Below are 144,179 nucleotides of genomic sequence, written 5' to 3' on the forward strand. Positions count from 1 at the left end.
CCAACATTAAATACATTTAAAAAAATTTAAATCCAGTTTTGGAAAATCTCTAGGAAAGGCTAATCAATCCCATTGGGATCCCCCTCAACGATTTGAAAGCCAGCATTGACAATACAATACTGTACAGAACAAAATATTTTAATCTGCAGTACATGAAACTGTATATAGGAAATTCTAAAAATATGCTGTTTTTAAATATTTTGTGCTTTTGGCATTGAACTGAATTTCATGTGGCATGGTAGTTTCATGTGGCGTAAAGAACATGATATGTAATTAATAAACATACCAAACTAAACGTTAATAATAAAAAGACAAACAAAATTTCGCAAGCCATCTTACTAAGAAAACTGAACACTGATATGATAAACTGAGAAAAGCCAGAAGGGGGGAATAGAAAAGTGTATGCCATTGGAAACTGCACCTAGAATTCTGTACATCTGCTGCTATGCTGCTTTTAAAATTTTTTGTAATTTTTCTGTTGAATTGTATTTGGCATAGGTGGGAAGAAAATTATGCTTAATAATAAAACTAAGAAGACAAAAGGGACTTAGTAACGAGGAGTGAGTCTAATAGCAGATTGGTAGACTGCGAGCAGAGCGAGAGCACAAAGAAACTTAACAAATCTTTTTGGGCGATCCTTAACATCAGAACCTTTTCAGTTTTTTATTAATACTTTTATTTCTTTTAACTTGTTTTCTTTGTAATTTATTTATATAATAAATAAATACTTGCTGAATGCAATACTATCACTAATTTCATATTTTTATATTCAAATTGCTCATATATACTTTGACTGAAATAAGACAATTCTAATTTAAAAAAATATAAAATTCAGGAAACTTTATTTACTCTGTTTATGTCAATATATAATTAAATCTTCGCACACACACATATAAAATTTGAACTATGAGAATTATTTTACATAAATAGCAATGATTTTAATAAATAAATAAAAATATTGTACTATCAAAACACCATATTTATCATATGTTATAAGAAATGGAGAAAAATAATTTTGACTTTTATTACTTTTTTTTTTTTTTTCTTTCAAGATACTTTATAAGATTCAAAGAAATATTGGAATACAAACATAATTTGGTTCTTCAGATATCAAGTTTTATATGGTTAAAAAAATACTTTACAACATCCATTTCTATTTAAAGATTATTTCTGCATCTTGTATAAATTCAAATTATTTATAAAAACATGCACAGAGATTTAATGTTAAAAAATATTACTCCAGAAACAATGACTAGTATAGATACAATTCTACCACAAAACATTTTTCTAAATTAACAGAAATAAAAATATCCTTTAATTAAAATAGAACCTGATGATGATGGGTGAAATGGAGAGAGATCACAAAACAGACAACTAACAATTTTCACGAACTTTATATTTTATTATTTAAAAAAATTCAATAAAAATGTTTTCCGAACATATAATATTTACAAAAGGATATTACTATTTATAATTTTTATTACATCTTATAATTAATTGGAATGTATTGCTTTAATTTTTTTAAACCATTTTTGCCATTATTCAGTAATTTTATTGTCAGCAACAAAACGAAAGAAATTTATTTACAAGTTTGTAACCCAAAATGGCTAAAATACCAAACAATGCTTACAAATCTAGAGCCTGGATGCAGCTTATTAACATATCATAAATCACAAAACGATTATGATCATGCAAAACATATCTGGAATACTTTCGCTATAAAAATATGGAATAGTACTCCAACTTGTATGACAAAACTGATGTTCTTTTACCATGAGATGTTTCTGAACAATTTAGATCTCCGCTTGATAACCTACAAACTGAATCCTGCACGGTAGTTTATAGCATCATGTCTCGCTCAGGATGAAATGCATAAAATGCACTACAACCAAAATTAAATATTTGTTGATTATGATATGCTGCTTTTCATTCAACAAATGTTAAAAGCAAAATCCTTCCCATCATATAAAAACATGAGATAAACAAGCTGCTACCAGAAGCTTATGTGCTAGTACTTTATTTGATTATCATTTAAGCTAAATTATAATGGAGACTTAGAAGAATGAAGATGGAATAAAGAAAAAATCTTCAAAAAATCTCGCAGGGTTCATACACATTTCTGCACACAGAAATGAAGTACTTTTAAAGACTTTTAAGGATCATTAATGAAAAAAATTAAGGACCTATGAGCAAATGGGAACTGAATAAATTCATTTGAAGATATTATCTATGCCTCAATTTCACTTTTGTAATACCATCCTAACAATAAAATAGATCCCTAAGCAGTACGCATTATTACTAAACATGAATTAATTAACATAATTGTTAATAAGTTTGAGAATAAAATAAACTATGCAATTTATCAAGTAGCATTAAATATTTTACAGTTATGATAGTTGGTCATATTTGAACGTTTATATCGATTTCCTTCTCTTTTAAGCATTTTTTCTAACAATTAGAAATTTGTCTCAATATGCAAAGCAATGCTCTCACAAGTTTCTGCGTGCTTCATCTCCTAACTTGTCAACCTCTCCATAATGTACCAATGAGGGTTTAATTGACCTGGTAAAAGTTAAATAGTCCAAAACCCCCAACAGACGTGAAGCATATTATCGCTATGTCTGAAATTAACTACAATATCAGACAAAGGTTTAAATGAGCCTCTTATTTAAAAAGAACTTAGAACATAAAGGCATGTTCTGATGCTAACAAAATCAATTACAGCTCACGGTGACGTAATTAAACAAGAACAGTCAAATTCAAACTAATAATGTGGACTAGTGGTCAAAGGTTATACAATTTAATTGTAATTTAATCTGGCTCAATAACTCTATCATATCAGAATATAGAAATGGGAAATTACAGTAAAGGTTGAAATCATAAACAATTGGGTGATTTACATAATAATAACTGCACATATCTTTGAAGAATAATTTCCTTTATGTACTCAGTTTCTTTCTTCAACACATTTCCTTTTCATTTTAGAATTTTTGGATTTAATTAAGGATTTGTTATTCTAAAAAACACTAAACGCACTTAGAACGTACAGAAAAAGTGGATAATTTTATTTCTTTAGTAATATGAACATTCAGAAGCAATATGAAATATATATAGTAAAGGCCAGTTACAGAACTGATGTGGCAGAATTTCTAGAATTTAGTGACATACCGAGCAACAAAATCTAGAAATGGCAAAACTTTTAGAATTTAGAGCAAGCATTGGAAGCAGAATTTAGAAAGGCAGTAGGCAGTAGAATTTAGGATACACAGAGATTGCATCAGGTGGGAAAATGCCTAGTGTCAGCTATGTGTTTGCTTGAGGCTGCTTGCATAATTTTCTCATAGGAAATGTGTACGATGCATTAAGAAATATTAGATGAATCTTTTAAATTCAAGTTTTCAATTTCTTTATTAATAAAAAAATCCCTTTCATTATAATGCCTGTCCATGTGATAAGATCAGAAGCATTTTTGATATTTTCCATGCTTCTGTCAAGTGAAAAGTAGAGAAAATAAAGAGAAAATAAACACGTTAAGATAATTAAGATAAGTAATACATTCAAATATGTTAAGATATAAGTAATACATTCAAATATGTTTTCATTGTTTTTCCAGATTTTCTCTCAAAATTAAGAAATTCATTGCAAATTTCTGTAAAATACATCCACTACGTGTTGACACCATGGAGACATTTTTCATTTTGTCACATATTTCTCGAATCTTCTAGAATCGTGGGTCTATAAATCTTGCCTTCAAAACCTTCTAAACTTTCTAAGCTGCAATGTCTAAAATCCTACAGAAAAATTATCCCTACCATTTCTGTAACCGAAAAATGCCAGAAATATTTTGGAAAAAAGTAGGAGGGAAAATGTATAAAATTAATTTTATAGAGAAAACTGATGCACATTCTGAGAATTTTGAATATTCTGAGACAATTACATGGGAAAAATTCTTACTATGAAAAAATTAAAAACAAGACATTTTTAATTAATTACACACCTAATTTTGCTTTTGCTAAGAGCTGTTTAGTAAATTGAGCTTTAAAGCATTATACCTTGTTTATTTTTCAGATTTAAAATATTGTACAAGTTACCAAAATGATACTTTATAATATTACAGCGAAAAATAAAAATGTTTTATTTTAATGTTATTTTTTAAATATAATTTCAATATATTACCATTATTTTAATAATTTTATTATATTACGACGTTTTAAAAAAAATCGTCGAAAAATTCTCAGATTTTGGAATTAAAAAAGTTTCTATAGAAACTAATCTTAAAATCGCCAAAATGTTGAAAAGTCGCCAAATTTAGAACCGTTTAATAAAAGAATTCACATTCCCCAAAGCAAAAAGTTGTATAAGAGCTCTTTACTAGAAAAAATGAATTTTGAAATGCTTACGTTTCACTTCTTGCTTAGAAACTCAAGTATCCCATCATTTATATTAGAAATAGAAACAAATTATAACTCATGAACCCATTCAAAAGATTACCATATATACAGCAGTGAATCGCCAAAAATATTCCTCAAAATGCTAATTCACACTCAAAATGACAGTCGTAAAAACAGACAGAAATTTCAGATGATTAAAATTAAGGACCTTCTGTTGATTTTGGCCAAAATTAAGGACTTTTTAAGGACCAAAAATCGATTCCAAAAAATCTAAGGACTTTTAAGTACTCTTAAGGACAGTACAAACCCTGCTCAGTGAACACTTAAGAGTACTTTTATATTACCACAACCACCTTGATGCAGTTTGGTGAATTTTACAGAACAATTACTTTTATTGTAAAAAAAAAGTACATATTACATACATGCATACTTTACATTTCAACTATATTCTCGTCCCAAAAAACAGGCAGTGAACTTAGTTACAAATGGTTTTATAGTTTTTGTTTTTATTGTGGTGGAAATTTCGTAGCAATCATTCTTGAAAAGATTCCAGCTATTATTCCTTTAACAACTTTGCAGCAAAATACTATATTCCCGCATAAATTTCACTTCCGCTTCTTCTATTATACGAAAATCCCATGAGCATGAATTTTAAAATCATGTTTGTGACAAAAAAATAATTACAACTTTTCTATAAAAGACGATGGAACTTGCAATACAGCAAAAGGATGCGTATGAAAATGGCAATGTTGAAAATTAAATATTTGTTATACACGTTTGCCTGAATATTTGTTATGCATATGTTAAACAGAGTTTGGCAAAATCTGAAATTTGGTGACTTCTACACAGGTGGTTATGATAACATGCAATTACCTACTCGACTAACTCAACTGGACTACTGATAATATTCAAGTAAAATCTTTTGTTCTTATCTCTTAAACCATATGTTTTCCTGTTTCCTCAGTATGTCAGCAAAACATCTTTAATGTATGTCATTCTGTTAATTCTTTGTTCATTAAAATAACTAACTTAACCCTTTGAGTGGCAGGGCATTTTGGGTCTGCTCATGAAGCTCTGTATTTAAACAACTGTTATTAGTTAAGTTTTTATAATTAAGTATTTTAATATCTGTTTTCATAAACATCTACTCATTAAGATGATATTTACATAATTAAAGAAAGTAAAAAAGAAAAATATTTTAAATTATAATATAATATGTACCAAGTGATAAAAAATCTCATGGCTGTATAAGGACAGTCACACCACTCTGGAGCTTAAAAGACATATTTCTTATGTTTAGAAAAGCTTCACTCTATGTCTTCCTATACTGGATTCCTAAATCACAAATTATATTGGAAAGGATCCTAAAAATTGTAAGTACTCTTCTGTTACTAGGACCAGATTCCAAAATGTATGTATATATGCACTTGTGTATATGTAGGTGCATGGACACATATATACATATGTATGTGTATATAGACATATAATAAACTTAAAGCATTTAAAGTGTTTTGAAGGCATGTAGGGAAAATCCTGCTACATCTGAGATTCACTTTTTTTGGTTTCATATGAATTTTAATGTCTGAAATGAAAATTTAATGGATTCTTTCATCAGTTTTTGATCTCAAATGAACCAGGAGAATGAAACACATTTTCACAACATATTAATCAACTTTTATGAAACTTTAATTCATTTTCCCCTGATGAGTTCTGAATTGGAGTTTCAGTAAAAGGAGATTAATTTTAATATTTTTATAAAGCTGTATTTTTTCCCACTTTAGAATTTTTATTTTTTGAGTTTGTACTACTATGATTTGTTATTTTAATTTTGATTTGTTTAGATATTGTGTTAAATCTCTTATACATGGATGCAATTATTATTGTTGAGGAATTGCCTTGCTTTGACTCTAATTTACTTTTAACTTTAAATGCTTTAAGTTTATTGTACTTCAATCCTGTAGCTATGAGCGTAGGATGGGTTTAAAGAATTTGCTTTAAAAAAAATCAATTTTTAACCTTATATTAGGTTCAGTAAAGACATGAAGTAAGAAAATTAGAAACAGTTTTACAAAGAAAAAAATTTAAATGTAAATATGTGTAATAAATTCTATAAATAAATTATATAATGTGTTATAAATTCTATAAATATGAATTCTATAAATATTAAACATGTGTAATAAATTCTATAAAATCCAATAAATGCAAAATAATAATAATAATAATACATGTTAAAACTAAAAATTTTAAAAAGTAATACCCTAATTTAAAAAAAAATCAATGAAATTTAAAGAAAAGTACATAAAAGAAGAAAAATTTAATCAACTTCAATGCTTCTTCATCAGAAGGAGGAATGCTGAAATCAATTGAAATCTCTCTTCCACAAAAAATCCTTGCTTTTCTGTATCCAGAATTTCTGTATCCAAGCCACTCCAATATATTTTAATTAAACAGTTCATCCGAAATTCTGGCTCCTCCCCAAAGCAAGGTAAAAAAAAACAAAGTAAATTCTAAACATAATTCTACTTGTAAACAAAGAGTATTTAATACAAAAAATTGAAACCGAAAGTGAAATAATAAAAAACTTTAGTGTAAATTTCAAATCAAAATTTTACCTTTAAACAAAGCAAACTTATCCAAAGAATTGAAAGCATAAGTGAAATTACTAAATACTTTTGCATACATGAATCCTTCCATCCATCCATACATACATACATTTCTGAATCTGATCCTGATAAGAGAAGAGAACCAAAATTTATACCCCACTTAAAATAAATAAATAAATAAATAAAATAAAATAAAATAAAAATTTTTAATTTATTACTTTCAAAAGTTTTATAAAACTAGTGAACTGTAAAAAAATTAGTTAGAATTTTCATTTTACACCCCCCATTCTGCACAATAAGACCTGTTCAAAATATACATATCCTTAGAAGCTAACATTATTTTGATAACTGAAAAAATAATGGAACAAAGAAAGACAAAAGTTTCATAAAATTAATATTTATAATTACGTTTAAGTAAATAGTAAAAAACATATAAAGAAAATAAAATCTCACAAGAGTCAAATTTTATATTCTTACTAATAATAACTTTGTCACTTCTTTGAAGGGGGGGAAGAACTTGACTGTATTTGAAGGGAGGAAGCTTGTACTTATTAATATAACTAATTAGAAAATATTCAAATACTATCATAATCAGTCTTGCTTAATGATTTTTAGCAGCACAATATTAACAGCGATAACAGAATAGGTTATCAAAATATTACAAACTGCATTATTCATTTAAGTAAACAGAAGAATTCGACAGTTAAAAAACTCATTAACAATTCAGTATGCAAAATTTAAAAAAAAAAAAAAAAAAAAAAAAAAACTTCAACTTAACTTCATGGAAAAAGGTCTATATGCTAGTAGAAAGAATTTCCTCACCTGCTGAGAGTTTCATAATAGATATTTCATGAAATATCTGAATATTTCTTCCCCTTAAAGAAAAATAAAAATTAAAACTGAGGTTTCAGTTTTTATGAGGCATAATTTCTAAAGATTATTTTATACAACAACATTTTACAATACATAAAAGTTTATTTGTGACATAATTCTGTTAGCAATAAAAGATTCAGATACTGTGGACTGATAAATTTCAATTATTATTGGGAATGAAAAATTCAGACTATTGAATGAACAGATTTTTGAAAATCATACGAGATTTAGAAACTTGAATCTTACAGATTTTTTCATTGTTCATATATTTCTAAGACTAACCTAAAATTGTTCACATTTTTTTTTTAAATTAAAAGCTCTGGGTTTTATTGACATTCAACAGAAGCCTTTTCTATTTATTTATTATTTCTTTTTTGGCATTAAGATTGCAGCAGCTTTAGGAGACTTAGATCACTAATGTCATTTGCCACACTCTCAACTTTATGAAAAGGATTTAGCATTTTACACCTAATACTTATATGTATTAAGTCTGGAAATAATCCCATCTCTTCTATACTTGATTTGATTTAAAAAATTCTAAAATAAATCTCTTGATTAAAAAGTTTAATTATGTATTTAATTTATCGAATTGCATTAGTTTTTTTAACATAGAGATTTCAAATTTTTCTTTATTTAAATGCTTTAATATTAAGTAAAAGTCTCCTCCTTATTATTTAGATATGAAGCATTTTAGAACCTATTATCAAGGCTATCTATGATTTATTCAAACTTACTGGTTATAAAAGAAAATATTTAAACCGATTCAGATTAAAGGCAATCTCTAAGTACACTCAAGGATACCTACACCTTTTTATATACATTCCCAGGATAATAATTTAAAGAAATATATTTCATGAAAAGTTCACAATGTAAGTAAAATTATCAAAAAAGATATTAGTTCAATTTTCCCCAATGAATATTGTTTGATAGGAAAGCAAATCTATTTTGAGTCAATTCTATGCAATCAAACAGAAGTTATATTATACCTGCATTCTAAAATTCTGATAACTGACTAACAATTTCGAACACAAATCTACATCTTTATCGAGGAAAGAGGAGAAGATTGCAAAATTTTGTAAAACTTAAAATAAAATATGCATGAGGCACTCTGGCATCAAAACATTTAAATATATGATTTCATACTATTAAAATAAGAGTTAAGGCATGAAGGGAGACATGTTGCATGACAGATTATAAATTTTTCGTTCTCTGACAATTAAACTATAAGAAAATACTAAAGTTTGTTATCCAAACGTGTGCAGCTCAGGTAGACAGAATATACATTTAAAAAGTGATTCTTAAAAATATAAGTCTTCAAATACAATAGCGTCAAGAGTATGACAATTGATAATATGATGGAAAAACTATTCTTTTTTACAACTACTTACAATAAAAACATCACAGATATAAAAATATCAGGCAAACACTTTAAAAATGAAGGTTCCTGTTTCTCAACTGCAACTATGAAAAACTGCACATATACACATTTTGGAATTAAAAACTTTTACATTTGAAATAGGAAATCCACACAAATAAATGACAAATAATTTTAGGCACTGTAATAAAAACAATTTAACAACAAATTACATATGCAAACAACATTTAAAATCCCTTTTAGTTAAAGATGACAAATACTTTGTATTACTTTTGAGTTGAATTCACCTTTAATATTTTTAAACATTAAAATTAATGACTTGATTAGAAATCAAAAAGTAGATTTCAGTATTCAAATACTATTCTATATTACAAAAATATGTATAGAACAGTATTTTTCATATAATTTAGTTACCTACAACTCAAATGTAGAAATTCTTCAGTCCTACAACTAAAAAATGAAACTCCTTTAAATAATTTAATTTAAATAAAACTGACATCCTAATCTATTAAAAATATATAACGTGGAGAAAATAAATAAAGGAATGTGTTGAGAAAAAAACAATCTTAGATGAGAAAAGCATATATGAAAAGAGTATTTTGTGAATGAAAATCTGATAGCTATCATGCTATTTTTGAAAATCTAAAGAAAGATATTTGAAATAGCAGATAAAAATATATTCAGATTTTTGATTAATTAATCTATATTTAAATTTAAAAAAGAGTAAAGTTTAAATTTCATAAGTGCTTATTTATACTTATTTAACATCCTTTGTTTACGTATCATTAAATTACCTAACTTTGATCAAATGATGATTTATTTATGATTTCTGAATTATTTATTCACAAGAATTGATAGAAAATGTAAAGCAGTTTGGAAAAGTTTGTTACTACTTGTATTAATCATAACTTAAGAAGACAACGAGATTAGCATCACAAAAGGGAAGTATATAACATTACTTTTTAAATCAATGTTCTCCTAAAAGCTAAATTCATTTTTAGTATTATTAAAAACAATTTAGCTTCCAGTTTTTGGCTTGTATTTTTACATAAAAGCTTTAAAATTTTCCTAGGAAATTTAAAATATCATCCATTTTTATCTAACACATCAGGCAAAGTAAATATGATTTAAAAAAAAAAACTTTACAGATTTAAAAGTATAACAGAGCTATTTTCTATAATAGCAAAGACTTTATAAGAAACCTATTTTTTTTTTTTATTTATTTATTTTTTCTTTTTTTTTTTGTTTTTGTCTAATAAAAAAAAAACAGCAGGAATTTATGTTTATGCATACTTTGAATAATTAGCTGAATTATATTGTATTACACATAATTCCATGGTAATTCTTCATATTTAATATTTTCTTTAACACTGAATATTAAAATAAAAATGGCTCTCACTAGAAAATTCAGGTCATTTGCATCACATTGACAAAGAAATAGTTTTCTAAAGTTAACATTTTCATTTATTTCTCATCATTATGGAATATTTCTCCCTCTCCCCCCCCAAAAAAAAAAGCCAACTAAGTGCTTTTTTTCAAATAAGAAATGAACATAACAGAAAAAAAGTTTCCAGAAAATTTCAAACATTTTTTTTTTTTTTTTATTTTTTTATGAAACAACAATACTTCTATTAATTAAAAACTTTTTTCATACGGTAGAAAGGGAAAAGATTACACTAAGATGCCATAAAGAAACTTTCTTAGTCAAGAAAAATGTAACAAGGAGAAATTTTGACATAAAAAAAATCTAACATTAAGGAACATGATTGAAAAAATATAAAATAGAGTTAACTAGTAATTCTTCTTAACCAAGAACTTCTTAAATGCATTCAACTGTATTTAGTTCAATATGGAATTAGTATTCTGACAGAAATATAAAAATGTACAGAAATGAATCACAACTCTTAAAAATTGGTAAGAAATTTAATTTTTCTTCATAAATATTATTCACTGATTTGTATGTCAGTTAAGAGGACGTAAAGATTGTTTCTCGTTTTTAAAATTCATATGTGGATGTAATTTTGTTATTGTGAACCAAAATGATTGTGAATATTTGTTACATATTTTTGTAAATATTTTGTGTATATAAATATACATACATATCTTTGCAAATATTTTGTGTATAATAAATTGTGTAAATAATTTTGTCATTTAATTATTGTTTACTAATTTAAAAATTTTACATTCATTACAGCTTAGAATGAATTTTTTTTAAAACAGACAGAATGAAACATATTAATGTTACTAATTGTGAAGTAAGAAATTATGTTAGAAGTTAGACCTAACAAAAAACATAAATTTAAACAAAATAAGGTATCTGGAATCAATTAATGAATTCAAATTTATAACTGAGCCAAATTCTCCCCAGTCATTAATTTTAAAAAGTAATAAAAGCTGAAATAAAATTTTAATTAAATACACTTTTGTCATGAATTATTTTACATAACATTAATATTTTTTCTTTGTTAGATAATTAGAAAATTACAAATACTTCATAAAGCAAAAATAAATTCTTTTCACATTATAAAGTATAAAATAAATAAATAAATTACTTAAGATTAGACTCATGCATATTTAGAGAATTATATCAACATGATTTGTAGGTACATAATATGCTGCGCACTATCTCAAGGTCAAAATATGAAAAGCATTTACTTTATATTATACTATTTATTAGCACAGCATATAAGTTTCTGCACATCTAGGTATGTACACTTGCAAAAGTTTTATGTGATTAATTTTACACATACCAGTTCTCACATCAGGTGAAGTAAATACGATAAAAAAAAATTACAGATTTAAAAGTATAACAGAGCTATTTTTTACATATTCTGGCCACAACAAACAGTGCCTATCTTTTGTCATTTTATCCCTGATTTCTGATAAAACATATGCTATTTAAAATAAATATATTGGAATTTCAATACAATTTACAACTAGGAAAAACTAATATTCTAGAAAAAATGCATTTATATAAACAAAGCAAACATATAGTCTTGACAGCATTTATTGTTTTTGCAAATTATTTTATATTCTGATTTTTGCAAATGATTTAGAAATGAATTTTAGAGGTGCAAATCATTTAAAAAAAAAAAAAAAAAAAAAAAAAAAAAATAGCACACAAAATACTAAACAGAAGTAAGGTATGTGACTATAATTTTCCACTCAGTAAGTTTTGAATTATAATTTCTAACTTCAAACAGAAGATTACTTAATCCTTAAATGCATCATCTTTTAAAATTAATTTAAAACTTTTGAAATTACAGATTACTCAAAAAAGCATAAAATACCATAACAGAATTTTTATGTGCTTCAGAATGTTAAATAGATTTATGTCTAATGTACAATACTTAGCATTGGCTTAATAAATTATAATTCAGTTTCAAGAAACTAAGTGGAAAAATACAAAAATAATTTTTAGTAAATAATATTAATACTTTTATTGAGAGCAAGAAAAATATGATGATTATACATGCTTTTAACATAATAGACATATACCCATAATACTTTTGTCAAATATCATCACCTGTTGGCTAAAACTGGTAGAAAGCATTCCTGAGCTTATTGAAAAGAACATAAAGTTTTGTCATTCAAGAATCATAATAAAAAAATAAGTTTTCTTTGCTTTGTTACATAACATCTACAACTTGCATTTAAGGATTAAGACTTCTTTCATTATTTTAAAAGTCTCCCACATTTACAAAAAAAAAAAAAAAAAAAAAAAAAAAAGTAGAAGTCTATTTAAATTATTCTTCCACTTCATTTGGTAACTTCAATTTAAAATATGGTCTCTTAAGCAGATGCTGTTGAGAATTTTATATTGATATTTTGAACTTTTGGTTACACATCAATTGAAGTCATTTAGTAGAAATGACTACATAAACTTGTCTTTGTTTCTTCCAAATAATCAAAAGGCTTGCCACAGAAATCATGTAATAATATACTTCAAAAAATACTTATTTCCTGCTGATGTAATATTTGGCTTAAAAATTTGTCAGTGCTTGAAATTTTTTACTACTCATTAAGAAATTAGAATTTAAGTAGATATATAACCACTTTTAGAATAAATTTCTTATTCTGTTTAACTTTCCATTAACTTTCAAAATTATGAGACTGCAGACTGATCAGCTGAAATATATGCTTATCACAATGTAAAAAATACTAATCTCAGATATGAGTAGCATATCAAATTTGGCATTGCTGACTTTATTACTAAATAAATTGAGCAAGTACAGCATATCAGACTGTGACACACAATATACTTTTCAGTAACTACAGAATGAAATAAACATACAAAAAAATGTTGCATTGAGAAACAGTGCTCTTCATTGAAATTTGATAAAACATGTTGCAAAACATGAACAGACTCGTATATACAATTCATATATAAAATTCTAATCTCTTTAAAAACAAATTTGAATATGATATTGTGAATGCAAAATTACATTCTGACTTAGAATATGAAGAAATATTCTGATATAGGATGCACATGGAAATACATATATAAATAGATATAAAAATTAGTTGATCACATCTGACCAAGCTTCAATCCTTTTGTTAGGACATCCAGTGAGAGATGTTTCTTTACAAGGTTCCAGTTCTTCAGCCAGTGCCCAATTAATCTTACCTAAAGTAAGAAAATATTATGTTTAAAATAATAATACACATAATTTTTAAGCTGCTCTGAGATTAATTTAATCTCAAAACAGCATGAAAGAAGGAGGATTTCATTTATTTTTATTTTCTATGAACTTTTTCACACCGCATATTACTTTAGAAACTGACTTATACATGTAGATATTTATAGCTACTTTATTCATCATAGTATATAACTTCAATTAAATACAGGTCAGCATTTTTATCACTTTATGATTAGTTCTCTCTTCACTTCATTCCCAGTGGATGTTGTTTACAACAGCATTTTAAACAAAATTTTTTAAAATGTTACTTAAAGTATCTCTACATGCATGCAGCTGATACGCAATAACAAGTGAAACATAAGAAATTCTTAATCCCCCCCCACATTACTTCTTAAAAAATTTTAAAAATTAAGCAACTGTCAGGTGCTAGAGTTTATAAATAAGATCGCAGCACTGGACTCAAATTCACCCCCTAAAAAAAAACTTTCTATTCAGAATAATTATAATGAATTGAGTAAAGTGGCATACTTCCAAATTAACTACTAACTAGCGGAAAAGTGCATCTCCCCCCAAAAAGATAACGCAATTCAATTCAAGTACAAATAAAACTTTGAGTAACATTACAGGTTTCAAAAATATGTTGGCACATTTTTTCTATATCAGATTTTAAGCACAGACATAATAAAGCAAAAAGATAAGGTCACACATAGTGAAAACAAACTTCAGCATCGACAACAAACTCTGAATGAAAAAAAAAAAAAAAAGATATGATTACAAATTACAGACAAATATGCATTGGGGAAAAAAAAAAAACCAACCGTTCTGATATGACCTCTTTGGTGACATGTACACACTTGGCTGGCCATTGGCTATTGTTTCAATGCTGGGCCTCAGTGGTGGCAGTTCATTTAACCTAGATACATGACTAACACAAGCAGAGTCTAACACTTCAGGCATAACTCGGTTCTTAAACCTTTTCTTAATTTTCTTTGCTTTTTTCCTTCTGTCTGTAAAAAAAAGAAAAAAAAAATGCATTTATAACACATGGGGAAAAGCATGTTAATTTCTTTTACTAATTTTACTGTCACTTCAGTACTAATGTTTCAGCTACATAGTGACAACTAGTAATCAAAACACTAAAAAGATTCTGCTAATAAAAAGTGCAAGCAGGAAAATAATTTATATTGAAACAGACATACACACATAAGAAAGAGAGGGGGAAATACTGTTTGACAATATATTCATTTAAAAAAAAAAAAAATCTGAACAAAGGGGGAGGAAAACTTTATCATAATAAACACAATCTAAATGGAAATTAACTAACAGTTTAAAACAAAGTTTCCATTTATGCTTTTTAGTTTTAGCTTAAAACTTTTATGCTAATGGTTAATTAAATGCATCGAACAGACATGAATACCTCAAACTCTTATATATAGTATCTTAATTAACAAGTAACTTATCTAATTCAATATAGCAAAGCACACAAAGGGCTATATACCTAATAAAAATTATTGCTTTGTTGAGGATCTTCTAAGATACACAGATTTTCATTTATGCTACACATGGAGAGAACCATAAAAACTTAATACAGTGAATGATCCAGCAAAACCTAAAATGACACCCATAACATGCTACTAAAGCCATGTTTCTCACCATGTCACTACTGCTCCTTAGTAATTTCTAAAGAGATCTAAAAGTGTTACTGGACCAATGACCAGCAAAGAAGGTGAGCAGGGAGAGCATGCTTTGAATAGTGAGTGAGTGAGAGATTATGGCGCAAAACCAAAGTTGATTATAGTGCGCCAAACGCGAGATAGGGTGAGTACAATTTATGAAATTAAAAATACAATAAATAAAAACAAGTAGACAAATGTATCAAATCCAGAGGATGAAGTCATATAAAAACAAGTTAAAACCACACATTTAAAATTCAAGACACAATCTTCAAAACAAATTACATTAGGTGATAAAAGCCAGTCTCTTTTAAATAATAAAATAAATTACAATTCACCTCCCTTCCGATTAAACAGTCGAGAGGTATGTCACAGCTATTAAAATACTTCTGACGAAGATTATTAAAATATGGACACTCAATTAAAATATGACGGACAGATAGACAAACATTACAATTTGAACAGACAGGCTCATTTTCTGCTTTTAAAAGGTAGCCATGTGTCACTCTTGTGTGACCAATTCTGAGGCGAGTCAAAAGAACTTCTTCTTTACGGTTTCCAGCAAAATCCCAGTGCTCAATTCTAGGCTTTACATGTCTTAACTTGTTTTGACGCTGAACATCCCAAAATTGTTGCCATTTTTTTCGTATCTTCTTTTTCACAACACAACGGATGTCTCCAAAAGGGATGAGGCGACTGGACAGTTCAACAGCAGATTTGGCTGTGATATCTGCCAGCTCATTCCCTTTAATTCCCACATGACCGGGAACCCAGCAGTACAGGATTTCATATCCACGACTCGTTAGGTTTATATGTATCTTGAGAACATCCACTATGACTGGGTTTTGAGTGTTAGTAAAAGCTTCTAAAGATTTCAGTGCACTATAGGAGTATGTATAAACTATAAACTTTTTGTGACAGAGCCTAGAGATGTATAAAAGACAATAATATATTGCAGTTAATTCAGATGTTAAGACAGAGGAGGCATGGTGCAAGCGTCTGCCCTCCATGTGGTTTTCAATTACAAATGCCATCCCGACATGATCTTTTGACTTGGAACCATCTGTATAAACTGAAAGATAACTGCTATATTTGTGCCTGTGCTCAGCGAAGAGTTGTCTATAAATGATGTCATTGGTGCTTGCCTTGATGTGATGCTTGAAAACATCAAGAAGCTGAATCCGTGCATTTTCCCAAGGTGGGAATTCAAAATTCTGTACTGCTTGGGGGCGCATATCAGAGAGGGAAAGTTCCTCAATGATAGGGCGAACTCTTAAAGGAAAGGTAGGAACACAGGATGGACGTGTTTCAAATAAAGTGTTACACACATCATCAAGTAGGTACAGTTTATTGGGATGTTCAGGTTGTGATAGAATATTAAAATATTGCAATAGGGACAATTGCTCACGCCTCAGATAAAGTGATGGTTCGTTAGAGTCAACATACAGGCTCTGGACAGGAGAAGTTCTGAAAGCTCCTGAACAAATCCGCAGAGCTTGATGGTGAACAGGATCGAGTTTTAACAAAACTGATGACCGAGCGGATCCGTAAACAACTGAGCCATAGTCCAGTCTAGAACGAACAAGGGCTCTGTAAATGCGAAGCATGGAGCAACGCTCTGCACCCCAGGAGGTGTTCGCCAACACTTTTAAAATATTTAGTGTTTTTAGACACTTCTTTCTCAGGTTTAAAACATGAGGAAGGAAAGTCAATTTCTGGTCGAACGTCACTCCTAAAAATTTTACTTCGGGCGCAATTGGAATAATTGAACCATTGAGATATAACTCAGGTTCAGGATGGAGACCTCGCTTCCTACAAAAGTGCACGCACACAGTTTTTTGTTTGGAAAAAGTAAATCCCTGTTTGTTTGACCATTCTTGGATCTTATTCAGAGCTATCTGCAACTGCCTCTCTACGTATCTCATGTCTGCCCCTCGACAGCTAATCTGCAGATCATCAACATATAGAGATCCCAAGATGGTGGAAGGAAGTTCTTTTAATACTGAGTTTATTTTTAAACTAAACAGGGTTACACTAAGCACACAGCCTTGAGGCACACCCTCTTCCTGTTCAAAAACATCTGACAAAACAGAGCCAATTCGTACTTGAAAAGTTCTAGATTTTAGAAAATTCTGAATGAAAATTGGTAGGTTGCCGCACAAGCCACTCTCGTGAAGATCGCGAAGTATACCGTATCTCCATGCCCTATCATAAGCTTTCTCTATATCGAAAAAAATTGAGACAAGGTGATTTTTTCTTAAAAAAGCTTTTCGAATGGATGTCTCTAAAAGGAGCATGTTATCTACGGTTGTTCTCCCTTTTCGAAAACCGTTTTGATAAGGTGATATGATATTATATTTTTCCAAGAAGTAGACTAGGCGGCTGTTTACCATCTTTTCAAACAGTTTGCAGAGGCAACTCGTAAGGGCAATTGGCCGATAGTTGGAGGGATTCCTTGGATCTTTCCCTGGCTTAGCAATAGGAATGACAACAGCTCTCCTCCATGCACTGGGAAAGGTACGCTCCTTCCACACCCTATTGTAAAGAGTGAGAAGGGCATTCAGTGACTTATAGGACAGATGCTTTAGCATTTCGTAATTCACGCCATCAAGACCCGGAGAAGACCTATGTGTCTGCAATAAAGCTCTCTTTAATTCCACCATAGTAAATGCTCTATTGTAAAGCTCAGATTTGGAAGAGTTGAATGCGATGGGATTTATTTCAGAGTGCTGCTTCATAGAGAGAAATGCAGGTGTATAGTTTCTGCTGGAAGAAACGGCAGCAAATGTCTCACCAATAGTATTCGCAATTTCTTCTATGGAGCTAATCACTCGGCCATCTTTTTCCAAAAAGGAAAGTGAGTGGTCTTTATACATGCCGCATGCTTTTCGAACTCTTTCCCAAACCCGCTTACTAGGGGTGGAGGATGTTATTGACGACACATATGAAATCCAGGAATCCCTCTGGCTCTGCCTTCTTACTTTTCGTGCATTTGCTTTGGCTCTTTTAAATGTTATGAGGTTTCGCAGAGTAGGATATCTACGGAAAATACCCCATGCTTTTTTCTGTTTTTTCAGTGCTTCATGACAGTCGCGATTCCACCACGGTTTTGAATATTTTAGTATTTTTCCTGATGTTCTAGGAATCGAAAGCATAGCTGCCTGAATAATAGTATTAGTAACAGCTTCCACAGCGTCATCGATATGCACATCTTCTACCATTTCCTCTGTGAGCTCTGCGGAGGAAGAGAAGAGTTCCCAGTCTGCCCTGTCCAGTATAAACCGAGGGAGTCTCGACATGGGGTTTGCTCCTCTTCGTGCAAGAGATACAAAAATGGGATAATGATCGCTGTTTTACAGGTCATTTCCGACACTAAAAGTGCAAAATGGCAACAGAGACGGTGAACAGATGGCAAGGTCGAGAGCATGGAATGTCCTTGAAGGCTCATGGAAGTAAGTATCCTGCCCATTATTCAGGAGACAAAGGCTATGATCTTCGATCATCTGCTCAATTTGTCTTCCTCGGCAATTTGTATTATATTACCCCAGAGCGGACTATGGCCGTTAAAATCTCCTATTATGATGAAAGGCTCAGGCAGCTGCTCTAGTAGACCATTTAAATCTTGCTGAACAATATGCTCATTTGGAGGCAAATACAGAGAAACGACTGTAACAACAATATCAAAATTTGTTTGAGTAGCGACAACTTGGAGGGATGTCGTCAAAGAAAGCACATTTGAGGGATAATCCAGTGAGGTGAGGAGACCTACACCTCCACTGGCACGCTCACCTGCAAGGTTATCTTTCCTGACGAAGGAAAACCTCCGAAGTTTTGCCTGTTGTTCTGGTTTTAGATTTGTTTCCTGTACTGCGAAGCATACAGGATGATAAGCATTAATTATGGCTTTGATGTCAAGCAAATTTCGGTGGAAACCGCGACAGTTCCATGAGACGAGGGTGGCCATTATGTCTGGTTTTTGTTCTTTCTGTGCTCTTGTTTGGTTTTTCGTGGAAGTAGATGCCTGGGAAATTCTAGACCCTCCTCTACTTCCATAGTGTCTGAATCCGCAGATTCAGAAATCATTTCGTCAAAAGAGCTATTGCTGGAACTTTTATTTTTATTTGATACATTTTTAGTGGCAGTTTTGGGTTTACTTTGAATGACTGTTTCTTTATTTTGTATTAAATGTGTTGACTTTTCTGTTTTCTTGGTGGATGTAGTCGGTTGGGTTTTATTTGGTTTAGTCTGCGTGCCTATTGATGTTTGGGTGGCAATGCTACGTGTTGTTTTAACTGCACTGGCATAAGATTTGTTTGATTGGAGCTGTGTGCTTTGAACTAGTTTTCTGGCTTCAGCATACGAGATGTTCCTGGTAACTTTAAGAATCTGTACTTCTTTTTCGGATTTCCATTTTGGGCACAGGCGTGAAAATGCTAGGTGCTGACCCTTGCAATTTATACACGAAGGCGCAGTGGTACAATTTTCGGAATCGTGGCCAATCTGTGAGCATCGGGCGCATGTGAGGCTGCCACGACAAGACATCTTAGAATGGCCGAAACGCTGGCACTGGAAACATCGCATAGGGTTAGGAATATAAGGTCTTACAGGAAGATTTAGATATCAGGCCTTAATATTCTTAGGCAGATCAGGCGTGTTGAAGGTAAGGATCACGTGTTTTGTATCGATCAACTTACCTTCCTTTCGCATCTTGATCCGCCTAGCACCACAGACATTTTGGTCAGCTAACTCGGAGACGAACTCTTCTTCTGAAACACACAGAAGGTCGATCTCCGAGATCACACCTCTACAAAAATTAAGTGTTTTGTGCGCTGACACAGTTATAGATATTTCTCCAAATTTGGTTTGTCCGGAAAGAGAAGCAGACTGGGTGGCCGACATGGTATCAATAAGCAGGTCTCCTGACCGGAGACGCTTTATGTTCCTTGGCTCACCTATACATGAATGTATATATTTGTTTACCAGAAAAGGAGACATCTTTTGCAGTTCACCAGAAGGACTAGAGATAACAAGGAAGCGCGGACTCTTTGGTATTTGCATCGGTTCGGATCTTCTTGGTACTGGATTTGTCAATGATTTCAGTACTTTTGTCATTTTCATCGGTACGGGTCTTCTTGTTAATTGATTTATCAACAATTTCAATATCTTGGTTGGTGTCTTTTGAGTCAGGTTTTTTCAGAATAAATAGAGAAGCCATAATTGAAAGAGAAAAAATTCGGGTCCGACGGCCCCGCCCACCACGGAGCCCAACAAGGGAACACAGATTCCTGTGTTAGGGCTAGCTGGACCTATACGCAAACTGAAGCCCCACAGTCGGCTTTCCCGAAAGCAGGTACTCCCGAGAGCTTGACCCCAAGCCACTGACACAAGGACTAGTGACCAGCCGATTGACACCCGTGAGGACGACTAAGGTGCCTCCCGTTTAGCTGAAGCAGAGGCCAAAGTAGTGTGTTGGGGACAGTACCTCGCCCCTCAACTACCAGGACCCTCCTTTCCAGCGACACGGGTCTCCACGCACGGCAAACACGTGGGCAGTTTTCTCGCCACTCGAGAACTAGAGACGAGGTCTGTTCCAGTCTCTCGTGACGAGGCCCAAACTCCGTAGAGAGAAACCACGAGGGAGAAGAGAAGAGAAAAAGTTCCAGCAAAGAGGAGAGGAGACGGAAAAGAGGATAGATCACTGGGGCTCTAGGATCATGACACCCGTCTCACCAAGAAGATGATCCCCTGAAGGGCTAGGGTACCTCGGGATTGCCACACCCGTACTCACAAAAGTGAGCCCCCTGAGGGTAGCATGCTTTGAAAATTTTGTTTGATTAAACATTTTTTAAACAAGTCTTTAAACATTCATTTTATAACATAGGCATTACACAGTAGCACAACTTTAACAAATCATGACCGTTAATCCATCACACATACCAGTCCATAATTAGGTAGGTTAATTTTTTTATTTCTAAGAAGTTTTTAAAAATTGAATTTATGCTCATACATAACTAATAGTGATATACAGTATAAAAAATAGCATGTTTGCACAAAGCAGCAAGAACTGATCAAGAGCATTTGCTGTGCATATTTAAACTTGTCCAAATAAACATAAAAAATGCAGCACTCTCTACCATTTAGATAACTTTAAGTCATCATTAAATGCAGATATATTTCCCTTCATGCACTGCAAAGAAAGCTGCACCTACATTCTGCAATAAATCAAGAAAGATCCAAAAATCAGTATTTGTGACACAACCTGGATTTTACAATATGATCTGGAAACAAATGTCAGTCACTGCCTAGCAAAATTCTTAAATTGAGATCAATGTTTAAAGGAACATGTTTTGAATCAATGCATGCAGTAAAAGAAGAAAACATCAGATACTTTGAAACGAATCATACAACTGCTTAGCGCCTACAGTCAACCCGCAAAAACACGATTACATCAATATATATATAGTTGTGAATGGGAAATATTAGAAGAAGACAAGTATTAGATTTATCTCCATTATTAGATAACAAAGAATCAGTATGCATGAATGAGCGTTCTTCGCATTGTGGAGAAATGGTGGAACCTAGGAGCCACCAAATTTTGAACACGTACAGTCCTTCACCCGAACAAGTGCACTTTGAAGCCCAAACTTTTTATTTGTAATTTTTTTATTTATTTATTTTATATTTCATATGAATTTAATGAACTTTTTTTAGCATATTCAGCAAATTAAAAGCAAACAATGGTAATGCTAAAGTAAAACACTTTTACCATCACTGTCCCAGACTTAGACATTTATCTTTGAATTTCAAGTAAAAAAAAAAAAAACTATTTACAAGTAGTATGTTCTACTGTCTGAAATAAAATACTTTTATCTTCTATGTGACAGTGTGTTGCCATTCAGTAAAGCTAATTATCTTTCAAATTTAATCTCTCTGTTACTGAGTAACAAAAAGCAATTTAAGACTAATAAATGCAGTCCTTAAGAACATTTGTTCTACTATTAATCTGAGTCATATAAATAAAAAAGCATTTAAGTTAGGAGATGTCTGATTAGAAATACTAAATATTTTTATGAAATTATGCTAGCTGAACTCAATAAAATCAATATGTATTTTTCTTTTTTGTGATAACTAATCTAGGCAACTGGACGCACAAGCAGCTAGTGTTTAAAAGAATTCATGTCCAATCGAGCATGAAAAAATCTTCTATAACACCTCTTACATCTACTAGAAAAACCTCATATGACTTAAAAACTGTTCATCCTTTTTAAAAAATACACACCTGGAACATTTCAAAACATTGAATGCATCCCCCCTTTAGTCATGAAGAAAGTGCTTAAAATATAATATCTATTCAGATGTAAATCATCTAGAAGTGGAATTTAATGCAATCTCTGTATAAAATGCCCTGCACATAGGAAGAACCTCTTCAAAAATCACCCCGCCAAAAAAAAAAATCGGAATTGAAATATAAGCTTTGAGTAAAATTATTTCAAAGTTAATATGAGCAATAAGTTAACAATTTAAATTCTATTATCGTGCATTTTCAAATATGAACAAAATACCTTTTAACTTATACAGTTTTTGCGAAATTCGCTAAAAGAAGAATTTTTTAAAGCTATCATAATATTTAAAAATTTTCAGTCGTAAGAAAGTACACACACGTGGTAAACAATTTCCTATAGAAAGATTATATGTGTTAACTTGATACATCATATGATGAAATGTAGTTTTGTCATTACATCACTTTAGCTGTGGTAATTTTTTTTAAACATATAAAATACTTCTCTTAAGATAGTTACTTCAACTGTGCAGCCAGGCACCTCAAATAATAATTATAAAAAGAAATAATATATAATTATTTTAATGAATTCAGCTAGTAAATAAAAAAAACTGAGTTGTAGTAACAATCTTGATATTTAAAACACAGATTTTGCATATCGCTGCATATGCCATGGTAGTAATCTGTGTAAATTCATTCCTACAAAAATTTTGAGAAATCACATTTAATCGTTTCTATTTTGTTTCCATTTTACATAAAGAGTTTCAATTACTAATTTGATGCAGTGCAAAAACAATAAATATATAAAGCATTTTATGCATTTTCAATCACTGCCAGCAAATAAAATTTAAAGGACCCTAAGTACAAACTAAAAGCAACTGAGCAGGCTTAATGAGCTAACTAATAAAGAGCACTGAGCAGGCTTGAAGCAGGCTCAATGAGCTAGAAGAATATAAAACTATTTACCAGAATTTCATTGCTTTATCAACTCATGCTGAAAACTAATTTTACAATTAACATGAACACGACTGAAAAAGTTTAAAGGGGTTAATTTTTACATTATTTTCATATATTTATAATATTTAATCCTTTTGGAACAAGCATCCCATACATCCACTCCCTACAAATGTCTTAAAGCCAGACATCTCATCCATGCATTACTGGAGAATATGCTTAAGGGGCAGGTGATCCATACGTGCATTTTAAACTGAACCATTTATTAAAGACCACTAGATAGCGTTCTGTGTCCATTATACTTTAACTGAACATAGTTTTAGAATCCTGACCTTCAGTTTGATTACTTTACCTAACTTTGGTTGTCAGCTGTTGTGGAGGAGGGGAGAAAGCATAAGGTAAATACACAGAGCTTAGCTTTTTAACTCACCACATGATATAAACATTCGTGTTTCTGATATCCCTTCAAATCCTTTTTTTATTTTTTATTTTGCTACTATGTACGGTCTTTTAGGGTTACTATGTGAGGGTCTGTTACACCTTCCATTGCTTTTATTGCTTATATTCCTTGTAATTCCCTTTTTATTTCGGAAAGCTTTAACTTAAGTTTATTATAGCAAGCAAGCATTATTTATCAGAGGAATGATATACTTGCATGATAAGGAGCTAATTAATGACAGGGATGAAAGTGATGATTCATTTTCTAGAATTACAAAATGTTATTTCTAGTCCTTCTAGCTCACCTGAGTGCCTGCCTTCCGCTCCCCATGAAAGATTTTGTTACTTCTTCTTGTAAATAGTTTTTCTTGTATTTTTTATTAATTATTTCTTATATTTTTTATTATCTGTTATTTTCTTGTATTTATTATTCTTGTATTTTATGCATTTTAATATATATATATATATATATATATATTCAATTTATTTCAAATGCAATACAGGAAGTTTATTAAACCATGGCAGAAAATTCAACTCATCATGAGACAAGTGAATCTGTGAAGAAAGAGAATCTAAATAATTTCACCTGAGAAGTTAACTCATTAGTAATTTCTTTGTGCCAGAATAAATAATATAAATAAGTGCAAGATGGAATTAACATATGTCAAAAATGCATTAGTTTCTGATAATTACAGAAATACTAGGTCAGCAATATTTTTTCTGTCTTTAATTTCTTAAACACATTCATGAATTATTAAAAAGCTGCATATAAGATTACCTTCTTCGCTGCTTGAAAGTTGTACAGGTGAGCTGCCATTACACATTTCCATTGGAATATTATGTGTTTTTTCCAGCATATTATTTGTATCTACCATATGTCGATTTAAAGGCTGAGGGTGCAATATTATTTCTTCTCGATTACTAGCTTCTACACTGTTAGTTGGACTCACATGAATAACTTTCACAGTAGGTGTCGTTAGTTCTGGATTCTTATTCTTTTCCCTCTCTTCTAACTCAGCCTTGGGAAGAAAAATTAATCAGTATAATTCAATTAATTAGTCAGATATAAAATACTATTTATGTTAATTAAGGTTACTTTTATTTAATAATATCCCATGCTACAGATAAAAATGTTTTACAAAAGATAAAGAATTTCTGTTCATATCATGAATTAAATATGGCATAATTTATTTCTGCTCATACTGGTATACTATCAAACTTTTCACTGCAGTAAACTAATTTAAGAAGAAAATGATTAAGATGAAATGATTAAATACGGTAATAAAATACTTATAATCAAAAATAATTCACAAGTATATTTTACCATCAGTTTTGAAATATTTATTAAAAGATATTAAATTCATACTTTGATAGATTTAAAAAAAGAATTTTCAATTTTAAAATTATAATTTAATTAGTATAAAGAGTTCTCATTGCAACTGAAATAAATTTCAATAAATCCAGCTCATCAGAAAAAATAGTACTTAAAATTACCTAATATTACAATTATGCAACAAATTTTAAATGATTTTTGTTCTTTCTATAATTTATATATTATACTTAATTAATCTACATGAAATATAAAATTATTTAATAAATTTATGAATAACAAAAGAACTAAACATCTTTCCAATCATCATATCATTTCAAAAATTTGAAGAATTCTACAGAAATTGCAGATTCTTTCCATTACAGAACAACTTGCCAAACAATTTCTGATACTTTCAGATTATCCACACACTACTCCAAAAAGTTGCCAACCCACTGCCAACTTATATTCTGCCCAGCTAATTAATACACAAAAGGCAACAGCCATTTTGAAAATAGGAGCACACTAAGAATTCTATAGAAAAAGCAACGAATTAAAAAAAGCAGGAAACGTGCATAATACAACACTTACCTTTTTCAAAAAAATCTTCATTTTATTTTTTCCCCCCTCTATTGCTCTTTCTATGTACACAGTGATCTGTTTTTGCTTAAAAAAATTCAAAGAGCTGTACAAATTTTTGCACTGCGCATGCTGTTATTCCCAGGATGTACACAATTATCCCTTTTTTATATAAAAAAAGGAATCAGATAATTTCTTAAATTTTGCATCAAACAAAAATTTCAATCCACAAAGCTTGATCATTTGATAAGTACAACTTCATGGAATGTGAAATTTTGCATTCTCTACTGCTGGCCAAATGACACATACCTGAAAAAATGCAACACTTTTTCATCAGCCAGCAAACTCCATACTCCCATTGAAACCTTTTATACGGGAAGTGTACTCAATGCAAAAACGAAAACGAATCAGAGAAATGGCCATTGATTTTGAAGGTGGAAATACGTGCTCATCTGTTATGCATGCACGCATATCTAGGATGTCACACAAATACATTTTGGTAATGTCATGGGTTGCCTATATTGTTATGATTTGGTTATGCATTATTTTGTTGTGTACAATTATTATATTATTTTACTGTGTTTAATGAATTTGTATTGTTATTATTTAAGAATTTATGAATAATATTTAGTATTGTTTAAACTTTATCTCAATTACGGCAAAGCTCCTGTAAGTTTAGCTGAAGATGTGACTCAGGAAAAAGGGAGAGGCTTGTTACTTCCGTATCCCATGGGAAGCGGTCAGTTGCAGCCAGCTGCATTTTCCTCTTTTTGCAGGGGTTGAAAACACATGTTTTGCTCGTTCAGGGGCGAATAGTTCAAAGGGAACGATGTTATTTGACAGAGTTATAGGTTGGAAACATTTCTCTTTGCATGGGAAAGAAAAGGAGTTCTGTCATCTTATAGAGAGTTCTGAATTTCTGCGAATTCTAAAGGCTATTTATTGCCTGTGTTCTAAGTGGCTCGAGGGGGTCCAAGTTTTGTTTAAGATTGGTTAAATTTTAATTTTAGTGATATTTGAGCCAATGGTGAATTAGAGGTGTTTCTTTGTGAGTGTCAACCGAGTTTTCTTAAGTCGTTACACGGTAGAAGAAGAGAGATTTTTGTGAGATTTGGCCCAGTTTTGATCGACTTTGAGAGGAGCATTACCCGGTGACCCTTTAGGAGCAACCGCAGTTACAGTTAATATTGGTGATCTCCGAGGCACTGGCAGCGGTCCTAGCTCGTCGTGAGCTCCTTTCGGTTAAATTTCGGCATAACTGGCTGAAGATCTGGGGCTAGGTCCAGTGTCTTAATCATGTCTCTGACATTTTCTATGTGTGAAAGAGTTGAGTCTGAATTGCTCATGCTGAAGTTCCAGTTTGCTTTGGAAAATATGGAAAAAAAAAAAGGGGGAAGTCATCATCTCCTGTTTGTCCATCTCCTTCTGTTATCTTCAGAGAGCACGCATGAAAACACAAGTTGGCAAAAAAAGCTGTATAACGCGCGACCTCAAAAAATAATAATAATAATAATAATAATAATAATAAAATATCAACCTTTTAATATAAAAAGTATTAAACATATACATATAATTAAACTAAAATAATACTTACTATTTTTTGCTATTAATTTTATCTTCCACAAGATGCTCTCTATGTAACTTAATTTAACAGTTGATACATGAATACTGTACACAACATTACAACACACTAATATACATATTTATGTTATATATTACTGCCCATTTGCAGGCAATGACAAGTTTTAGAGATAATATATATATATAACTGTTACTATAGCTTTCAATTATCTTCACTTATAGTTCAATAAACAGTACTTTATATAACACCAGAAAAAGTAGTCATATGAGATAATATAGTTACAAAATAACATATAGTTAAAGGAGGAATACAAAAAATAACTATTTTGTCTCGGTCTCACTCGATCCTGATTAAAAATTTTAGGGAAAAGCTTTTTCTTTTTTGCTACTTTCGCAGCCAACTTTTCTAACTTCCGTTTGCGAGCTAGTTTCAATTTCTTTTCAGCAGCTTTTATACAATCCATTGATACATTTTTATTTTCTTTATTTTCTGCAATGTTTAATTGCTTTCTTTTAGATTCTCGCTCCTCCTTTTTTATCTCTAGCTCTTCTTTGTACAGTTTATGAGTATTCCTTAAACTTTTACATAGAGTTTTGTGTACTGGAGAATGCAAGTGGTTATCCCTTTTAAAAAATTCCAGAGCTGACTTATTGCAACTCAAAAATTTGTTTTTTACTGTTAGTATAGCAGACAATGTGTCTATACTCATGCAGCCAAACTCCTTGTCTAATACACTGCTCATAGAACTAAAAGCACTCTCAACTTGTGGCCCATGGAAACAAAATAGCTTTTACCATTTTGGATAAAGCTGGATAACTGCCATCTGCAAATACTTTGGCCCACCACTCATTAAGTCTCATTATTTTTCCCTCTATATCTAATGGTGAAGCTAATTTTTTATCAATTTGGTATTTATGCACTTCTAAATTATATGAAATTGTGTCTTCTTATGTCAAAATATTCTGGATTAATTCAGACAATCTTTTAAACTTAAGTAAGGTACTATGGTGACCTCTGGCTATAGCATCAATTCTGATATGCTTTTTAATAATGGGTTGTTCAATGGCAAAGTCTTCTGAAGATATTTTGCACAGCTGATGAAAGCTTCAGTGGAATTTTTAAAAAATTCTTTAACATGTTTCACTAAATCTTTTTGAAATAAGTGCAATTGTAGCTGCTCCTAAATACATATTCTTTGGGGATAAAAGATGAGATTCATCTACAATATCTAAAGTCGAAATTTCTGAGATTTATTTTGGAGAAATTCTGACTTAATAAACAGTGCTAAAAAATCAATAAACAGCTGCTTCTGCTCATCATGCAATTTATGTATTGAAGGCTCTTTCATTTGAAATAGACAGACATACTTTTTTAATAATGGCAATACAGACACATAAAAATGCATAATTAATTGCAGTTTTTTCCTGTCATAAAATAATTTTGAAGTTATTCTTTCTTTTCGTTTCCTCCCATCACTTGTCAAATGCTTTTGCTGTAAATACCTGTGGATATCCTTAATACGTTCTCTGCTTTAATTGCTCAGAGTTCTTTGTTTATAGATACTGCAACACATATTAAAATATAATAATCTGTCATGCTGATTTCAAAATCTATAATAAAAATGGTTAAATAATCAAACATGAGTAAATTACTCAACGTAATATCATATATGGACAGCCAGCAGTGTTTAATAAAATGTTCAATAGCAGTATATTTGACATTTGAAATCACACATATTTCCTCTAATTTTTATTTTAAATCAACAGACCAGTTAAAGTCATTATATATACCTTCTACCTACCCACCAAATGGTTTAGAAAATACCTTGGATGCATTATGTATATGATGGCAAGAATCTCCATCAATATCTAACAAATGAGGAGCCTTCTCATTACGAAGTCTCACCTCTAATCCAGACTTTGATCCTTTCATTATATTGCAAGAATCCATCAAAACAAACATGAGATTCTCAAATAGCAGCTGATTTTTGTCAAAACGAGACAAAATGTTTTGAAATAGTTGTTCAGCAGACACATTAAAAACATTCGACCACTACTTTATTGTCTTCCGTAAAAAGTAACTGATTAGCCAGTTACTTTTACGGACTGGCTAATCAGTTACTTTTAGCCAGTTTTGTAATGCACAAAACTCTCATTTGATTACTACTTGTAGCTTCATCAATATTTAATGAAAATTTAAACTTTTTAAAATTGTTCACAGTTCCATTGAAAAATGTTTTTGAGAGGCCTAATCTCATTTTATATGAAGCAGTAGTACGAGCCATTGAGAGCTGTGATAGTGCCTTCTTATCAGATGCCATTGCTTTGGCCAAATCAATTATCACAGGTGCTACAGTATAAGGCAAATTATTTTCAGCCACATCTCCAAGCAGGTTGACCCTCTAAGCTGGAAACTCAATCAAAAATTGGAACACTTTGTAAGGATTATGTTAATTTTATTAACAGTTAAATTTTAAGTTCCTTTCCTGTCAAACTCTTAATTTCAACATACTACTTCTGGCCAGAACATAGTTTTGGAATCTTTCCGAATACTTAATGAGGAGGAGCGGTATTTAAACCACGAAGTTACTTACACAGTTAGAGAGAATCAGAGTTTCTGATTTACGGGCGTCTGCCTTTTGGCTACACTCTCTCTCAAAGCTGTTATTACGCTCGGCCGTACTCAGGCCCTTGATAAGCTTCATAGTCAAATAGAGTTAACCCTTTGCGGCATGGTGGGTCAATATATGTCCCACCTAATTAATATTTATTTTCTCAGTTAGCAGTTTCTGTTAGATATTTTCTAATCTTTTAAAAATAATCTATTTTAGTTATTATTTTTCTCAGTAGATGTTACTACTATACCAGGGCTTAAGTTTATAAGCAAAAAAATTTTCAAAATAGGATCACAAGAGTGATATCCATGTATCTCGCATTTTTCAATATTTTAAAAATTTTGGTATACAATTTATGATATGTATGATTCTTTTTAATATTCAAAGGTATTTTATTTTCAAAAATCTTTATTGGATTCAATATTTTATAACATTAATTTTGCAGTTGAAATAAGTGGGTTAAAATTTGTCCCACCACACACTTGAATTTTCGCTTAATAGATGGCAGCACTCAAGATTATTTTTCTTTTCTTTTTCGCAGATGCTTTCCATCTACTTTTTTCGTGATTGTGCGCGTTTTTACATCCGTTGTATGCTCTGATGTGCTAAAATGTCTAGAAAAAAATTAAGGAAGCTTTGGATCTTTTTGCTGAACTGCCATCTGATTGCGACTCATATGCTTCAGATGTAAGTTCTGATTCAGATGAAATTGAAATCCAGGAGAGAATAACTGAGGTTGAATTTATTGCTGAAGAAGAAAGGGCAGTAGTTATAATTTGTTTCGCTTTTTAAAGACACAGACCCATGTATGCATGTGGCACTGTAAATATGAATCGGAAGTATCTACCCGAAAATTTAAAAGACAAATGTATGTCAAGAGAATATATAGACTTTTCAGTTAGCGATGATTCAATTTATTGCATAAAATGGAAGGATAAAAGATCCGTTTCTATCCTGTCTTGTTTGGAAAAGGCAACTGAAATGAAAGAAAGTAATAGAAAAGAACGAGATGGAAAGACAAAAAAAGTACTGTGCCCAAACAGCATTATTTCATATAATAAGAATATGGGATATGTTGACTGATTGATCAACTGAAAGTACTATATGAAATAGACCGCAAAAGCAAGAAATGGTGGCACATGTTTTCTTTTTTTTTTCTTTTTTTTTACTTTTTAGATGCGAGTATAGTAAAGTTTGTTCGCGAACCCGACCATGATGTAAAAACAATGAAAGATTTTCTTCTCTCATTTATTGAAGGTCTAATGGCACTTGCAGGCAAGAAAGAGCTGAAAAGAAAACTGAAATCCCTAGTTCAAATAAAAACTAAAAACCCGTTTGTACAACCAGAAAAGAGACTAAAAAATGTAATTCACATGCCAAAGATGTGCAGGAGAAGATGTGCATATTGCAGCACATCGAAAGAAGAACGACGAACATTTTGGATGTGTGAAACATGTGAAGTGCCTCCATGCTTTCAAAAGAATGAAACGACATAATTTTCAAAGTTTCATGAAAAATGACTTTTTTTCAATTTTAATCATATATAAATGTTTTTGAATCAAGTGCCAATTTTAATATTTTATTTAGTATCATATGTACAAGTATCAAATTTTAATCTTAAAATAATATTCAAGAAAATATTTTCTTTTGTTCCTAAAATTTAAAAATATTAAATATATATATGCAAAATGTGCATATGCAAAATTTTATAAGTCATGCATATATGCAATAAGTACAAAATGCCTTTTAGTGTGTTTATTATGAATATTTTAGAATGCACGCTTTATTTTGTTTATTCATTCCACATATGATTTTTTTTTTCCTGCTATACAACAATATGCTATAAGACGTGCTAGTTGCATGGTGGGACTTACGGTATCCCACCTTCCCCTGTAAAAAATAAAAGCGCAGAATTTTTTTCAAGCCTTAAAGGCACTTAAGTAAGTCCATCCGACTTATTCTAAGGCATTTTTTTAAAGATTAAAATATATTTTAAATATGCGTGTCGCAAAGGGTTAAGGGGCCAACTCGATTAGAATCTTGATAGCTTCGGCTATATTTCTTTAGTTAATCTTAGTTTTAGTTTAATTCTTAGTCTCTTAAGTTCAAGCCCAAGTGTCGGCTTTGATTGTACACTCCAAGGCGGAGTTTTGTTTAATCTTATTGGAATAATAAAGGGTTAGTTACCCTTCCATCTAGTTGTTTATTGTCACACGAACTTAAGCGATTATTCGCTAACTAGTTCTTGAAATTAGTCACTTTCTAAAGTAACTGAGAATTACACTAGTGAGAATCTTACATTTGGCGCCCGAAAAGTTTTTCAACGGACTATGTCGTTAGAATCCGGGAAGTTTACGTTGACCCCTCCGACCTTTCAGGTCCCTCAGATATCCATGAATCCTATGGAAAGACATCCATGAATCCTATGGATTTATTTTGGAAGCGATGTGGGCCTCCATGAAGCCAACAGTAACATTTGACAGCAAGGGCTCATTTCTGACATTTTGGGAGCAATTGGACCAACATTTCACCTTACACCCTGTGAATCAGCTACAAAAATTGATCATTGCTACTACAGCCTTGAAAGGTCAAGCCCTTAGCTGGCAGAAGAGTATAGGAAAGTTCTTGCTGGGGGACCCAGGATCTGAATCATATAACTGGGAAAATTTCAAGTCTGCATTACTAAAAGCATTTCCAATTGTTAAAGATTGTGCAAAGCTTAAATCAGAATTGTTTAGTAAATATCAAAGCAATTTCAATGAGTTGGCGGAATTTATTTTACAAAAGATACAAATTTTTAATTTATTATATGGGAAAAGGCCTGATAATGAATTTATTGAAGTAATTCTACCGCGTCTTCTACCGTCAGCACAAGATTTCTTTGAAATGCGTAATCCACAAACATTTGAAGTTCTAGTTCAGCCAGCAGTAAAATTCCAAAATAGAAGAAAATCGGAGAAAGCACGTGCAAGTCAGTTTGGCCAGTACTCAAGATTCACTCCTCAAAAGAAATTGCAAGTTCAGTACAACGCATATCGGCAGACGGGTAAAAGTGAAAAGTTCAATAACAAGAGCGCAGATAAAGCAAAGGGTGGTGGATCGAGAAGGGACAATGGTCACCGAGTGGGAAGGAAGACCCCTCAGAAATTTATTTAAAATACAGCGGTGGTACAAAATCTAGCTATGCCAGAGATACAGATTCTGGTAAATAATGTACCAACCAATGCACTCCTGGACACAGGGGCACAATGTTCATTCCTCTCAGAAGATTTTTATAGAAAACACTTCCATTGTTATAGATTATTTAGGGATACTGCACAAAAAGTGATTGCTGCCCAAGGTAAACAGTGCGTATGTTTGGGAAAAACCACACTCCATGTACAAATCAAAAATGAAGTGTCAAAAGTTAATTTTCTAGTCATGAAAAATTTACTCACGTCCGTCATATTGGGGGTCGATTTTTTACGTGCATCCGGCGCAAATCCTAATTTCCAGAATTCTACATTTCAAGTGCACATGGATCCTGTAGAAGAAGAAGAAGAAGGGTCTCTGCCGGAATTGGGCTTAAACCATCTGAAGCTTGAAGAGAAAGAGACAATCGAAAGATTGGTAAGAAAATCCAATTCTTTGTTTAATGACAAACTTGGTTTTTGTCAGGTAGTTAATCATTCCATAGATACAGGTAATGCCCCTCCAGTCCGGTCGAAGCCCTATGGATATGACAAAGTGAAAGAAGCAATTATTGAAAAACATATTGTAAAAATGCTAGAAAACAAAATAATTGTGCAAAGCACGAGTCTGTACGCAAGTCCGGTGGTCCTTTGTAAAAAAAAGAACAGGCTACTTCCTGAACACCCAGACGCGTATAGGTTTGCAGTTGATTATCGTATGTTAAACAGTATGACAAAATATCCCATGTATCCCCTACCAATAACTGACGAAATAATTAGAAAAATTCGCTTGAATAAATTCATGACAACCCTAGACTTAACTTCAGGTTACTTTCAAATCACCGTTAAACCGGAGGATGTCCAAAAGACCGTGTTTATTACAAAATCAGGCGTCTATGCCTTCTTAAGAATGCCCCTTAGTTTAAGTGGAATGCCAGCTATGTTTCAAAAAGCTATGGACATAGCCTTGAAGCCAGTTTTAGGTAAAAGTATAATTATTTATCTTGGCGATATCATAGTTACCTGCAAACATTACAGGAACATTTGGAAGAAGTTTTTGCCTTACTTAACGAGGCCAGTTTCAAAATAAATGCAAGTTCGCGGCAAAGGAATTGCAATATCTTGGATACAAAATTTCTAAGAAGGGCATAGAGACTGATGACTCAAAAATAAAGTCAATTAAAAATTATCCCACCCCAAATATGGCTAAGAAATTGTCTTCATTTTTGAGCTTATGTTCCTATTATAGAATGTTTATAAAGGATTTTGCGAAAATAGTTGAGCCTCTTCTAGTGCTAAAAAGAAAGAAAAGTAGATTTTCTTGGACAGCCGAGGCGAACACCGCTTTTGAACAACTAAAGAATGCCCTAATCAATGCCTCAGTCCTTAAATTCCCAGAAGGCAAACAATGTCTAGAGATTTCAGCGGATGCATCTGATTATGCAGTTGGAGCGGTGCTCTCCCAAAATGGGAAACCTATAGCTTTTTTTTTCGAAAACCTTGAATGCTACCCAGAGGAACTATTCCGCCACTGAGTGAGAAATGCTCGCTGTCTTAATAGCAGTTCAGAAGTTTCGTGTCTACTTCGGAAGTTCTCCGATAACGGTCTACTCAGATCATGTGGCAGTGGATCGCTTGTATTCAGGAAAAAATTTATCGCCTCGCTTGATACAGTGGACTTTAAAATTACAGGAATTAAACTTAATCATAAAACACACACCAGGAAAAGAAAACGTAGTTGCCGATAGTTAGAGAGAATCAGTGTTTCTGATTTACGCGCGTCTGCATTTTGGCTACACTCTCTCTAAAAGCTGTTATTATGCTCGGCCGTACTCAGGCCCTTGATAAGCTTTGTAGTCAAATAGAGTTAAGGGGCCAACTCGATTAGAATCTTGATAGCTTTGGCTATATTTCTTTAGTTAATCTTAGTTTTAGCTTAATTCTTAGTCTGTGTCTGTCAAAGATGAATATGATGGCATCCTGTAATTATCTGTTTTCACTACTTCTCTCCCACAATGTTTTTTGCTTTTTGCTCTTGATATGGCTGCTAAATAGCAACATATCCCCTTTTTCCATAATATACTAGATCAGAACACAATGCACACTTCACTTTGCCACTGATATCTACTTTCTGAATGCAACTGCCAACGACCACTTAAATTTCCTTGTCCATTCATATGAATTTTTACGATGTTTTTCAGCCACGCAAACCTGAACTTATTTTTTCTATATGCCGAGCTTTGTGCTCATGATTCGGATTTAAGATATTCATACTGAAAAACTTACAACAACAAACAAAAAAGAAATAACATAACGATCTACGTTCCGAATTACAGTATGCCACTTTACACACGCTAAAACTCGCACGTGCTCTGGATAACATCAGTAGGGTATCCATATGACTGAGATGGCGCCAGCACCGATCACTGAAATTATTGAAGTCAGCTCTCATTTGACAGTTGCTTGCTCTTCTTTGATTTGATATTCATATGCATCTAGTTCTGACTTTCCACATAAGCCCCACCTACTTCGCTTTGATGTGAAACAAGTGATCTCTGGCATGACGTAAAGTTTTTTTTACAAAGAAAATAGGAAGAGAGAGAGCATGGCCTCCGTTTACTTCCCTTCCCCCACATTTGCCGGTCGGAATTTCTCAACGGTTCTGCATCGATCTCAGAAACAGCCCGGGTGACGTTCAAAAAAGCGGAATTCCACGAAGACACAGAAAACTTTCATGCCCGAGAGAGTCTTTGAAATACAATGGAAGGCTGGTGGTTTTTTTTTTTTTTTTTTTTTTTTTTAGTTAAATGCTGCTGGACTGAGTAGTGCGGATGCTATGAGAGAATTCCCGCTATGTCTTGAACAGACATCAGTATCGGTTTTTCTGATGACTATGAAGTGGAACTATGAGAAAATTCCAGTTGTGCTTTGAACAGGCATCTGTATCGGTTTCCCGGCAATGATGAATTGGAACTATGAGAAAATTCCCGTTGTGCTATGAACAGACATCAGTATCGGTTTTCCTGACAATGATGTATGGAACTATGAGAAAATTCCCTTGTTCTTTGAACAGACTTCAGTATCGGTTTTCCTGACAACGATGAAGTGGAATTAGAAGAATAATCCCGTTGTGCCTGGAAATTTCAGTATTGGTTTTCCTGACAACGATGAAGTTATGGCCGTTTTTGTTTTGAAGAACTGGGATGGGATCCGGGCTGCTCCTCGAGCCCCTCAGACTTCTGTACGCGGATTTAGTGAGTGAAATTTTTTTTCCTCTAATTTTGTTATTTTCTACTAGTGTTTTGTCTAAATAGAGGAATTGAATTGATTATTTTTAAATGTTTAATTTCGATAATTCTTTATTTAATTTCGATATGTCTTAAAATAAATATTTCTGAAAAGAAATTTTCACTGAAGTAATTGTGATTTCAGTATTATATGTGATTGTGATTCAGTCTGTGATTGTGATTCAGTGATTTCAGTCTTCTTTATTTAATTTCGATATGCCTTAAAACAAATATTTCTGTAAAGAAAGTTTCACTGAAGAAATTGTGATTTCAGTATTATATCAAAGAATTTAATATTTACTAAATGTCAGAAGATAAATTGTTCTCTTTTCTAAATGTGAAATTATTAATTAATGATTTGTAGTATACACACTCATCCTCGAGATAAGTGAACAAATGAGATATTATTGAAAAAATGTTTTGATTATGTTTGGTAGGGGTAGTCTGGCCAGCTATCTTAAATTATAATGTGTGGGAATATTCAATAAATGTGTTTATTATTTTTATTATTGTATGTTTCTTTTGAATTTAATTGTGGTCTACAGTAGGTACCCATATGATCCTTACGGAAACATGGTTATTTTATCGAAACTGGGTAACCATATTGCGGTAGTAGAAAAATCAGTTTTAGGGGTTTTATGACTATACGATTGGCCTACTTAATTTATATTTGTTGAGTAGACTTCTTAAATGTGAGATGTATCTTTCCATGGTGTTTTGAAGAGATCTGCGTGGTATTTTAAATGTTAAGGGTTTAAGGTTATCTCTAGTTTTGTATTGAAATTTGCGTGTTTTCAGGTTGAAGATCTAAATTAGTTTTATTTCAATGAGAGATAGCAGATTGATGATTTTGTTGCTGAAGTGCATTTTTCACATTTTGGTTTTGACAAATAATCTTTATTTTACCAAAACACCAGGGAGGATATTTTTCACCTCCCTTGATTTAAAGTGTTTTTATTTTGATTATGAAAGTAATTAAGTAGTACTCAGTTTAATTTTAGTTTGAGTCATTTTTTTTATGTCGCGGCACCAAAGCAGAAGTTAGTTAACAAATCAGTTTAAGAGTAAAATTGTAAAGGTAATTTTTCCCTTTTTTCTACGCAACAATATGTGCTGAATGTATTTTGGCAACACAGTTTATTGCCTTATACACAGTTGTGTAAAAGAGGATATAAGGATAATTTGAAATAATCCAATTTTCTACAGAAAAATACATGCACCAACATTGTTTGTTAATCACTATTAAATTAAATATGCTTTATCTCCTATAACAATGCCCTTGCTTTCAAAGTCTTAAAATAAAATGTCTCAAGTATCCTTCTGCTTAATTCTTTGTTTAAAGAAATAAGATATATGATAAGAAGATTTACTTGTGTATTTTTCAGCTTAGCTTTTTTAGCACAAGGCTCTGAAAATTTTATCCATGTAACTTCAACTTTTTCAAGACCTTCAGAAAATGAGTTCCCCTAAATTTTAAAATGTATTCATTTATACAGCAATTATTTCCACTTTACTGTTTGATCTGTTTGTGGATTTGGGGTGCATGAGCTTTGACTGAAGAAGCAATAATAGTGAAGAGCTTCAAGAAAACAGAAATATCTAATGCTCTTGATAGTTCTGAAGATTATTGCACATGCAAGACAGACTGATCAATGATGAAGACAATGACAATAGTAATGACAGTGACGACTTGCAAGCTATAGCAAACGACAATTCAAACAGCATTAAATGATTTGATACCTAGTGAGTAACAGTGGACTACAATAAGAATGAGTGAGATTCAGCTGACTTTAATTCTTTCCTTTTCTTTTTCTTTTTTGTATAAAATGCAATTTAAATATTCATATTTCTTCTTAAAGAGATGCATTGCAGTTTAACTACTCTTGAACAAACTAAACTGGATGATGAATAGATCCATTTTTAATAAACTGGAGTATATTCAATGAATATAACAATTAATGCATATAATTAAACATTAAGAAACTACTCAAAATTTTAAAGCTTACCCGAATAACATTACAAGGCTTAAAAGGATTTCCTATAACAACATCATCATCCTCTTCATGAGCATTACATCTTGCTTCTTCTTTGACCCGATTTTCAGCAAGCCTCTCTCTACATAATATATCAAATGCATATAACTAATATAAAAGACTAAAATACACTAACTTTAAAAAAAAAAAAAAAAAAAAAAAAAAAAAAAAAAAAAAAAAAACATAGAATAGCTTAATTATAAAAACAACTAAAAAAAGTTAAGTACCTGTTTAATCTACTGGACATTATTTATATAAATTAGGATAATAATTACAGATAAGATGTAATATTGAATTAATGATGGAAATTTAAAATTATCTTTATTTCTTCATTGAGACTACATTCAAAAACAGTTTAACATGTGTAAATATTTTATTAGTTATAAAAGTTTATATTTATCCTATAAGTTTCATCTGTTAAAAAAAACTATTCTAAGATTTATTGCAGAGTAATAACACCTTTCTTCTCGTATTCTTTGCACACGTTGCATCCTTTCTGCTTGTTCTTTTTCCTCTTGCTTCTTTTGTTCAAGCATTTCTTTCTCAACTCTTTGATGCAGTTCATCAAAATCTCTTGAGATGAGACCAATCAACCAATTAAATCCTTCCTGTATTCCAGGGTCCTTTATCTTCACTTCATCATATATGGCACATGAGGCTTCCTTAGATATTAAAAAATATATATATGAATCGCTAAGAAACACAAAAAATAGATGATGAAAGGAAACACAGATGGAAAGAATTACATTGCAAGCAATGGAGAACAAGACTTAAGGCCTTATGCTTACAAAAACTAGCGTGAAAAGAAAATGATGACGATAAATCTAACATGCCTGGGGAAAAAAAGCAGCTATTCAATTCCATACCTCATTTAGAAGCTTCTAAACCATAAAAGCAGATGTTTAGACAGTCATATGAAATTGTAGATACTTCTGTTAAAATGATATACTCCTCCAATAAATAGTACCCTAATGTATATATATTGTTTTGTGCATATGAGTTTGTAACATATCTAATGCACACAGAATTCATGACAGACCAAAAGAAACACTTCACCAGTTCTGAAACTTTCCACAAAAATACCCATACAGCTCTTCACGGTATTACAAAGTGCAATGCATCATTACACTTCAAACTACTAAAAATGTTAATGGTATGGAAAGACATCTAAAAGGTAAAGCTATCATGGAGATATCTCAATATTTTGTAGTTATCTCCGAACTAACAACTGAGAGCAGATACGCTCTCTGATCTTATATAGTTTTCAGCCGGCCACTGAGAAATCTCTAGCACTTCTTAAAATTACTGGAAGACATACGAGGACTGGATATGATTACAGCTACATATGCAATCAACTACAGTTATTCAGTTGCAATACTACAAGGACTGGACCAAAATGTAGACAATAGTCGCCAACTCAGGTGACTTTTGGCGATTTCTCGCCAAAATCGTCCCCAGCTTGGCAGTTACTACAATATCTCACCAAACTAGCAAGTTAGCCATTTACTCAATGTTAAATAAACTTGCCCTGCATTCTTATTTTAAAGCATCACCTCTTTAGATTTTCATGTTACATTATTCTTTAGATTTTCATGTTACATTACTAAAACATATACTATAACTTCACTAAAATTATTTGTTAGATACAAAATTAACATTGCCTCCTTCCCAATGACTGCACACCCTGGGCAGTACAATCCCTGGACAGGAAGCCATACTTACAACTATGGAAAATCAATGCTATACTAGACTAATAATTTCAGTGAATAGGATAAAACAAATCATATCAATAAATGCATAAATTTACAAATTTATATACCAATGGGCCCATGGTCTTAGTATACTATTTACATTATATACCCTATTTGGACTACATACTATGGCCATAGTAAGGGACTAGTCTGTTGTAATAAACAATGTTAGGCTTAGTATTAGATAATTTGTGGATTTAACTAAAATTTACGAATCTGAAGATCTATTGCCAATTGGTTGCAATTAAGTTTAATAATTTAATTTTGCATTTAAAATTTTAAATAGCCCCCTTCAAACAGAAAAGCCTTCTGATAGGCACATGTAATGTGCTAAGTTGTCTGTGGCAACAGCATGCTTACTGAAATAAAAATTACCATTTAATCTGCCTCGACTGTCAGTTTCCTATTCATTATGGATGCATATTCTATGGAATACAATTTTTACTGAACATAATGGATTCAACATTCTATGCTATCTACATACTGTATCATCAATACTGCTATTTTCCTTATATATATATATAATTTATTTCCTAAACAGTATTGATTAATTGATTATATTATCTCCTAAGTTTAATTAAAGTAGAATTATTTTAAAAGTGTGCATCCATACTGGTAAGTTATATTTTGAAAGATGTTTTGAAGTAATTTGAAAGTTGATTTAAGATCATACAACATTATATATATATATATATATATATTATATATATATATATATAATTTAATTTTTTTTACAATAAACCAGTATCTATATCTAAACAGCTGCCAAAATATATTACACTACTCTTAAAGCAAGTAACATAATTCTCCATAATTCAATAAAAAAATTATGTCCACTGCAAGTTTTAGACTTTTAACTGCAATAAATCTATTAACAGTTTTTCTTAATATATAACAGCTTTTTGGCATAACTATTATTTTGGTAAATATAAATTTCAACTGAGTGAAATATATCAGTCAGTTACATTCTTACACAAATTAAAAGCATAATCTCACAAAGAAAATAAAAATCTTAATAATACTTTAAAAAGAAATTTATCTGCAAATAAAATCCTATAAAACAGCCATTTTTAACCATACAACAGTACTACCTTAATTAATGTTTTACTGCCTCAATTGTGATTTTACCAATACTAAAAATGCAAAAGTCTAAAATTAAAGAAGAGAATGTATGATAAAAAATATCTTAATTGAACTCATTAAAGAATACTAATAAATTAAATTAATTAATTAAATTTCTTGTCATCAAATGTACCAAAACGTTTTTAAGATATATAACATTTTTTTAAGCATTTTAAGTAATGCACTATTGTTATTTGAATGAAAATCAAATTATGCTGCATTAGTAATTAGTTCTACTATAGCTATCTAGCTCAGTTTTAATTTATTTGCACTAAAACAGAAATATTAACATTTTTCATATTAGTAAAAATACAGAATAAGTAAAAAACTTCATAATGTTGAAATCAATGCTAATGTGATGACGGGAAGTAAAATAATGGAAATGAATGAATGAAGTAAATTATAATATGTATTACATTTGATTATGTTGATATACAGTGTTTTAGAAGATAAACAGTAAAAATGTGATGATTGCATACATTACTTCATACATTAAGTTCCATTATTTTTACTTCCCATCATCACATTACTATAATTTCAAAAATAATTCTTTTACTCTCTTTTACCACCTACAATTAGCCACCAAAATCTAAAATTCATAGCTCCAAACAACCAAAATTATCTACCAAACTCCAAAAAATACAAGGAGGTAAAGGTACTTTTTTTATTATTATTTAAAACTAATCCTACTATTCTATACTTAGGTATTTTTTTCTTCAAATATATTGCCTTGATTGTTTATACATATTTCAAGTTCCACATATACATATTGTTCTTAGAGATGTTAGGTAATATATTATTAAAAATATATGCAGAGCTTGGCTTGCTAGCAAGTTTAATTAAAATGAAGACAAAAATAAAGAGGATATAATTTAAAAAAATTATTTTGAGAGATGGCTTTACTGAAAAACTATCTAACAGCTGCTTTGTATTTAAATTTTAAGTGAAAAAAATTATATGAGAATCAATATCAGAAGTTAAACTGTTAGAAGTAAATTATTTTAGATGCTTAGTTAAGGGCAATATAAATCAGAATAATGAGATGGAATAAAATAACTTACCACCCTTGTAGGGCATTTCTGTTCATTAACTAAAACTTCTAAATCAAGTCGATTGACAAGCTCTGCTTCATCTAGTGCACCAAATATATCTTGCTTATTAACTAATCTAGATAATTAAAATGTTTAATGTGAGCATATCTTTTAAACAGATAAAAAATGTAAAAATAATCATGAGTTTCTGAAAATATTAATAAGAAAAATTAGCTTTTTACTGTTCATCTTCTAAAACACTGTATATCAACATAATCAAATGTAATACATATTACAGTCAAAAGTCGTTAATTCGGACACCCATAATCCGGACCTCAAAGCTAAAATCTTTCTGCGCATGCCTTCATAGGCGTTTACACGTGCGCGGAAGACCTTTACGACTGCGCATATGCATCTGCGCAAGCGCAGAATATGTTTTCGTGTGCGCGTTTAATGTATAACAGATGGTATAAGCTAAAATTATCTAATTATCTATTTCAGTTAATGTTGATGATTACGTTGTTCCTTAATCTTCGAATTGGATCTGGCTTATTACTTTTTGCAGACTGTAAGAGCAATTTTATAAAAGTAAGCTTGAACTTTCGATTATGTCAAATAGAATTTCCGATGCTGGAGCTCCCAAAGGATCTACAAAACGAAAGTATGTTTTGATGTCCATCAAACAAAAAGTGGAATTGCTACAAAAAATGGATAAAGGCATATCCTTTGTTTATCTAACCGTTCCGAAATCTGTTTATCAATTTCACGCTGCTCTGCGTGGGGGGGGATGTCGCAGCGCGCAATGAACTGGAAGTTGATCTGTCAGCACTATCGTTATCTTCAGGGCAGATGTTTTTATTTTATTCGGCTTATAATTCCTTACTAAATGTAGTATTTCATCTCGATGTACTCCGTCTTTGATATGATTTAAATCAAATTCCTGCTCATTATAAATATCACAAATACAAATCAAATAGTTTTCTGGTTGCAATTTTCTAATTTCGGCTATGCGTAATGTATGCTTTACACATGCGCGCGTTGAAAGAAATGTTTAATAAAGTAAACAAATAAATATTAAGCTTCTTTTTTTGTAAATTTTGATACCCTTTAGATCATAATTGCTCATTATTTTATAAATTACGGTTTCATATTTTTAATTTTATAATTTCTGCATGCCATCTTACCAGATTTAAACTGATGATCTATAATCCGAAAAAATCCATAATCCGGAATCGCCGACGATTCCGGATTCAAGACTTTTGACTGTATAATTTACTTCATACATTCATTTCCATTATTTTACTTCCCATCATCATATTAGCATTGATTTCAACATTATGACGTTTTTTTACTTATTCTATATTTTTACTAATATGAAAAATGTTAATATTTCTGCCTTACTGCAAAAAAATTAAAACTGAGCTGGATAGCTATATTAGAACTAATTGCTAATGCAACATAATTTGATTTGTCATTCAAATAATAATAGTGCATTACTTAAAATGCTTTAAAAAATGCTAATCTGCTGTTAAATGCCACAATTGATTGCCAACAGAAAAATTAAATTTACAATTAATAAAAAAATATATTTCTAATGCCTTATACTAAATACCTCAACTATAAAACTATTCTTAACAATTTAGTGTTACAGTAGCCATCATGAAAGAAAATTATCACATCTGCTGTTAACTGCAACAATTGATAGCCAACAGAAAAGTAACCCTACTTAACTGCTAGCATAGGCAACATAACCATTCCAAACAACTGTTTTGAATATAGGCAGTGGTTGTGGATTTACTGCTTGTAGAATTTAGTGCATTATTATTTTTAAGCAGAGGCTTGCCTGTGGCAACATCTACAGATCGAATCAGAGGTACAATGCAAGAGTCTTATGTTGGCCTTAGAGGACAAAACTTGAGTCTGTGTCATGGGAATGGAATTTTTTACCATTAGGACAAAAGAGCTCTTGTGCACTAAATTCAAGAATTACAACTCTTTGAAATTTACAAGGTTGGCTGGCTCCATGACCACTACATACCTGACAACCTCTAAAGATAAAAATTCAGAAGATTTCTCCCCCAAATTCAGAAGATTTCCCCAAAATTCAGAAGAACACGAAGAATTAATATCATGCTTTGATATTAAATAATAATTTATAAAAATAGAAAAAAGAAAATTGTACTTACATTAGTAAATCTCAATTAAGTAGTAACTAAAAATTTATTAGGAAACATAAAACAAGAGCTTAATGTTACACAAAAAAATTATTGCAATGAATTTAGAGTGCATTTTTTGGCTTTAGCCAAAAATTCTTTGGAAATTCGGCTTTGTAGGCAGGCCGAAAATATTGAGAATACGGTTTTTTTAAACTCATTTCGTAACGACGATGTATTAAGAAAATGCGTAGCACATGCAAACAAAAAACAAACAGAATGCGGCAATCCACGCTCGCTGAGTAATTCCCTTGCTGCTGAAGCAAACGCGAAAAAAATAACCTGGCGCCCGCAAAGAAAAGAGTGGGAAAAACAAGTTCAGCGCATTGGATTGGCTGGTTAAGCGACGAGTTGGGAGAAACCGCAGGTTACTGGATTCGAAGTAGTCGGTAGTTGGCGGTAAAACACGATGCAATTGGCGAAAAATTCTAAAATTTCGACAAAAATCACTAAAAACACTTGAAAAAGGAAAAAAAATCGTAAAAAATGGATTACGATCGTAAAATCGTAAATACAAACGCATTTTCGTAAAAATTACGAAAAATTCGTAAAAGTTAGCAGGTATGCCACTATAAATATTTTTATCCGCTTCTTACACCATCTAATGAAAGGAAGTTCTTCAGGCTATAAATACATAAACTGCACCATTCTTAAAAATGTTAGCAGGGTATAATAAAACCAATTTTCAAAATAAAGGTTTTCCTTCTTCCTGCAACTTTTAATGTTGCATCTTTAAACTGCTTTAATCAACAATATACAGGACAAAGATCCAGACTCATCAACTTTGCCAATTTCAGATTCTTCTGGATCTTTAGTTTAAATCCAGTAAGATGAAATGTAGAAATTATAAAATTAAGAATATGAAACAGTCGCTAATGAAATAATGAAGCATTTCTGACCTTAGGAATCAAAATTTAAAAAAAAAAAAAAAAAAAAAGCTCAAAATTTACGTTGTTTATTTTATTAAACATTTCTTACAGTATAAGTTGTTCAAGGTAGTTAGTTCATTTTTGGTGCTAGTACTTTTTCTTTGATTTTACACATATACGAAAATTCTCATTCATTTACAAAGTGCCAATGTTCAAATCCAATAGCTGCTGCATTGAGAATTCCCACTGAATTTTCAATACAGACTTTTTTCATTCTCAGAAACTTCTCTGTTATCGTCTTTACTATTGGTAGCAACATTTTCTGGATTTAGGACCATGCTCCGTATTTTGTCAATTGTCAGTTGATTGATGGTTGTCATCGCAATAGAAATTTGTTATATCATCTTCTTTCATTATCTTCTCCACATTTTTTCACAAATTCTGTTAATTACCTTTTTGTTTGCATTATCTGAAAACCTTGATATTTGCGCTGTCATTGTAAAGCTTAGATAGTGTCTGCTAAATACTACTGCTGAAGAATGATGAGACTGTTGAGGGATATGTTGCTCCACTAAATTTAGCTTGCTTCTAAGGAAGTTAAGCCTCAATTATATTAATTTAATTATTTATTACATTTACATATATTTTCTCCATATGCTTAAGGTTTAACTGAGTTCTGAACATGTACTTAAGATTTATCAGAATAATAAAGCAGTATTTTAATGCAAACTGTATGTGTAATCTTTTGAGCTATGAATGCCTTTGTTTCTATTTTTTGCATATGGAAAGAAATTTCTATTTGTCAGCATAACAACACTTCTCAGCACAGTTAACTGAAGTCTGTAATTGTCATCAAGCGCAATGTCAACATAAAAAGTTACAATGCTATTTGGCATTTAATTACCAATATTTTTTTAATTGTTTTAGACATCACTGCATAAATCATTTCTAAAGCTGCCATGACTTGTTAGTCATATAAGTATGAAAGCAAAACAATGATTTGCCAGGTTAAAATCAGGCATGTGAATTACTCAATAGGTGTAAAATCAGTGATGAATTTTTTAGTGGTTGGGTTTCAGATGTATGCCAATCAAAAAGGTGGCTATGAAGCCAAATTATTGAGTAGACAGATTTAGGTCAATTAAATTATAGTATTTCTTCAATGTGGATGTATTTTAGCTCCAAAGAGAAATTAAGAAACTCTCTAGATGTTTTATTATGAAAAAAATAGCTATGTATGCATTAAATATTAAGCATCTGCAAGAACAACACACTTTTCTCAGAATCTATTTTCTCTCTTTTCGCAAAAAAAATTTTGAAAAAGAAAAAAGAAAGAAAATTGCTGGTGGCCTGGAATCCAGATTTCAGACTTTTTCCTGTATACTGCATGTTACATCTAAACTCTGGACTATCAGCACCATTACATCTAAACTCTAGAATAATCTGGATGAGAAAAACACAGTTAGAACTCTGAACCTGAACTGAAATGACTGTAAAAAGAAGAACCTGTAATCTTTAAGTAAATGTAACCTAATAATTGTATATAAATCTAATCTGTTTATATTACACAGAAGTGTCAGTCTTAGTGCACAATGTTTGAAGTTTAGATATGTCAACAATCCGAATGGAATGAGCTCAGCTCCTGGGTGAAAGAAAAGGTACGAGATTTCTTTTTACCTTTTAGAACTCTATTTGAGAGATACAACACTGCATTTTATGAGCATTTTGGTATATTCTAATTTTTAGTACTTCGATTTGAGATGTATTTCAATCAAAAAAGCGACTGTGAAGCCAAATTATTCAGCACACAGATTTAGGCTGATAAATAACAGTATATTTTCAGTGTGGAGGTGTTTCATTTAGTTTTAAAGTGAAATTAAGAAACTATCTGCATGCTTTATTATAAAAAATGTCTATTACGTATGCACTAAGCATATTATGAAAAATTGTCTACTAAGTAACATTAACCATGTGCAAGAACATGGTGTTCTCCACATCTATTTCCTTCTCTTTTAGCAAAAAGCTTCGAGAAGGGAAAAAGAAAATTTTTTATGGTCTGTAGGTCAGGATATTAGATATTGGGATTTCAGACTCTATATGGTATACTGATTTCATGAGCATTTCAGTACATTCTATTTTGAGGTAAAATGATTTTTTCTCGAAGGAACTACATATGGCTCAGCATCACTTAGTTCACCTAGAATGAAATTTAAGAAAATTCTGCAGCAAAAACTGCAATACAATAATTACCTACATACTTTCCTCTTTCAGACATTTGGCCCACCAGCGGCCGAGCGGTAAAGTCGCTGAACACTGGTAGTTCGGTCCTAAGTTCGAATCCCGCTCGATGGCTGCATGGGCGTTTTCGTGGTTTTCCCCATGTGTAATGTGTATACGAGCCAGTTTCCCTTAGAAAGTCCTCCACGAAGGCATCCCTTCCCTTAGGCAGATAGCCCTCGAGGCTTTGCCATAATCACACACACACACTTTCAGACATTTTTCCTTTCTTAAATTTTAATTAAATAACAAATATTTGTATTGATTAAATGGTTAAATGACAATAATTAATATTGTGAAAAGAAGCAAAAGAGCTGCATTATTGGTGGTCGCTTTGCCTTTTAACAAAGTGTAAGCTTTTAAGATTTACACTGCTGGCCATTAAAATTTCAACATCATGAGGTAAAGAAAAAAAGAAAAAAAAAAAAAAAAGATATTTATTGCATGTAAACAGTATGGCATGAAGACAAAATGATTAAAATTAAATTTGTAAGCATTTTGGAAGTTTACAGGGATGCGAAATAAGTAGAAATAGCTGCCACATGGCCCTTACACCACTGGCATGGAGTCAAACTGGGCTTGGGTGACAGAAATGGACAGCTCATTTCATGCTGCTTCAAGTCTATGCCACACTACATGAACGAAATTAGCTGGAGAGGGGTGGCAAGCAAGTCTCAACACATGACCAGATGTTTTCAATGGGTGGCAGATATGGAGATTATGCAAGACAGGGCAGCAATCGAATATACTCTGTGTATTTAGGAGGTTCAGAACATGACGTATAACATGTGGTCTTGCATTATCTTGTTGGAACATGGCATTTGGAGGCCTCGAAGACAGGGTACAAACACTGGGCGTAAGATGTCAGAAATGCACCCATCTGCATTACCATCAATCCAAACTATAGATGTGCGTGTCATGTACCCTATGGCTGCTCAAACTATCACACCAGGTGTAGGGCCCCTATGCTGATATCAAATGCAAGCAGGCAACGTGCTATTTCTCAGACACGTATATGTCCATCAGAATTCTGCATGTAGAACCAGGACTCGTTTGAAAAGGCGACATTGTGCCACTCCTGTACCCAGCTTTGTCGTGTGGTACACCAGAGTCGCCGTCTCTCTCTGTGCTGCATTGTCAAGAGAAACCGAAGTAATGATCACCCTGTTAACAGTCCACGCTGCTGCAAATGTTGAAGCACTTTATGAGCTGATACTGGAAACACTGCAAACATGCCCATTTCCTGACTAATGGTCCGTGATGTGGTCGTATGGTTTTGCATGGCTGACCTCACAATATGCCTGTCCACTCTGGCGTTAGTCATGGGAGGTTGTTGAGATCCTACATGCCCTTCAGTATGACCCTCAGCAATCCATTGATTCCATATTTGCATGACAGTGGTTGGATGTCCACCAGTGCAACCAATGATATCACGGAACGATAATCTAATATTTCGATAGGCAACGATCCTGATTCTATCAAATTTTGAAACTTGCTGGTAAGCATTTCCTCTTCTTATTCGAAGCATAACACGATATTCTGAGCAAACTCCAACCTTACAAAGTATTTTCCGAATGAGAAATCCACTACACAAATTTTCTTTTATGAAGTCCTTCAGATGTGGTTTCTCCCTACTGCATCATCTAAACACGCTGAAATAATCATTTGCATGTCCCGACTTTTTCTTCCTTTCATGTTATTTTGACCTTCATCAGATCATTCCTCCTATTAATTTTATACCACATATGCATATCTGAATAAATATAACTAAGTTCTTATTTTTTTTTTTAAAGTTCTGAAGTTTTTTAGGGACTTAGTTTTAAACTTAAATTTTAACTTAGATTCAGATTTTAAACAATCCTTTAGATTCTATGCTGGGATAGTGAGTCGTAGCAAGCTTTTTTGAATAACTAAATGCCTCTTCCTTCACCTCTTTTTTTAGTTTCTTATATAATCTTTTTTAATAATTTTTTATGCCCTACATATTAAAAAAATTTCCTGTAAATTATTTTATGCTTTGTTGTTGAATTTTTATGCAAAACAAAGACCTGTTTTAGAAAAGATATATTAGACCAATTATTTATTTACACTTTTTTTTAACTTTCCTGCAGTTTATGCATCAAAAAAAATTTCAAGCATTAGATTTAACAATACCACTGATATTCTCAAGTCTAACATTAAAAATTTTTCCTCCAAGATTTATTGCATCCAAGAAACTTTCACATATAAACTAATCAGCTAATATGTTTGGCTTTTGATATTCACATAAAATACAAATTAGAAATACTTCTGTAATAGTAAATATTTATTAACTTACAAAAGCATTGGCTTTCCAGCAATCTTTTCATCCTTTAAAACACATCTAATTTCAGTCTTGCACTCCTCTAGACGTTGAGGGTCACTAGCATCAACTACAAAGATAAGGCCATGAACCAACGCATAGTACTTCTTCCAAATACCTCTTATTTTGGGCCCACCTCCAAGGTCATAAATGGTGATATTGTACTTCCCATGTTTCAAAGAAATGCTTGAAAATCCAACAGTGGGAACAGCATCTGCTGTTGATTCTAGATAAAAATAAATAAATAAATTAACATTTTTACTTTTTTTTTTCCCCTTCAAAATAAACAGTAAATTCCATTATAGTTTAAGGTATTTTCTCCAACCTTTCCGTATGCCTTCATGGTGTAAATGGAAGCATACTCAATGTACTATATTTGAGAGGTCCACGGTTCGAGGGACGGTGACGGCATTGCACATTTATCACCTTCCTATTTCAATATACTCTAATGACTCTACAATTGCACCTGAACTAAAAGGTAGTGGATGATAATTCGTCACCACCAGGATTTGGCAACTGCGTCCCCTAAACACAGTTGCCCTTTAAAAAGGGAAATATACAAGGTTGTTCAATAGATGGCGGAGCGCCATCTATTCATCAATATTAGACCTAAAACTTCGATATCATTTTCATATTTGTTTTCTCTTAGGAACACGTCAAAAGTTTCATTTCGATCTGTTAATTTATTCATTGTTTAACCGCCCTTTATATCTAACGTGTTGTGCCTTTTTTCAGGTATGGATAAAATTGAGCAACATGCAGTTATCAAATTCTTTGTAGAGAAAGGTTTAAAGGCAATGGAAATTCATACTGAAATGGTGAATGTGTTGGGTGAATCTGCTCCTTCAAAAACAATGGTTTGCAAGTGGGCTAGTTTATTCAAAAGTGGTCGTACCAGTCTTGAAGACGATCCACGAGAGGGACATCCAAAATCTGCATCAACACCGGAAATCATCGGAAAAATACACGATATGGTATTGGAAGACTGTCGATTGACTGAAAGAGGTTTAACAGAGGCTTTAGGCATTTCATTGGGCACAGTGAGCAGTACTTTGAGTGTTAATTTGGGTTTCAAAAAACTCTGTGAAAAATGGGTGCCGCATTCTCTAACGATGGAGCAAAAACACATTCGGATGCAACTTTGCCAGCAACATTTCGAGCGTTTTAAGAATAAAAGCAAATTTATCTGTTGATTTATCACAATGGATGAGACTTGAGTCTACCATCATGATCCTGAATCAAAACAGGAGGCTAAGGAGTGGTGTGAACCCGGCTCTTTGGTGCTGAAGCGAGTTCGTGTGCAAAAATCAGCCAAGAAGATGTTAGCATCAGTTTTTTGGGATGCAAAAGGAATTTTGTTTATAGATTACCTTCAAACTGGCAAAACAATTAATTTGGATTATTATTGCAACCTTCTGAATCAATTAGACGAAAAAATTCGTGAAAAAAGACCCGGATTACAGAAGAAAATCATTTTCCACCAAAATAACGCACCTGCGCACACAGCTCAAAAAACCATTGCTAAAATAACTGAATTGAAGTACGAATTGTTGCAACATCCGGCCTATTTGCCAGATTTAGCTCCATCCAACTTCTGGCTCTTCCCACATCTCAAACAATATCTCTGTGGAAAACGATTTTCTTCAAACGAAGAGGTAATAGCTGCCGTGGAGGGATATTTTGCAGAGCTGCCGAAAAACCACTACAGTCAAGGGATCCATAAATTAGAAGACCATTGGAATAAGTGTATTGAAGTTGAGGGAAACTACATTGAAAAATAAAATAATTTTTCAAATAAAAATTGGTTTCTTCATTTCTGTTCCGCGAACTTATTGAACAACCTGGTATAAGGTATTTTCTCCCTCCTTTCTGCATACCTTCATGGTGTAATTAGAAGCACACTCAGCACGTATTAGAGAGGTTCAGGGTTCGAGTTCCAGTAAGGGCATTGCACATTTTCCACAGTTTCCTGAATTCAAAAAAAATTTAAATGACTCTACAAATGGTGCTCAAACTAAAAGGTGGTGGATAATAATTCGTCACCACCAGGATTTGGCGATTGCAGGGTTCATAGCCACATTTTAGTTAAAAAAATAAGCATCTATAAGCACTTTTCAAGCACATTTTAAGAAGAAAAGTAAGCACCTGTCTAATTACATTATACACAACTGCATAACCTTAAAAGAAAAATTAGACTTGCAATTTAAAATATTAGCAATGCAATATTTATTAAGAGAATGAGCATTACCTCAACCATGGAAAACAATTAACTTTTTTTAAAAATTTTAAATGACAGTTCAATTTACTGAATTAGTTTAGAATGAGAGGGAAAAAAAAACTATTCAGAACTAAACTATATTACAAGATTTAATGATGAAATTTCAGTTCAAAATATATAAAATAAACAATAATAAGCCATATTAATTGTATTTGCTTGGCACCTAATAATAAATACAATTTATTTTTCCACTCATATTAATATTTAAATAATTTAACTTTAATCAAAATTCTGAACATTTTCTAAATTTTCATTGCATAACAGTTTTCCCTTAACATACATTCCAAGCAAAGTAATTTAAGTAAAAAAGAGGAACATTTCTGAAATCAGGAGACGGAAAATTGCTTCATGCAGTCATCCTTTAACAGTAAAAGCTTAACTAACCCGTATACTCGGAAACTGCCAAATATTCCGTATAGTCGAGTGTAACTGGAAAAAGAGGAGGGAGCAGGAGATTGTAGCCGTTCTTTAGATTTCTTGGCTAAATAAACGATTTTGACATTTCGATATGTGCATCGTATAAAAATAGACCAACGGAACTGAGAAATATTCTGCTTAGAAAGAACAGTAAAACTCTTTTAAGTGTTCAGAAATACATCTCAGACTGAACATCAAAATTAATTATCTCTGCAAAATACCGCAAACATTATTGCGCAATACGTGCGGTGTAATTCTTCCATACGTGATATTATGCAATCGGAATCGGAATCAACAGCTGCCGGTATTCGGAGAATAAAGAACTAAATAAAGGAAAAGAAAGAAACATACTAATATGGGGTGTTTTCGATTCTAATTTTGAACAGACCGTTAAATTTCCGGAATAGAATCACTCTTCGCTTGGGTTGGGTAGACCGCAAAACTTTTAGTCCTATCCAATTCAGATTGGACAGTGACAAAAAAAAAAAAAAAAAAAGTCCACTGCTTCAATAATTAGCGATTTTGCGGAGAAAGGAGAGAACCTCCCAGCCTCCGTACTGTATAATGTATTTGGGAAAAAAAAAAAAAAAAAAAAAAAAAAAAGAAATTATTCTGACTATCGATTACCTTCCTTTTATTTAAGCCATTCTGAATATTATTCCTTAGAAAGCTAATCTGTGTAAAAATAAACCCATTTTTGGAAGTTTATCTACACTTCAGCAGCTACTGCAACTATATTATAAATATTCATACATATGCTCATAATATAGTAAGCATAACGATCATAATAAACACGAATATGAACTGACCACGCTGAACGATAATGTAAATTATTAAAATCTTGATAGAAATTCAAACATGTGTAGTATTTGGGTGGGAGGAAAAGAATACCGAATGTACCGGAATTTTCTACGGTTTTCACAATTCTTTGACCAATAGAACGACGTGCACCTGTCTGTACTCTTGCACGCACCATAGGTTACCTTAATGCAGAGAAAGGGGAAAAAGCTATTTCCGGGAGTATGATTCACCATCTGACGTTCCATATAAGGAAGAAAAGTTGTTTATTTAGTTTCGGCTTTGGTACGGGGAGAAAATGCACGTTCATTAAAAAAAAAAGCACTAAAAGCAAAAAATAAGCACTAAAAACAAAAAAATAAGGGCTTTAAAGAAAAAGTAAGCACCTATAAGGGTTTTTATATTTTATTTTCAAATATAAGGACTTATAAGCACTTGTAAGGACAGCTACGAACCCTGGATTGTGTCCCTAGCTTCCAGTCACCCTTCAAAACGGGAAGTACAGTACAAAATCTTTAATCCGGACGTGCATAATCCGGAATGATCTATAATCCAGATCTCAAAGCTACAAACTTTCTGCGCATGTGCATAATACCTTTATGCATCCGCATATGTGTTTAAGCATGCGCGTTTAATGTATAATGGACGGTATAAGCTAGGATAAAATTATCTAATTATCTATTTCAGTTAATGTTGCAGATTGCATTGTTCCTTAATCTTTTAATTGGATCCGGCTTATTATTTTTTGCAGACTGTTAGAGCAATTTTATAAAAAGTAAGTTTGAACTTTCGATTATGTCAAAAAGAGTTTACATTTCTGGAGCTGCCCAAGGATCTACAAAGCGAAAGCATGTTTCGATGTCCATCAAACAAAAAGTGGAATTGCTACAAAAAATGGATAAAGATATGAAGAAAGTGACAGAGAGATTAGTAAAAACAAAAAAATTTCGATTGACAAGTTAGTCGGTATTCTCGGCACAGCAATTATAGGACTCGAACAGTGGAACTTTGTAACTGAACAAGAAATTATGTCTGTTTATAGAATTATATTAGCACATAAAACGAAGCAACTTAACTTACATTGAAAGAAATGTTTAATAAAGTAAACAAATAACTATTAAGCTTTTTTTTTTTTTTTTTGTAAATTTTGATATCCTTTAGATCATAATTGCTCTTTATTTCATAAATTACGGTTTCATATGTTTAGTTTTATAATTTCTGCATGCCATCTTACCAGATTTAAATTGATGATCTATAATCCGAAAAACACCTAATCCGGAATCGCTAAAGTCCCGATGAGTCCAGATTAAAGACTTTGTACTGTATATAACATATTTTGTCCTTCCTTTCTACATGCTTTTGTCGAGTAAATGGAGGTAAACTTGGCATGTATTTGGGAGGTCTGGAGTTTGAATTCCGGCGAGAGCAATATATATTTTTCACATTTCCAGCATAAAAAAACTTAATGACTCTAAAGTGGTGTCTGAACTAAAAGGTGGTGGACAATAATTCATATTCTCTCCCACCTTTCCTCATGCCTTCAATGGTACAACTGGAAGCACACTCAAAGTGTATTTGAGAATCCCGGCTAGGGCACTGCACAGTTTTCACGTCTCCCGCTTTAAAGTAACCTAATGACTCTACAATGTACTAAACACATTTTGTTTTCATAATAATAACATCAAAAAAGTAAGACATTTCATTATGCAATTCATTTTAGCTAACTAAACTCCACATAATTAAATTTAATCAATACATTTTGCTTTTATAAAACTTCTTTAAACTTTGAGCAAAAGAATATAAAGAAAAATATCTACTTCTCCCTCTATGACCTTCTTAAGAAAAAAAAAAAAAAAAAAAAAAACACACAAAAGTCTCCAATAATGGCTTATTCTTCCTTCATAAGTCCAGAAAATAGAGCTTGCTTTTAATTAATATATTTTTAACAATTTTTACTACTCTAATTTCTAAAAAAATATAGTAGATAAAAGTTACATTATATAAAACAATAATATATAACTTTAAAAGATTATTTCAAATTAATTTACATATACACATATAATATTTAGACTGACCTACTAAGTTTAATAAACTATAATAATTAATGGAAAGCAGTTATCTACTACATATAGCATAATGTTTTTATGTTTTTGCTCACGTTTAGCCATAACAAGGTGCTCCTTTTATTAAAAAAAAAAAATATGTATGATCTGTCAATTCTATGTGTGCATTATTATTTTGCAATAATAAAAGTCATCATGCTGATTTCTTGTACATAATATTTTATATTATTCCTCATATTACATGACCATCAGATTATTGCATTAATCCCTTGTATTACAAGCTAATGTTCAGCAAATTCCCTCCCAAAAGACAACTTTATTATCTCTACTCTTTTATTATCCTGATGGACTGTGGATCCGGACAAACAGATTTCTACTACAGCAAAACTACCAAAAATTTTCACATCATACAAGACTGAGGGTGCACTCACCTTACATAACAGCAATACTGTAAAGCTCAATTTAAAAAGTTCATATGAATACATTAAGTGCAGAAGAAATAATGCTGTGTAGATGGCAAAAAAGAAAAAGACAAAAAAAATTACCTCCTCTAATCACATAACATTTGCTAGTTCAACGTATTTTGGAAATTACGGCCCAACTGATTGTTTATTTAGCTATCCTCATTACCAAGAACATTGCTCACGATTCATCACAGAGGAAAAAGACAATCACACCAGCATGGTGGGAAGGAAGACAACATATGTACAGCTTAGCCTAACCGAAGGAATTAAACCATAACCTCAGTTTAAAGCTTGCAATCAGCCTCTCCTAATCACCATACTATCCATTATTTGGAATTAACATGTGTGGTTAAATGTTTTTTAATATATATCATATACTTCACTTTAAAAAGTAACAGCTTTCATATGTTAGCTGATGGTGTTGTGTTTAATAGTTTTTAATGAACTAAAGAGACAGGCCAGATGAAAAGGAAAACAAACTTTTGAAGTAACTCTCAAAGGGAAACAAAAATTATTCAAGCAAAGCCAAATGATACTACTCTATTCTGTGTAGCACAGGAATTATAAAATGACTCCTTGAGCAAAAGCTAAAATTGTTAAGCACTAAACTCAACATAACTTTAGTTTACAAATGGGTTAGATTAATTTGTAATGACTCTTCACTAATTCCATGGCTTGTATTTATAATATGATCAAAGGAAGGAACTAGCAGTATAAGAATATTTCTGGAAAAAAAGGTTCTCAAAAATGCATTCTCAAATCTTAAAAATATATTTTCTACAAAGTTGGATAATGTTTTTGACTTGCTTTAAAAATCAGTCACCAATCAACTTCATGTGGAAACTAACAACTTGTATCTTTGGTTCTACTTGACCTATTTACACAACTGAAGCATGTGTCTAGATAAAATTAATAGTACAAAACAGTTAAACAAATAAATATGCAAAAATAAAATTATGAAGTGTAAATTAAATTATATTACATATTTTGTGTAATTATGTATGTAATTAATTATGTACATAATATTAAATTAAATTAATTAATAACCATAAAATTACAATAAAATGATGTATGAAATAAATAATAATTAATAAAAAAATACTCAAACAATATAAACACAAAATGAAAAATCATGGTACTTACGTATTAACGCAACCAGGCCAAAATTCGCATAAATCGCCAAATTTGGCGACCCTACTTACGACAACCCTACGTGTTATACGTAGTTTTTCGTAAAGAAATTATTTTTCTTACTGGTTAGATTGAATGCCCTGAAATACTTTAACTATGGGTATTTGGGATCTGCCTGCAAGTGAAAAAGATGCTGTTGAATTGTTGCAGGGATATGGAATTATACCGAACGAACGTACTTGTAAAAATCATCTTGACTCATACCGTCATCATTTTTACTCATACCTTATCGAATTTATATGGCGCCAAGCTCAAGCTGTTAATGGCGAAGACGGTTTTCAATCAGTGCTAAAAGCAATAGCCAAAAGATTTCCGCCGAAAAAATAATTCTGCAACTTATTCAAATTCGAAACCGGAAAGGTTTAATTGCTATTTTATATTTTAAAACAAAATAATATAAAAAACTGTATTAAAAATTATCTGTAATTAATAAATGTACATTTTCTTTCTATTCATACTTTTTTACTCAAACTTACAAATTGTGCCAACCTGGTTACGATAATACATAAGTACCAAAATCATTAAACATAAGATACAAATAAATAAAAACAAATTCACCAAATATTTATATAAATTACCACAACAGTATAGAACAATAAATAACAAAATGTTCTAAGAACTGAGTAACTAATATTCATTTAAAATTAATTATAACTAATGAGTAAGAAAACAATTACATATCTCAAAGACTGAATATGAAAACACAGTAATGCAGAAATCATAAGTAACTGATATACAAAATATATATAAAAGTATTGTTTACCTCCAACTAAATGCTTTGCTGTGCATGTTTTACCAGCATTATCAAGGCCTATCAGAAGCAAAGTTATCTCCCTTTAAAAAAAAGTAATAATTACATTTTTTTCAAATGATGGATGGCATAAAAATACTACACAAAAGTTTATGCATTTTAAATAATATACAAAAAAAGTTTTAGTTGAAAAAAAGTTCCCTCCCAAGCAAAGATACATTGTTACCAGATATTTTAATATATTTTAATTTTGAGTTCAACTGGCTTCCAAAAGTTTATGGGATGGTAAAATCTACAATATGGGAAAAGCAAAGCTTTGGTTAACAACAAATTGCACATGACAATTGTGTTTATGCATGGGAAAAAAAAAAAAAAAAAAAACACAAGCACTGTATGCAAAGATTAAAACAATATTTAATTTCCATAAATTACATAATTTTTGTGATATCTGTAAGAATGTATAAAATACATATTAAAATATGTCAAAGAAATTAAGGCAATCTATCAAAAGAAAACAAATACAGGTATGAAATACCAGGAGAGTTTTTACATTAAAATAAAAAAAAAAATAGTTTATTCTCATAGTAGTTTTGAGAAATCTGTGCTTTCTTAGCGAAAACCCTGGCCGCTCAGAAGGTTAACATATTGAGCACAGTTTCAGTCCCTGAGGATCGACAGCGACACTGGTCCCTCAAAATTAAAAAATAAATATAGTAATTTCAGTGAAATTTCTTAAAACTTATTTAAAAAATATTCACTTTAATTTATTAAAAATTATTTACTTTTAGACATTTTTGGCACTTTGGGCACTTGTAAAAGACACAAGATTTTGCCTAATTGCCTTTTGGATCAAACAATCTAGTTTGGTCACTAGTTTCATTAGCATTTATGCCACAAATGTTCTTCTACAGCTGCGTTGCCTGGTCTAATGAATTATCATCTTCCAATGATGATAACCATAATACTTGACGATGTCAACATTTGGATGATAAAAAATACTTCACTCAATTTATCACTATCTTCTTCTTTTTCGAACTTTTTTGGTTTTATAGACAATAAATACTTTCAAAAACAAACAAAAAATTTTCTATTTTCAAATCATCTCTCTACTTCCGTGGGTTTTCTCCAACTAATTGTCTCTAGGAAGTAACTTTTTTGCTATTCACATACATGTGCATTGGCATATATTGTAAGAAAAATAAGAATGTGAAACAAAGTGGTTCTCTGCTCATTCTCTCCAGTGCTCGCTTGCAATATTGGCACCACATGCAATGTGTTAAAGCTAAAAACACACAAATAAAACTTATACTAAAAGAGCATGTGAAGTCCATATCTTCACATAAACTTTACAGATTGCTTATGCTTTCAGAAAAGTGATCAACTATCACAAATGCTGGCAATGGCCATTTTTGATTCAAGAAGACCTGTCTGAGACTGGCAGGAAATGATAAACATGTAAACAGCATGCTCAAGGGCCTCCCAAATGTTTTTAAATGGATTAAGGTTGGGGAAATCCATACAGTTACTCCATATGAGAAGTTACTCCATACATGAAGAGTAAATCAACTACCACAGTGCAGTCTCGCAATGAGGTGCAGGACTTCATCTTAATACCAAACAGCCAACAGTGAACGGTCTTTAAAGATGTGCAGCTGGGTGAGATATCACACTAAAATTTCAGGCCACATGTTGCTTCCACTTCTGAATGATGTTCAATGAAGTTCTCAGCCTGATTCGAAGTGCCTCGTACTCTCCAGACTGTTACATACCTTTCACCTGATTCGAGGGCAAATCTAGGCTCATCTGAGAACAGGACGTTGTGCCAATCTGAGATGTTCATAACACTATTTTAATCTTTCTTCTCTGGATTCAGCGGTTTATAGAACAAAAACACTTGGTACTTGTCCAGGTTTATGGTTCTTTCAGGTGAAGCATTTAGTATACAGTTCTACAAGATATTGTACTACCAAGTGATGCTGCAGCCATGGACGTAACAGTTGTGGAGGTCACTTGTCGATTCCATTTGGCTAACATAGCAATATACCAAGCTACTACTGCAAACTAGTTGTGTCTCACTCCACTACTGGCATTAGTTCCAGTATCTACCATACATGGCATGCATTATAACCAGAATTCCCAATTTTTAACATTAGACCTAACAAAATTTTTAAAAATTCAGCAAGAATATTTTGAAATTAGGACTTAGTGAAGAAAATGGGCCTTTTTAAAATTTATTTAATAGTTTTTAGCTTTAAAGTTTGTTTGTAATACATAATTTTTTCTCTAATTATACAGATTTCATAAGTGATTATAATTCTCATTTTTATTTATAATTGTTTAGCTATTAATATCACTAATGTACGCAGCAGTAAGAAAAGTGACTTATAATTTTAATGATAGTAGTAATTATTTTATTACTTTTATTATTATTATACTGGTGCGTAAAACATAAGTAGAATTTTTTTTTCCCCGTTACTCCAAGAGAAATCTTCTGAGAGGCATAAAATTCAGAAATGAGAGACGGCATTTTGTATTTAAACGATGAGGAAAGCATAGTTGAGTAAAAATGAATACTATGCGTACAGTATTGAATCAAACAAAAAACGACTTTATTGAGCTCATAGTATCGTTACACACGATTGTCTGTACAAGAGGAAAAACAACAAGCAGATGTTCCTTAATATGGGATATGCCCTCCCCTTACTGCAATGGTTGCTACATACCGTCTATCCATATTCAGCACCAGATTGTCCAACAGATCTTGGGGTAAGAGTGCCCATTCTGTTTCAATTTTTTGGGTGTTCCCCGGAGAACGTAATCGTGCCACAAGGTGTCTCCCCAAAGCATTCCCCACACGTTCTATGGAATTTAAATCAGGGGAGTATACTTGGCCAATCCATTCGAGTGATATCCTCACTTTCCACTAGCTTCTGAACAGTAGGAGTTTGGTGTCGCCGTGCATGGTCATCCATAAAAACAAAGTCTGTTCCAATGGCACCTCAGAACAGATGCACATGGGGAAGGATCACCTCTTGACAGTAGCGATCTACGGTTACAGAACCTCTGTCGAAAACATGGAGCTCTGTCTGCCAGCTTAGCATAATGCCTCCCCAGACAAGAACTTCAGGACCACCGTAACGGTATCTTTCTGCGATGTTATTGGGATGAAATCGTGTCCCGAACTTTCTCCAAATCAAATGGCGTTGAAAATCACTTGTGGCACTAAAAACTACTCTTATCTGTAAAGAGGACATAACTCTATTGATAAGATGTCCAGTTTTTGTGATCCTTGCACCACTCTAAACGATGGCCAACTTTCAAAGGGATGTAGTATTCAGGATGGCAGGCGAATACCCCACCTTTGTGAAGGCATTCGGACACAGTAAACTGTGACCCTCGTTGCTCCGTTACTGAGCTATGGCACTTGCTGAGTGGTCTCAGGCTCTTATTACCTGCAAGACAATATATCAGTCATCCACTGCAGTTGTTTTCCTGTGGCGGCCACCAAAACGCATTTTGTCGCCTGTGACGTTTTGTTCCTGACATTTGCATAGGTATGACCTTTCTACTGAATTGCGTGGCCATTGTACTGGTCGCAAGAACCCCTTTTTTGCAATTTCTTTATCTGATTAAAATTTACATTTGTTGTTTAAGTTTTGCACACCAGTGTATTTTTAGTTTATTATTATTTTTGTTATTATTATTATTATTTAGTTTGTTATTTTATTAATTTAATTTATTAGTTTTTATAGTTTTATTTGAAATACTTAATTTTTTTTTCTAATTACATAAATTTTATATGTGATTATAATTTTCATTTTTGTTTATAATTTTTAGCTATTAATGTTACTAATGTAAGTAGCAGTCACAAAAGTGGCTTATTATTTTAATGATAATAGTTTTACTTTTTTAATATTATTTTCTTACCTTTTTATTATTATTAAGTTCATTATTTTATTAGTTTCATTTTTATTTTTGTAACATTATCTGATTTTGTTAAATTATTTCTCTAAATTGTTTAATTTTCTCAGAATTTGCAAAATACTTTCTCAGAATTGTAAAATCTCAGACCTTATGTCAAAAGTATCCACTAACAACTCTACTCATCATCTCTGCAATACTCTTTGTAAAATATTCTATAACAGTTCTTTATTTTGTCAAAAAATTTTACAGTGTCAAAATCCTTTATAGCATCTGTTATACCTGCAGCAAAACTTTACACTTCACACACTGCTGTGTTCCATTTTTATGCCAATTTTAATTAGTAGAAGTTCTAAGTACTCTGGCAAAAACTTGCCTGCCCCGGTTTGAACAAGTTTACAGGTACTCATGACATATTTCATATTACAGACGGCTATAATTTCAGAACTTAATACAGCCACTTTTTTTTCTCTGCTATTACCAAAGCTGGATTAACCATTAAGCAAAATAGGCATGCGCTTAGGGTATCAAGGATAATGGTCACCACAAAAAGACCCTTTAAACTGAAAAGGGAGGCACCACAAAAAATTCTCATTGTTGGTTTTATCATTGTATGTTTGGTGTAGCTAAACCAAAACTGAGAACGAATAAATTAAGGGAAAAAAAAAAAAAGGTTGATCTTTACATTATGGTAACTTGGCGATTTTTTGGCGAAAATTTGGCGACCAACTCTCCTACAGCAACCCTCTATTTATTCTCCCCGCCACCATTTTGTCTTCACGAAGTAAAGACATGTTTCTTTTCTTTTCATCTACTGAACACTTCTTCCAACAATCTACTAGCCAAATTACACTTATGCTAGAAATTTTATCTAACAAAACTGCTTAATCATGACAAATATTCACTGCAAAATTAGGGAAAAGTGCACAAACTTAAAAAAACATCCCAGAATTGCACAAAAATGGCATTGCGCACACTGTTCACTATGTCCATGTACACTGCTTTTTTCTCATAAATTAGAAAAATTTCACGAAAATACATGACAATTTTTTGAATCTTTAAACCCGGTAAAAAGAACATATATGAAATTACCTGATCGCGAAAAAGTATATACCCTTTCCAAATATGAACATTTCCACATATAAAATAAATAAAATATCCAAAAACTTTTACCTCTCAATTATCTATTATATTATAAACGTCACCAACGAATTCATACCGCAAACATTACAAATGCTTAGTGTCAAATATTTAAATTATTTCCATGCACGTTTACTTCAACTAAAACGTATACCAAATTCCTACAAACATAAAATTCACAAAATAACTATCATTTCATTAAAATATCACTAAACCATGTACATGTCGACTTATTTTTACTTAAAAAAACATCCCAGAATTGCACAAAAATGGCATTGCGCACATTCTTCACTATATCCATGTACACTGCTTTTTTCTCATAAATTAGAAAAATTTCACGAAAATACATGACAATTTTCTCAATCTTTAAACCCAGTAAAAAGAACATATATGAAATTACCTGATCGCGAAAAAGTATATACCTTTTCTAAATATGAACATTTCCCCGTATAAAATAAATAAAATATCCAAAAACTTTTACCTCTACATTATCTATTATATTACAAACGTCACTAACTAATTCATACTGCAAACATTACAAATGGTTACAAATACTTAGTGTCAAATATTTAAATTATTTCCATGCACGTTTACGCAAATTACTTTACTTCCACCTTACATTTAGAACAATGCATAAAAATAATATCCTCAAATAATTAAAAATACTTACTTACCTAATCTTCTTCAGAATCTTGATTATGTGTCCGATAAACTTTTCTTATTTCTGTTTCAGGATCTTTAAAATCATACTTATAGTTCACAGCAAGGTACCAGGTAAAATAAATAACTTAACATCTTTACTTCTATCTCGCACAACCTTAAAGAAGCACTTATTACTATCCCTTTCAATCCCACTAAATACCCATTTTGAATTCACTTTAGTTAGGGCCATGGGATCCAAAAATTAACGAACACTGTTTCACACAACACAGAATAAAGCCAAATACAAAATTTCCAGATTTTTTCCCGATTTCCCCCCTTTTTCCGATTAAAGAACCGTAATTCGTCCATTGATATCACATGACATATCCCATGATCTCTCATTTCCCTCACACAAAATAATGTGTAATCGGAACTGAGTACTGCTCACATTATTACCAAAGTCCCAGGTAGTAACCTTTATCGCCTCCAAATAGTCGCCAAACTACCAGTTACCATATTCTAAAGATCAGCCAAAAAAAAGATGAAGAAGAAAAGAAAAAAAGAAAGAAAAAAGAAACAGTTATACTGTAAATGTATTTAATCTCAATTTTTTTAAGCACTTAAGATACCTACAAGTCTTAATCTGGCCCTGTATAACTCTTATTATATTACGGATAACTGAAACTGTAGATATAAAAAAACCACTGTATAAATGACCATACAGTCATATCACAAAAAAAATATCATTATTTACTTTTGATACAGATGAGAGTTCATATAAAACAGAAGAGTTAATAATTTTACAACTCGCATAATTTACGTGTAAAAAAATTTACATTAAAAGAATAAAATAATGCTTGTAAAATGCTTTTAAAAAGTACAGATAAAATTAATTCTTAATATTACTTCTCAATAAACTAAGCCATACATATACATTAAAAAAATATCTGTCATGATACCTTTATATATGCATTTTGAAATTTACAATACGCATATACAGAAAGAAAAGAAGTGAAGTGAAATAGGCACTTTGGAATTACAGTAAAAAAATAACATCTATTCATGGCCTTTAGGGGAATCTTAAGGTTTTGAGACCAAACCCTTGGCTGCTTAGAGGGTTAAACAATCTACTTTGATACGCTGATGAGGAATTCATATTTTTCTAATTCAGAAGATATTTGAAATACCTTATGCCTCATCAACAGGCAATAACTTCCTCTAGTGTTTCTGAACTTTATTTACATCTAGATAAGTTTATACTTCCAAGCTGAAACTCACTAATTGCAGAATCAACCACCCCTCAGCATGTTTTTAAGAATTGCACAAACTCGGTATCCATGTACATATCGACCTATTTTCAATTAAAAAAAGATCTCAGAATTGCACAAAAATGGAATTGTGCACTCTCTTTATACATGTATATATCGACCTGCTTTCACTTAAAAAGTCAAAGAAAATTGACAAAAATCCAATTCTTTTTATTCTTGTAAAAAGCGCCAAGCAAACGCCAAACAAATAAGTGGCCGATTCTGCACTTTACCCACAATCCTTTCAAGAATTAAAACAAAAAAACCATCATTTTATTTTTAGGTACACATTAACTGCTATACACATACAAAAAGAAAGGAAGCACTTCCGCAAAGGATCCGTTAAATGTAAACATTGCCAAATATGTGCATCTGCCACTTTTGAATGAAATATGGAATTAAGAGGTGGAAGAAGAGAAATTTGACCTAAAATTCCCATTATTAGGGTAATTTTGTAAATGAAAAACAGAATTTTTTTTTTAATTTTCCAACTTTTAATGTTTTTCTAGAATACTGGTGAAAAATTTTCGACGACTTTTTGCTATTATTAAACTTAATTATGGAAGATGTTTGCACTTTACAATTAATGAAAATTAGCTTATTATGAGCCAGAAAAGATAACGATTTTAAAAAGTTTACAAAAATATTATATGTGGTGAGAACTCACCCTTGAACAATTACAATACATGTTTTATCAAAACTGTAATACTTGGTATTCAAAGAAGAATAAGTTAAAACTTGAAGTTCAACCATAAATTTTCATATATTTAGTCAGAAATAAATTCTAAAGTTTACAGAATTACATAAATATTTTCTACTCGTGTTTTATTAAGATACATCCCACAAAAGATAATTCACACGAAGACAATTTAGCAAATGAGGAATAACCTAAAATATAATATTCCAGTAATTACAAAATGTAGCAATCTACAATTCGAAAATGTTCATTTTAAAAAATTGGACAAATAACAATATAAAATTAATTTATTTCGAAGTTATTCCTCACCTATAAGAGCCGATTCTATGTTTCTTACATAAACAGTTTGAAAAAGCATTTCCCATTTCTTTGCAGTTACGTCATTCCTTTAAGAAAAGTATGAAAATATTTAATTCTATAAAATCTGTAACATATTTTTAAAATTTTTACCGAAGATTAGAAAAAATGTGAAAGAACTTTTTAAATAATAAATAATCGATCACTAGAATGAATACATGCTTCCCAGAAATGTAAACATTTACTTGGATGCGTTCTGACACTTAAGAGTTGAGAAAATAACTTCCTGAATACAGTCCGTATATTTCAAAACCTAGTAGGCTGTAAAATAGCATGAATAGAATTAGATCTTTAAAAGAAGAAAAGAAATCAGCTGGAGTGTAAATAATGTCAATATCTTAAAACAGTAAATATTTAATTTCTTACAATTAAATACTGTGGAGGCATCATTCGCGTTAATGAAGCGCCATCTGTTGAACTTCTCGCATGCAATTTTCTTTTCGCCAGAATGGCAACATGAAGCAACAGAGAAGAAAAAGAACGGTGACTGATTTTTTGTGTGTGTAGTTCTATATCTAAAAAATGTAAATAAATATTAATCTTATTGGAGTAAGAGCAATGTTTAACATTTCCTATGTTCAAGACATCCACACTGATTTACCCTAGAGATACAGGCTGACTCGTCAGCCATTTTGAATCTAAGCTTTAGGGTTGCAATTTAGGTGTGGAGAGGCAACTTTGGCTCTTTAGCGCTGTCCGCTAAAATTTAACATTCTAGAGAATCCGAATTTCAGCTTTTTTCTGCATCCATATAAAAATGTGTGGCTTTTTCCCGTTCTTTTGTCTGCAGTTCAGATTCTTTCTCGTATTTTTTTTTTTTTTTAAATTGCCAAATTTCTCGTATGATTCAAGTTATTTTAAAAGTTTCTAAAACATTTTCACATATCATATTTCAAATTTGTATTTTTAGTTAAAAATACTTTCTTTTTGAATTCCTTTATTGAATTTTCAAATTTTTCTTTTAAATACACGCAGAATGTTATTCATCTCAAAATGTATTTTTTGACAAGAGCTTTCCCTCAACCTCCATTAATTTAGGATAAGGTTTAATCTTTAATTCTCGTTTTTTATTTTTAATATGTTATTTGAATTTTGCTCACATGGAATCAAACGTCTATTACCGTAGCAAATTTGTTAAAAATGTTATTTTGTGTGTGTTTCCAGAAAAAGCTGCTAAACACTTTATGATTTTAAATACTGATTCAGGATATACACCTTTAAATTATAATGCTTTTAGAATGAAGTGCAGAATGCTATAAAAATTACTTCAATGCTCAGATGACTGTGGGATTCATAGATTTAATAGAGTAAAAAATTCCATTAAATATTTTTTTTTTCTTTATTTAGCTAAAAACAATATTAAAATAATACACACACAAATAAATAAAAATAATACCTTTACATACAGAATTTACAGATACTATTTACTTATAAATTTATTTGTTGTTGATGGTTACTTTTTATTATACTTGGAAAAATTATACTTACATACATTTGCTCTTAATATTACACATATATGAATATTTAAATGATAATTCCATAACATAATAAGATTCAATCTATATCACAGCAAAGACAATACTTAAATCACAGTTCTTTTTATTAATTAATTTGCATAAGTAAAAACATAAAAATATTATTTAGCTCCAAATCTATAAAATAAGTCCTCTAGTAACAAACATATGACAAACACATATAGTGAAAATAAAGATAAATAAATAAAAATGTTTTGCTTTTTTGTCTAATGTAGTGCAATTCAGTCTATTATATTCAAATTTTATTAAAACATACTGCAGTAATTGAATTTTTTCCATTATACATCAAACTGCTTTATATAGAATGATATTATATTAGTTTTACTTTTAAAACTAATATAATATAATTAATTCTCATTTATATGCAGAGATGTTTGAATAAATGCAAAAAACCATCTGAATAAATCTTAGCCAACACTATTCAGATAATATTCTTGTTTTCAAGGTATATCATTTTTATTTTGTTCTTTTTCCATTAAAGGAGCTAACCTAAGAGACTTATTTCATTTACATATATCTCATTGATATTATAAATATAGCTTAAACATGTTTTATGTGCATACTCAAAGGGGGGTGGGAAGCCTTGATTCAAAATCTGTTTTAAAGCAATAAGTAAATAAATAAAATACACTGGTTCTATTAGAATGTCAAAAAATACTGTTATGTATTCTATAAACAAATACAAATTATCACATCATACTACATAACCCTGGTACAAAAGAAGAAATGTCTGATTAGGAACATACTCTATTTATTTAGTAAAAAAGAAGAGTAAAACATATGCAACATCTCATTATGAAAAATCCTGTGTGGAAATTATTTTGATTAATTGATAGATGGCGCTAGCGTTGCGTGTTAACGAGACGCGACGTGCCTTCTGAATTTCCATAGACTCTCCACCGGCAGTTCGATAGATGGATGTCTGATGGTTCGCACACTATTTGATTAGGAACACTTCGGTTCTTATTTGATTTCGATTTTCGATTATGAAAGCATATAGATTTATTTGTCAACTGAACCACCATGTTTGATCTATGATCTGTAAATATTGTACATATTAAAAGTTACATTTAAAAAGTGATTGATGTCGATTTATAGATCTTAGAATATTTTGAAACAGCTGGTGCATTAGGCCGTCAAGAATTGGATTTAGCACGTTGCAAGTGTGCGGAGTCGGCAAAAAAGGTAAGTCTAAACTTTCTGATTTGTAGAGTAACTATGGCGGAAGAGTCTGTTGTTAAATTAAAATCGAAACGCAAAGTTATCAGGACCACCGTGTCCAAGATTCTAAAAAAAATCGAATCGGAGTTGAATAAAGAAGAAATTGATACAAGTACATTAGAAGAAAATTTAGATCAATTAATCACGAAATCAAAAGCTCTGAGTGAGTTAGATGCTCAGATAAAGCGTGACTTGAAATCAGAGGCAGAAGAGTTTGAAACAGAAATTCTATCTTGTATCGAATACGAAGAGAAAATTCAGTTATGGCAATTCAGAGCAAATAAAAAATTGAAAGAATTGAATAAAGTAACAAATTCGGATAATGAAAACTCTCTTAACGAAACTAATTCTAAAATCGAAAGCAATAAATGTACGCGTCTGCCAAAATTAACCATCGCTAAATTCTATGGAGATTACACCCAGTGGACAAGTTTTTGGAACTCTTTCAAGGTAGCAATCCATGATAATGAATCTTTAACAAAGATCGAAAAATTTAATTATTTAAAATCGTACTTATGCGGGAACGCCGCAAACGCGATAGAAGGCTTTTGCATTTCGGAACCAAATTACGATGAAGTTGTCGAAATACTTAAAAACAGGTTTGGCAGAAAAGATATAATTATAAACTCACACATGCAAAAACTCCTGAATCTTACCCCAGTAACCAAATCCAGTGACACTGTAAAACTTCGCAAACTTTGTGACACTATCGAAACTCAAATACGCAGCTTGAAATCATTAGAAGTCACACCGGATAAATACAGTTATATGTTGATTCCAGCCATAATGAAAACTCTGCCGTCTGATATAACCTTAGAATTTAATCGTAAAACGGATTCGTCATCCTTTTTTAATGTTGACGAATTATTGCACTTTGTTCGTTTAGAATTGGAAAGTCGCGAGAGAAGCCATCTTTTGCTCTCCATTCATAAATCAGAAAGCACTTCCTGTGTTTATAAAGAGAAGGGTGGGAAGGGGAGTATCGTTCATTCCACTTACCAGCTCTTGGCGCCGGTTAAAGAAAACAAAAATACTAATTGCTGTCTGTTTTGTAATACATCCAAACATGTTACTGAAGACTGTGAATCACTGACAGTTGATGAGAAGAGAAATTTATTACGTAAACATTCCCGATGTTACCTTTGCCTGAAATTAAACCACCGCCTAAAGCAGTGTTGAAGCGATCTCGTCTGCTCCAAGTGCAAAGGTCGACATAACCGTTCAATATGCTTTCGCGCTGAGAAAGAACGAAATGAAAAAAATAAAAGTATAGAAGATTCGCATGTTCTTTCAGCATTCTCACGCAACAAAATTAAAACTATTTCACTTCAAACGTGTTGCGTAACACTTCGAACAACTTACGCAGTCGGTTTTAATTAGAGCTCTACTGGATTCAGGTAGTATGCGTTCCTTCCTAAGAAAAGAAATCGCGGATAAATTGAAGCTTCCTGTTATTCGAACAGAGACTCTTTCGGTATTTACGTTTGGAAATAAAACACCCATTAGAAAAACATTTGACGTTGTTAAGATAAAATTACAGAACAAGGAAACACCGAATTTGAAAATCGAAATTGAAGCTCTCGTGACTGAACAAATTTCAAGTTCTGATTTACCACCTCCTAATCTGGATAGACACATTTTAGGCAAACAGTTAGAAGGTTTACAACTCGCAGATTCTTGGGATTGCAAAGAAAAAATTACTCTTTTGATAGGAGCTGATCATTATTATGATGTAGTAACTGGGAAACTTAAGCGCTTAAACAAACATTTAGTAGCTGCTGAAACGTTATTCGGTTGGTCTCTGCTAGGTTACACTAAAGGTACAACACACACGTCCACAGCCTTCAATATCATAGTTGAGGAAAATATAATATCTGATCAGATAAAGAAATTTTGGGAGCTTGAAAGTTTAGGTATAAAACCTGAAAATGAATTATCTGAACCATTAGACAATACCACAATGGAAAATTTCGAATCGGAAATTTTATACAGAAATTCTCGTTACAAGGTTAGGCTGCCATGGAAGTCTGATAGAAAATATGAGTTACATGACAATAAAGCGATTGCGCTGAAACGATTTGAGAAACTTGTAAAGCGATTTCAGAATAACCCTGAACTCTTTTTATTCGTATCAAACAGTTCTACAAGATTATTTACAACAAAACATCATTGAACCAGTTCCAGACACTGTTGATAGTGAATCTCAAATCACGTTTTATTTGCCTCACAGAGAAATCGTTCGTAGTGATCGAACTACTAGTAAACTACGTATCGTATTCGACGCGTCTTCACATGGACCTGCTGAAATCTCGTTAAATGACTGCTTGCATATTGGTCCAAATTTGTATCCTGACATTCTTGAAGTTCTGTTGGCCTTCAGGCTTCACCCTGTAGCATTTACAAGTGACATAAAGCAGGCTTTTCTTCAGATAGAAGTAGATGAGAAGGACAGAGATGTAACGCATTTTCTGTTTACTAAAAACCCATTCGATGATCCACAAAATTTTATAACTTATCGGTTCACACGTGTGTTATTTGGCGTAAACAGCAGTCCATTTTTACTGGCTGCAACCATTAAACACCATTTGAAACAATATGAGAAAACCTACCCTGCCACTTGCGAATTTCCAAATGATCACATTTATGTAGATGACATCATTGGAGGACACCAAAACGTTGAACTTGCTTTCAATACCAGTTTAGAATGCGTCAGCATTTTTAGAGATGCTAGTATGATTCTACATAAATGGCACACCAATTCTCAAGAACTGCGCGAATTATGGATTAAAGAAGGTATTGAATCCGAGGAATCTAGTCATGTTTCGGAAGCTGGAAATCCTCCATTGAAAGTGTTAGGAGTCGCTTGGGACAACCAAGGTGACATAATTTACTTTGATGTAAAACATTTGATAACATTTCTCTCAAAACAAGTTAATACTAAACGTTTCGTCCTACAAGCAATAGAGAGTCAAAATCTTATTGCAGCAAATTTGGACACTTGCTTTAAGATTGGGATGATGAACTACCAGAAAATTTATGTTCTGTTTGGAAAACATGGTGCAAAGAAGTTTCCAATTTGGACGAAATCGGTATTCCACGATATTATTTTTCTGCAATTGGTAATAGTGATGTGGAACGGATTGAACTGCACTGTTTTTCTGACGCTAGCAAAAGGGCATATGGTACAGTAGCGTATCTACGTATAATTTCTAGCAATGAACAAATATATACGGTTTTTGTTGCTTCAAAGACTAGAGTAGCGCCTTTAAAACCACTCACCTTACCTAGGTTGGAACTAATGGGAGCTCTTTTGTCAGCCAAATTAGGCACTAGCATCAATAAAGTTTTGAAGTTACAACCTTCTTGTTTTTTCTGGACTGATTCGAAAATCACACTTTTCTGGATAAAAGACTGTGCAAAGAAATTTAAGCTTTTCGTTAAAAATCGTATTCAGGAAATACAAAATTTAACATCCCCAGAAAGCATTATTGCCCCGGTAAATGTAATCCCGCTGATTTGGCTTCGAGAGGAGCTAAACTTCCAGATTTGAAAAACAATCCTATCTGGTTTCAAGGACCAGAATGGCTTAGAATGTCGTCTGAGTTGTGGCCTCGACAGAATGAAGAGAAACCTGTCACTGAAGAAGAATTAGAATACCGCAAAAATATTAATGATATTTATGAATTTGTATGCACGGCAGTTGAAGAAAGGGTAATAGACATCTCAAAATATAGTAATTTAAGAAAATTGTTGAGAATAACTGGTTGGATAAAGAGATTCATCGGTAAAATTAGGAAAACAAACCATTTGACAGGTCCATTAACGACTGAAGAAATAGTAGATGCCGAAAATTATTGGATTCGATCTGAACAAGAACGTTTCTATCTCGAAGAAATTGAGTCTCTGAAGAAAGCGAATAAAATCGAAAAGAAATCATCCTTATATCTTTTTAACCCATTTTTAGACCAGAACGGGATACTGAGAGCAGGTGGAAGATTAGAACATTCTAGTTTGTCACAGGATGAAAAACATCCGGCAATTCTTTCAAGAGACTCCTGGCTAACAAATTTGATAGTAGAAAGTGCACATGTTAAAATGATGCATGGAGGAGTAGCAACGACCTTAGCTGAAATTCGAAGTCGCTTTTGGATCCCAAAAGGACGTCAATTTATCAAGAAAATAATAAACAAGTGTCTTATTTGTAAAAGATATTCATTGAAGTCTGCTGACCAGACCACTTCTCAACTTCCAGAAGACAGAATCAATGAGACACCACCATTCTACGTATCTGGCATAGATTTTGCTGGACCGATTTACGTAAAAAACATCGAAGGAAGTCAAAAAGCCTATGTAACATTATTTACATGCGCTATCACTAGAGCCATATATCTGGAACTTGTACCGAATCTCTCTACAGATTCTTTCTTGATGGCATTCAAAAGATTCACGTCTAGGAGAGGCAATTGTCGAGTAATTTATTCGGACAACGCGAAAACTTTTAAAAAGGGAAAAAAAGAACTCGAACATTTCTCTAAACTATTGTCGAATGAGAAATTCCAAGATTTTCTGTCGAATGAAAGAATCAGTTGGAAGTTTATAATAGAACGAGGGGCTTGGTGGGGAGGCTTCTACGAGAGATTAGTAAAATCAGTGAAAGAGTGCTTACGAAAAATTCTCGGTAAAGCTTTACTAACGTTTGAAGAATTGTCAACAGTTTTAGCACAAGTGGAAGCTGTTTTGAATTCTCGTTCTTTGACATATGTGTACAATGACCACAAGGAACCGTTGCCACTAAAGCCAGTCAATTTTTTGATTTTTGGAAACAAAGATTCTACATTACCTATCAACTTTAATTCCATTGTTAAAGTTGGCTCTACCAAGTCCTCTCTGACTAAAAGAAAGATTTATCAAGATTTATTGGTTAGGCAACTGTGGACTAAATGGAAAAAACAATATTTGATGGATCTTCGGACAGCTCATCAATTAAAAAATCCTAACGTTTATGATGATCTAAAAGTTGATGATCTTGTATTAATTGAAGGCAACAATAAGTGCAAACTTTTGTGGAATTGTGGTAGAGTGATAAACGTTTTTCGTGGTCATGACAACAAAGTTCGTTCTTGTGAACTAAAAACTGCTGATGGAACAATAATAAAACGACCAGTTCAATTATTATATCCTTTGGAACTTTAAAATTTTTTTTTATTGTTTAATAATATGAATAAGATTGAATATGTTTTATGCAATTGTTTATTTTACTAGTTTAATTTCATACGCTTAGATTAAGAATAGTTTAGATTTACTGAAGTAGTGTCAAATTATATTTGATGATAACATACCTTTTTTAGAATTTAGTGATTATAGTTTGAATATATTTTCTATTCATTTAATATACTTTTATAATTATATGTTAAAATACTTATTGCTATAAATTTGATTCTTGTTAGATTGATGTGAACTCTTGACAGAGTTCAGGTGGGGAGTGTGTGGAAATTATTTTGATTAATTGATAGATGGCGCTAGCGTTGCGTGTTAACGAGACGCGACGTGCCTTCTGAATTTCCATAGACTCTCCACCGGCAGTTCGATAGATGGATGTCTGATGGTTCGCACACTATTTGATTAGGAACACTTCGGTTCTTATTTGATTTCGATTTTCGATTATGAAAGCATATAGATTTATTTGTCAACTGAACCACCATGTTTGATCTATGATCTGTAAATATTGTACATATTAAAAGTTACATTTAAAAAGTGATTGATGTCGATTTATAGATCTTAGACTTTTGAAACATCCTGCAAGCCATTACAATACTATAAGACATTGATTAGTAAGGTAAACATCAGTTGATCATTCTTTCACAACAGCAATAAATGTTTCATTCAAAATTCCTAATAACATGCCAAAACAGATTCACAATTGATGCCTCATTTAATGTCACACAAAAGTAAATCCCGATTTAGCTGACTATGAGATCTTCTATTGTAGAGGACTTTCTAAGGAGAACTGGCTTGTATTCACATTACACATGGGGAAAAACCACAAAAAAACCAACCATGCAGCCAGCCTGTTCGGAAATAGAACAGAAGATGGAACTCCCAGCATTCAGTAACTTTAACCATTCAGCTGTTGGTGGGCCTAATTATTATTCAAAGAGACAAGCAGCAATTTTTCAGTGACAACTACTCTACTTTTTTACAGACAGAACTGAACAGCAAAAACTTCTTAAACTCTTGATTAGATTCTAGTTTACTTTCTTCCTTTTAAAAGCAGGAGATGCAAAACTTTGCCACTGCAGCCTTTTATTTTGAAGAAGCTTCTTGAGACCAATTCCACGGGCAGTCAAATAATATTTTATTATATTTGTTTTGATATTGCAACACGAGGGAACATTTACCTTGCCTGCTTTCTTACAAATCATATTAACAAATTCTACATCCATAGTTACATTTTCATGTATTATTTCATCTCGAAAATTTTGAATTATTTTTTCACACAGAAGGCACAATTTAAAAATTTCTGGAGGACATTTAAGCCCACCTAAATTTGCAAAATTAATTATGTACTGCTTATTTTCATCAATGGAAGGAGTATTTTGCTCACAAACTAAGAGAAACTGTGAGCATGAATTACAAGCATTTTTCAAAACAGAATTTATTGCAGCTCCTGCAATATAACAGACGTTATTTTCCTCACTAAGGGTGAGATTCTGTAGAGATACACCAGAAACTTCTGGTATGGTAACAGGCTCTAAAGCTTTTTTCTCCTTCAGAAATTCAAATTCATCTTTTGCATAGTTTAATAAGTAAATATCTGAATCAGTAGCATAACTGGAGTTCTTAATGTCAGATATAAACTGAGATAAACAGATAAGCTTTAATGCTTTCACAGCTTGCAAAGCACTTGGCCTCAAACCAGCTTTTCTGCGTATCTGAGAAAATACATTTTCTAGAGCATCTTGTGTCAATCTGCTCGTCAAAATAAACTGAAAATCATTCAGAAAACATGCCTCTGCTAACTGTATGGCTGATAAAGTAAAAAGAATCAAACCAGTATGTAATGGTTTCCACCCTTTACCAATTTCTATAAGCTGTATAACATTAATAAATTCAATAACTCAATTTTTTTGCTTTTATTTGTCACAGAAATTGAGTTTTTTCTACATCTAGAGGATAGCATTTGAAACCACTGACATATAAATCTTATCCACCATGCTGTTGTAAGAGCATTAGGGCTTATCTCTTTTAAAGCTACTGCCTTCTCCAATCCCACAGCTGTTTTAATTGAAAAAAACCTCACAGCAGAAGCAACATTCATTTTATCAAAATGTGAGGGGAAGAGGTCTTCTTTGCTGAGATGATGCATAGTTCTCAAACCACAATTTTGGTTTGTTTCAGTAATCCAGATATCTTTTATAAATCCTGCAGATATGTGCAAAGTAACCAAATTTTCTTTATTGCAAACATAACTGGGCAGTTTTATACTATGATTAAGAGTTGCAGACCAGAGATTTTTTAAAAGATGTGGCACATCTGCAAATACATAAATAATTTTGCCCTTAATTTCAGTAGTGAAATTATTTCTTTGGTTTTGAGAAACAGATATTCCCAAAGAATTCCACAGGCTTCTATTTACTGCTGCCATATCGCTAACAATACCAACAACATTAAATCCAACAGAATTGACAGCTTCGATAACATTGACAACAAGTTGTTTGAGCTGGCATCCTATTACCTGTCCAGTTATCTCATGGGCAACCACTTGCTTCCATTTCAGCTTCAGACCTCTTAGTAAAATAACTAAATAGTGATTTCCTGCACCCTTTTGATTTCCTAATGTACATTTACCAATAAATTTACGTTTTGAAATATCAAAATCAGGATTGCCAGAAATCTCCATTTCATCCAATGATAAAATACAGTCTTTATCACTAGCATTCCTTTTTTCTCCTTTAATTTTCAAAAGTTCAATCATGTCACTGATGACTCCAAAATTAATTTCAAGACCTTGAAGTCTTTTATTTAAAGTGCTGTATGAAGGCACAGGAAAACCTATTCTGTGCAAGTAATTATAACCATGCTTGCCCAAGGCAAATCTAACTTTGAGGCCTTTTATTATTTCCCCGTTAGACCATTTTGCAATGCTTCTACGAGGAATTTTCAACATTGCTGTTTGTTCATCTGAAAGAAATGTTTTCACTCCTTTCAGCAATTCCTCATGTTGTACTTGAAGGTCATGAAGTTGAATTTCAGTGCTATGCCATTTTTTTAAAACATTAATTTCATTTTTTTTTTTTTTTTTTTGGTTGCTCTAAGTTCTTTCAGTAATATTTTGTTCTGGCATTGCAGAAGCGAGATCAATTCAGTCTGCCGTTTTATAAAATTCCTTAAAAGAACATCCTGGAATAAAGAAAAAATCTATATGAATAATCATCAAAGAAGGGGGGAACACAACAAACAAACAAGAAAGATCTGAAAGGTTTCAGAGTTTAAATTACACCCAAAGGGGCTTTTTTTGACATTTTGTGTTTTACCTTTATTTATTAAATATCAAGTTTTTCACACTTAAACTATAAAATTCAGTTCAACAGCAATATTGCAAGATAATTTTAAAATGAGCATATCTTCAGAATTCCCGATTCATTGTCTCACACGCCGGAGATAAAAGTGTCTTTTCTGTACAACATTGCCATTGCTCGCTTTGAAATCCTCAAGTTTGTTAATCAAAAATTCGTTAAAGTTTTACAACATATAAAATCTATATTAAAACAAATTCTGAATTTCAAATTCGGGCTTCCAGATGTCCATATTCACAGTAGAATTAAGTCATTCAAAATGTGATGGCTCTAGGTACCGTTGTTTTATCAGAATGCGAAAAACATACATGCATTTATGCAGATTCTTCACTATATAATAGGGTGATAATATTTGGTGGCAACAATTTGAAAAGTGATGCAGCCGTTTATAGTGTTTCAATACAAAACGAAAACAATAGTCCTTCAGGGACAAAGCCCCTTTGGATTAAATGCCAAACTTAAACAGATAATAAATCCACAACATAAAAATGCAACTTCCAGGTCTCTTTTCCTACACTGTGTGGGTTTTTAAATTTGACTCTATTGTTTTCAGCATTTTCTAGATTATTTTTGTTTTAATTTCTAATATTTAAAATTTATTTCACTTAAAAATAGATTTTTAAAATTCATTTCCAGCTTTTCAAGGGATCGATTATCTCCATAATCATGAGCAATTTAATAACACAAATTATCAACTTATATCCCAGCCTTCACAAATGCTGATGAAATTAATTAAAATTAATTACAATTCGGTTGCAAGATGAGTCTAAAGGTTGTTTTTGCAAACAAAACTGAAATTTACATAGAGAATTTGCAACTATTGATGAAATTAATTACATTCCTTTTACCAAAAAATTACTTTATAGAACATTTTAAATGTATATAAGGAAGCAATTTAATTATACATTAGTTATCAACTTACATCAGAGCCTTCACAAATAGATGGTATTTCATTGCAAAATGAGGCTAAAGGCTGTTCTTGCAAACAAACCTGAAATGTACACAAAGAATTTGTAAATGATGATGAAATTAATTACATTCCTTTTACCCCCCTCCCTCAAAAAAAAGTTAATAGAAACGTTTTGTATAAGCAAGCAATTTAATAATACACTAATTATCTACTTACATGAGATCCTTCACAAATAGATGGCATTTTATCACAAGATGAAGTTGAAGCTTGTTCTTGCAAACAAACCTGAAATATATATATAAGAAATTTAGAAATACAGATAATATAAACTACATTCATTTTAAGAAATAATTATTTTAAATAACATTTTATAATTCATAAATAGATAATAAATTGTTAACACTCAAAATTCAAAAATAATTCCATAGCACAACAGCCAGATATAGTACAGCTGTTTAGCAACCATAAGACAAACAATTTCATATTTCAGAAAATGTATAAGAATTCATTAATATATGTAAAACATATGACATTTAATAGCTGCTCAAATGAAAACATAGCATAGATTCTTTACTAGCAGCTGTTATTTAATCAGAAGGTAATGCTAAATGTTGTTGCAAACACACCTGAGATGTACTGTAATGTACACATTTGCAACCACTGGTGAAATGAAATGAAGTGCATGATTATGAAGATGGAAACATTTAAAAAAAAACATAGTACAGTTTTACGAATAGATGTTAAAAAACTATTAACATTTTTTAGAAGTGCAATATGGCAATTTACATCAGATACTTTGGCAGCAAAATTTATTTCTCCAAAATATGAAGCTGAAGGTTGTGGCAAATAAACCTAAAAGAAATTATAATATATGAAATATGTGGAAGTGAAAGAAATTATAAACTCTGATCGGATAAAAATAAATACAAATAATCATTACCATTTTAAAAGTAACTTTCAACTTATAAAAAAGCATAAATACATTGGACTGTTCATAGCATTCATACTTCTTAAACATAAGTAAATATTACATTAAATTATGAAACACATATAAGTAAGGATACCTGAAAATGCTGATAAATAAAATATACTTAATGTAATTTTAATAATAAATAATATAAATAATCCTAATAAGTTTTGTAAATCTTTAAACAAAAAATAACAACATTCAGACAAGACATATAAGGCATTAAAATATACATTTAAATCAATGTATTATAACTATATTATTGTATTACTCAAGATTAAAGTTATTAATTTCAATATTATTTCTTTTACTTACTCCATACATATTTCTCTCTATTTATCCGGAATTTAAAATTAAGCAAAAAAGCAACTTTAGTTTAATACAAATTTTGATTTAAACTGTTTTGACTTTGAAGGCAATCAGATACAGGTTTCTTTCTTTTAGGAGCAAATTTGAAGAAACCAGACCCATGTATGACTGTCCTCGAAAAACTACAAAAACTTTATCCAAAAACTACATCAAATTGAGGTTTTATGCCTAATTTTCAATATATGATTATAATAACAAAGTACATACTTAATTATATATATAACAACAGCAAAATTTTAATTTTTTAATCTCATCTTAGGGACTGTAATTACAGCTTTATCACATGCCTTAATTTCAATATTTTGATTATTTTATAAAGCAATTTAGTCCATTTGTAATAAAAACATATTTTTTTTATGAAAAACCATAAAAATAAAAAACACATACATTACAAAAATTGGATGTAACTGAACGGTGCTTTGGTAAACCAATGCCTTTTAGACGCTGTGGGGTCAACAGTTGTGGGGGATTAGGCACATTGAAAAGAGTTGGCACAGCACTGGGCTTGAGTTTTTTACGCCCATCTTACCTAGAGCATTCAAACTGATTTTCTTCAAAATGTACCTGCATATTTAACAAAAGCATGCATGAAATTTAACATTAAAATCAAAAGCACTAGTATTTAATTACAGTTACATATATTATATTAATTTAAGAATGTAATTTTCTGATAAAATTAAATTTTTTTATGAAAATAGAACAAAATTTTTAAAAAGTAATCATGTTTGTAAAACTACTTAAAACATATTTCCTGCACACACACTAAAAATAAATTTAAAGTACCTATAGTTAAAAATATAACATTAAGATTTACTACTACAATAAAGGATAATAATGGGATCAAAACGATTCATTGAATATTTAAATTAATATTTAACTTCTTAAAAATGTCTAAAAATACAGAATATAGGTAAAATCCTAGTATACGGTGCACCCTTGGCGTGACTTTAAAAAATTATCGCCAACACTAAAAATGATCCAAAAAACGTCTATATATATACTATACACACATAGTATATGTATATACACACATAGTATAATATATACTACATACATAGTATATACTATGTTTAACTCACGGAGTATAAACAAGGAGGGGAAACTGGTATTACAACTTTTTCCAAAAATGGTCCACTTTTGTCGCATTATTTATAGAGGGCGCTGCAATCGTTAGCTGTTCTACTTTTCGTAGGATTTGCCATAGGCAGCAATACAGAAAATATTGATTTGATATCAATTTCCAGTATGAGTAATTCTTGTAATGCAACCTGCTTCGTCCCCGGATACAACAGTGGTTATACATCTGTTAGGCAGAAGAATAAAAGCTTGGAAATCAAGAATCCAAGTATATTTAGAGCTCCAAAGGTGAGCAACATTTATATCATGTCTGATCACAGTCAGACGAATTTATATAACTTTACAGAACGTCTGGATTGCTAGTAAATAAGAGGGTATTTAAAAAGTAATAGACTGGAAATTAGTTAAATATTTCACAGAACTTTAAATTGGAAATTAGTTAAATATTTCACATAACTTATGTGCATTTGCATTTCATGCATGAAAGCAGGCAATCCTAAGATTTTTAAAGTTAAATAAATTTCTGGAATTATGCAAGAATGATGGAATATTTGCCTCTTTATTTCATTTACAGAAAAGAAGATTAACTCATTTCCCCTTCTTTTCCGTTTGAAGTAGGTTTTTATAATAAATGGAAATGAACACTATGCTGCTTAAAATTAACTTCACTTGCATGGTTGAGTGAAAACATAACAGCAGATAAGTGTAATGAAAAATTGATTTTCCATGAGATAAATTCAGCATATTATAAGTTATGAATATTATAAAATCATGCCACATAATTGAATGGCTGTTAAAAATTAAGATTTAAATCTTGATACACTGCACAGTGAGAACCATTATGCACAAGGATTTTAAATTTGAATGTGTAAAACTATTCAAGCGTTAGTGCTGCAATTAAATTTTAATTTGCCATTACTATTTTCAAATTAAATTTTAATCATTAAATATTAAATTCGCATCAAAGTCACGTTAAAAAAATTGCATACAACATGAGTATTTTAATTTTGTATGTAACTGAATTCTGATATTTATACATACTTGTTGAAATATATTTTACAGGATCCTGTGCTGCTAGACAAATGGACACATGCAATTCCTCGGGCCGACCAAATACTTTCAGAGAAGGATGTTGTATGCGAGCATCATTTTGCAGAAAGTGATATAAAACAATTTTACGAGATGAAATTGTTCAATGGGACAATATTCAAGTTGGAAATGGGCCGCCCTAGACTCCAAGAAGGAGCAATACCCTCAATCTTTCCAAATCTGCCTTTATATTTATCCAAACCGTCACGTAAAAGAAAAACACCTGCTGCAAGAAATGTGCGTGTGAAAAGAATGCTCCATTGGTTGCAGATAATGTTGCCGCTACTAAAAAGGATTTTACATTTCCACTGTTGACTGAAAGTCTGCAGAAGATTTCCAAACCGCATTGTTTGTGGACTGTAAATTCTGTAGTTGAATTCATTGTATGTGCTCGATGGGCAACTAATTACATGTGTGAAAAAAGGGTTATAATTGATAAAGATATGACTGTAAAGGTTAGTTTTGTTTTGACATTTTTATAATTTCAGTATTGCACGTCAAACTGCACTTGGTACTATTGTGCTACATATTCATTGCTTTTTTTTTTTCATGTGTAAGTTATTCTTCACTTATTTATTGCTATTTTTTTCAGATTTCTATGTTATCTTTTCTGAATTTTTGAGCTATGAATAGATGGATTTTTTTTTTTTTTTTAATTAAGGAAATTGTCAGAGATGATACTTGTCTGTAGTGTCTTAGAAGGATTATTTTTCAATCAAAAACATGTTCTCAATAAAAAATTTTAGTTGATCTTTACAATATGGTAACTGGTAGTTTGGCGACATTTTGGAGGCGATAAAGGTTACTACCTGGGACTTTGGTAATAATGTGAGCAGTACTCAGTTCCGATTACGCATTATTTTGTGTGGGGGAAATGAGAGATCATGGGATATGTCATGTGATATTAATGGACGAATTACGGTTCTTTAATCGGAAAAGGGGGGAATTTGGACAAGTATCTGTGGATGTATATTATTTTGTATTAAGCTTCATTGTGTGTTGTGTGAAGTAGGGTTGAATAATTTTGGGATTGTATGGCGCTGTCTAAAGCGAATTCTAGATGTGATAAAGAGAATTTTTTTTTTATCAAATTCTATCAAATTCGGAAAAAAAATCGTTCAGTAATTTTATTGAATCCATAATAAAAGTGAATCCACCATGTAAGGAAGATTCGGAAGAAGATTAGGTCAGTTAGACTTTGTTAAGAATGTGAGTAGTATTCTGTTCTGATTACGCATTATTTTGTGTGAGGGAAATGAGAGATCATGGGATATGTCATGTGATATTAATGGACGAATTACTGTTCTTTAATCGGGAAAAATCTGGGAATTTTGTATTTGGCTTTATTCTGTGTTGTGTGAAATAGTGTTTGTGAATTTTTGGATCCCATGGCCGTAACTAAAGTGAATTCGAAATGGGTATTTAGTGGTATTGAAAAGGATAGTAAGAAATGTTTTTTAAGCTTGTGCGAGAGAGAAATAAAGGTGTTTTATTATGTTATTTATTTTACCTGGTATCTTGCTTTGAAAGATAAGTATGATTTTAAAGATTCTGAAACAGAAGTAAGGAAAGTGTATCCGCCACGTAATCAAGATTCTGAAGAAGATTAGGTAAGTTAGTATTTTTAATTATTTGAGGATATTATTTTTATGCATTGTTGTAAATGTAAGGTGGAAAGGAATTTGGTATTATTGGGAAAATTGTTATTAGCAATGATTTAGTTTAAAGTAATTAGGATTGTAAGGTAATTTTTATTAATTTAATGTATGTGCTCATTTATATTTTAAGTAGTGTTTTTGAATTTAATTATATTTTAATGAAATGATAGTTATTTTGTGAATTTTATGCTTGTAGGAATTTGGTATACGTTTAAGTTGAAATAAACGTGCATGGAAATAATTTAAATATTTGTAATGCTTCATGTATGAATTCGTTGGTGACGTGTATAATGTAATAGATGATTTAGAGGTAAAAGTTTTTGGATATTTTATTTATTTTATATGTGGAAATGTTCATATTTGTAAAGGGTAAATACTTTTTCGCGATCATGTAATTTCATATATGTTCTTTTTACCGGGTTTAAAGATTGAGAAAATTGTCATGTATTTTTGTGAAATTTTTCTGATTTATGAGAAAAAAGCAGTGTACATGGATATAGTGAAGAGTGTGCGCAATGCCGTTTTTGTGCAATTCTGGGATGTTTTTTTAAGTAAAAATAAGTCGGCGTGTACATGGTTTATGTGTATGTGTTATTTTAAAAATGCGTAAGGAGGATGGTATTGTGCAGTTTTTCCTAATTTTGCAGTGAATATTTGTCATGATTAAGCAGTTTTGTTTGATAAAATTTCTAGCATAAGTGTAATTCGGCTAGTAGATTGTTGGAAGAAGTGTTCAGGAGATAAAAAGAAAAGAAACATGTCTTTACTTCGTGAAGACAAAGTGGCGGCGGGGAAAAAAAATAGAGGGTTGCTGTAGGAGAGTTGGTCGCCAAATTTTCGCCAAAAAATCGCCAAGTTACCATAATGTAAAGATCAACCAAAATTTTCTCCCCGTAGGGTAATATGCATCTGTCAATTTCTTCCTAGGGTAATATGCACTGTGATCCAATAAAACATTGATCTTGCATTTCTAATTCATTGGTCAGTGTGTGTAATACCTTATATGCAATGATATTAAATGTATATTATTTTATAGATAATATTTCTTGCTTTCTCATTGTTTTGATTTAATAATGGTATTTTGTTCCCATGTCTAAATAATTGGGTGCTAACTGGTCCAATTTTAATTTTTCAGCCAGTGTATATTGTTTGTCTTGCTGTTTTGTTTGTTTTTATCCAAACATGATGTGTTAATATGTACTAAAGATGCAATACCTGAATTTAATAATTTTTATGTACCTTTAATTAGTATGGCTAATGTTATGCAAATGCTAATTGTTATACTATATCATTAGATTGCAATGCTTGTTTGAAACACAAATTCACTTTAGATCCAGGTGAATCAGCAATCTTGCTCAGCAAATTTCTGATCCATGTACTTCAGAAATTACCAACGTTTTGAAAAATCCTGCCTTGCTTAATTCAGCAAAAGTACATAATTTCTTCATAAATGATTCAATAAGCTTCTTATGTTTGTTTTGAATAAATGAAATAATGCTGGGTAAAAGTTTACAATTGTGTGCCCCTTGTTTATTGGCAATTCTTTTTTGACGCCAAGATCGGCGCCAGGAAGGCACAATTTCACGATGGCCGCTACACAAAATCAAAATAAGAAGTCAAAGAATTGCACAAGATCTGTGTCCATGTTTTACTTAAAAATCCCATCTGTTTTTACTTAAAAAAACATCCTAGAATTGCACAACCTAGGCAAGGCACACTGCTTTAAATATGTCCATGTACACATCAATCTATTTTCATTTAAATAAAATCGGGAAGCTAAAACAAAGTTAAAACTATCGTGGTAACCAGAAGTGAGGTTTCATCACCAAACTTTTTTAAAAAATGTCGCCAATCGAGCTGAATTAGTTGTTGTCCCACTAGCACTGAAATCCTGTGAAAATGAGAAATTTCTCATATATCCCATCTTGGAGTTCAGAAAACGTATGAAATCTTATTGAAAGATTCTTTTAGAAGGGTATGTATAATGACACAAAGAATTTTGTTCTCCCGTATCATTTACGTAACAAATACAAATCTTTCACTCCTAAACAGGCTCCATTTAAAGCTATCAGAATACCTAAATATCCAAATGACTTTTTTCCGTGTATATTGGTTGTCCTGTACGAAATTGTGGACATGATCTCATTATTCTAGATCATTTTTCTAAACATCTTGTTTTATGACCTCTCAAAAATCTCACTGCTGAAACTATTACAGCACATTTATTACAATATATGTACCTGGAAGACCAGAAATGATCTTGATTTAGACACAATATCCTTCACTGGTGTTTGAATCGATTACCAAATGCTTGGATATTAAATTATCTCACTGTATTCCTCAGAGACTTGAGTATAATGAACATGTTAATACCTGCATCAAGAGCTCTTTGCTTATACTTCATGAAAAAGGTATTCCATTTGAAAATGCATTGCTTATCCATCAAAATATTTATAATGGTACTGTTCATCCTTCAACTGGTTATTCTCCTAATATTCTGCATTTTGGAAGAAAATTATCATTACCTTTTAATATGTTTAATCCTGATCCAAGGCCATTCAGGTGGAAAAATCATATTATTTGTGTGATCTTTTAACACAACTAAAACTAAGTTATGAGCATGCCTATGAGATGTTGGAATAAAGCAAATAGAACTGAATACTTGAAAAATGTCATATAAAGATCATTCAATGTTAATGATATAGTGTATGTGAAATCTAAGGTTACATTCCAGCATAGGTTTTCGAAAACTTTTTCTTCTAAAGTAAATGATGTAAATTATGTTATTTGTGCACTTGACAATGATTTTTTGGTTGATCTTTACAATATGGTAACTGGTAGTTTGGCGACATTTTGGAGGCGATAAAGGTTACTACCTGGGACTTTGGTAATAATGTGAGCAGTACTCAGTTCCGATTACGCATTATTTTGTGTGGGGGAAATGAGAGATCATGGGATATGTCATGTGATATTAATGGACGAATTACGGTTCTTTAATCGGAAAAGGGGGGAATTTGGACAAGTATCTGTGGATGTATATTATTTTGTATTAAGCTTCATTGTGTGTTGTGTGAAGTAGGGTTGAATAATTTTGGGATTGTATGGCGCTGTCTAAAGCGAATTCTAGATGTGATAAAGAGAATTTTTTTTTTATCAAATTCTATCAAATTCGGAAAAAAAATCGTTCAGTAATTTTATTGAATCCATAATAAAAGTGAATCCACCATGTAAGGAAGATTCGGAAGAAGATTAGGTCAGTTAGACTTTGTTAAGAATGTGAGTAGTATTCAGTTCTGATTACGCATTATTTTGTGTGAGGGAAATGAGAGATCATGGGATATGTTATGTCATATTAATGGACGAATTACTGTTCTTTAATCGGGAAAAAATCTGGCAATTTTGTATTTGGCTTTATTCTGTGTTTGTGAATTTTTGGATCCCATGGCCGTAACTAAAGTGAATTCGAAATGGGTATTTAGTGGTTAAGGTTGTGCGAGAGAGAAATAAAGATGTTTTATTATGTTATTTATTTTACCTGGTATCTTGCTTTGAAAGATAAGTATGATTTTAAAGATTCTGAAACAGAAGTAAGGAAAGTGTATCCGCCACGTAATCAAGATTCTGAAGAAGATTAGGTAAGTTAGTATTTTTAATTATTTGAGGATATTATTTTTATGCATTGTTGTAAATGTAAGGTGGAAAGGAATTTGGTATTATTGGGAAAATTGTTATTAGCAATGATTTAGTTTAAAGTAATTAGGATTGTAAGGTAATTTTTATTAATTTAATGTATGTGCTCATTTATATTTTAAGTAGTGTTTTTGAATTTAATTATATTTTAATGAAATGATAGTTATTTTGTGAATTTTATGTTTGTAGGAATTTGGTATACGTTTAAGTTGAAATAAACGTGCATGGAAATAATTTAAATATTTGATATTAAGTATTTGTAATGCTTGAGGTATGAATTCGTTGGTGACGTGTATAATGTAATAGATGATTTAGAGGTAAAAGTTTTTGGATATTTTATTTATTTTATATGTGGAAATGTTCATATTTGTAAAGGGTAAATACTTTTTCGCGATCATGTAATTTTATATATGTTCTTTTTACCGGGTTTAAAGATTGAGAAAATTGTCATGTATTTTCGTGAAATTTTTTTAATTTATGAGAAAAAAGCAGTGTACATGGATATAGTGAAGAGTGTGCGCAATGCCATTTTTGTGCAATTCTGGGATGTTTTTTTAAGTAGAAATAAGTCGACGTGTACATGGTTCAGTGATATTTTAATGAAATGATAGTTATTTTGTGAATTTTATGCTTGTAGGAATTTGGTATACTTTTAAGTTGAAATAAACGTGCATGGAAATAATTTAAATATTTGATACTAAATATTTGTAATGCTTCATGTATGAATTCGTTGGTGACGTGTATAATGTAATAGATGATTTAGAGGTAAAAGTTTTTGGATATTTTATTTATTTTATATGTGGAAATGTTCATATTTGTAAAGGGTAAATACTTTTTCGCGATCATGTAATTTCATATATGTTCTTTTTACCGGGTTTAAAGATTGAGAAAATTGTCATGTATTTTTGTGGAATTTTTCTGATTTATGAGAAAAAAGCAGTGTACATGGATATAGTGAAGAGTGTGCGCAATGCCGTTTTTGTGCAATTCTGGGATGTTTTTTTAAGTAAAAATAAGTCGGCGTGTACATGGTTTATGTGTATGTGTTATTTTGAAAAATGCGTAAGGAGAATGGTATTGTGCAGTTTTTGCTAATTTTGCGGTGAATATTTGTCATGATTAAGCAGTTTTGTTTGATAAAATTTCTAGCATAAGTGTAATTCGGCTAGTAGATTGTTGGAAGAAGTGTTCAGGAGATGAAAAGAAAAGAAACATGTCTTTACTTTGTGAAGACAAAATGGCGGCGGGGAAAAAAAATAGAGGGTTGCTGTAGGAGAGTTAGTTGCCAAATTTTCGCCAAAAAATCGCCAAGTTACCATAATGTAAAGATCAACCGATTTTTTCTCAGCCATTTATAGAATTCACATCAGTTGCCTTCGTTTGGCTCCTAAAAGATTCTCCCACACTTCAGTACACTTAATTCTTTTTTTTTTTTTTCACTCATTTCTTTTACTATCATAGAACATTATTACAAGTTATGCAATATGTTAAATTTTTCGAAATTTAATTTTATGTGTCTTTTGTTGATTTCTTGATTGTGTGAGCATAATCATTAGAATTTAAGGCTTGATCACCCTTAAATATCATTTCGAGATTCAACGACATTGTGCCTAATATATAAGTGCATAAGTGTTTGATTTCAAAATTTCCTGGTATGATGTGATTATAATGGTTTGTATTGTGTTTTCATCCTGTATGTGATTTATCTAATTAAGTGTAACTGGGGATGTACAAAAATTGCATTTTGCTTTATCATAGAAATACTTCATTTACAATTCTGTACTGTGTACTTGCAATATGGTATATTCGAAAATTTTATGTACCATATTTATATCATGCACTTATATGTATTTTGCATAAAAAGTTGCTTGTATTGAATTATGGAATATTTAAATAAGTGGTTCTATGTTTTAATGTTAAAAATTTTGTTTTTGTGTAGATGGCATGGTTTTGGTTATACCTAAATGAAAAAATCTTTTTATTTAAAATGTAATCTATGTAATATGTATTTCAGACCGTTAGCTCCATAGTGATTGTCATGATTTTATATGAGGCTGGCACCATGATACCGGAATTTTTATTATGCACATAATTAATTTTTCCTCCTTCCCTCAAAAAGGGGTGAATATCTGATGAGGTCACATTAAATTTATGTCCTTGGAATTATTACAGCCATCTAGAACCAGATAAGGGATTTCATGTGGTGACAATATTTTTGCCAACAAGTTTGTTATAACATGACCAAACTATGTCATCAGACAACTAATTTCAGTTCAGTTTGTTTGCAAAGTGAAAGAAATATTATGATTGGTTGTTCTCGCTGTGGAATATTTTCATTTTGTTTCTTATCTTCTGCAATGTCTGTACTTTTAATTTTATCAAGAATTCCTTTTTTTTATTTCACTATTCTAAATTATGATACGAGTGCCCTTTCTAAATTCATTCTGGTCCTTAATGTATTGATGCAAAATTTAATTAAAAAGTCCTTCTTAAGTGTTTTTACCTTTTTTCTCATGTGAAGACTTTATTCGTTTAAAGCTTTTTGTTTTGGCTTTCCAAGTTTTTATCCTATTAGCTGAACCCCTCTTTTGATGATGATAAATTTTTAATCTTTGATGATGTGGAGATAAAGGCTTCGTGCTAAGTGCTCCATAAATTAAAATTTCTTGATCCTTGATATTTTCATTGGTTGAAATGTGTAACTGTGCTAGCTTATAAATAGTGGGAATTAGTGAATCTCTTAGTCTATTCATTGTTTTTTCGCTTCCCTCTGGATTTCTGCTGCGTGTATTCTTCTTCTTTCAAATATGTTGTAGTTGGCATTTCTTCGCCCTCTTTTGCAGTTAGCGGAATAAGCCTTACTACATTATGGTATTAGTACTGGAGATGTTTTATGTAACCCCCCCCCCAAAAAAAAGTGATGACAGCTGCCGTTATTTTCCGAATTTGAGAGACAGCCCTTATACTTTTCTTTCTGAAGTATGTTTGACTTTTTGTCTCCACTTACCGTATGAGAAATGTTGAATGTTGTTAACGAAGGCTGTGAAACTACACTCAGTGCAGAGAAATACAAATTTTTTACGTGCCAGGAGGCATTCCACCGTGGCGGACTTCATGCAATCAATATGGAGCAAAGTCTGACGAGAATCAATAAATAAACGATCTTTGAAAATGTATCCAGGACTCTTCTTTTCCTTTTATTGGACAGCTCACCATGACATGGCAAATACCATGATCCTACTTTGTGTAAGCCACTGTACTACTGAAGTATTCTCTTAACACTACACACACTTCCTATAGCTCACCCTTGTGTGTAACAATATAAAACAATACTGCTAAGATTGTTTCAGGATTATTTATATAATTACTGTTACATTTTTATTAAATTTTTGTTATTTAATTGAACTTGTTTCTTTCATTGCGAGTCTTTAATCGTTGAAAAAGAGATATTAAATTGAGAATAAAAAAGTAAATAATTACTGCAAGAGAAAACAGACTTTAGTTTTGTATAGTTAATGATGTTTTTTAAATACCGCAGCAAGCATACATTAGGTATTCTGATATTAAACTGGTAGTTTTGCAACAAATGTAATTAGACTCTATTAGTAAATGATCAGTTCAACAAATGAAAATAAAAAATATGGGATCTTTTCCAGTAAAACATAACACATGGAAAACATTTTTTTCAAAAAAGCTACATGTACCAATTTGAAACTTAACAGCGAGAAAATATCATATCATTATAACTGTGATAAAATTTTTCTGAACATAAGAAATTCATCTTTTAGGCTATTGAATGGGATACAATGACTTTGAAAACTTATTAACTACACTTAATTTCAGGGAGAGGGAACACTATTGTAGGTAACGAGAGTAATATATAATTTAACCATGGCCAACAGTTCAATGTCTTCATACAGATCCTTTGGAGGAAAAAAGCACATGTACTTTTTTATGTTTCACGTGGAAAGACCAGGAAAATGCCCATGCAGCTAGCCTCTCGGCGGGATTCGAACCCAGGACCAAACCAGCAGTATTTGGTGACTTTTGCTGCTCAACTGCTGGTGGGAAAGAACAAGGTGCTTGCAAATTGAACACAAATTTAACGAATCACTCTAGCCTCCTATAGCTCACCCTTGTGTGTAACAATATAAAACAATACTGCTAAGATTGTTTCAGGATTATTTATATAATTACTGTTACATTTTTATTAAATTTTTGTTATTTAATTGAACTTGTTTCTTTCACTGCGAGTCATTAATCATTGAAAAAGAGATATTAAATTGAGAATAAAAAAAGTAAATAATTACTGCAAGAGAAAACAGACTTTAGTTTTATATAGTTAATGATATTTTTTAAATACCGCAGCAAGCATACATTAGGTATTCTGATATTAAACTGGTAGTTTTGCAACAAATGTAATTAGACTCTATTAGTAAATGATCAGTTCAAAAAATGATAATAAAAAATAGGGGCAGTAAAACATAACACATGCAAAGCATTTTTTTCAAAAAAGCTACATGTACCAATCTGAAACTTAACAGCGAGAAAATATCATAACATTATAACTGTGATAAAATTTTTCTGAACATAAGAAATTCATCTTTTAGGCTATTGAATGGGATGGAATTTTCCTCCTTTGGAAAGAAAAGTGGACATGTACTTTTAAAATAAAAAAGATCTGCATTATATTTTTAGTTAAAATACTGCATTTATTGGTTAGAAGTTAGTTCAAGCAGGACAAAATTAAAGATAGATTGAATTAGTCAATATTTTTTACTCTTTATATTTAATTATGAATAATATAGTTCAGCATAACCAAGCGTTCAGAATACTTAACTGAATTCAAATCCGAATTCTATTTTAAAATCTTTTGAAATCAATTTGAAATATACTTCTCAAATAACAAAGCTATCCGCGATTCAATTCACCTATAGATGGCGCTTTCACACATTAGTATGGCGGATAAAACTCGGTATTTTGATTTGTGATCTGACTTCGTACATTCAAAAATGGAGTTACTTAGCTCTTCCGAAATGTTTGATTTTGTTCAAGGAGGCGTAAATTCTTGCTGTATTACTGAAGCAGAGAGCATTTTAAAAAGCTGATCATTTGGTAATGCACGGAATTTTACTTGAAATCCAATGTACAAGTTTTGGCTTTCTATTTAAGGATAAGTTCTATAGCGTCCTGATCGCATGAAATCGAAGGACATTTCATTGTTCAAAAAGGACAAATAAAAATTAAAAAAAAAAAATTCTTGTTCATGTAAAGGAGGAACTGCTGGCTGTTGTAGGAAATTGTGTCACTGTTTTATTGTATTGTGACAGGTAGCTGATTTTAACGTTCACTGATTGTAAACAAATGATTTCATATGTGTTTTACTTGGGATTTCTAGAAAATCTGTGCAGTCAAAAGTGTCTTTTTTTCCCCATAAAAATGATATTGAATCATTATATGTATACTAAAAATATATTGATCTATTATATGCATCTATTGTATTTATTATACACATGATAGCACTAATCATCAAATGCAATTTTGAGAATATCAACAAGCAAAGCACTTAAAAATGAAAAAAAGACACTTGTTATAGAACTATTAATATTCTGTATGTATTATAGAAAATACATGCAATGAATAATACCATGACCAAACATTTCAAAAGAAAAAAAAAAAAAAAAAAAAAAAAAAAGCAGATTAAGTATTACCTACCTCAGTACTTGAGAAAGCAATTGTGGCATATAACATGCAGTTAACTTTTGATTACATGATATTACAAGCATTTTCATTAGTTTTGTCCTACAAGTGGTTTAAACAACTCAATACTGGTAGTTTAATCTCAGCTCAAATCCTGGTGAACAAGCTGGCTGTCCAGTTTTTATTTTTTTGCATGTGTTTTGTGAATACGAACCAGTTTTCCCTATAAAGTTCTTCATAAAAGCATTCTTCTTCAGGCTGATAACCGATGTGCTTAGCCATATTCAAATAGCCTAATCTAACCTTACCTTTTTTTTAGATTCTATATTCACATGTTATATCTTTATCTGTTAAGATTTGTTCATAACAGGATCACCAGGCTTCTACCAAGCTGGCAGCAGCATACTCAAAACATGTCAAAACCATGTGATTTATAACAAAATTGATCATGTTGTCCTTGCAAACCTTTATAAATGTTCCAAATTTTCTTAATAATCTTTTTATTTAGAAATGTGTTTATTGTTGTTTTTATATGAACAAAAGCATTTAAATATATCAATTTTAAAAATAATGGAAGTGTTCTTTTAATCAGTTTTGCTTTTCTAATGCTGTTTTTAATTAATAACTTTATATCTGAGCCAAAAATTCAAGAATAAGTCTATTAAAAAAGTCTGTGTGATAAGTCTATTAATTAATTACATTGTATGAACTTCAACATCTTTGAATATGAAACATTCTATGTGAAAACACCGAGTCCATTCCAATCTAATAGAAGAATAAATTATACTTACGAATTCACAGTACGAGCTTCTCTGTATTATATTACACAAAGATTAGAAACCAAGTCTCCACATGCGAAATCTTACACTGATATGATGGTCTTGTATTGAAACAGAATTGTAGCAACATAGATGATATGAATTACATTATGCCAAAGAATTATTTCATCCTAAATAAATTATAGCATTTAGTTTAAACAAAGACTCACAAAACAAAATTTCAGATTTGGGTTAATCTTTGGATTATGGTAACTTGGTGATTTTTTGGCTAAAATTTGGCGACCAACCCTGCTACAGCAACCTGCTAGTTTTTGTTTGGACGCCATTTTGTTTTCAAGAAGTAAAGGCATGTTTTTTTTTTTACTCAACATTTCCAACATTTTTTTCCAACAATCTTCTAGCCGAATTACGCTTATGCTAGAACTTTCATGGAATAAAAGTGCTTAATCATGACGAAGAGTAGGTGCGAAATTGGGACAAAGGGCAGAATCGCCCACTGCTTGCCACGTTTTTACGAATTGCACATACACGGTATCGTCCATGTACACGTCAACCTATTTTCACTTAAAAAAACATCCTAGAATTGCACAAAAATGGCATTGCGCACACTCTTGACTGCATCCATGTACACTGCTAAAGTCCTAGCTAGTAACCTTTATCGCCTTACCAAAATGTTGCAAAACTACCTGTTACCATATTCCAAAGATTAGCCCAGATTTGTTGTAAAATTGGTGTCATGTTTTTCCCTATGCTATAATAACTCCACACATTATCTACATATTTTCTTGTCAGTCAAGAAGATTGATGGAAATATAGTCCTTTCAAAAATTATTGTAACAGATATTTAAATTACATGATCAACAGAAACTATAGAGATATAGCATATAAAGAACCTTAAAAAATTATTTGTGGAAATTTGGGAGGAACAGATGCTATTTATTTGGTTAGATAATCAACAGATAAAAGTGGTTTATTAAGGATTTCTCAGTGTTATATGAAACCACCGAGAATTTATGAGTACGTTTTGATATCATGCTTATCCATTATTGGGGCTAATATACATTGCTATCAGTTTTTGTTAGCCAAAAACGGTCGAAAGTAGAGTAAAAATATTAGGAGTTTGACGATAATCATCAGTATACCATAATGTATTTGCATAGAAATATAATACCCAACAGCCAAAAATAAATTAAACTTATCAAATGAATTTTAGTATGCCATAATGGTTTCATGGGAAAATATAACATACCTCTTAAACAACTACAATCATTATATACAACAGCCATTTCATTATAAAAAAGGCATAAATTATATTAATCAGATAAAATATTTTGTAAGAGCTTCACTATCTGGTTATAATTTTTAAGCAAACAAGAAGCCATTTCCAGTACCATAATATAATTTTCATAAGAACTATCCCATTCCATCGCAGAATATTAAAAGCATTTTGGTAGAAACAAGAAATTTTATGGTAATTTTCCAACCATATTCTAATATTCAGATTGTAGATTTTAAAATTTTATCATTTAAGTACAATTTCATAGAATGCAAATTTTGGTACTTTTCCGTTTCGCCAGCACAAATCTCGCCAAGCAGACTTTATTAGCGACAACACACAGTATACACATAAAAATATAGACAAATAGTAGTTCTAAGAATTTTTATTTTAAAGGTATAAACATTTAAATGTCATTTAAAATTTTGTAAAAAAGCCAATAAATTTTCAAAAAGACATTAATTTTAGAATTTACTATGCTTTCATGGTAAAACATCCTGATTCGCCGGTTCACATCACATGACCCCAAGTGATCACATTTCACGTAAAGTACACTACAAAAATTCAATTCTCTCAGTAATTATCTACATTAATTTCAAGTTAAATCTTAATTTGGGATACAAGTTTAAATGCAAGAATTATTTCAGTTTGTACGATTTCAATAGCTTAATCAGAAATTATGTAAAACCACAGTGCTACTTTGCTAGTGCATACTGATTAGAATTTAATGAATTTAACCTTTGACTTTGCCTTTTCTATATTTTTGCCATCGGGTGAGCGGTATGATAGCATCCTAATTCACATAATTACCGCCCGCGAAGACCACCAGCGGCCGAGCGGTAACGCCGCTGAACACTGGTAGTTCGGTCCGAGGTTCGAATCCTGCAAACAGGCTGGCTGCATGGGTGTTTTCGTGGTCTTCCCCATGCGTAACTTGTATACGAGCCAGTTTCCCTTATAAAGTCCTCCACAAAGGCATCCCTCCCTTAAGGCATATAGCCTCCAATTAAGTTCTTAGAATGAAGATCTTCATTTTTTTGAGATAAAATGTTTGTCAATTTTTGATTATTAATTTCTTAAAAATAAAGTTTCACTACATTTAAAAAATATTTTATATAATTTTGTTACAAATAGATTATAGATCTTATTATTAAAGTCTCATTCAGAAAGTTTACTTTTAATTAATGGATAGAGCCCTATTTCAATGAAAATCATAAGTGTACAAACACTTTGGGAACCAGTGTAGTTCTATTAGCAACTCGAAATATATATTGTGATATATTCTAAAAGCAAAATCATGTAAAACATAATGATATAAATTAAATGTATATAACAAATATATAAAGCTCTATAATGAATAATGATCATAACCGTATAATAAATGTGAACACACGTTATATCACGGTAAATAACACTGCTGTGAAATGAAGAATATTTCATTAGAAATTTACCTTTTATATATATTTGATAACAAAATGTTATGAAAACAGGTTATGCAACTTAAGAAACAAGTTATATGAAATGCCTGTTAAGTTAGTGCAATATCATGACACCGTAAATAAGCATATCATAAGACATATTACCAAGATAAATATAATTTGTTCCTTCTTTTACATCAATAACAAGTTTTTCTTTAAAAATTTTAGCACTAAATGCCAAAACAAAATTATTATCGGTGCCTTTGATGCAAGGTCACACGAAGATAAACTTGATTTAGCAAATTTCTGAAAACATTAAAATCAAAAGTGTTAAATTACAGCAACATCTATTAAATTATTTTTTTAAGCAATTGCCTGGTAAATTTTAACTTTTATATAAAAACTGAATTAAATTACAAATAAGTGACTAAGCTTGTACAGTATTCATCTTCATACATTGGAAATAAATTGCACTTAAATGAAAGAGCTGGAAATATAGTCTGCATGATGCATAAAATATGATCAAATCTATTTGTTAAATATTTGAATGAATGCTTACTTTCAGGGATGTAGCTAGAGAGGGACAGTTTTATATATCACTAGCGGGCAAGCCTGCTACATGAGGGAAGGGATGCTTTCGTGGAGCGCCCGCTTTATTCACGTTAGGTCACTTGATTTACGTATGCAATCACAAGATATACGCTAGCTCGCATGATTGCTAGCGGGTAAGCCCACCATTTGAGCGGCCAGAAGCCTGCTTTCATTGGCCTTTATTCGAAAGTTGGACCAAACTACCAGTGAAGCCTGCTTTCATTCGACGGGATTTAAAATTTGAAGCAAACTACCAGTGTTCAGCGATTTTTTTCCTGGGCTGCGCCCGCTGTATTCACATATGCATCCACAATTTCTGGACAGTACGCCGGGATTCGAAAGTTGGACCGAACTACCAGTATTCAGCGATTTTACCCGGGCTGCACCCGCTTTATTGACGTTATGCATTCACAAGATACTGCCAACATGTTACACATGCGGAAAATCACGAGAACACCTATGCAGTCAGCCCGCTTGCTGGGATTCGAAAATGGACCAAACTACCAGAGTTAGCGCTTTATTCACGTATGCATACAGAAGATAGTGCTTAAACGATACACATGTGTAAAATCAAGAAAACACTTATGGAGTCAGCCCGTTCGCCGGGATCAAAAGTTGGACCGAACTACCAGTGTTCATCAGCTTTGCACGAATATGCATCCAGAAGACACTGCATACACGATACACATGCAGATTTTTATATATCATTCTAAAAAATAACTTAAGATTGATTTGCAACATTTTGTATAAATAAAGATATTTTTACCAAAGAATTAATATTATTTTCAGACTTTTTACTGTCGCACTAAATGTAGAAGCTGGACAATTTGAATATTTCATCTAGCCTCTTCATTTAATGATTTAATGTATTTTTACTCCTCCGAAATATTTTAATGACAAATTTATTCATTCATTTACAATGTTTATCAGATAATATCAAATCAATATGTATATCTGGTGTCACCAAAGGTTTTATTATCTTTAGCATTTTTTATATGTACTATAATTTTCTTAGTAAAAGTGCTGTATGCAAACAATTACATACTGGCAATGAAAATTTTGAGATAGTGCCAGTAAAAAAAAAAAAAAAAAAAAAATCGCTAAATCTTCTTAGCATTGATGAGGCATCCAATATGCATATATTTTCGATGAGGCTTATAGTTAACACTGCATAGAATCGACACCAATTCTAGTTACGAACATATAAGCAACGCGTTAAATCAAATTTTTATAATGACAAGAGGTAAGAGAATTAATGCATATTTGCCCCAGAAATACAATTAAGATAGAATATGTTTGAGATAATAAATATGGTTGCATCTTTAAATAACTATGCAAAATCTTATTTCTTGCAACTAAAAGGCTGTGTATTCATGTATTATTCTTATTCTACTAAATGTTCTACACATTCTTATTCTACTAAATAAAAGCTTGTTATAAATAAAACAGGAATACATAAACAATCTAATAAATTACTGAACTGATCCAAATCCACTGTCCTTGCTTTTATTTGCTAACCTGTATATCTGTATACACATGTCTGTGTACGCTGTTTAATTTACTCCAAAGTTATTTAGTTATATGCAATCATATTTTGAATAATGGCTGAGAAATGAAATTACTTAAAAGTCTCTCCCCTATCAATATTTATCACTGAACAAATACTTGGGTGTTTTACATTACAGAACAAAAAATTTTCTTGAAAAAGATACATGTGGCCGTTTGATACTTCAAGTGAGAAAAAATACTTTCATCATTAGCTAATTTTCACCATGGATAAATTTTTTTAAGCTACTTTAAAAACTTTTTATTACTAATACTTACTTCAAAACGAACATTGCTATAAAAGACAAGAAAAAACATTTAACTGTGCTCAGCGAGTAACAATGGTATGTATACCATTTTATAAGAAATTGTTTGGTGCATGCTATTCTATAGTGGAAAAGATTTGATATTTGTAATACTTTTTATACTATTACTCATACTAGATCATCATACCTATTTTCTGAACTGGAAATTTTTTATGCTAACTATCCTGAACCACTGTAAACAGTTCTAAATAGTTTAACAGGAAATGACTCACACACAGAAATTTCAACATTACTAGAATATGAAATTCAAAGTTCATCATTAACGTTAAAATAATTAACTTTTACTTTTATATGTGTCATTCTATAAATTTTCATTTAAATCATTTCTAACATAAACTGAAACACAATTTAAATTTCTGCAGGTAAAATATGCATGAAAGCATAATTGTATATGTATATGTATATTAATAATATTTAAGAGATTAATGAGCTATAATGATTTATACTTCAATACACTAATATGCATGTTTACTTCCGAAGAATACACATACACGTTTATATGTATGATACACGAGAAAGAAATTTTGCATATATAAAGAAAACTTTTCTTACGAGAAAAAATGTAATCAGTTTTTTTTTTTTTTTTTTTTTTTTTAAAAATGCTTAGAACGCACGTTCATATAATGTCCCACTTTCTTTCCAATTCGAAATACGCGAATCCACCCTCTTCGTTTTGCTATCTCGTTCGATATTTTTCGAACCAAGAATGTGATTGAAGCATAACTCAGGTTCCTTGCAAGCTCGTGATTTACACTGATGTACACAACAAAACATGCGGTCTGTACTTCTTTTTAAGTTATACATATGCCCACAACAATAAAAAATAAAACGTTTAATTACTTTTCGATCACAACACGCTTCACAAACTAGGTAGCATTGTCAAACGTAAATACCGAGCTTTAATGTTTCCACCTTTTAGCCACTAGATGGCGTATCAGAGCGCTGGAATCGCGGATGGAAATTTTTAACAGAAAACGATAAAAATATCAAAATCAAAACTGACATAAAAAATTAACTGATTCATAAAAAAGAATAACTTATTATGATAGTACAGAAAACTTACTGACTGAAGCAAAAAATTCTATAAGCTTCATTAAAATTTCGCCACAGTTTATATCAAGCTGTGTATCAGCGTTTTGCAAAATGAGAGACGCGAAGAAACTATTCTAATTAAATTTAACATATATACAGCAAGTATTATTACTAGTAATATGATTATTTTTCTGAGGGGGAGGCACTGAAAAATAATCATTAAATTAATCATTCATAAAAAGTACTACAAGCCTTACAGCATGAAAGCTGTAAATTAATTTCATAATTTGAGGAATAAAATACAATCATTAGTGAGCAGAATATTATAACGTTGATAATAACGCAATCCATGACATTAAAAACATAAACATTTTTCATTCGGTAGTAAGCTTCGCCGCGTAACATTTTGACATACTCCATAAATGTTTACATTTGGAACTACTAAGATGGAACAACAGCGCCATCTAGTGAACGCGACATTTTAGGACCGTTTTTCTACTAGGCAGTTTCACCTCCTTCATTATACTCCGTGGTTTAACTGTATATTTTCTTTGAATGAGCGGTTAACTACTCATCGTATATGTCCCGCTTTCACTGCTCATCATAAAGTCGCCAAAAGTAGCCAAATCCTGTGTGCACCGGATATTAGGATTAAACCAGAAAATATTTATCTTACTATAAAGAAAAAACAAAATCATTTATTATTTGGATCATACCATCCAGTTTTTTACATTGGCGCCAACTATCCGATTTGGCGACAATACATCAGAATCAAAACATAGAATGCTACTTTAAATCACCAATCGTACAGTAAAAGAAAAAGGCACATCACATTTCTAACTGAGCACAAAGTTTACATGAAATGTATGATACAAATTTTACAAACGGTATAAACTTTTCACGATAACAAAAGAAACAACATGAAACAACGATACCGTATTTACGCGAATTTAATGCGCATCGTTTTTGGCCAAATGTAGTACTCAAAATTGGGGTGCGCATTAGATTCGAGTGCAAAGTTCGCCGATGACGTCAACCGAATTTAAATCGTAACAATGGATTACTGTATTTCTCGACTACATTTACCGTTACATTTATGGTTGACACATTATTGCACAGAGGATACAAACTGCAGAGTACGTAGTCACGAATGGAGGGCAAGCAGAGAAGAATGTCATATGACGCTACTTTCAAACATAAAGTAATTCTTTATCCTGAAAGAAATGGCAATAGAAAGGCTGGGGGAGAGTTAAACGTAGCTGAGAGCAATGTTCGCTTGTGGCGGCAACAGAAATTGGCACTGTTTGCGACTAAAACTAGTAGAAAGAAATTCGCTGGCCCTCGCAAAGGAAGACACCCTAAAATTGAAGAAAAGGTTTTGGAATTTGTACGTGAAAGGAGGAAGAATGGACAACTTGTGACTAGCGACACTATAAGAAATAAAGCAAAAGAGGAGGCTGAAGTTCTTGGAATACCGAAACCAGAGTTTAAAGCTAGCCGTGGATGGGTGGATCGGTTTATGAAGCGAATGGGCTCTAAGACGCCGTACAACAATATGCCAAAAGCTTCCTGCAGATTTTGAAGGAAAACTACTAACATTTTAGTGGTATGTCATCACACTTCAGAAGGAAAAGAATTTTTCAATGGGGCAAATTGACATCGCTGACGAGACGCCAATTTGGTTTGATATGCCTCGTAACTACACCATTACGGAGAAGGGGACATCATCAAAATAGTGAATAAAGACGTTTACTATTAATCACTGACTGTAGAAACTGTTAGCTAGATAGAAATGTTACGATTTATTTCATGTTCATACTTTACGATATGTACCATATACGGTAGTGGTAATTAACAATGATTGTTTCACATAACAATAGCCCACTAATAGGTTAATTCTATGTTCTGCTACTTTATGTATAAATCTATTGTTGTATAAAATATGGTATCTAAATTTAAATAAAATTATCATACCATTGATTGATAGTTTATATACAAATCTATTGTTGTATAAAATAAGATTCAATAAATTTCTCATACCATTGATGCGCATTACATTCGCCGACAAACAATTTTTTTATTATTTAAAGTTTTAAAATGGGGATGCGCATTAGATTCGATGGCGCATTAGATTCGCATAAATACGGTATTTTACTGCACAAACACATACACATTCCGCAGTTGATTTTGTACTGCGGATGAAAACCCTTCGTACTTATAAAATCAGTTGATCGTCAATAAGTGACAATTCCAAGAATTTACAAAAAAGAACGGAGTAGCGGCATGCTTCCTCGATTTCGAAAAAGCTTTCGATCGAGTGTGGCATGCTGGCTTACTCCATAAGCTATCTAACTTCCTTTTACCAAACAGCTTTATCAAGCTTTTACATTCTTATTTTAAACATCGTACTTTTCAAGTGCGCTGTGGTGAAGCAATCTCTTCAAAAAAAGTGATTTACAGTGGAGTAGCTCAAGGCAGTGTTCTAGGACCGAAGCTTTTTACAATATTCATAAATGATATGCCTCTACCTTTTCATTCTAATATACTCAAATACGCCGACTACACAGTCATATTCACCAGTTCACGAAGTCCAAATAATGCTTTAGAGAAACTTCAGCTCCAAGTCAACATTATTAACAAATTTTGTCAAGACTGGAAAATCAAACTAAATACTGATAAATGCTGCGTAGTTCTCTTTCGCAGATACAGAAAAAATATCCCAGTGAATATAAATATCCGACTCAATAACCAAGATATTCCTGTTGCCAACTCCTATAAATATTTAGGTGTCTATATTGACAAAACCCTAAATTTCAAAGATCATATTCAATATGTTACAAATAAGGCTAACGCTGCTTTCATTGCTCTTTACTCATTAATTGGAAGAAACTCTAAGTTAAACCTCCGTACCAAGAAAAATATCTACATCTCACTTATTCGACCAATAATCCTTTATGCAGTTCCAGCCTGGGCTACTGCCCGAAAAATAGACAGACAAAAATTAAATGTACTTCAAAACAAAATCTTACGTAGCATAGTAAACGCACCCTGGTTCGTACGAAATTCTCAAATTCACAAAGACCTGGATATCAATCCAATTCACGACCAAATCCTAATTTCTGCACACAACTTCTTTGAAGATATGAGAAATTCTCCCTATGAAGCTATTAAATCGCTTACAGACTATGACCCTACTATTGAGAACGTAGTGAAAAGACCTCGAACGATCCACCACAATTCTAAGTGGTGGTAGTGTATATAATGTATAAAAAAAAAAAAAAAAAAGAAAAAATTTACTATTCCTTTGCAGTTACTATTCAAGAAAGATGAACTTTGCAAAACTAGGACTTTATTTTTCATCGATGAATTCTTCGTTTTACTACTTATTTAACCAAGATTTTTACTTTTTATTTTTACTATTTCGTATCGTGTGTTTTAAAATCAAAGTTCGTGGTAACACCAAGTGCTTACTCTCATCAGCCCTAGTGAGCTACATGACCTCATTTTCGCCTTTTACATTTTCTTATTCATTTAATGATTATATCGCAAGTTTAGAAGATTTTCAAGTGTTTCAAAAGACATTAGACTCTTAAATTCACAAATAGATGTTGCTTTTACTATGTTCGAACTTTATTTATTGCCAAAAACTACAAAAACTTCATTTTTCGAACTCTGACTCCTCGACCAATCTAAATACCGGACGCTGATCACGTGTTCCTGCTCTTCTTGACTCACGCAGAAGCTTAGACTTTCATTTCGCTTCTCGCCACCATTTTCGTATATAATCACCCATGCTATGCAATTTAGCAAAACTTATTTTATGAGTTCTCTCATTTATTGATCTCGCCTTCGGGCGCGGTGTATTTTAAATACACCTCTTAAATTTTTAACTTTATGGCCTATGGTAAAATGATAATATACTGGTAAGAGCTCCTAGTAGCTAAAGCCAGCAGTAAAGATATGATCCAAGATCCAAGAAGTGACAGTTAAATGAAAATAAATATTGTAAAGTACCAAGAAGAGTAATTTTTCTAACATTCTATGGAAAAATACGAAGCTGAACTTACCTCACAAAGATACCCTCCTGGGCCCGGGATCCGTTGATCTCGACGAGAATTAACTATCCATTTTCTTCGTCTTTCTTCATTTCTAGGGAAACGAAACATCCTAAAGTTATTTTTAGACTGATTCGAACAATTTGGTGCAGCACAACCACCCATATTTCTGAAAATTATGTCGGAATCGATCCACAAATATGTCAAGAAATCAGTGCTAATCCAATAGCGAATACCAACAAGTTAGCTTCAAAATGGATGATGATTCAGCTCCTCAGTTTACCCCAAGGTTTCTTTACTGATCTTGGGTTTACCCGGATGCGTATTTCCAAACACTACCCCACTTTTCGAATTTTCGACGTCATGGAAAAATCGACTAGTTTCGCCTAGATGGTAATTCTTGAGCATGCGCTGAAGTGCGAGAAGTAATGTAAACAGAACTTTGGCTTGCGTTTGAGTAGGCGCTCAATCCCGGAACGAATGCTATTGTTTGCTGGAAGAGTCCAAGATTTGTAGGTGTGGTACGTGAAAGTAGGGATGAGCTAAGAGGAGAAAGGAAAAGGGATTTTGAGTATAGGGAATTTCAGTCGTTTCGGAATTGAGCGACTACTATGAATCGGCTACTGCTTTGTGAGTAAGTGTAGTATTTATTATTCTTATTGATTGTCTGCCCTTTTTTTTTAATTATGATTACCCAATTTTGAAAATTCTGTGTTAAATTTAAATAAAATCTAAAAAGAAATAACACTTGTTATTTTCTATAAAAATATGGAAATACATATATAAAATATAATAATAATATATAAAATACAGGGTGATTATAATTAAAGTTTAAGTTTCAAAACGCTATAGAAAAAGAACCACTCATGAAAATGACGCCAAATTTGAAAGGAATGTTATTGAAGAAGGCGGAAAGCGTATGGCAGAAGAAAAAATTTAGTTTCAAAAGTTAGCAACAGATGGCGCTGCAAGCGGAAGAAGACAAATTAAAATGTTAGTTAAATTTCAGTGTTATAAAGCCGTCAGATACCAGGCTGTTCCTCATTTCGCGTCTCAGACGTTCGCCATGGGTGTTTCACTGCAGGACCTCGCTCTGCTGGTAAAGCTGTATTACAAGAATGATGATTGTGCAAGAGTAGCTCTGCAAAAATTCAGGACACTGAAGGGTATAAAAGAAGGCGTTGGTCCAATGAGTGTCGTAGGTCTAAAGAAAATGATGCAAAAATTCGAAACGACAGGTTCGTTTGATGTGCAATCTGGTAGAGGGAGAAAACGAGTGCATTCGACGGTAGTTGAAGAAGTGGCCACAGCATTACAGGAGGGGTCGGCCGGTGGTGTGCAACCGTGCAGTGCACGAGGAATTAAACGAACATTGACAGGCCTACGAGCACGGTGCTGAAAATTGTACGAAACATCCTGCAATGCTATCCGTACAAAATTGGCCATGTGCAGGAGTTGCTTCCGCCTGACTTAACAGCTAGGGAGACGTTTGCGTTAGAATTCCTGGCTCGCATGGAAGTGGATAATGAATGGCCGTGGAAAATTTTGTGGAGAGATGAAGCCCATTTCCATCTGACAGGATACGTGAATACCCAGAATTGTCGAATATGGGCAACAGAAAATCCACTGGCAACGCACCCCGTACCACTTCATCCTGAAAAGGTCACGGTATGGTGTGGCTTTACGGCATCATTTATCCTAAAACCATATTTTTTCGAACAGACGGGTGCTTCCGGTCCTGTTACTGCAACCGTCACTGGTCAGAGGTATGCGTCTCCTTTGCGCAACCACGTGATTCCAGCTCTGCAACAGCGTGGATGTGTGGATGAAATCATTTTTATGCAAGATGGCGCTCCTCCGCACATTGCACATCCCGTGAAGCAGCTGCTGAGGCGCCATTTCGGAAATGCTCGAATTATCAGCCGTCATTTCCCTACAGCCTGGCCTGATCTTACTCCGTGTGATTTCTGGCTGTGGGGATATCTGAAGGATGCTGTGTTCCGTGCTCCAATTGCAAATTTAGCGGAATTAAAGGCACGCATTTCGCAACACATTCTGAACATCACCCCGGAGACACTGCGATCCGTTGTGGAACATGCTGTTTGTCGCTTTCAACTTGTTGCACACAACACCATATTGAACATGTTTTGTGCCAGTCTCGCGACAGTTCCGAACTTCTTTGATGAATGGTTCTTATGCGGTATGTCGCCGCAAAACTCTTGAAACCGATTTGTCCCTTTCGATGTGATATGTACAGACATGCAAATAAAATTATTCAACAATTCTAATTTGTCAATGCGTTTTAATGTGTAACTTCCACCTTAGCCATTGTTTTACGAATCGCTTCTCGTTTCTCGTCGTGATTCTGCCGCTTACAGCGCCATCTGTTGCTAACTTTTGAAACTAAATTTTTTCTTCTGCCATACGCTTTCCGCCTTCTTCAATAACATTCCTTTCAAATTTCACATCATTTTCATCAGTGGTTCTTTTTTTATAGCGTTTTGAAACTTAAACTTTAATTATAATCACCCTGTATATAAATATACTTCTCTATAAAAAATGGAATTAAAAGTTTCATGTGCTTCTACATCTCAGAAAGTATCATCCAGAAAAAGAAGTTCACAAGGTTTGTAAAAAAATTTGTGGTCTCTGCAGTCTTAAATTACGAACAATGAAGGAATTATTACATCATATAGAAACAGATTATACTGATATAAATTTGGAGTATGAAAATCAAGTATTTACTTCTAAAACTGAATTTGAACACTGGAAGGAAATGATGGAACGAAATACACAATCTTCTTTCATTATTTCATCCAGTAAAAAGGCAGTAAAAGAAGGAACTGCATCGTATTATCAGTGCCATAGAAGTGGGCAAAGTAAAATTAAAGAGTCAAGAAAACATAATATTAAAGTAGCTGGCTCTATTAAATGTGGTATTACGTGTCCAGCATACATAAAAGTTTTAGAAAAAGAAAATGAAATAAAAGTGGAATGTCAGTCTGTTCATGTCGGTCACAAAACAGAAGTGGGAAAATTGCCTCTCTCGAAGACAGAAAAACCTAATCTGGCTAATTTAATGAAACATGGGAGTTCCACCAGCAAAAGTATTGTCAAACATTCAAAAGTGCTACACACCTTCAAAACGGTTGTGTATAACCAATTCACAAGATTTACGAAATATTCGTAGAGACTTTGGGATTGACAAAGACATTATGCTGGATAAAAATGATTTCGTGTCTGTAGATATAACAGAAAACTGCAGGCAGAACCTGGCAATCCAGTTTTAATATATAAACAAACTAATGAAGAACTGCCTCAGTACCCAGGTCTATGCTAAGGCTCCTCTAAACCAGGCTGAATCACCAACTTTTCTCTCTTGGCGAGGGAGTGAACGCGCTGCCAATTTTTGCGCGTTTATCGCACACGCTGGCTGAATGTCTGCTGTTTTTTTTAAAGATTTATTTTATAGACGCGCGGCATTCAGCGCATATAAACTTTTCGGATAATTTATTAATTCTCGAATAGTATATAGACGTTTTCACCTAAATAAAAATTTCGCGTATATTTTGTAAACATATTCAAAATAACTTATTCTTTAGATGTTTCAGTTTCGTTAGCAGACTATAATAAATAAGATATGAATAAAAACTTTCAATAGTGTCAAATGGGGAAATAGTTAAAGCGTAGAGTGTGCAAATAACTTTATCTTAATGACATTTTAACAAAAATTTCCATAAAAACACTGTAAATTCATACTAAAAAAATAACTTAAGAATATGTTGTCATTTAAGTCTGAGGTATATGGAAATAATTGTGCAAGATTCTGAAGAAACACTTTCTTTTAAATGTGTGAAATATTTCATAACATATATGGAAGAAGAAAGTACAGCATTCTGTGTTTTGGATGCTTTTCATCAAATGTAATATAAATACGAACTAGAAACCGTAATAAAAAGTCCTTCCTCTTCAATCATATCACCTTTGTGTTGCATTGTATTTGTAATACTTCTAAAAATTCAATTTTTACCTAAATTAAAAAACAGTTATTCCATAAAAGATAATAACTTTGAACGTATATAGAATGAATTTTGTAATTTGAGTTATGTTACAAAATAATTCATAGTTTATATATTTTATAATTTAGATAAAACCTGTTCAATTTAAGAATGTGTGTTAATCACATTCTTAAATTGTAAAAGGACGACTTAACCACATGTAATTCATTTCAAAGCATAAAAGAAAGCTTATTTTTTATTTTACACAGCAACAGCATTTTCATGCAGTCAAGTTTTTTTAAACCCATTTTAAAAACCCATTCTTATTAGAAAGTATAACTAAGAAACTTTTTTTTAAAGCACCACAGTGATTGCAAAGAATGTCGTTAAATTTACAAAAGTATTGAAAATATATTGAACAGCATTATAACAAGAAAGTACTGTACAAAATATGTAAATTTAGCATAACTTCTTTTTTAGTATTTGCATAGTTTCCTCCAAATGAACCTTAATGGGAAGTTATCTTGCGAAAATTTAAAAGTATTAAAATGGCCTCTATTAAAGATGTAACTGCATTTATAATTATTTTGTAATTGTGAATAGATTATATTATTGCAATTAGATTATGCACTTACAATATAATTGCATAAAGTAATGAAATTAAGAGTTCACAGATACAATGTAATATAATTACAATGCAATTACCTAAATTGTAATTATAATCACTTATTTAATACCACAATATTATTACAATCACAATGTAATTTAAATTGGGTACTATATTTGCATACCCTCCACTCAAAAGGAGGTACTGATAAGCCTGGAAGTTATTATCAACAAAAAGCCTGTTCAGGACAGTTTGATGACAATTTCCACCAGGCGAAAAGTACATTCTTAAGCCCAGGCAAATCATGACAATAAAAATCATTTAGTCTTATGATTGACTATATTTTAAACCCTAAATTTGAATTCTGCACCAAATTATATACCTATACTTTAACATACTTTATGAATTATTAGAAGCGATATGGCAAATATCTTCTAAAAATAACTGTAAAATATCTGTATCCATTAATTGATTCAGATACACACTTTTATTATTTAAGTATATCAAAATAACAGTTTCATGTTCCTGAAATACAAAAATTATGGAAAAAGTTAAAGTAATATTCTTAGAAGCATATGATATTAGTCACCAGATGCAAAATTATAGTTAATTTTTTGCCCTAAATACAATTTTATTACACAGTAGTCAAATGTGTAACTTAATAACATGTTATATAAAAAATTAATGATAATAAGTTTATCAGAAATGAATTAATTCTGCAAATAAACTTTCTGCACTTGAAAATTTTCTACACCTGAGGGGAGGGAGAGATCTAGTAAAATTAGATTTATTATAACTTCAGTTGGACCAAACACCTTCTCTCTATATATATGCATCACTAAAGAAATAAATAAAATTATCATGCTTAAAAAACAGATATACCATACCAGTTTTTTTCCCCCTTATTACCCTTTACATTGAGAAATAACAAACAGTACAACACTGAAAAATACTATCCTTGAAATTTTGTTTAAATGAAGAAACACACACCATCTTTTTATTTAAGCATTACACTTCAAAAACAGATACACATACCAATTTATTTTCACTAGCCTTTATACTGATAACATGCCATTTAAAAATGAAAAGAATTATCCTTGAAATTTAGATAAAATGAAGTAACGCAATGGGAAAATTTATGCACACGGACATCTTTTTTCTATTGCATGTTGTCTGACATGATCCACAAGTGCCTAAAAATGTACCCAAAGAAACGCATTTCAATATTAACAAAAAATTGTTTACAGATTAAAATTCATTCATTTCATACCAGTATTATAAAGATCATGCATGAAACAAATCTGCTTTCCCATACTTTTAAGTAAAACTTTTATACTGGAAAATAGACTATATTTCTATATATTAGAAACAAGGAAATACTAATTTGAATGTTCTGCATTCATTTCTAAATCTTTACTCCATTGCCAAATTGTATAATACTGTGATTATAAATAAACTTGCACAATCCTTGCAATTATTGAAGTCAGATTATATATATATTGTCTCACACTATTCAATTTATTCTATTACTTCAGATGTCAATGTCAAAATTTTGGAAGTTATTTTAACCAAGAAACAGTAGTGGGCACCGTGCATAAACAACTCATCTAACTTTTTAACAATAGTGATTATAAAATAAAGAAAAAAATATATATCATTCCAACGATATTGCAACTATAGTATAATGTTACATATATCTTTAGCAAACATTCAGATTTTATCTTGACTTTCCAAATTATTATTTATTTTTTAATAAATTTCAATATGCTAATGATTTTCATGTTACATTAGTATAAATTCCACAATTAGCACAGGAAAACAAAATCCACGCTTTATATTAGAAGAGAAATTTCTTTTCCACATTCAAAACATCTACATTGGCGATGTTTGGCGACGGGTACATTAACCCTAGACTAATTTAATTATAGCTATTATTACAGAAATTAGCAGATACTCAGGTTATTGTACACAAGAATTTCACTTTACTTGCACATTATAAACATCAGAGAAGATATAAACTCTAAATGAAGGCGTAATTAACATTATACTTACTAAGCAAAGTTCAGCGCCTGGACCAGGTTTCCAATTGTCTCTTCGGCAATTATTTACCCATATTTTTCTTCTTTCTTCATTTTTAGGAAATTTTACCAATGTATGACCTTTCCGTGAATGATTTGAACAAGTAATAGCTGTACATCCGCCCATTTGACACAACAACAACAACAACAACAACAACAAAAAAAAAAAAAAAAAAAAAAAAAACACAAAAAATTGTTGCACCGTAACTACAGAGCCGCCATTAAATCTCCCACTTGGGAGCGCGAATGTCTGATGATTCAGCCTGGTATATAGAAGCCTTAGTCTATGCAAATCGGATTTTTTATTAGGTATTATGAATAGTGCACAATTAAAAATGCTTGAACGACATAGTAATTGTATCATGATAGATTTTACCCATGGCACAAATCAGTATGGTTTAAATTTAACATCTGTTTTAATTAATGATAACAATTTTGAAGGATTCCCAGTGGCCATCTTGTATTCTTCAAAATTAACCACTGAAACGTTTGCTGAATTTTTCAGTTCCATTAAAGAAAGACTTCCAAATTTGAAGACAACAGTTTTCATGTCTGATGATGCTCCGGCATATTACAACGCATGGTGCTCTGTGTTTGGAGAGGCAGATCATCATTTACTTTGCAGCTGGCATGTGCAACGTGCATGGTTCAACAATTTGAATTCTAAAGTCCGAGATCCAGAAATAAGAGTAAAAATTAAGTCAGAGTTACTGAAAATTCTAAAAGAAATCGATATTGTAACTTTTGAAAGACTTTCCGATGCTTGTATCAGTGATTATGTGTTGCATGATGAAACTCGAGCTTTTGGAGAGTATTTAACCACATACATGCAACGTAAGAAACAGTGGGCATATTGTTACCGAACTTATTTGGGTGTTAATACAAACATGAAAGTAGAGCGGTGGCATCGGCAACTTAAATACCAAGGAGCTGGTGGAACAGTTATTAAAAGATTAGATAAGTCATTGCATTTTGTTTTAACTGCAATAGCCAAGAAATTAATGGGTCAAATGATTTCGGTGGAACGGCCAAAATTAACTTCTAGAATGAAGGAAATTAGAAACAAACATGAAAGGAGCAAATTCATGGCTGATTATGAATTATACGAAATAAAGCCAAAACAGGCATGGATTGTATCTAGAAGTCAAGAAGGACTGATTCATACAAATAATGTGTATTTTGAAAAAGTGTGTAATTGTAACATTCGATGTCATGAGTGCAACATCTGCATTCATCAGTTTGTTTGTTCATGCATTAATTATAGTGTGAGATTTCAGATATGTAAGCACATTCATTATGTATGCTCAGTTTGTGATATAGATTGTGGTACAAATGTTTGCTCAGAGAAAGATGATTTGATAATTGACGTATCTGAAAATGATGAGCAAATTAAAGAACATTATGCCATCACACAAGAAATCAGAAGAAAGAAACACTCAGATTTTGAAAAAGAAAAAGAAGAGTGGCATGCAGAGTTTCAGTTTTTAACATTACAGGCTGACACAGAGGATAAAAAACAAAAGGTGAGAGAATTCCTAAAAACTTTAAGAGCATCTTTTGCTACTTGTGAAAAACTGCCAACTATACCTTCAAGTTCAGAATGTTTTAATGAGCCAGTGAATAAATTTATAAAGCATCAAAGGAGGTAATATGATGATTTTAAAAAATTCTGTGTGCATTTAATTTAAAAAGAAATTCATAATTTTTGTTAAAGTTATTTATAAAGGATGTTGTTAGCAGAATTTGGTTTTTGATTAATGAAACTTCATGTAGTAATTGCCAGTCTCAGTTTAACTTAATGCCTTTCAAATGAACAGAAATGCAAAAGTTTTGCTTCAGTATTTCCGATTGTTAAATATGGTAACAATTAACATTTATTTCATAAGTACATAAATTTAACAAACTGATACTTCTTAGGAAACTGAATCAGATGTCATGCAAGTTTTTATAAAGCCAGTAATAGAATTAACCTGGTTTAAGTAGAAATATCAAATTAAGTAATTTGATAGCAATTTTGTTATATTTTTTACTAACTACTATTCTTAAAATACATTGATTAATCCGACTGAGTGTAAATTGGATATTGAATTGTTATTACAATATGTTAAAAAACAAATTAATAGATGAATACCTAATAAAGTACCTTATGTTTTTATTTTAACAGGAACTAACTCCTAGCCCGGGTCTACGGACTGAAAATAGGGCATGGGCAGGGCCGTAGGAGGCAGTTCCTTACGTGTGGTCAACCATGAAATTGTAATGTATTTCTTCGGTAGAATTACAGTGTCCGCAAAAGAAATTTAAGAAACAGCTCAATGATTATAAATAGTACCATTAACTGCTATTATTAAAACCAAAAGCAATATTAATGTATCTTTAATTAATCTTTTGAAATTATATCTCTGTATATTAAATAAATGATCTGATTTTTGGGGATGGTCTGCCCTCCTAGAAAGTTTATGGTTGAAATAAATAATTTTTTACAAAAGACGTTACCCATTAATTCTTGATGTATATAATTATTTACTTACTCAATGTTGCCAACAAAGGGATGTTTCATCCTGCTGATATTAACTTTGTTTTTTAGCAGTAAAAGTGATTACACCTTCAATAAATGCAGCCTAAAAAAAAAAAAAAAAACCCTTTGGTAAAAGTTTACAATTGGGTGCCCCTTGTTTATTGGAGATTCTTTTTTTTTTTTTTTTTTTTTTTTTTTTTTGATGCCAAGTAAGCACAATTTCAAGATGGATGCTACATAAAACCAAAATAAGAAGTCAAAGAATTACACAAACTCTGTGTCCATGTGCACATCGATCTGTTAACACTTAACATCCCAGAATTGCACAAACTAGGCATTGCATACTGCCTTAAATTTGTTCATGTACACATCCATCTATTTTCATTTTAAAAAAGTCAAGAAGCTAAAACAAAGTTAAAACTATCATGGTAACCAGAAATGAGGTTTCATTGCCAAAATTTAAAAAAAAAAAAAAAAAAAAAAAAAAAAAAAAAAAAAAAAAAAAAAGTCACTAATCGAATGGCCACCCAGTTCTACACTAGAGCCAAAACTTTTCCTGCAATACATACACACATAAGGTGTAACTGGACACAGAACTGATAGTTACAAATTTAAAAGGTTCTAGAACATAGCAGCAGTTTTCATATTGCTATATTGTAGAAGATGAACTCAAAAACATGATAACACAAACGTCGTTGTGATCGCAGACACTTAAAGGAAACAATGTTTGATATTTGGAAGAACCGTTTAAATTAACAGTCAGCAAATGCATTGTATTAATTCTCATGAAAACCATTTAATGCTACAAAAGTATGTGATAAAAGTAACAAGTATGCTTATCATTTTATTGTCATTGTGATGCATTAAATATATAGTTGCTGATTAACATTAAATATTATGTATATGCATAAAAAAAGTTACAGCTCTTCGCAAAAGTATAGCATTTCTAGGAAACATTCTCTAAGCTTAAATAACTACAATGAAAAGCAATTACAGTAGTGCCCGTGTATTTGTGGGTAATTAATTCCAGAACATACGAATAAACACTATGTAGAACAAAATATCCATGTAATATATATAAGGTGATTAAGGCTGATCTTTGGAATATGGTAACAGGTAGTTTGGTGACATTTTGGTAAGGCGATAAAGGTTACTAGCTAGGACTTAAATGTACAGGGATAAAGTCAAGAGTGTATGCAATGCCATTTTTGTGCAATTATGGGATGTTTTTTTAAGTGAAAATAGGTCAACGTGTACATGGATACCGTGTATGTGCTATTCTTAAAAACGCAGCAAGCAGTTTGCGATTCTGCACTTTCTCCCAATTTCGCACCTAATCTACGTCATGATTAAGAATTTTTGTTCCATAAAAGTTCTAGTATAAGCGTAATTCGGCTAGCAGATCGTTGGAAAAAATGTTGAGTAAAAAAAAAAAAAAAACATGGCTTTACTTCGTGAAAACAAAATGGTGTCCAAAACAAAACTAGCAGGTTGCTGTAGCAGGGTTGGTCACCAAAAAATTGCCAAGTTACCATAATTCGAAGATTAACCGGTGATTAAATAAGATATCAATATTAATACTGAATGATGAAATACATCGTATACTATATCACTTTATAGACTTCATTTTTAATACAATAATGAAAAATTTACTCTCCTCAAGTTTTTTCCTCGATAATGGATAAAACATCACAGCTACTCTCAAGTTGAGAAGCATTGGTAGCTTCAAAACTCCAACAATTAGAAAGCACTAAAACGTAAAAAAAAAGTTTCTGAGTGCAAGAGATGCAATTGAATGTAACTAAAGAAAAGCAAATAGTTAAAAGTGGAGCTGAGAGAATTTTAATAGAAAAAATTTGTGTATGCAAGAAAGTTTGATGCTTGACCATTGACAGCATCGTCCTCTGCTGACACTTACAAGCATCATGAGGAAGAGATCGATTAAGAAGTGTTCAATTCTGAGCAGCAATATGTAACCTGAAAATACATACATTCCAATGTAACATTTCCGTTTACCCATTTAGTTACATTCATTACTTACTTACTTACCCCCAGCTCAGCTGCTCTACTGCATGTTAGATTACTACTATCAGCATTTATACTCAATTGGCAGAGCATTTTATTGTCGCTAGGCCTAGCCAGAAATCTCTACAGAATATTAAAATTTGTTGCGGAATTTATAAAGTTACTTGGGAAGATGGGTAAAACACATGCATGTGAATATAATTGGGGTTACAATATAATTGGCATGTGAATATAATTGGGAATTTCAGTGCTTAGCTTGTTTCTATGGTTGTGTTTCATATTTAGCCATACACTATTTATCACTAGGCGTAGAACTTAAAACTTCAAGATTACTTTTTCCACCATTGTTTGTACTATTGCTTTCTACGTGGAAGTTTTCCTAGCATTTGCAGTGTTCCAGAAGTACTAAATGTGACATTGTATTGTCCTATGTACAGGTATTAAAGATGGACATAATTGTTTAAAAACATTTAGACACAAAAATAAATATAATTGACAGGTGTAAATTGAAACAATTAAAAGAAACATACAGCTGCTATTAAAATAAATTTTAAACTTTTAACAGACATGATTTAACAACTAAAAATTTTTATTATTTACTCTTAACAGTTGATTTTAATGCCACCACTCACTAATAACTACGATGAACTCTGGCATATGGTTGAAGCTGTATGGAATGAAATACCATATCTAATCATCCAAGTTGTGTTTATCTCGATGCTGAGCTGGATTATAACCATTGTTTTTGCTAGAAAGGACAGCTCTGTGCACTGAATTATGTACGCTGTGTACCTCTAATCACCAGAAAATTTAATCACGTTTTCTTCCCACTATTCTGTATATATGTGTAATAAATAAGATTCTGCTATTTGCTTTCCTTCCTGGTGTAGCACATTCAATGTATAGCAGTGTATATGATATGCTTATGGAGGAGTAATCTGCAAATCCCAAATGTTATGTAATTAACCCCTTGAGGACCAGCGTGCAGAGAACGACGTGCAGCCACAGGACCGAACCCCCTGAAATGGAGCGCCACCGCCGGCCCACACATTTTTAGCAGTTAAGCCTACTTTTACAAAAAAATTCATATAAAATCAACATTTTAATATAATGGCTTCGATTTTTGGAGTTAGGTATGTAATATACTAATTATTAATATGTATTAATATAAAGAATATCACATTACTAGAAATAAATGAAACATGCAAAATACTAAAATTATAAGTATTTTGCATGTTTCATTTATTTCTATTAATAATTTTTAATTATCTATATAATATATTATAAGATGCATCATGCATCGAGGAAGCTGCTATCTTTTCCATTTCTGTAATACTGCTGTAAAGTTACTTTTTAATTAACCAAGAAAGTCTATGTTAAGTTTTAAAATAAATATAAAAAAGGACAACTGGTATGAGTTTTTCAATCATGGAAGCTCGGTGATGTTATACCCGCTATAATCAGCTAGATGCATTTTCCCACATTCTCCTAACAAAAATACACAAAAAAAAAAAGATAAGCTGGATATATTCCCCCACATTCTAATAACTAAAAACATAAAGAATAGAAACAAAGACAAAAAAAAAAAAAAAAAAAAAAAAAAAAAAACGAAATTCCTAACGAAATAATCAAACATGCCAACTTAAAGAGCTGTGAATCCCAGTTTGTTTACACCAATAAATCTATCAAACCCAGAAGCACAAACCAGACACTGATGCTCGTACATGAAGGTCAAAAGCCACATGACTTATCCCATGTGAAAACCGTTACCATTTAACATCTACTGGCATTTAAAAATTCAAATAAATCGTTCTATTTTCATGTTATGTATATGCGATGCTGAGCTGTAGAGATTGGTTGGAGCTCTTCGTGTATGTGCAAAGCTGGGCTGGTAATAATGCAATCGTTGTGTCGCGTATATGCGACGCTGGTCCTGAATGGGTTAATACAATCATATGTTCAAAAAATAAAGTATCAATTTGCAGACATTGTCACGTCTAAATTTAACAAAAGCCAACAATATTCCTATTAAAATTCCTTCTAAACAATACATGAAAATATATTTTCACCATCTATAAAACCTATACTAACATGAAATTTTGAAAAACTCCAGTATTTGTTTATTATCCCAACCCCCACCAAAAAAGAAAGATTCATATTGAATGTCTGCAATGCTAAACACCACATAAAATTTATGTTTTATGGACATCTCAATGACTAGATATTTATTAAGCATTGGTTGGAATCCATCAGTCATTTAGCTATCTCATCACTGACAATCCAGTGGGTAGATGACTACAAAATGTTAATATCTTCTTCAGGATTCAAATACAGGCCACATGATTATGGAAATCATTAGAAAGCCCGGCAGTCATACGAAATGACCGCTGTTCTAGATATTATAAATTGTAATTAAAATTATTTGTGCAAAGGCATCTGCTAATTTAAACTGAATTACCCAGGGCAGGCGGCGAGGACGCCCCTTTGCTTACTGCCCCACGAGGTTGTCCCCTTCTATTTGCTTAATTGCTTAAAGTAGAGTGCAATGAAGGAAACGATTGGCGGTACATTTCTTAAGAGTCACCGCTAGCTCAATAAATAAAGGTGATTTAAATAATAAAATGTTAATTCACATGTCAAAGATCTCTTTGTACATAACATTTCTTGTGTAGATCTTTCCATCATTTTTAATTTTACGTCCGTTCTTTCACGAACTCTTGAACAGGCAGCATGAAGTTGACCGTGTCCAAATGCAGGCTCAGGTAAAAAAATGCCAGCACACTTAAGCGTTTGGCCCTGAGACTTATTGATGGTCATAGCAAAGGTAAGTTGTACAGGAAATTGTCTACGTCTCAATTGAAACGGCAACCTTGTGCCGTGGCAACTTCACCCCATTGGGTAGTACAGTTACGCAAGCAACTAATAAACTATCGGGGACAAACAGACACTTATATATATATATATATATATAGGGTGGAGTAACACCATCTCCTCCGAAACAGCTGGCTCCCGGGCTTAGTGAAGCACACTGTTGGATTCCGCAGGTCCATGGCACGCCATTTTGACCATTCGTATCTTCTTGGGACTTTAATTAGCCGAGATATTAATTAAAAACTAATTTTCCCATATGTTTTCCCTAAATTTTCCACTTTTTTCCTTGGGTTTTCCCTTGTAGAGGGATTTGGCTACGTGCCAATTTCTTTTTTTCTCTATCTACGGAACGGCACCGAGTTGAAATTCAAAACGCGTATCCTCGGATTCCAAAAAATTCTCTGAATTTATCGATACTGTTCTCATCTTCGTACGACTTTAATCGGCCGAGATATTAATTAAAAACTGTGGAAACATTAATTTCCGCACTCATTTTTCTAAGTGGCAACAATAAACTATCGGTGACGCACACTTTAGCCGCTTATATATATAAAGGTATCGCAATCACCAGGCAACACAAATCAGGGCTGCCACCACATAAAACTGTGAGTAACTACAACATGCGTAAACATACGTACTATATCTGTTAAAAATAAAAAATAGTTTTTTATTTATTCTGTATAATCAATGAAGCATTTCCATAAATTATTAATTATTGAATATTAAACTGAAATCTGTCTATTAAATTATAATCAAAACATACACATAGCTATTACTCCTTTGAGATTTCAACCAGAAAATTACAATAATATTCAGAAGTGTGTAATTTAGTTTTATGCCATTTATAAAATTTCGTATACATTTATATATTAGATGCAATATTTTACATGGGCCCACCAGCGGCCGAGCGGTAAAGGCGCTGAACACTGGTAGTTCGGTCCGAGGTTCGAATCCCACGAACGGGATGGCTGCATGGGCGTTTTCGTGGTTTTCCCCATGTGTAACGTGTATACGAGCCAGTTTGCCTTAGAAAGTCCTCCACAAAGGCATCCCTCCCATTAAGCAGATAGCCCTCGAGGCTTTGCCATAATCACACACACACACGCAATATTTTACATTACAAAGAATTTTATTCCAAAAAGTCTTGTAAGAAGCATATTCATTTTCTTATTCCTTGCAAATTTAATTGCAAAAAATGTTTCATACTTTTAGTTAGCATTTTAACTGTATAGTGTTTTTGCCTTTTCTTTGTTCTCTCTCTCTTTTTTTTTTTTTTTTTTTTGTTAAATTACTTTTCAGACATTTCCAATATTCTTTAGTTTATCAGCGCTTAATTTTTTTTTCGGACATATCACTTGCTTTAGATAAATTAACAGATTTTGCTTGCCTTTCAAACTGCATAATTTTGATTACTCAATTTAATATCAGTATGTCAGATGCAAAAAAAGAAAATAACTCCCTTCAAGATTGTACCAAAGCACAACATTGCCAAAGATTTATTTGATTAGCACGAGTTTTAAGTAGTCATTTGGAAGAAAAAAGCATGGGTATTTTTGTAAATTTATACATTTGTAATACAGAATATGAGGCAGATTTCCCCAGAAAGTTCTCCATGCAAAAGGACATCCTAAACAGATAGCCACAGTGCAAGTTGCCATAATCTAATGGTAGACCTGATAAGCCATACACCTATCTACACTGCAATATTAATTATGAATATTGCCAACCACTTCGTTATTTTATATTTATGGCAACCATGTGATATTTTTCCTCATATTACTTTATGTATTACACTTTTTCTTATAAAACACTATCTAAATAAGAAATATTTATTATGAATTTTGTTTGACACTTCTGTAATAATGCAAATTCATTAAGTTAATCACTTATATCCCAGTATTTAGAATCAATGCATTTGAAAAATCAAATTTGAAAGACCTTTTGATCACCAGTGACTGAATCGTCTAACTCATTAAAAGACTTTTTACAGTTAATTTATAGAATGTGTAAACTCTAAATTTGTAACATATCTAAGTCAACGGCTGAAAGCAGTGCACAGGATTGATGTTAAATAATTTTGGTTAATTAAGAATAACAAAGTACTGTTTACCTTTTAACTGGACTTTATTCCATGAAACAAATTTATTCTGTGTAAACTGAATTTGTTCTTTCACAAGTGAATACAATACTCTTTTCATATAAAGAAAGGTCTTTTAAAGCTCCATCAAAATATATGATACTAAAACACATTACTTATTTTGTGTACCAGATAAAAGAAAAGTTAAATAATTATGTTTTGTTGTTATTATATTAGAGGTAAATGTTATAAATATCAAAAATTTACAGTTACAATTTTCTACAATACTTTAAGTAAACAAAAACTTTACAGTTACGTACTGTAACTTCATGTAATACTCTTACTTTACCGTAATAAGAGTTCTAATAAATATTAAACTTCGTTGGAATAAACAAAATTATGTAATTTCGCCAAAACGTTATGCCTTTAAGCAAATTTTAAATAAGCATACAATTTTACATTGCAAAGACGTATTTACGTACGATTTTTTTTCTTTTTTTTTTTTCCATAAATTGGTAAAAATTAATCCGTACTTAAACAAAATGTTCAATAAAACAGTGCATAAACATAGCGGTGAAACTCCTTCCACGGTTCGGGAATAAGTCAGCGAGCATATCCCTTTTTTCCCTAGTACCCACTGAAAGTCATTCCACGATCTAATTATTTCCGTTGGAAAGCATTCCGGCACCTTTCCTTTCTATTCCTCTCACCTACGTATATTGAACTCGCCCAGCTAACAATAGCATGCGTTCCGAGATTGACGGTCTAGTTTGCGTTTGTAAACAGTATTAAAGGATAGAGTTTCAAAGTGCATTCGTTTATGTACTTGCATAATTTGACTGTTTCTGTAATAAGAAAACTTCATTCAGATAAAATTTATTTTAATATTATTATCTGGTTATAGGATTATACGAAATGCTGAATACTGTAGATACTATTGTAATCTTCACATAACCTTTCACATTGGATTTTTCCTTATCATTGTAAAATATATTATATTGTAAAGATTAAATCAAAGCAAATTACTTTGTTAGAGTAATTAGAGATATGAATGTTCTAACCGGGTTCTCTTTTTATCACTTATTATTTATTTCCGCTTTGAAAACACATTTATATATGACAAATATTTATCTCCGCTGAAAATTTTTTGTTTGTTTAAACTATATTTGTCAATAATGTAATAAAAACTCACTAATCTAGTGCTTCGTAGATCAATATGACAACAAATTCAAAATGTTTTGAAAACAATTCTTTAATCTTTAGTTTGTAGTAGATGCAGTTAAATGGCACAGAGAAAAATATTTCAATAAAAAAGTTCTCTATGTTAATTCAATAGCAAAACTATTTCTATTTCAGTGAGAAATCCGCTTTCAATGCTTATATGCTGGGAAAATGTAACATAAGCCTTTTGGAAGTTTTAAATATAAGCTAAAGGTTTAGTATAGAATTTTACGAGAGAAACTTAATAATTTAGTTTCATTCCTTTTAAATTTGCATATTCTTTTCCAATAGGCAACTAAAATTTTTGGCAAGTTAGAGACTTAACTTGAACACACAGTATTCCGTCACTTAAAATATCAATTAATTGTTCTTTTTCATTTAGAGATACATTGGAATTGAAAATACCAAAGGAAAAATGGGTCACGGATCCAATCTAATTCCTTATTTCGAAAATTTTCAAAAAGTTTTCTGTCAATTTTATTATACGTTGTTTTAAACAAGAAATCTGCATTATTTTCTCTAGTAAATTCTGAAAACATGTTTCTGTTGTTTTTGTTCAATTCTTCTTGCCAACGTATTAGGCTTAGTTTTAAAAGCTTCAATATTGGTGCTCAGTATTAAAATGTTTAGTTTTTTTAGAAAATGTCTGCTATGAAGCTAAGTTTTCCTAACTAATCATTATTAATGAATGAACTTGCTGATGTATGTTTCTTTTCTTCCAAAAATATGTAAACTGTATTTCTCAAATCGAAAATATGATTCAGTATTTTTCTTTGTGAAAGCCAACTGACTTTGGTAATAATGTCTCATACGCAGAACTTATCTCATTGCGTCGTATTAAAAAGAGACAGCTGTTTAGGATCTTGCCTTTTAATGTAATTAATTGCAGTAATAACCCTGCAATATCTTGTGCAATTCTTCAGAATGACGTAATATTATATGGGGAGCAATTTTTATTATTAACCCTCTTAGTCTTTTATAATTACCTGTTAATGCTGCAGCATAATCAGCACAAACTGCGATACAGTGTGTCTAGGCAAGATTATTCGTTTCAAAATATCTGTTAATAATTTGAAACATTTTCTTTCCAGTTGCTTTTCCTTCCCAAATATTATAACATAAAAAATATTCTACTGCATCGTATTCAAAAACGTATCTCAGATAAACGATGAATTGAGACATTTTAGTAATGTCGGTAGTTTCATCAAGTTGTATAGTAAAGACAGGATTTTGTATTCTATAGTGTTGGATATGATAGAAATTTGGTGAGAAACGGTATCTTTTGATAATGCTATTGTTTTTAAATCATTACTATATTTTTCTGCGTGCATAAATGATGTCATTTTAATTCCTGAAGGAAGAAGGAGCGATTCTCCAATTGTATTAGGTTTTAAATTTTTTGCTAAATATGAAACTTTTAAGGATGCCTGTAAAGCCTTCTCAGGAACTGTTGTATATTTTTTCAAAAATAAAATTTAATTTTTCATGCTCTCAGCTCATTCCTTACAAAAAATTCTTCAGGCTGAAGGAGATGAAAATAAACAAGCCGAAACTAATGCAACATCTCTGACTGTCGCCAAGGTCAGCATCAAAATTCCTCCTTTTCGGAAACCTGATCCCAAAATATGGTTTCTTCAGATTGAAGCCCAATTCCGAAACGCCGGAATTACGGCTGATCAAACAAAATACGATTATGTAGTCAGTTCTATTGAAACAGGGACATTGTCACAAATCTCTGATATTCTCACCAGACAACGGCAAATATCCGGCCATTAAAAGAAGGCTGATTGAAATTTTTGCCGACTCTGAAACACAGAAAGTATACACAGAAAACCCGAAAACTTCTGACCGAATTAGAACTGGATGATAAGAAACCATCCCAACTTCTCTGCGAAATGCTTAGCTCGGCGGCTGAAAAAGTGCTAGATGAATTTTTAAAAACTTTTTGGATGCAACGACTACCTCTTGATATGCGGAGCATTTTATCTGTAAGCAGTGATGATTTGTCCAAATTGTCTACAATGGCTGACAAAATATGGGAATTAAATCCCAATCCATCCCAGGTAGCTCGCATTGTTTTTTCCCCATGTGATAACATTACCCCCGAAGATTTACATTCTCTACAGAAGCAGATATCATACTTGACACTGCAGATAGCAGAAATGAATACACGTAGAAATTCCAGTCCACAAAGACGACGATACAGGTCGAATTCTAGAAATCGTTTCAAAAATAACAATGACCCAAATAATTGTTATTTTCATCAACGCTTTGGTGAGAGAGCGCACAAGTGCACCCCACCATGTAAATACCAGGTCTCGAAACAGAAAAACTGATTCCCCGGCCTTCGATGACGATAGAAAGTCAAAGGGTACAGCTGAGTCGTCTATATATTCGTGACAACGCATCAGCAACCCATTTTTTAATTGACACAGGAGCAGAAATATCGGTTATCCCACCATCGGAAAAAAGAACTGTGGCTAAGCTTGAGTTATTCGCAGCTAACGGTACAAAAATCAAAACATACGGTCAAAAATTATTGGAGCTCGATTTAGGGCTACGCAGATCTTTCAAATGGCCTTTTATCATTGCGGACGTTAATAAACCTATAGTGGGAATAGACTTTCTTTCACATTTTAATTTGTTAGTCGATAGTAAAAACAGGAAATTAATCGATGGCACCACCTCATTAACAGCTAAAGGTTTTTTGCGTAACAATAGCGCTACTCCTAAATTCATTGCTAACAGGGGCGTAGCTAGAGGGGGGCAAGGGGGGCATCTGTCCCCGGGCGCAGAATCCAAGGGGCGCCAAACTGTTGTTACGACATTTTAGAATTAAATGTTTTCCATCCTTGGCAAGCAGTAGGGGGCTCGAAATCTTCAGTTGTCCCTGGACGCTGAAAACCCTAGCTACGACTCTGATTGCTAATACTTTTCAAAACCCATATAGAGCCATCCTAAACAAATTTCCTGACTTACTTAAACCCAACATAAAAAGCAGTAAAATTAAAGAACATGATGTGCAACATTACATCGAAACCAAACGTAACCCTGTTTCTTGTGAAAGTCAGAAGACTCACAAGAAAAGTTGATTGCCGCGAAAAAGGAATTTGATTATATGTTGCAAGAAGGTCTCTGCAGACCATCGAAAAGCAGCTGGTCAAGTCCATTACACCTCACTTTAAAAAAATCAGGTGACTGGAGACCATGTGGCGATTACTGTGGCCTTAATGCAAATACTGTACCAGACCGTTACTCACTACCATTTCTAACTGACTGTACCCACATTCTGCACGGAAAAAACGATTTTTTCAACCATAGATTTAATAAGAGCATACCAACAGATTCCTGTTCATTAAGCTGATATTCCGAATACAGCAATCATAACACCTTTCGGACTTTTTGAAATTCCTTACATGACATTTGGCTTACGCAATGCTGCACAAACCTTCCAAAGGTTTATGAACACAGTGCTTAGCGGCCTAGACTTTGTATTTTGCTATCTCGACGACATTCTCATCGCCTCTCCAGATGCTGAAACACACAAAAACATCTTGAATTAAGCTTCCAAAGACTCAATAACTATAGACTGCGCATAAACATTATAAAATGCAAATTTGGCTTGAGTAAAGTTGAATTTTTAGGATATGAAATATCAACGGAAGGAATCAAGCCACTTCCATCCAAAGTCGATACAATTAAAGAATATCCTAAACCAGAATCCTTCACAAGCTTGCGCAAATTTTTGGCATGGTGAACTTTTACCATCGTTTCATTCCAAACTGCGCCAAACTACAACAACCTCTGACAATCTTGCTTAAAGGAGTAAAGAAAAACAGCAAAAAACCTCTAATTTTGACCGAAGATGCGCAGAACGCTTTCACTGATATCAAAAACGCACTGTGCAACTCTGTAATGTTAGTTCATCCCAATCAAACGGCGCAGATCACCCTGTGATTCATCAACTATCTAATAATGATAAACAACCACTAAGTTTTTTCTCCCGATCCCTATCACCAACACAGAGAAATTACAGCGCATACGATCGAGAACTACTTGCAATCTACCTAGCATTTTAAACACATTCTGGAAGGACGATCATTTACTATCTTCACTGATCATAAACCTATCACTTACGCCTTCCACCAGAATTTAGATAAGGCCTCTCCAAGACAAGTACGACAGTTGAACTACATTGCTGAATTCACTACAGACATACGCTACAGTTCTGGAGAAGAAAACATTGTAGCTGACACGCTATCGAGAATCGACACCATCGCTATCCCAGTTCCAATTGATTATACGGTTATAGCAGATTGCCAGGAGGTTGAAGACCTCAGGATTCTCAAATCAAATTCCAGTTTCAAAATAGTACTAATTCCTATTCCGGATAGCAATAAGAAAATTTACTGTGATACCTCCACTAATTTCAACAGGCCATACATTCCTAAAGAATTTCGCACACATATATTTCTTTCTATACATAACTTATCCCATCTTGGGATTCGTGCAACAACCAAGCTGGTGACAAAATGATTCATTTGGCCTGGCATAAACAAAGACTGTCAGCAGTGGTATAGAGCATGTTTGCAATGCCAACGAGCCAAAATTCACAAACATACCCATGCTCCAGCTGCTGAATTCAAAGTTCCCAATCAACGTTTCAAGCACCTTAATATCGATATCGTTGGCCCTTTACCATCTTGCAAAGGTTTTAGGTACCTGCTTACCATCATCGATAGATTCACTCGGTGGATCGAAGCTGTACCTTTGGAAGACCAAACTACAGAGTCCGTCGCAAATGCGCTCCTCGCGACATAGATTTCGAGATTTGGAATTCCAGAGAAGATAACATCTGACCAAGGTCTACAATTTGACAGCCAACTCTTCAGATCCTTAAGCAAATACCTAGGCTTCAAGGCTAACAGCACCACGGCTTATCATCCACAATCCAATGGTTTAATAGAACGGCAACATCGAACCTTGAAAAACAGCCTAAAATCCCACCTGCAAAAGTCAAATTCTTGGATTGACGTGCTATCTCTGATTCTTCTTGGCATTCGATCCGCCATTAAGGAGGATATGCATTGGTCTTCTGCTGAACTTGTGTACGGTCACCTGGATATTTTTTCAGTTATGTCCCCACTGTTACGCATATACAAAAATTGCAAAGTCACATCCAAAACCTAAAACCAACACCAACCACCAGCCATGAAAAAAAAAAAAAAACCAATTTTCGTGCACAAGGACTTAGCAAATTGTTCACACGTATTCAATACGTATTCATCTATAATAACATAATTTCATCTTCTCTTCAACCACCCTATCTCGGACCATATTTAGTTAAAAAACGTTTTGAGAAATTTTTCGATGTCGAAGTTTCAGGTAAAATTAAAAGGATATCGATAGAGAGACTGAAACCATGTTTCAGCCTCAATGAAACAACAACCAATCTCCCGACATATGAAGCTGATAACTCCAAAATCTCACCTCCACTTCCTGGAGACAGTGATTCTTCCCAAGATATTCATCCTAGAAACACAAAAGCTGGACGAAGGGTGAGATTTCCTGCATACTTGAAAGATTACGAGGTATAACGCTATCACTGGGAAGGGGGTGTGTGGCGACATCATTCGCGTTAATGAAGCGCCATCTGTGGAACTTCTCGCATGCAATTTTCGTTTCGCCAGAATGGCAACATGAAGCAACAGAGAAGAAAAAGAACGATGACTGATTTTTTGTCTGTATAGTTCTATATCTAAAAAATGTAAATAAATATTAATCTTATTGGAGTAAAAGCAATGTTTAACATTTCCTATGTTCAAGACATCCACAAATACAATATTAAAACGGTGATTTCGTTTTAAGCACAGTATTAAAACGTAATAATTACGTTATAGGAAGGCAAAAATATCGAGTAAGTGATGGTAACCCATGACTTATTTTCCCCTGCTAAGTTAATTTATTCAATTTGACATCTGTGTGAGAATGTGACTTTCGTTATGAGATAAGGAAGGGAAGGTCTGAGATCCAAGGTATACTCCGTGTTTGCTAATAATTCCGGTGATGTGAAGTGTTTAGCTTGTGTTCACTTTGTTGGGTCTAACGATTGATCAGGTTTCAAATTAAGGTTAGTGTGTTTCTCTTATATATGTTACTATAGTGGTTTTACTGCCGTGAGTCGTTACATGATAAAAATATGGAGAAAAAACAAAGTTGATAATGATAGAAATAAATTTTAAATTTTACTACTTCGTTTAAAAATGAATTATAAGCATACCCCAGCACTATGTTAAACTTTTAGATGTAATAAACATCAGCGGGCAGTGTAATATTGTGAGTTTATGTAAATAAACATCAGCTGGTACTACATTGTTGTAGATTTAGAAATAAAAATTTCGTCCATAGCTAATCATAACAAAACACTAAACTATACTTTTGAGTTCAAATTTGCGAAAATATCCATGAGCATCAGTTGATAATTTGGATATCCTCTGAGCGTTTGACAAAATTTTACGTTCTTAAGTTAATAATATTGGAAAATCTTTAGAATATGATAACAGGTAGTTTGGCGACATTTTGGTACGGCGATAAAGGTTACTAGCTAGGACTTTAGCAGTGTACATGGATATAGTCAAGAGTGTGCGCAATGCCATTTTTGTGCAATTCTGGGATTTTTTTGAAGTGAAAATAGGTCGACGTGTACATGGATGATACCGTGTATGTGCAATTCGTAAAAACGCGGCAAGCAGTGGGAGATTCTGCACTTTGTCCAAATTTCGCACCTAATCTCGGGACAACAACAAGAAATGACAAGCCAATTGGAAGGATTTGGATACCTGGTCCAGACGTTGAGAGCGTCAATCAAGAAAAACGTCAATTTCGAGGGAAAAAATTCTGTGGCGATATTTCTAGAAAGCCTCTACAATCACTTTCAGCTCTACCCTGTGCCTGAAAGACAAAAAGTTGCCATCGCCACATCTGCACTAAGAGGACAGGCCGCGCTATGGTGGAAGAATATAGGCAAATTTTTATTAGGGGAATTTGGAGGCCAGACATATACATTTGAAATTTTCAAAAAATCGTTATTAAAAGCTTTCCCCATAGTGAAAGATCGAGCAAGGCTAGAAGCCGAACCATATAGTTTCTATCAACGGGATATAGAAGAATTAACGGACTTTATTCTACGAAAAATTAAGCTGACGGATATGCTGTATGGGAAGAAACCCGACGCGGAGATTATTGAAATAATCTTACCAAGATTGTTACCTGCTGTTCAAGACTACTTCGAAATTAGAAACCCAAGCACATTGCAGGAGCTCTTCGAATTGGCGGTGAAGTTTCAAAATCGCAGAATAGCGGAAAAAGCTAGAGGGGCATCGTATTCTCAAGGGATCCGAAGGCAATCTTCAAATGAGCAGACCAGAAATGCAAACCGCTCTTATGGGGGAAAGAGCTATCAAGCTAACTCATTGAACCTCGAAGGTCAAGGCCCAAAAAGGAAATTCGAAAACAAACGTCCGCGTACCCAGAAGGCAGAAGTTGAAAGGAAAGCTTTAAACGAGTAGAGGGGCCTGTGAAAGCGAGGGCCCAGACCCCGGAAGTTTTAAAAAACCCTCAAAAAGACACTTAAATACGGTCATCGTAAAGAACTCACATCTACCAATTATACAAGTCCTGGTTGGCGATGTACCAGTAGAAGCCCTCATCGATACAGGAGCAGAAGGTAATTTTATGAGCGAAACATTCTTCAAAAAGAATTTTTATAGGTTACGATTATTTAAAAACAAAAACACAGAAATTATAGCGGCGCAAGGAAAAACCTGTCACTGCATCGGGAAATTATCATTAAACATACAGGTAAAAGAGGAAAGACTCAAAGTATTAATTTTTGTAGTAAAACATTTGCAAAATCCTCTTATTTTAGGTGTGGAGTTTTTAAGGGCCGCGAGGGCCAAAATGAATTTTCAGGACAGTTCTATTGTGCTGGAGATGGACCAGAGGGTGGTGGAACCTGTGGAACAACCGCAAGTTGACCTTAGCCATTTGAATGACCATGAAAGTCAAGCCATTCAGCAAGTGGTGAGTACTTTTTCAAATTTGTTTTCAGAAAGGCCTGGTAGCTGTCAAATAGTTACGCATCACATACAGTTAACTGCCGACAAACCTTGTAGGACTAAACCGTATCGCTATGATAAACAGAAAGAACTAATCATCGAAGAACATATTCAGGAAATGTTAAAGAACCAGATAATAGATGTTAAAGAATAAAAAAATAACGCCCATAAATAGTGAGTACGCGAGTCCAGTCGTACTATGTAGGAAAAAGAACGAGTTTCCTCCTTCGGATAAAAGGGCTTGGAGGTTTGCTATCGATTACAGAAAACTGAATAGTATTACTAAATTCCCAGTTTACCCTTTGCCGGTTATAGAGGAAATTATTAGAAAGATTAAATCTACTAGATACATGACTACCTTGGACTTAACGTCTGGCTACTATCAAATAGCTATGAGACCCGAAGACATACATAAAACCGCTTTTATAACAAAATCGGGCACTTATGCATTTTTACGCATGCCCTTTGGGTTGTGTTGGGCCCCATCAACATTCCAGAGAGCTATGGACATTGTTCTAAAGCCTGTCCTAGGAAAATCGACTTTAATCTATCTAGATGATATAATTATAACGAGTAGTACGTTGTAACAACATATTAAAGATCTAGAAGTGTTTAAATTATTAAAAGAGGTCGGTCTTACAATTAATGCCTCAAAATGCAAGTTCGCAACTAAAGAACTTAAATATCTGGGTTATAAAATTTCGCAAAAGGGTATAGAAACTCAAGATTCAAAAATAAAAGCCATCAAGAATTTCCCACCTCCCAACACCGCCAAGAAACTTTCTTCTTTCCTTGGGTTATGTTCTTATTATCGGTCATTCATAAAAGATTTTGCTAATATTGTTGAACCCTTGTTAGTAATTAAAAGAAAGAAAAGTAAATTCACGTGGACAGCAGAAGCAAATACCGCATTTGAAAGGTTAAAAGAAGCGCTCATCTATGCCCCTGTTTTGAAATTCCCGGAGGGGGACGAAAACCTGGAAATTGCAGCAGATGCGTCGGACTATACTGTAGGTGCTGTTCTCATGCAAAATGGCCATTCTTTGGCATTTTTAGTAAAACGTTGAACCTTACGCAAAGGAATTATATAGCTACAGAGAGAGAAACATTAGCCGTATTAATGGCTGTACACAAATTTCGAGTTTATTTCGGGAAAGCGCCAGTAACAGTCTTTCCGGCTCATGCGGCTGTTGGTAGACTTTACTCGGGAAAAAACCTAACGCCCAGGTTAATAAGATGGGCTTTAAAACTCCAAGAATATAATATCACAATAAAATATAAACCGGGTAAGGAAAACAATGTAGCTGACGCACTTTCTCGTATAAAACTGGACGATGAAGGAAATGAACTTAAATGCGCTGTGTTGACTTCAAAAATTTTAGATTCTAAAGATACGGTTATTACTGAACTGAAAGCTGATCCTGAATTTGGAAATATCTATGCTTATTTGAAAGACCCCGAAAGCTTTGAGCATACAGATATCGATGCGATAAGAAATAGAGCAAAAAACTATGAAATAATAGATAATTTATTATTCTATACGAAAACAACAAACGAAAATCTTGAGTATAAACCAGTCATCCCAGCCTCGCTTCGATTAAGCATTTTGAAGGAGTTGCACGAAGAAAAAACAGCGGGCCACCTCGGGGTCAGAAAGACTATAAAAAGGGTACGCGAGGCGGTATATTTCCCGCAATTATACAAAATAGTAACGGCGTATGTCAGGTCCTGCAATCAATGTCAGTTAATAAATGATATTAATTACAGCCCGGCCGGGTACTTAAATAGCATTCGCGCTACATTTCCGAATGAAATTTTAGGCATAGATCTCCTTGGTCCCTTCCCCCAGAGCGAGTTAAATAAAAATCGTTTTCTTTTAGTAATTGTAGATCATTTTTCAAAATGGACAGAAATTGTGCCACTTAAACGCGCGTCAGCCAAAACAGTCGCAGATGCATTCTTAGACAGATACATTTTAAAATACGGTGCACCGATAAAAGTCATTAGCGATAACGGTAAACAATTCATTAGTCAAATATTTGAAAACATTTGCACTGGACTTGGCATACGCCATATCAAAATGGTTCCGTATAGACCACAGTCAGACATAGCAGAAAGAGTTAATTAAAACATTGTAAAAATAATTCGCAGTTACGTTAGCAAACATCACAAGCACTGGGATGGCTACATAAATGATTTAGCTTATGCTTTAAGAACGGCAAATCACGATACTACAGGAAAAACTCCAGCAGAATTATTTTTAGGCCGAAAGTTAATTACGCCTTTAGATAAATTATTCTTTGTGCAACAAAGAGAGCAAGAATTTAAACAGATAGATGTGCAAAAACTTATTGACCAGGCGCTTAACCCTTAGCCTGTCGAGTGATTTTCTGCGAATCCCTTTAAAACTGTCGCTAGTTTTGGACCGAACTTCCCGTAAAATGTCGCGAAAATAACCCTAAACCTCTGAAAATTGTCAAGCAGTTCTTTTGTTATTTCCCATCCCTCACAGAATTTTAATTCAATGATTCCGCTAAGTGTGATTGATTACACTAGATATTGTTCGGTAGATGTGAGCTCTCAAGAGAATTGCAAAAGGCTAGACTCTCCGTGATGACCGTCTTAAGGGTCAGGGTACAGCTGCGAAACTTAAAAGTTTCCTTCCCTTAAACAATCTTATCTCTACATATCTTCTCTACATATAATAAAAGTAAGAGTCTGTCTGTATGCGTGCCTTTCGTTCGCGCTGCGCGTAAGCTAATAGACCCACGGCTACGAAATTTGGTACATAGGTACATCTACACAAGAGCCAGTGCATTTCGAAGCGATTTTTTTCGAAATTCGAATACGAATTTTTTTATTTCATGTTTTGTGACGAAATCGCGTCATTTTGAGACATAATGGACTATAGGAAAGCTAGATTTTACTTTACTCACTCCATTTTCACATCGTCATGAAACGTAGGCACTTAGCTATTTTACGAACTTAAAATAAATTTCGTGTTTCAATAAATCGATCAAATGCGAATTTATTTAACAAAGGAAGCTTAACACCTTTTCAACGGAAATTTTTCTAAAAAAGTTTATTTTTAAAAATGTACAGTTTATTTTTCTTTGATTTTTGGATACGTTAAACTTTCATCCTTGCGACTGCGTTTACAAAAAGAATTTTGGAAAAATGATAATATTTTGTATTTAAAAAAAAAATTTTAAATGAAGCTTCCGAGTACACTTCTCACATCTTTAAAAATGTGATTTTGGCAACAATTTTCCTTTCTTTTTGTTGTTGATAGATTTTTGGTGAAATGGCATCATTTTGAATAGTTTCATTCCTTTAGAAATATGGGTTTGGCAACAATTTTTCATCGTATTTCTTATGTCACTGTTTTTAAGAGATTGGCATATTTCATTTTCATTTTTATATAAATATAATATATTTTATTTAATAAAGTTGTTCTGTGGATTAAAATTCTGCGCGGAATTTTATGTTTTTTGAGTTGCTTTCATGTTATTTTTTGCTTATTTCCCTGTTTATAAGATATTTAAAAGTTTTGCATGATTTTTGTTCTACGGAAAGTTGGTTAATTTTTTAATTAGGATAATTAATATTTGTATTAAGAGATATAGCTTATTTCATTGTAATTTTTTCCCTTGAAAACATAAGATAAAATATCATTAATTATACTTTGCTTTTCAGAATTTTTTGTTTTTTGCATTCCTTTATTTTATTTATTGCTCATTTCACTGTTTTTAAGATATTGAAAAGTTTTGACTGATTTTTTTTAGGAAACAAAGTTATTAACCTCCTTTATACCATTTGAGTTCTTAAGATTTTGCAAAGGGAATTTGGTTGGTTAATTTATTTATTAGGATAATTAATATTTGTATTAAGGGATATTGCTTATTTCATTGTAATTTTGTTATACGTAATAACTTTTTTTATGAAGTTGTTCTGCAGAGTAAAATCCTATGCAGTTTTTAAATTTAACGTTTGGAGTTCCCTTCAGCCATTTTTCCGGTACATTTAAAAGCCAGACGAAGGCTCGCAGCGAAGCTGATAGTTTTCAAATAAATTGGTTTTAAAATTTACCCGGTTAAATTTTAAATTATTACGCATTTTTAACCTAAGTAACCTAAATCTGTATCACCGGAATTTCAATGCAGACTGATTAAACTGCTATCACTAAAATTATATTCTGACAAATATCTGGTGCAATTTTCATTCCTTCTGAGATATTGCTGAAACATTTCGTATTATTTCCGATTTTCTGTATTTTTGTCATTAATTTAAAAATCTTTAAAACCTTCTGCATTTTCCTATATTCTTCAACTGCAGGCAATTAATAATTATTTTAAATAATTTCTTTTTTCCTTAATTATTACGTAGTTTTAAGAGAGTAATAAACGAAATATTTGGGTGTTTTTAAGGGTGGTAATATTAATATTAAATTTGCATTTTACTTTTTCATATACATTCAAGATATTCAGAAAGGGAATTATAACATGAAACCGTTTTCAGTGTATCATAAATTTATGGATTCAAATTAAAAATTCTTGCTTTCCGGTCCAAGAAACACTAGTAAATTTTATCTGAAATAGGAAGGATGATACATATTAATAACAAACAAAGCAATTAATTTGGAAGTCAAAGAACAAAAATCAGCGTTATATTTTCAAATTTTCACAGGACTAGTTTCGATGGTTTTACCGAACCATCATCTTCAGCTGCAAAAGCGCAAATAAACGAGATAAGATATAATGAAAATTAGATTGTGAAAATTTGAAAATATAACGCTGATTTTTGTTGTTTGACTTCCAATTTAATGTTTGTTCGGCTTGTCATTGTATCTTAATTAAACAAAGCAATGTTGTTACTTATTAGCTTACAATATAATTTATTCAATATGGTATTTTTGTAAAGAAAGAGTGTTGCTGTACATTTGGTCAAGTAAAAATAAGCAGTCCATTTAATAATTATAAAAGTTATTAATTATTTAATAATTAATCATAAGAATATGAATAATTAAATATTTTTTCGGAGATATATTTTCCGGCGATATTTTTTTTCTAGGGATCCCAGCATACATTTTTGAAGCATTATGCTCTAAATAAATGTCTTGTTTGAACATAGCATTTATTGTTGACAAATCTCCAACCAAAGCAAATACCTTACTAGGGAGGATATTCAAACAAAAATTTTTATTAGAATAAATATTTTCGTTATTTTAATACTACTAATAATATACAAACATTAGTTTAAGTTCACTATAGTTGAGTGAATAAGATTGCTGGATGTTGGTAGTTTGTTGTTGGCAACCGAACAGTTTAGCTGCTTGTGGTCTTTATGATTTTCCCGATGCGTAACGTGAATTCAAGCTAATTTTATTTAGAAAATTGCCCACGAAGGTGTTCTCTTAAAGCAGATAACCCATGACTTCTTAAAAACTGTAAAATATAATCTGTGGATATTTTCCGTTATACGATAACACGAAGAAAATGATTTCCTATACGAAACATATGATCAGCGAAGTTATTGCGCGCCGTTTAATTAAATGCATCCATCTTATTCCTTACAATTATTTTTCCTTTTTCAAAGAAAGTTTGATTTCAGTAAAATGTACTATTTACAGTGTGTCATTTTATTTTTGTCGTTTTTTATGCAAATATTCAAATTCAGATAGATATTGCGTAAGTTCAGAAAGCCAACTAGTCTCCAAGCGGTAAGATAGCTGAGCACCGGTAAATTCTAGCGGCTGCATGGGAGGCTTACGGGTTTTTCATAAGTACAATTGATTGTGAATTAACAGTTTGCTTCCTACAAAAAAAATCTACCATGAAGGCTTCCTTTCCCTTAGACAAATAGGTCCTGTGTGCTTTATCATAATCCAAAATCTTAAGCATAAAAATCTTTTATCATAGCCGATGATGACGATAAAATATTTTCTATCTGATGTGTCAAGTTAGCATAATTGTATATTTCTAACGAAAATTGTTTGGCTCATGTTACCCTATAATGAAAAAAAGATTCAAATCAGTTTTTAGCTTAAACAGTATTTTCATTATTAATTATATCACGAATTTTATCAATAGTATTCTTAGTATTAATTGCAGGCATGTATTCAAGAATATAATATACACAAAGCTGTGTCTAATGATTACGGCTGTTTTTATATAAAATTTTATAGTATAAAAATTTAGGTTCATAGGTCAGCCATATTTGAAAGAGTACTTGTGTATTATAAGAAAAGAGAGATAGAAATTTAAGAATCAAAAAATTTACCACGAAGTAATATAAAAATGCAATAGAATACAAAAGAGTACAATACTATTTCATGTTTTGTGGATATACTTGAAGACAGAAACATGTTTCAGCTGTATTCGTTCATCGGAGAAAAACTTTTCATATGAAGCTATTTTTTTCAAATCTTTCACTATACAAGTAATACAAAAGCAGTATAGGAATTTCTTTTCTTAATACACAACCGAAGAGCTGAGGGGACGTACAATGATTAACATACAATTGGTGCCTTGAATTATTTTGCTTTACATGCAGTTTCCTTATATATGTAAAACAAAATAAACTTTTACCCATTCCAAGATTTCAAGAACTCACAGAGAGAGAGAGAGAGAAAGAGATATCTATAACAAATTTTATTGCTGTCTGACTGATTGCTTCGGGAACGTCTTCTAACTCAAGCTTTCAAGCTTCAAGCGATTCAAATACGAACGCTTCTCAGCAAAGCCATTTGGACCGCATCTGCTTTGTTAAAGAAAACCTTTTGGGAGTAAAATCATCCACTTCATCGGGTTTTTCAAACAAAGCAGTCAGTGGTCCTGTTACTACCTGCTGACCTAGAGAAATTTCTCAGAAACTTTTGTTCGAAAAAAACGAGTTTTATATTTTTTAAGAATTTCCATTCTGACAGCAAGAGTTTGTTATTTTTCATATATAGATGAAAAGAAACTAATTTGTTTTAATAAAGAAGAAAAAAATTAATAAGCTTATTTAAATTTTTTACACAGCACCGGAAAGGAGACGAAATTTAATTTTCTTTATAAATATTTTTCTCAGACAATACTTTAGTGTTTTTCAATTTACGAGAATAGTGCGTTAGTGCATGCATTTTCAAATCAGATTTATTTAATTAATATATATGGATATGCCGAACAAGGACACTTTCGCACACATACACTGTATATTAGTACATACATAAAAATGAAATAAAATTTGAAAACAAGCAATTTAAAAACTACTGTATTGAAAAATTATTGAAAATTTGTTTTTACCTCATTTTTTTTTTCGTTATATACATTTACTTCAGTTTTTTTATATGCATTTACATAATTTTATTTTCTTATATGCATTTACTTAATTTAATGTTTACTAAATGTAAGAGATTTGTCGCTTAAATTAATTTTTCATTAAACCAAAAAAAAAAAAAAAAAAAAAATAGAATCGCATATTATTAAAAGAATTTTATTGATAATTCAGATTCTGAAAACAAGAACATTGTTGTTATAAAAAACAAAGAAAAAATAAACAACGTACTTCATTCAACGGGGACCAATTTTGGCGCATAAACTTTTCAACATAAAAATATTTGAAGAATGTTATGGATAAAGGTTTATTTGATTATGCCAAAGTACTCGGTGGTTATTTGCCTAAGGTGAAGGATGCCTTCGTTCGAGGACTGCCTAACGGAAATTGGCTTGCATACATGTTACACATATGGAAAACTAAGAATATCATCCTGGCAACCAGCCCGTTTGCCGGGATTCGAACCCCGGACAGAACCACCAGTTGTTCCGTTAGACTCCGCTCAGTCGCTGGTGGGCTGTCCGATAACGGAAAATTTCAAAATTTCATATTAGAGGAAAAGTGGTAGCATAGTATAATTCGAAGTTATTGCCATTTCAGTAATATGAAGAGATTTCAAGAATGTTTAATTATTTTATTTAGCTTATGACAACCTAAATAAAATAATTAAACATTCTTGAAATCGCTTCTCTTAACATACTGGTAGTTTGACCTGCATTCAAACCCCCGTGAACAAGCTGATTGCATGGGCGTTTTTATGGTTTTAACTTTTTGTAGTGCGAGATTGTTTCCCTTAGAAAATCTGTCACGAAAGCATGCCTTCCCTTAGACAGATCGCCTTCACGTGCTTAATAATCTAACAAGCCAAACCAAACACAACCCGAGCGAGGACTCGTAGTCAAGGCACGTCATCATGATAAGCTAACTAAAACTGGCTCACATTCACATTAAACATGGGCAGCAAAAATTCGCTAAAACTGGTATGCAGGCAATCCATTCGTCAGGATTTGAACCCGCTTCAAACTATCAGTATTCAACGATTTTACTGCTACTTCGTTGGCGGCCTTTTGTAGTATCTATAAGAAAAGTAATCGCAAAGACACAATCATTGCGTACCGACGGATGAATTAAGTTCGGAATTTAAAGAATAGCTTTCATTCGTGCTATTGCTGTTAGCATTGACATTTGGACAGATGTTAATTTATTTTAAATTCTTTTAATGTAATTAATTCATATCTTTAAATAATTGATCTTCTGACTGTAATTTTTTGTGCGGAGTATATCTAACCCTTTCGTACACTAACTGTTTTAATTCATTTACACTCCATTAATTTTAAGAGATTTTATATCGATAGATTTCTTTCCAAAAATGTTTCAAGGATTACATATTTTTTCTTTAGATTCCAAAACATTTTGGATTTAAAATCTTAATAATAAAATTTTTAAAACAAATATTTCTAGAAATTCCTTCGGCGTATTCATTTATTCCATTTAGTTGAAGTTTCGAGTAGAATATCTTCCTTTCAACATTCATATAATTTTTATATCTCAGTTCGCCATTTCTACGGAGCATAGAGCCACACATACGAGTATAAAACTCAGGCATGCTGAAAGCACAGTTTTAACATTTAAGAATGCAAAAAGAAGAATATACCATTATAATAACGCGCATTTGAAATACGAAGGCAAACAAGAAAGCTGGTTGCAACATTTTATATTTTTTCCTGACGAATCAGAAATTGTAATCATTTTTCAATACAAAAATAAAGTATTTGATTCTATAACATATAGGCATAAAGGCGTCCTCCGTTACAAGTCTTATTTTTTCTTGTTTCTACTAAAATTCGGCAATGTACTATAACAACGTCGGATCCTGTTTGACTTTCATTTGTATAAAGTACCACAAGGCAAACAGTTGTAAAACGATTTATCTTCTTTCGCAAACTTTTAGTCGGCACACAGATAATACATACCTGCTGTTCGACAAAGATACTTCACTCTAAGGACTTTTTCCTAAAGTGCTCTTTTCAAAAAGACTTCACACCCTATTAAGACCTTTGTGTCAACTGACAGCCGCCTGCAGAAAGGTAGGGGAAGGAAGACCAGATCGCGTCGTCTAAACACGTCTTAAGCAATCTTCGCGAAATTCGGGCTTCGTGTATACACGTCTTAAGCATTTTTCGTGCGATTTGAAATTCGTTTAAAGACGTCTTAAGCATTTTTAAAGATATTCCAAAAACGTTTAAACACGTCTTAAGCAGTTAAAGGGTTAAAAACTCGGATACGGCAAGAAATAGGCAAAACATATATTACGACAGAAAACGCCGTGAAGCAGATTTTTAAGTTGGGGATAAAGTATTGAAGCGGAAATTTTCTTTATCAAGTGCCCCAGACAATTTTACGGCAAAGTTGGCTCCAAAATTTGGAGGCCCCTATGTAATTCAGGAAATCAAAGGAGTCGTATTGTACCTTAAGAACGAGAGAGGGGAAATCTGTAAAGCAAGTCTAGACCAGGTGAAAAAATATTATAATCAAAATGATTTTGAAATCCTTAAATGTTTCTTGCAGTACTCAAGCGTAAAAGAAGTAGAAGGTCCAGAAATAACGTCACCCGTTCCACCACCCAAGAAGCAGAGAACTGAAGAGAGACCTAGCCCTTCTGCAACCCAGGCGACGGTACCGAAAAGAAAAAACGAAAACTTTCAGACTCCAGCATTTAAGAAAAACAAGAACGCAAAGCCACCGCGTAAAGAAACCTTGGTAAAGAGGAAAACACCACCTACAACGTATCGCAGTAGAAATTATACATCAAGGAGAACGCTCCCAGGGCCAGAGAACCAGATGCAAACAAGGCCGCCGTTCCCGAAAATAAAAAGACAGCAGGAGGAACGAAAAGACCAGCACCAACAGAAGAAATTCAAGAATGACTCCAGACCGGAGGACGCCAAGACCAGCCGTCCAGGGGCAAAACGGAAAAGACAACAACCCGACGACTACCACTCCAAAAGGCCGCCATTCAGAGGGTGAAAAAGAATAATCAACATGGACGAAACTCGAAGAACACAAAGGAGGCGACTGACTTCGATGAATTCCATATCGTGGGAACACTTCTGCTAGAAGAGTATGTCGGAGTTCCAATCATCGAAAACTCAAAGATAAGTTAAAATCTTCTATAAATTTTTCTTTTGATCCGAAATGTTATGCGTAAATACGAAGCTCTATGTTTTGACGAAAGTCAATGTGTCTCGGTTGAGACTTAGTTTTGTTTTACTTTATTTAGCTAAGGCAAAAGTATTATATTCTTTTAGCATAAAATCTAAGAACAAGCAGTTTCTGTTGGTCGAAAGACTAATTCTGTTATGTTAAAGCCAAAATTTGGCCGAAGATAAAAATAACATCGTATTTTTGTATTAATAAGAACTTTAGTTTCAGTGCCGCCAGCTTGGCGAAGAATGAGTAAAGTAAAAATTTATTTTTCTCTTATTCATTTTATGGTAAATTGTAAAAATCATATGTATTAGAATTTTGTAAATATACGTAAATACTTGAAAGTTATGTAAAAGTAGAATTTAGTCTAGAAGCATAAAATTTTAGATGCTAAAAGCAAATGCTCAAAAGCAATGAATTCCAATTTAATTATTAAACTGTAGATAAAATCATGCTTTAGAGCGAAAGCCTGCATGTCTAAAGATGAATGAGGGGGAAGTTAGAATGAATGTGTTTTGTAAGGTTCTCCACCTACACTTGAATTTTAAGAATGTTAAAGTAGCTCGTCGAGTTGTAGAATGTCGAGTAAGGTGTGTCTATTTGGTCGTTGAATTCTAACAAATCATGGTGGTTAGGGGAAGTGTTGCAATACTAAAACACGAATATTCCCGTTTGACACCACACATGGTGGAGAGCCAGGGTAAAGTTAAATTAATGTTTGAATGCTTGAATGAATGTGAATTAAGCAGTAACTAAGGAAAATAAATCGTTTAAAAACAAATTTATTCAGTGTCAAGAAAGTGTAAATTATAATGTATTTAGAAAGGTACTGATACTTATTCCTTCCAGATGCTGGAAGGAAAAGAACAAGATTGATTGCTGAAGTCCAGGAAAAGTTGCTGTAAGAAGAGAGATTTAATTAAGTATACTCAAAAATTTTATTACCTTTTGTGAGATAAGATTTTTTTATGTAAACGAGGCTCTTAAAAGTTAATTCAGAATTGTAGAAACCTTTCAACAGGTCGTTTGTAGGACCTGCTTCCAAGTTTTCCAAATTCTGGCAGCGGCAAATGTAGGGTTTATATTTATTTTAACTAACATTTATTTTAAGTTTAAACTATCTTTCCTGTCAAGCCTTACTTTCCCCTAAAACTTCCAATGCCAGAGTATGTAAATTTTTAGTAGAACGCGCAAGGATTCAAATTATCAGCGGAAGTATTCTGAGTTAAATAGAAAGGAAACGAGTTCGAAGTGTGTTTTTCTGACTTCACGAGCGCGGAGGTAGTTAGTTAGAAATTGAAGAACCACGCGTTTCGGCCTGTGTGCTTGCCTCAGTAGATAGTTATATCTTTCAACGTAATATTCAGAAGTTTGCTGAATTGTCAGCGGTATCTTAGAACGCGGTTAGGTTAGTTACGTTTTAGAGAGCCTCGTAGGTAGTCACTTGTTATTATTCATTTTTAGTTTCTTATTTTTATTTTATCGCCGGGTCGGCGTAGTTTGTGAGCGTCAAGAGCACGCAATTGTAATTTCTAAAGTTGAATAAAAAGGGACTTAAACCTTTCTCAAGACTGTCTAATTTCCAGTTTTCTGCAGTCACCACTTTTTTGCGTGCAGGTTGGATGCGCGCAACTTTACACAGTAAAGATAAATATTAAGTATATACAGGGGAGGGGAATAAAAAGAAACCTCCTTCAGCTGAGCATCAGCTCATATGATATGATAGCAATGTAGGTAGAAGTGCTTTTTCTTCGGCGTATGGAATGCTGGAGTTGTACGTACTATGGCTCAGCATCTGTGTTATTACATCTTTCCTGTACATTTTTGGCATTTAGTAAAACCATGATATATAATAATGATTGTATTTGGTTGAAAGTGAACAATAAAATAATAATAATTCTTTCTAATTTAATGATGACTATTCTTAGTTTAGCCTATATACACTCATGTCCATAAATTAAAGGATAATGCAAAATCAGGCAAAGGAAGAGTTAGAAGCAAAACAAATTTGACTTTTTTGTAAAGCTTATTTAATAAAAAAAAAGGTAAATAGCAAAAAAAGATGCTATATGTTTGATATTATTAAGAAAATAGCGATTTTTTCTCCCTGGAGCAAATTGCAAAAAAAAAAAAAACCTATTTACAAAAAACCAATATTACATGGTTGGTATGATTGTTAATACGTTGTATGTCTCCCAGACGATGCAATACAGCCAGTACAACGCCTAGGCATGCTGAGTATCAAATTATCCATCTGATCTTGGGGAATATTACACCACTCAAAAAGCAATGCTCTCCGAAGTTCCTGTAGACATGTAGGAGGAGGTTGACGGGCTGCAACTCGTCGGCCAAGCATGTCCCACACGTGCTCTAATGGATTCAAGTCCGGTGACAATGCTGGCCAGTCCATACTTGTGAAATCCTCCGATTGAAGGCATTCGCTTACGATGTTTGCACGGTGAGGACGGGCGTTGTCATCCATAAACACAAAATCGGAAAACATTACACAAGCCCACTGTTGCGGTGTCCACAATGCATGCTCTCTACTCCAGGCTAACCGCAGGCGACAGTGAGTTGCAGTAAGTGGAACGCATCTGACAGGTCTACGAGCATATATACTAATCTGCCCTAAGCGTCTGTACACGGTCTGCCTTGAATTTGTCGTACCAGTGGCTGAAGAGAGCTGACGAGACAGGTCTGAGGCTGTACTCCGCCTGTTTCTTTTGGCAGTAACTTCCAAATACCGGTTCTCATTCGGCGTTGTAACTCTGGGGCGACCTGTGCTGTAACGTCTACTCACATTACCATCATCTTGGAATCGTTGCCAAAGCCTGGAGATGACACTCTGGGCAATTCCAAGTTCGTCTGATACTTCCAGTTGGGTACGCCCCATTCCAGACATCCGATAATTCTACCACGTAAAAAATCATCTAAATTCTACCTTTGTGTCATAACTATTCGGTTATTGCACTGAAATGCTTATAAAGCGCCTGCGAACAATTTTACTTCTTTGCCTCTATTCCTTATATATCACTCTTTTACACCCTTGTTATTGTGACGTACCATCAGTGTCATCTGGTTACTTCCTGAAATTTGTATATGATTCTTGAAGATGTGTGTAGTGATTTTAAAGGTGATATATTTATTTTAGAGTTCGATTTCCGCGTGACTCCGAATTATCCTTAATTTATGGACATGAGTGCAGTTCAGTGTTAATAACTCTGTAACTATAACATGCACTGTCTATTTATTTACCTATTCTGTTAAGATGTGTATTGTTTCTTATAAAATATCAAGTGGATGTATAAAAGTTAATAATTTATTCATTTTAACAGTTTTTATTTAACTCATTTCATCTTCCTTTGCTTCCGTTGCCTAGTTTGTAACATATACAAACTAGACTAGAAGAGAAACACGCTAATGTGACAATTAAAATCATAAAAACAATCTTGTATTTAGCGTAAGTATATTGAAACACACAATCGATTTCGAGGGCAGCTAAAGGTCCCTCCTCATCAGGAGAAAGAAATACCTAGAAAGAAGAAAAATGAAGGGGGAAGGAGTCCCAGAAACACGTGGTCCTTATCAGCACTGCACGTGGTTATAACCGGATTTTTAATGAGAGTTACACTGGCCGCCTACTTTTACTGAGCCAGGCTATCTGATCAAACATGTAACAGCGACAAGAGAATTAGCGAAGAGAAGGACAAGAGAATTAGCGAAGTTAAAAATAGGGAGCGAGGGCAACTGCACCTTCACGCTCAAAATCTGAACTTCGAATAATGGAAAGCTTGGATCTTGGATCATATCTTTACTGCTGGCTTTAGCTATTAGGAGGTCTTACCAGTATATTATCATTTTACCATAGCCCATAAAGTTAAAAATTTAAGAGGTGTATT

At 32.3% G+C, this 144,179-nt stretch overlaps 3 protein-coding genes across 7 annotated transcripts; 1 reads left to right on the top strand and 2 right to left on the bottom strand.

The window, feature by feature from the left end:
* Positions 1 to 825: 825 nt before the first annotated feature.
* Positions 826 to 67,676, bottom strand: LOC118205757 (ADP-ribosylation factor-like protein 13B). The gene is made up of 11 exons (XM_085820458.1): positions 66,383 to 67,676; positions 58,379 to 58,449; positions 50,381 to 50,630; positions 42,735 to 42,840; positions 39,260 to 39,462; positions 38,774 to 38,882; positions 25,005 to 25,245; positions 14,701 to 14,889; positions 13,782 to 13,869; positions 7,817 to 7,869; positions 826 to 7,119 (listed from the first exon to the last, which is right to left on the bottom strand). The coding sequence occupies exons 1-11, from the start codon at positions 66,436 to 66,438 to the stop codon at positions 6,992 to 6,994; spliced, it is 1,494 nt and encodes a 497-aa protein (XP_085676584.1). The 5' UTR covers positions 66,439 to 67,676; the 3' UTR covers positions 826 to 6,991.
* A 9,769-nt stretch (positions 67,677 to 77,445) lies between these two features.
* On the bottom strand, positions 77,446 to 81,168 carry LOC118196407 (uncharacterized). 4 transcript variants are annotated; one of them, XM_085820485.1, is made up of 6 exons: positions 81,088 to 81,168; positions 80,396 to 80,572; positions 79,459 to 79,524; positions 78,889 to 78,957; positions 78,685 to 78,753; positions 77,446 to 77,586 (listed from the first exon to the last, which is right to left on the bottom strand). In XM_085820485.1, the coding sequence occupies exons 4-6, from the start codon at positions 78,913 to 78,915 to the stop codon at positions 77,455 to 77,457; spliced, it is 228 nt and encodes a 75-aa protein (XP_085676611.1). In that variant the 5' UTR covers positions 78,916 to 78,957; positions 79,459 to 79,524; positions 80,396 to 80,572; positions 81,088 to 81,168; the 3' UTR covers positions 77,446 to 77,454. The 4 variants fall into 4 exon arrangements, with proteins under 4 accessions (XP_085676611.1, XP_085676608.1, XP_085676592.1 ...); XM_085820482.1 differs by lacking the exon at positions 79,459 to 79,524 and having other exon boundaries at positions 81,088 to 81,167; XM_085820466.1 differs by having other exon boundaries at positions 78,889 to 79,524; positions 81,088 to 81,167.
* On the top strand, positions 81,104 to 90,698 carry LOC146999240 (uncharacterized). Of its 2 annotated transcripts, XR_015042121.1 has the most exons (3): positions 81,104 to 81,373; positions 82,148 to 82,629; positions 82,767 to 90,698. XR_015042121.1 is itself a non-coding variant. In XM_085820463.1 (2 exons), exons 1-2 carry the CDS (start codon positions 81,254 to 81,256, stop codon positions 82,487 to 82,489), a joined length of 462 nt encoding a protein of 153 aa, XP_085676589.1. In that variant the 5' UTR covers positions 81,104 to 81,253; the 3' UTR covers positions 82,490 to 90,698. The 2 variants fall into 2 exon arrangements, 1 of the variants encoding a protein (XP_085676589.1); XM_085820463.1 differs by having other exon boundaries at positions 82,148 to 90,698.
* The last annotated feature ends 53,481 nt before the right edge of the window (positions 90,699 to 144,179 follow it).

The sequence above is a fragment of the Stegodyphus dumicola genome, chromosome 1, assembly GCF_044657685.1.
Source record: "Stegodyphus dumicola isolate Sdum_Otavi_A_Nest chromosome 1, ASM4465768v1".
NCBI lineage: Eukaryota > Metazoa > Arthropoda > Arachnida > Araneae > Eresidae > Stegodyphus > Stegodyphus dumicola.

Excerpts from the sequence above, each read along its gene's own strand:
- LOC118196407 (XM_085820466.1), bottom strand. The coding sequence starts at position 79,011 with ATGAATGTAGTTTATATTATCTGTATTTCTAAATTTCTTATATATATA. Across the intron at positions 78,754-78,888 it reads CTATTTGTGAAGGATCTCAT|GTTTGTTTGCAAGAACAGCC; the intron begins GTAAGTAGATAA and ends TGTACATTTCAG. Across the intron at positions 77,587-78,684 it reads CTATTTGTGAAGGCTCTGAT|GATGTTCTTTTAAGGAATTT; the intron begins GTAAGTTGATAA and ends TCTTTATTCCAG.
- LOC118205757 (XM_085820458.1), bottom strand. The coding sequence starts at position 66,438 with ATGGGAAATGCTTTTTCAAACTGTTTATGTAAGAAACATAGAATCGGC. Across the intron at positions 38,883-39,259 it reads CAAAGAATACGAGAAGAAAG|AGAGAGGCTTGCTGAAAATC; the intron begins GTGTTATTACTC and ends TATATTATGTAG. Across the intron at positions 7,120-7,816 it reads TATTATGAAACTCTCAGCAG|GATCAGATTCAGAAATGTAT; the intron begins GTGAGGAAATTC and ends TTCTCTTATCAG.
- LOC146999240 (XM_085820463.1), top strand. The coding sequence starts at position 81,254 with ATGAGTAATTCTTGTAATGCAACCTGCTTCGTCCCCGGATACAACAGT. Across the intron at positions 81,374-82,147 it reads GTATATTTAGAGCTCCAAAG|GATCCTGTGCTGCTAGACAA; the intron begins GTGAGCAACATT and ends TATATTTTACAG.